The sequence below is a fragment of the Bradysia coprophila genome, unplaced genomic scaffold (genome assembly GCF_014529535.1).
Source record: "Bradysia coprophila strain Holo2 unplaced genomic scaffold, BU_Bcop_v1 contig_151, whole genome shotgun sequence".
NCBI classification, from domain to species: Eukaryota; Metazoa; Arthropoda; class Insecta; order Diptera; family Sciaridae; genus Bradysia; species Bradysia coprophila.
The window spans coordinates 7603964-7748142 of record NW_023503423.1 but is presented as its reverse complement, the minus strand read 5'-3'; the positions used below and the strand labels follow the sequence as shown (position 1 = coordinate 7748142).

General features: G+C 35.2%; 6 protein-coding genes and 3 long non-coding RNA genes across 13 annotated transcripts in view; 5 read left to right on the top strand and 4 right to left on the bottom strand.

Moving 5' to 3' along the window:
- The window catches only part of LOC119074789 (keratin-associated protein 21-1-like), a 65271-nt gene extending 44516 nt beyond the window's left edge, over positions 1-20755 (top strand). For 2 of the 3 annotated variants that reach the window (XM_037181070.1, XM_037181068.1), the window contains one exon: positions 20553-20755. In XM_037181070.1, the coding sequence (XP_037036965.1) occupies positions 20553-20698 (146 nt within the window). In that variant the 3' untranslated portion in view covers positions 20699-20755. Of the gene's footprint in view, positions 1-20288; positions 20403-20467 lie in introns of those variants that run through there. The other variant, XM_037181072.1, reaches the window with a different exon arrangement.
- A 1654-nt stretch (positions 20756-22409) lies between these two features.
- Positions 22410-22814, bottom strand: LOC119074794. The gene is made up of 2 exons (XR_005087252.1): positions 22731-22814; positions 22410-22652 (listed from the first exon to the last, which is right to left on the bottom strand). It is a non-coding gene; the product is annotated as an uncharacterized LOC119074794 (long non-coding RNA).
- A 5990-nt stretch (positions 22815-28804) lies between these two features.
- On the bottom strand, positions 28805-30130 carry LOC119074795. Its single transcript, XR_005087253.1, has 3 exons — positions 29973-30130; positions 29098-29531; positions 28805-29030 (listed from the first exon to the last, which is right to left on the bottom strand). It is a non-coding gene; the product is annotated as an uncharacterized LOC119074795 (long non-coding RNA).
- Positions 30131-33610: 3480 nt separating this feature from the next.
- LOC119074783 lies at positions 33611-102984 on the top strand. 2 transcript variants are annotated; one of them, XM_037181058.1, is made up of 3 exons: positions 33611-36457; positions 90007-90110; positions 99807-102984. In XM_037181058.1, exons 1-3 carry the CDS (start codon positions 35467-35469, stop codon positions 100548-100550), a joined length of 1839 nt encoding a protein of 612 aa, XP_037036953.1. In that variant the 5' UTR covers positions 33611-35466; the 3' UTR covers positions 100551-102984. The 2 variants fall into 2 exon arrangements, with proteins under 2 accessions (XP_037036953.1, XP_037036952.1); XM_037181057.1 differs by having other exon boundaries at positions 99804-102984.
- A 2156-nt stretch (positions 102985-105140) lies between these two features.
- Positions 105141-107439, top strand: LOC119074785 (histone acetyltransferase type B catalytic subunit). 2 transcript variants are annotated; one of them, XM_037181063.1, is made up of 7 exons: positions 105141-105255; positions 105774-105864; positions 105931-106423; positions 106495-106660; positions 106728-106919; positions 106985-107224; positions 107293-107439. In XM_037181063.1, exons 2-7 carry the CDS (start codon positions 105798-105800, stop codon positions 107335-107337), a joined length of 1203 nt encoding a protein of 400 aa, XP_037036958.1. In that variant the 5' UTR covers positions 105141-105255; positions 105774-105797; the 3' UTR covers positions 107338-107439. The 2 variants fall into 2 exon arrangements, with proteins under 2 accessions (XP_037036958.1, XP_037036959.1); XM_037181064.1 differs by having other exon boundaries at positions 105148-105255; positions 105771-105864.
- Positions 107440-108896: 1457 nt separating this feature from the next.
- LOC119074788 (probable serine/threonine-protein kinase yakA) lies at positions 108897-109890 on the bottom strand. Its single transcript, XM_037181067.1, has 2 exons — positions 109729-109890; positions 108897-109651 (listed from the first exon to the last, which is right to left on the bottom strand). Exons 1-2 carry the CDS (start codon positions 109749-109751, stop codon positions 109129-109131), a joined length of 546 nt encoding a protein of 181 aa, XP_037036962.1. The 5' UTR covers positions 109752-109890; the 3' UTR covers positions 108897-109128.
- A 3223-nt stretch (positions 109891-113113) lies between these two features.
- LOC119074781 (RRP12-like protein) lies at positions 113114-118131 on the top strand. Its single transcript, XM_037181055.1, has 12 exons — positions 113114-113368; positions 113437-113671; positions 113728-113854; positions 113921-114103; positions 114158-115235; positions 115298-116147; positions 116203-116362; positions 116448-116720; positions 116786-117051; positions 117120-117280; positions 117347-117878; positions 117967-118131. The coding sequence occupies exons 1-12, from the start codon at positions 113227-113229 to the stop codon at positions 118076-118078; spliced, it is 4119 nt and encodes a 1372-aa protein (XP_037036950.1). The 5' UTR covers positions 113114-113226; the 3' UTR covers positions 118079-118131.
- Positions 118132-122734: 4603 nt separating this feature from the next.
- On the bottom strand, positions 122735-123299 carry LOC119074791. The gene is made up of 2 exons (XM_037181073.1): positions 123056-123299; positions 122735-122981 (listed from the first exon to the last, which is right to left on the bottom strand). Exons 1-2 carry the CDS (start codon positions 123229-123231, stop codon positions 122753-122755), a joined length of 405 nt encoding a protein of 134 aa, XP_037036968.1. The 5' UTR covers positions 123232-123299; the 3' UTR covers positions 122735-122752.
- A 1060-nt stretch (positions 123300-124359) lies between these two features.
- Positions 124360-134335, top strand: LOC119074780. Its single transcript, XR_005087248.1, has 4 exons — positions 124360-124371; positions 130636-130641; positions 131627-131629; positions 134001-134335. It is a non-coding gene; the product is annotated as an uncharacterized LOC119074780 (long non-coding RNA).
- The last annotated feature ends 9844 nt before the right edge of the window (positions 134336-144179 follow it).

Below are 144179 nucleotides of genomic sequence, written 5' to 3'. Positions count from 1 at the left end.
TAGGGAATAAGTCGTAATGAAACTAAGTCAAATCATCACAAAATCCTTCGCTGATAACATTTATGTAAGAATTGGCCCGCGAAGCCTATGTTATGATTTTACTTGAACAAAACATACGCCTCTCTGGAAGACATTGTAAACGTTCTGGTTAAGGTACTGCGAAAATTGTGCAACTTTTTTTTTATTTTCACATTTGGATCAATTTTCATAAATTATTCTGTGGAAAGAAATTTGTATCCAAAACGACGGCCCATTATAGACACTCGGTGGCTACATGCAGATTTGCAACAGATTTGTTGGTGTAGTCTTCGTTCTTCACTCTAACACCAGCTCGAACACCAGCTTTATGTTGCGCAGAGGCATTTCGTTTTTAGATGCGACAATTAAATGAAGCGGAGACGCTTAATTGAGATCGTGCACAAACGACTCCATATATCCACTTGAATCGACAGAACAAATCAAACATTCTTCAGGTCATCTTTAATGATCGCTAAACGTAGGAAATTGCGACTTCCTCTGATCCAATCTGTTCAGTTTTTGATAACCACATACAAAGCTCTCTTTTTGTCACCGTCCGATCGAAGTTTCAAGCAGTCGCAGAGCAGATGAAGCGGTGATACAAAATTTCCTTAGCAAGCTATCTTCTCTCTTCGTAGTTGACGCAGTGAATCTAAATCACAAGCACTTCTTATCTTAGAACACAGCATCTAACTCCGGTCCCAGTAACAACAAATAATATTGTCATTCTTTGGCTGGCACTATGCCGACCAACTTTCATGTAAGACAAAAAAAAACCCAACCCGCTCATCTCTAGTCGACGGAATAATACATTTAACTATCAACAGAGTAAAAACCTGTTTTTCTGGAAAAGTTTCTAGATCCGTAGGCCCATCTTTGAACTTAATCTCGGGAATTCCATTCTTCGTCGATTAAAAAAAATAATAATCAAAATCGGTTTTATTTCCATAAGATCGGGGGAATAAACAGTTTTGAGATATCGTAAACAAAATTAAAATTGACGAATTTGCCGACCACAAAAATATGTCCTCGATTTAAATGCATTTTTTATGCATAGGAAAATAAGACAGGAATATTTTTCTTATAAGAAAGTTGAACTTTGTAGTTGCAATGTCAATAAGATGATTATACGTGGTATTGTTTAGTGAAATTCATTTAGCGCAAAGAAACTGCGAGACAAATATTATGTTCCTGCCTTCTTTTGCTATGCATAAAAAATGCATATACATCGACGACATATTTTTGTGATCGGCAACTTTGTCAATTTCTATCTATTTTTCAATGACAAAATCATTTTTTTTTGCATTTTTGACTTTTTTTAAATGTTAAAATTAAATCTATTTTGAAAGTGTTACACTAAAAGCAAATAAAATGCCGACAATTCATGGATTACTTCGGAGGACAAAACAGTTTTGAGATCTCGACAGATATTTGTCTTACATGAAAGTTGGTCGCATAGTGCCAGCCAAAGAATGACAATATTATTTGTTGTTACTGGGACCGGAGGTAGATGCTGTGTTCTAGATAAGAAGTGCTTGTGATTTAGATTCACTGCGTCAACTACGAAGAGAGAAGATAGCTTGCTAAGGAAATTTGTATCACCGCTTCATCTGCTCTGCGACTGCTTGAAACTTCGATCGGACGGTGACAAAAAGAGAGCTTTGTATGTGGTTATCAAAAACTGAACAGATGGATCAGAGGAAGTCGCAATTTCCTACGTTTAGCGATCATTAAAGATGACCTGAAGAATGTTTGATTTGTTCTGTCGATTCAAGTGGATATATGGAGTCGTTTGTGCACGATCTCAATTAAGCGTCTCCGCTTCATTTAATTGTCGCATCTAAAAACGAAATGCCTCTGCGCAACATAAAGCTGGTGTTCGAGCTGGTGTTAGAGTGAAGAACGAAGACTACACCAACAAATCTGTTGCAAATCTGCATGTAGCCACCGAGTGTCTATAATGGGCCGTCGTTTTGGATACAAATTTCTTTCCACAGAATAATTTATGAAAATTGATCCAAATGTGAAAATAAAAAAAAAGTTGCACAATTTCGCAGTACCTTAACCAGAACGTTTACAATGTCTTCCAGAGAGGCGTATGTTTTGTTCAAGTAAAATCATAACATAGGCTTCGCGGGCCAATTCTTACATAAATGTTATCAGCGAAGGATTTTGTGATGATTTGACTTAGTTTCATTACGACTTATTCCCTAAACTGCATTTTAACTCTCGATTAACGACCGTTTTTGCCTACAGATCCAAAAATTCTGTGAAAGTTACGTTCAAAAATTCACTTTTATGAGATGTACCGATACAACGCACTTCAAGCATGCGTGGTACTCTAAATGGGGTACCGAAACGTGACAGTGTGTCACACAACTGTACAGCACTGTAAAAAACCATTTCATACAAAATATTACTCTATTTGGCAGCTGTCAACTATGATCACTTTTGCTTGAAGTGCGTTGACCTATAGCAAAAATCAACAAACACGACAACTGTCGTCGCTTTGTATGCATAATTTGTGCATAGAAATAAAGACTGACATTAAGACGTTAGACGTAAAATTTGATTTGCTTTTTTCTATAAAATAGTGAGCTGAATGGCGTGTGGTAATTTGGCACACGGTGCAAAATAACGCAATTTTCAACTGCGTAATAGGTGAACTCACACACAGTTTTACTTCACTAAAATTTCGTAAAAGGGATAATAAGCATTAAATTTGCGTGTGCAAGATGGACTGAAGAAAATTGCCTTCAATAGGACAAAACTTAACGATTTCAAGATAAATATGTATGAAGAAATATGCATATAGAAATAAAGTGCTGGTCTATAGCAAATTAGTTGGTGAGAAAATTTTTTAACTTTAGAGATTACCCGGATTAGATGTATACTTTTCTTATTTACTTACACAAGTCTTTTTTTCTATGCATAAATTATGCATACAAAAGTGGTCGTGCTTGTTGATTTGTCATACATTTCTACTTTGTTGATTTCGATGCGAGAGACAATAGTCAAATTTTTTTAATTCCCCAGTGAAATAAAATAAAATACAGTCCACTATTAAAAATTGAATTAAAGAACAAAGGAAGGCCATCTGTAATTTGGCTGCGAATTTAAAAATTTATTAAATATCGATCAATTACACCAAACAATTTAAAATAAAATTACATAAAACTATCGGCTAAACAAAGTTAAAACGCCGACAGTGAAAAGTTCCGGCCAAACAGACAAAAACCGAGAAATTAAAGAAACGGCTACTGAAAAATTAACGGCCACAAATAATTGTAATAAAATCAAATAATCGGCAACAGCATATTAAACGGCCGCACAAGATTAATTTTTTAATAAAATCACATAAAGTGCAACCATCATCAGTAAACGAATTGCGACGAACAAAAGAAAGTCGCCACACATACTATACACAGTACGAGAACAGTCTTTGCCAGCATAACATTTTTCTGTGGATCGACGGTCATTAACGTAAGTTCATCTGGCCAAGGGTTCCCTAATTTGGTGAAGAGGAACAACGAAGTCAGCAACTAATTCAACAATTTTATTAAAATCAACCGTACATTGGAATCTATTAAATTCATAATTAAACGGTCGTAGAGTTGACCTCGTCATCATGAGCAAATTGATCAACGTTCTGTGTTTGAATATCTGGAAATGAATAGAAAATATTAAAATGCAAAGATTATTGGAGATACATGAACAGAATATCAAAGATTTGGAGGAATTCTACGAGGAATTGAAGGTCGATGAAATTACAAAGATACTTCTCGATAGAAAACTCAAGGTCGTCACGACTTTATGGGACAAAATTTACGATGCTAATACAACGATGATGGAGTCAACAGATTTTAGTTTTCAAATCAAACATGAAGAAACTGTATCGAAAAAGTATGACGTAGCTTTCAGTATTTTCGATGCTTCCGTTGTGCTGACATATTCATACTTCGACCTTCTGGAAGCACAAAGTTCCAATCAATCAATTCAAATAAGCGAGGTAGTGAGGGTCATCGAACAACAAAAAGAAAATGTAATGGCACTGTTCTGGCAAACTCGCCAGAATTCAACAAGCAGCAGCATCAATTAGCGAAAGTCTACCGCACCTACAATCGACGAAACCCTTACGTCGTATTTGAATCAATCAACCGTTAGCAGCAAGCAGAATCGAAGATTTTCCATTTAAAGGCGTTGCGTTTAATTCAACGTATTTCAAATTTGGTCCGAACGTGACAATTTTTTTTCGAAATCATAGAATGGGCGTTACCGTTTGGAAATTATTGGAAAATTGTTCAACAAATCCTTGATGAGTTGGTGGCCAATCAAAAGAAATTCGGTTGTAGAGCTGATGAACGTACTTGGGGTCGGGAAGACCAACACCAAATTATTGGATTAAACTCCATCCGGCAACAATAATTATATCGACAACAATAGCTACGTTATAAGGACAATTAGGTCATATCGGATCAACAAAAACCAATAAATACAATCCAGTCAGCCATTCAACAACAAAAAGAAAAACAAACTCACTGACCGTATCATCACAAAAATTCCGGAGCGTTTCATGAAGTCATACAAATTTTCGAGTCACATCCATATCATGGTCATCCGATACAGTTTGATGACCGAATCGTTTGAAACAACCCACGAACATGGTTGTTCCAGTACCCATGTTTGGGGTCGCTATTAGTCCCTAACTTGGCCCACTTGCAAACCTAGGATTAAGTAAAAGGGAAGTTGACAAATGTAGATAAAATATCAACAAACACTTAGCTTTGATCGAGTTTCAGTTAAATTTTTGTGTTGGTTCATCGCTTTAATAAACAACTGAATCATCCAACGTTGCAGTATTGGTGTCGAATTACAGGACTTGGCCGTTGGTTTACTCCACCGAACGCTTCCTTCCTTTATCACCAAACGATTCATCTTAAGCACGTTTCGTTCCCATCAACTAGTGCTCCATTTATGAAATAAATATTCGTCACACACTAGTCAAGCAAAAACCAAACTCATCACTTCAAATGGGTTCTCGCTGAGAATTTCATTTTTCTGGTCGATCTGGTTATGGTTTATCCAACAAGGTCCTTTAAATTTCAATCCGTTTAGGACAAATTTATCGAGCACAATTTTAGTTGAATCAAAGAGAACGCGGCGTCAAAACAAGTGTTTCGAGTGGAAACTGGTCAACGATGTCCTTTGTTATGATTATGAATACGAATGTCAATCACCACCTCACAGCTGATCAATTGGCTTAGTTCAATGACCTGTATGCGATATCAACAGCTGAGCAAACGAAACAATCGTGGGAAACAATTCAATTTTGTATAATATCTTGCTTTTCTTTTCCTCACTGAAGGGTTCAGGCCATTCTCCGGGTCAATAACGTTAATAGCGCCACCGGTTAGGAATTATTATAAGTAAAACTCTTTGTCATCGTATATGCCTACGGGCGATGATATTTGTTAGCAATCATACGGGATTGAATTCCCACAAATAAATAAGTTGGAATCATTTTCAAACAAAATTTCTGAAATAACTATTATATCAACTGGGGAATTTAAAAAGTTACGAATTTCTTCTCAAACAATCTCTGGAAAATTCAGAGATTCTGTACACGGATGAATTCGACTTTTCTCACTGAACTACATTGCTAGTACAGGCAGGTTCCGTTCAACAGAAAATGTTACAGAAAATGTTCCTCGAGAACCTTGTAAGAATTAGCCCCGGCGAAAGCCAATTTCTGTTTTGTCATTTTCCTTTTACAAAACATGAAATACATTATTTGTCTTCGAGCCAACTTAATTCTCCTTATACATAATGGAAAATATAAATCTAACTTCCGTTAGCTCATTCCTACAGCGGACGATTTTTCTACAATTTGACTAAAAAAAAGTTTCATTCTGTTCCCTAAACACAATTTTTGCCCTAAACTGAATGTTAACTCTCGATTTAACGAGCATTTTTGTCTACAAATCCGAAAAGTCTCTGAAATGTACGCATAAAAATTCACCCGCATGCCGCATAGAACAAATCAACAAAGACGACAATAATCGTCGTCGCTTTGCATGCATAATTTGTGCATAGAAAAAAAGACAGGCAATCTTGATATGTGCTGCAAGCAAGTGAGAAAGGTAGACTTTGTGGATCATCCGGGTAATCTCTAAAATTACAATGTTTCGTACTACATAACTACAATTCAATTTTCGAAGGACGCTTTTTTCTGAAAATAGTAAAACTCGCTGAATTTTAACTAAACAATTTTCTCGCAGGGAATGTACCGTCTATAAACAGCCCAGCTCACAAAACCATTTTGGTGTTTATTGTTATGCTACCAACTTTCTTGTAAGACAAATTGCTTGTTCCTGTTATGTCTTATTTTTCTATGCATAAAAAATGCATATGAATCGACGGCATATTTTTGTGATCGGCAACTTTGTGAAATCAAAAAGAAAATGTACGCGTACGAGATAACTTCAGATATAATACCATTTGATTTCGATGGGAGAGACAATAGTCATTTTCTCACCTCCGATGAACCTCCGGATGCCTTGTGAAAAATTATGTGTCGACCTCGGGGAAAAAGTAGGAAATTTCATTTTCTCGGGTGAAAAATTCGCTACGCTCTGGCCACAAAGAAAACACAGTCGAAATGAAATTTCCATTTTTTTTCCTTGGTTAACAAATAACTATTATATCAAATGGGGAATTTTAAATGTTTCCAACTACAAATTCCTTCTCAAAAAAATATAAAAAGGTTTGTGGGCTGTGATGGCTGCCTCCCTCTAGGTATAATTACTCGTAGATAATTCGACTAAAAATAAGTTCCCTAAACAGAATTTTTGCCCTAAAGTGACTCTCGATTTAACGAGCATTTTTGTCTACAAATCCGAAAGTCTCTGAAATGTACGCATAAAAATTCACCCGCATGCCGCATGAAATAAAGAACAAATCAACAAAAACGACAATTGTCGTCGCTTTGCATGCACGATTTGTGCATAGAAAAAAAGACAGGCAATCTTGATATGTGCAAGCAAGTGAGAAAAGTAGACTTTGTGGATCATCCGGGTAATCTCTAAATGTTTTGTAGTACAAAACTGCAATATAATTTTCGATTGACGCTTTTTTCTCAAAATAGTAAAATTTGCTGAATTTTGACTAAACAATTTGGCAGCTGTCGTCGCTTCGCATTAATATTGTGCATAGAAAAATAAGAGAGTCACTTATCTTGGCTTGAGTGCAAGTACACTTGGCTCAAGAAAATAAAATTGTTTACTGAATTTTTGTACATTTCACCCGATCGGAAGTGAGAGTACTGAAGTCTGAACGACGTCGGTCCAGTGGTTTGAGAACTATGAACAAAAAACATGTGGAGCAAAACATATCAATTGTCATTAAAATACTTTGAGTTTTTTCAAACAATGTTCACGGTGCCTTCGAAGCCCAAAAAACCATGAAATAAAGATTGCCCTGCAAGTTTTCAGAGTGCTGAACAAGTTCATCGAGAACCTTGTAAAAATAAGCCTCCGCGGAGACCAATTTCAGTTTAGTCATTTTCCTCTTACATTCGGGCGAACTTAATTTTCCTTATACGTAATGGAAAATATAAAATAAGCTTCCGCGAGCTTATCCCTACAGAAATTATATTGGACGATTTTGCTTTAATTTGACTAAATATTAGTTTCATTCATTCTAAATATTTCTTAAACAGACTTTTTGCCCTAAACTGAATTTTAACTATCGATTAATTAGCATTTTTGCCTGCAAATCTTCGAAAGATTACTTGCATTTAATCTTTCGAAAATAATCTGTCGATGGATTAGATCGAAATCTTCAAAGGGATTTCAATTTTATTATTTTGAAATAAAAAAAATTTTTCCAACATTTATTTGAAATATTGAGTCAGATTTAATTGTTTTATTTATTCTGAAATTGGAAATATTTGTTTAGTTGAATTAAATGTTTTTTTTTTTACTTAATTTGATCAGGATTTGAACTCGTTCACCTCGGTACCTCCGTATCTCCAGTCCTGTACTTTACCACTGAGCTATTGGGTTCGTAATCTTAGCAAGATTTATTTTCGCACCGTTGTTACGGAGATTTTACTCTTTCAAAGATTAAAAAATTAATCTTCTGAACGAAAAATTTGTACCAACTGAGGTAACCATCATAGTAGACGAGTTCAAATCCTAATCGAAGGCAACATTTTTTTTTCATTTTACCAATTATTTAATAAACTATTATCATACTTCATAAATCTGTATGAGCAACGATAAGGAAGTTGAGCCTGGCAAAACTATTGAAAAGTACCATAAGCGTATGGAAAATATTATAATAACGATATTTTTCACCCATATTTAATTGTACCATTGATTAAGAAGTATAACAGACCAGTTTGCATGGAAGAATTATTTACTTTTTCACCGATTTTCTTTACTCGAAAATCAATATCCTTTAAGAAAAGCAAAAAAAAAAAATCTGAAACATTTGGATGCTGTGGTTTTTACTTTTGCATCGCTAACAGATGACTAAAAATTACACATGGCAGTAGCTTCTAATCATAAACTCTAGATACCAGGACAATGAACTTTTAACAAAAACAAAACATTTTCGTGGCAAAATCTTCACTTCTAATTGCTACTATCAATTTTAGACATTTTAAACCGAAACTCAATCTATCGAAAGATTTAATTTTTGTAATCTTTGAAAAAAGATTGAAACGAAATCTTTCGAAATATTTAAAATATTCGTAATCTTTCCGTAGATTAAACATTAAATCCGAATTTTTTCTCTGTGTATTCAATTAATAAAATGATTCAAATAAACAATTGAATTGCTAAAAAGTATTTCACCGAATGTTCCTTTTTAAATGTATTTGCGGTATTCAATTTACTTGTCTTTTTTTATATGCACAAAAAATGCACACAAATCGACGACATGTGTGCTGAAACGAAAGAAATGGTCGTCTATTTGCGCTAAATGAATTTTACTAAACAATTCGACGTTATATCATTTTATTGACATTGAAACTATAAAAAAAATATTTTTCATTTCAATCCAAATTTTAATTGTCTAGAATGCTCACAAAACGATTTTGGTGTTTATAGTTGTGCGACCAACTTTTATGTAACACAAATATTACGTTGTATGTTACTGTCTTCTTTTGCCACGCATAAAAAATGCATAAAATCGACGACAAATTAATTTGTCAACTTTTATTTTGTTTACGAGATCTCAAAAATGTCCCCCGAAGTAATCCATGTAATTCGAAGTAATTCTATTTGCATTCAATGCAACATTTCAAAATGTATCTTATGGTTGTAATTTTAACATTAAAAAAAAACTCGAAAATGTAAAAGGAAAAACTGACAAAGTTGCCGATCACAAAATATGTCGACGATCTATATGCATTTTTTATGCATAGCAAAAGAAGACAAGTACAAACACCGTAAGATTTGTCTTACAGGAAAGTTGGTATGTACAATACACGGAAAATAATTTGTTATCTCGTATCACGATGAGTAAAAGTACCTAGATTGGAAGCTACTATTTTTTATATAGTTTCAATGTCAATAAGATGATAATAACGTCGAATTGTTTAGTAAAATTCATTTAACGCAAATAAATGACAATTTCTTTCGCTTGAGTACACAAATTTGGAAAAAGAATGGGACATTTCTCTTCCATAATGTAAATGTAACACATAAACAATTGATTTTGCTTTGTTTAAATTACATGCACATCACTGATGTTGATTTATTATAAAGATAAACATATTTGTATAAAATGATAAACATTTGGTGTGATAAAAAAGTATTTCACCGAATGTTCGTTTTTAAATGCATTTGCGGCATTCGATATAGTTTCTTTTTTTGCTGGGATTGGGTTTTTGCTACTGGGAGAGAGAACGTACTAAAACGTAAAAAGCTGTCAAAAGATGTGACAGAAGGATTAGCTAAATATACTGAAATCAAACATTTTAGAGAATTACTCACTGTATGATGCTGAGTTGCAGAAATTACATGACTCCTCGTTTGGTCCGTAGGTGAATAGTGTAACGTGATTGGGCCAACATTGATAAATATCCAAATAATACTACCAAAAGGAAATAAATTGATGGAATAGATGGAATAGATCGATATTAAAATGGGTTTGATTTTTTTCAGCGAAAAAAAATGCGTGTTGCATAGTGAGTACCTAAAATTCAGTCGTAAAATGTTTCATGACATACGAGGACATGTGATGAGTCGAACCAAGGCTGTAAACTTTGGGATCTGCGGGACATCCCCAAAGTTTACAGCCTTGAGTCGAACTGTGTGTTGACAAAAGAATAATTATATTGCACATTTCTATAGAAATAACAGATAATTTTTCCTATTTAAAGTTTGAGAAGAATATGGTTGCTGTACAATATTTGCGCACATGCCACGGAAAAAACGAATTTTCAATTTTCTCGAGCTTTTGTTTTCGACAAACTTAAGTATTTACTTATCAAAAACACATTTTAATACGATATTATTCCACGAATATTATGGAAATTTTATCGGCATCCATCACTTCATTATCTTATTTAAATACAAAGAAAGTTATTTTCGATCACATTGCGTTTATCGATTGCGCAAACGTTTTACAGCTTCTTAACATTGAACATTTTAAGCCACACAACTCAAATATTTCGTACGTGGAAATATGTCTTCAGCTTCACACTCGCAATTGATGAGTTAACTCCGTTGACTCATTAGTTATGACGTTCATCGTATGTCATCCATCCATGTCACCTTCAGTAGTGTTTTACATACTTTTTTCGAAGTATTTTCCTAACCGCTAGTTTCACAATTTTTTATTACAATACATCGTCGTTGCAATTTTAGACCTGCACTTTACAGTTTGTTTTATAGGCTTCTATGTATTCACATTTTGAGCTTTTCTAACTAATTCATATTTTGCTAACATTTTTTTTTGAGAAAATTCAGCCAACAATCCAATGCATAAAATATAAAAGAGTCATCGACGACTTTGGAAAATTATCGGAACATCAACATTTTGATTCTACTCTACTCTAGGACTTAGTTTAAGATATTTAAGCACTTACCGAAATCGAAATCAATTTTTCGTCTGGCTTGCAGCACAAACGTACTGGGTTCATTTACATGTGGAGCGATAGTGGGTAAGGCCAGATACAACACCCAATACTCAGTTCCGTGGAACATAGATGATGCAGGGAAGACGGACTCTCCGAACATCTGCTATATTTTTAGTCAAACATCTCGTGGATGTACTCGCACTAGCCAGTGCGTATGCTCTACCTGTAGGTCTTTCCAATGCAACATTACAATAATTTAAAATATTTTTTTTTTGAGCTATTGCCCAAAAACTGTTTTCAGTACCATCTGACATGTCTTTACTTTTGAACGCTTTTCACAACAAAAAAAATCGAAAAAGTGAAGGATATATGTGCTTGCTAGAATTGAAAGACGAATCCAAAGAGCTATCACTCATTAAAATTAGAGACCGCTTGTTCCCAAAGTAAATAAAATCACCGGAAGTTTTGGTTGAAAATACTGAATACATTAGAAAATTACTACTTTATCGATGTGAACTGCAGTAAAATTACCATCGAAGAATTGCCTAAGTTAAAAGTAGACAGCAGGGCTTACGACACACGTCGCGTCACTTTAAGTCCACATTTTAATGACCACGCTGCATAATATTCAGTTTTTCTTCTTTCAAATGATTACATTTTTCTGAAATTGATATAAGCTGTGCTAGGAAAAGTGTAATGTCATAAATTAGGGTTTGAAAAATTGTCCGCTTCGCTTGCAAAAATATCCTCTTACGACAGCCAACGGATTTAGGTGTTAAGGTATTTCATTCAATACAAATTTACAGATTTTCCATTTAAAGGCGTTGCGTTTAATTCAACGTATTTCAAATTTGGTCCGAACGTGACAATTTTTTTTCGAAATCATAGAATGGGCGTTACCGTTTGGAAATTATTGGAAAATTGTTCAACAAATCCTTGATGAGTTGGTGGCCAATCAAAAGAAATTCGGTTGTAGAGCTGATGAACGTACTTGGGGTCGGGAAGACCAACACCAAATTATTGGATTAAACTCCATCCGGCAACAATAATTATATCGACAACAATAGCTACGTTATAAGGACAATTAGGTCATATCGGATCAACAAAAACCAATAAATACAATCCAGTCAGCCATTCAACAACAAAAAGAAAAACAAACTCACTGACCGTATCATCACAAAAATTCCGGAGCGTTTCATGAAGTCATACAAATTTTCGAGTCACATCCATATCATGGTCATCCGATACAGTTTGATGACCGAATCGTTTGAAACAACCCACGAACATGGTTGTTCCAGTACCCATGTTTGGGGTCGCTATTAGTCCCTAACTTGGCCCACTTGCAAACCTAGGATTAAGTAAAAGGGAAGTTGACAAATGTAGATAAAATATCAACAAACACTTAGCTTTGATCGAGTTTCAGTTAAATTTTTGTGTTGGTTCATCGCTTTAATAAACAACTGAATCATCCAACGTTGCAGTATTGGTGTCGAATTACAGGACTTGGCCGTTGGTTTACTCCACCGAACGCTTCCTTCCTTTATCACCAAACGATTCATCTTAAGCACGTTTCGTTCCCATCAACTAGTGCTCCATTTATGAAATAAATATTCGTCACACACTAGTCAAGCAAAAACCAAACTCATCACTTCAAATGGGTTCTCGCTGAGAATTTCATTTTTCTGGTCGATCTGGTTATGGTTTATCCAACAAGGTCCTTTAAATTTCAATCCGTTTAGGACAAATTTATCGAGCACAATTTTAGTTGAATCAAAGAGAACGCGGCGTCAAAACAAGTGTTTCGAGTGGAAACTGGTCAACGATGTCCTTTGTTATGATTATGAATACGAATGTCAATCACCACCTCACAGCTGATCAATTGGCTTAGTTCAATGACCTGTATGCGATATCAACAGCTGAGCAAACGAAACAATCGTGGGAAACAATTCAATTTTGTATAATATCTTGCTTTTCTTTTCCTCACTGAAGGGTTCAGGCCATTCTCCGGGTCAATAACGTTAATAGCGCCACCGGTTAGGAATTATTATAAGTAAAACTCTTTGTCATCGTATATGCCTACGGGCGATGATATTTGTTAGCAATCATACGGGATTGAATTCCCACAAATAAATAAGTTGGAATCATTTTCAAACAAAATTTCTGAAATAACTATTATATCAACTGGGGAATTTAAAAAGTTACGAATTTCTTCTCAAACAATCTCTGGAAAATTCAGAGATTCTGTACACGGATGAATTCGACTTTTCTCACTGAACTACATTGCTAGTACAGGCAGGTTCCGTTCAACAGAAAATGTTACAGAAAATGTTCCTCGAGAACCTTGTAAGAATTAGCCCCGGCGAAAGCCAATTTCTGTTTTGTCATTTTCCTTTTACAAAACATGAAATACATTATTTGTCTTCGAGCCAACTTAATTCTCCTTATACATAATGGAAAATATAAATCTAACTTCCGTTAGCTCATTCCTACAGCGGACGATTTTTCTACAATTTGACTAAAAAAAAGTTTCATTCTGTTCCCTAAACACAATTTTTGCCCTAAACTGAATGTTAACTCTCGATTTAACGAGCATTTTTGTCTACAAATCCGAAAAGTCTCTGAAATGTACGCATAAAAATTCACCCGCATGCCGCATAGAACAAATCAACAAAGACGACAATAATCGTCGTCGCTTTGCATGCATAATTTGTGCATAGAAAAAAAGACAGGCAATCTTGATATGTGCTGCAAGCAAGTGAGAAAGGTAGACTTTGTGGATCATCCGGGTAATCTCTAAAATTACAATGTTTCGTACTACATAACTACAATTCAATTTTCGAAGGACGCTTTTTTCTGAAAATAGTAAAACTCGCTGAATTTTAACTAAACAATTTTCTCGCAGGGAATGTACCGTCTATAAACAGCCCAGCTCACAAAACCATTTTGGTGTTTATTGTTATGCTACCAACTTTCTTGTAAGACAAATTGCTTGTTCCTGTTATGTCTTATTTTTCTATGCATAAAAAATGCATATGAATCGACGGCATATTTTTGTGATCGGCAACTTTGTGAAATCAAAAAGAAAATGTACGCGTACGAGATAACTTCAGATATAATACCATTTGATTTCGATGGGAGAGACAATAGTCATTTTCTCACCTCCGATGAACCTCCGGATGCCTTGTGAAAAATTATGTGTCGACCTCGGGGAAAAAGTAGGAAATTTCATTTTCTCGGGTGAAAAATTCGCTACGCTCTGGCCACAAAGAAAACACAGTCGAAATGAAATTTCCATTTTTTTTCCTTGGTTAACAAATAACTATTATATCAAATGGGGAATTTTAAATGTTTCCAACTACAAATTCCTTCTCAAAAAAATATAAAAAGGTTTGTGGGCTGTGATGGCTGCCTCCCTCTAGGTATAATTACTCGTAGATAATTCGACTAAAAATAAGTTCCCTAAACAGAATTTTTGCCCTAAAGTGACTCTCGATTTAACGAGCATTTTTGTCTACAAATCCGAAAGTCTCTGAAATGTACGCATAAAAATTCACCCGCATGCCGCATGAAATAAAGAACAAATCAACAAAAACGACAATTGTCGTCGCTTTGCATGCACGATTTGTGCATAGAAAAAAAGACAGGCAATCTTGATATGTGCAAGCAAGTGAGAAAAGTAGACTTTGTGGATCATCCGGGTAATCTCTAAATGTTTTGTAGTACAAAACTGCAATATAATTTTCGATTGACGCTTTTTTCTCAAAATAGTAAAATTTGCTGAATTTTGACTAAACAATTTGGCAGCTGTCGTCGCTTCGCATTAATATTGTGCATAGAAAAATAAGAGAGTCACTTATCTTGGCTTGAGTGCAAGTACACTTGGCTCAAGAAAATAAAATTGTTTACTGAATTTTTGTACATTTCACCCGATCGGAAGTGAGAGTACTGAAGTCTGAACGACGTCGGTCCAGTGGTTTGAGAACTATGAACAAAAAACATGTGGAGCAAAACATATCAATTGTCATTAAAATACTTTGAGTTTTTTCAAACAATGTTCACGGTGCCTTCGAAGCCCAAAAAACCATGAAATAAAGATTGCCCTGCAAGTTTTCAGAGTGCTGAACAAGTTCATCGAGAACCTTGTAAAAATAAGCCTCCGCGGAGACCAATTTCAGTTTAGTCATTTTCCTCTTACATTCGGGCGAACTTAATTTTCCTTATACGTAATGGAAAATATAAAATAAGCTTCCGCGAGCTTATCCCTACAGAAATTATATTGGACGATTTTGCTTTAATTTGACTAAATATTAGTTTCATTCATTCTAAATATTTCTTAAACAGACTTTTTGCCCTAAACTGAATTTTAACTATCGATTAATTAGCATTTTTGCCTGCAAATCTTCGAAAGATTACTTGCATTTAATCTTTCGAAAATAATCTGTCGATGGATTAGATCGAAATCTTCAAAGGGATTTCAATTTTATTATTTTGAAATAAAAAAAATTTTTCCAACATTTATTTGAAATATTGAGTCAGATTTAATTGTTTTATTTATTCTGAAATTGGAAATATTTGTTTAGTTGAAATTAAATGTTTTTTTTTTTACTTAATTTGATCAGGATTTGAACTCGTTCACCTCGGTACCTCCGTATCTCCAGTCCTGTACTTTACCACTGAGCTATTGGGTTCGTAATCTTAGCAAGATTTATTTTCGCACCGTTGTTACGGAGATTTTACTCTTTCAAAGATTAAAAAATTAATCTTCTGAACGAAAAATTTGTACCAACTGAGGTAACCATCATAGTAGACGAGTTCAAATCCTAATCGAAGGCAACATTTTTTTTTCATTTTACCAATTATTTAATAAACTATTATCATACTTCATAAATCTGTATGAGCAACGATAAGGAAGTTGAGCCTGGCAAAACTATTGAAAAGTACCATAAGCGTATGGAAAATATTATAATAACGATATTTTTCACCCATATTTAATTGTACCATTGATTAAGAAGTATAACAGACCAGTTTGCATGGAAGAATTATTTACTTTTTCACCGATTTTCTTTACTCGAAAATCAATATCCTTTAAGAAAAGCAAAAAAAAAAAAATCTGAAACATTTGGATGCTGTGGTTTTTACTTTTGCATCGCTAACAGATGACTAAAAATTACACATGGCAGTAGCTTCTAATCATAAACTCTAGATACCAGGACAATGAACTTTTAACAAAAACAAAACATTTTCGTGGCAAAATCTTCACTTCTAATTGCTACTATCAATTTTAGACATTTTAAACCGAAACTCAATCTATCGAAAGATTTAATTTTTGTAATCTTTGAAAAAAGATTGAAACGAAATCTTTCGAAATATTTAAAATATTCGTAATCTTTCCGTAGATTAAACATTAAATCCGAATTTTTTCTCTGTGTATTCAATTAATAAAATGATTCAAATAAACAATTGAATTGCTAAAAAGTATTTCACCGAATGTTCCTTTTTAAATGTATTTGCGGTATTCAATTTACTTGTCTTTTTTTATATGCACAAAAAATGCACACAAATCGACGACATGTGTGCTGAAACGAAAGAAATGGTCGTCTATTTGCGCTAAATGAATTTTACTAAACAATTCGACGTTATATCATTTTATTGACATTGAAACTATAAAAAAAATATTTTTCATTTCAATCCAAATTTTAATTGTCTAGAATGCTCACAAAACGATTTTGGTGTTTATAGTTGTGCGACCAACTTTTATGTAACACAAATATTACGTTGTATGTTACTGTCTTCTTTTGCCACGCATAAAAAATGCATAAAATCGACGACAAATTAATTTGTCAACTTTTATTTTGTTTACGAGATCTCAAAAATGTCCCCCCGAAGTAATCCATGTAATTCGAAGTAATTCTATTTGCATTCAATGCAACATTTCAAAATGTATCTTATGGTTGTAATTTTAACATTAAAAAAAAACTCGAAAATGTAAAAGGAAAAACTGACAAAGTTGCCGATCACAAAATATGTCGACGATCTATATGCATTTTTTATGCATAGCAAAAGAAGACAAGTACAAACACCGTAAGATTTGTCTTACAGGAAAGTTGGTATGTACAATACACGGAAAATAATTTGTTATCTCGTATCACGATGAGTAAAAGTACCTAGATTGGAAGCTACTATTTTTTATATAGTTTCAATGTCAATAAGATGATAATAACGTCGAATTGTTTAGTAAAATTCATTTAACGCAAATAAATGACAATTTCTTTCGCTTGAGTACACAAATTTGGAAAAAGAATGGGACATTTCTCTTCCATAATGTAAATGTAACACATAAACAATTGATTTTGCTTTGTTTAAATTACATGCACATCACTGATGTTGATTTATTATAAAGATAAACATATTTGTATAAAATGATAAACATTTGGTGTGATAAAAAAGTATTTCACCGAATGTTCGTTTTTAAATGCATTTGCGGCATTCGATATAGTTTCTTTTTTTGCTGGGATTGGGTTTTTGCTACTGGGAGAGAGAACGTACTAAAACGTAAAAAGCTGTCAAAAGATGTGACAGAAGGATTAGCTAAATATACTGAAATCAAACATTTTAGAGAATTACTCACTGTATGATGCTGAGTTGCAGAAATTACATGACTCCTCGTTTGGTCCGTAGGTGAATAGTGTAACGTGATTGGGCCAACATTGATAAATATCCAAATAATACTACCAAAAGGAAATAAATTGATGGAATAGATGGAATAGATCGATATTAAAATGGGTTTGATTTTTTTCAGCGAAAAAAAATGCGTGTTGCATAGTGAGTACCTAAAATTCAGTCGTAAAATGTTTCATGACATACGAGGACATGTGATGAGTCGAACCAAGGCTGTAAACTTTGGGATCTGCGGGACATCCCCAAAGTTTACAGCCTTGAGTCGAACTGTGTGTTGACAAAAGAATAATTATATTGCACATTTCTATAGAAATAACAGATAATTTTTCCTATTTAAAGTTTGAGAAGAATATGGTTGCTGTACAATATTTGCGCACATGCCACGGAAAAAACGAATTTTCAATTTTCTCGAGCTTTTGTTTTCGACAAACTTAAGTATTTACTTATCAAAAACACATTTTAATACGATATTATTCCACGAATATTATGGAAATTTTATCGGCATCCATCACTTCATTATCTTATTTAAATACAAAGAAAGTTATTTTCGATCACATTGCGTTTATCGATTGCGCAAACGTTTTACAGCTTCTTAACATTGAACATTTTAAGCCACACAACTCAAATATTTCGTACGTGGAAATATGTCTTCAGCTTCACACTCGCAATTGATGAGTTAACTCCGTTGACTCATTAGTTATGACGTTCATCGTATGTCATCCATCCATGTCACCTTCAGTAGTGTTTTACATACTTTTTTCGAAGTATTTTCCTAACCGCTAGTTTCACAATTTTTTATTACAATACATCGTCGTTGCAATTTTAGACCTGCACTTTACAGTTTGTTTTATAGGCTTCTATGTATTCACATTTTGAGCTTTTCTAACTAATTCATATTTTGCTAACATTTTTTTTTGAGAAAATTCAGCCAACAATCCAATGCATAAAATATAAAAGAGTCATCGACGACTTTGGAAAATTATCGGAACATCAACATTTTGATTCTACTCTACTCTAGGACTTAGTTTAAGATATTTAAGCACTTACCGAAATCGAAATCAATTTTTCGTCTGGCTTGCAGCACAAACGTACTGGGTTCATTTACATGTGGAGCGATAGTGGGTAAGGCCAGATACAACACCCAATACTCAGTTCCGTGGAACATAGATGATGCAGGGAAGACGGACTCTCCGAACATCTGCTATATTTTTAGTCAAACATCTCGTGGATGTACTCGCACTAGCCAGTGCGTATGCTCTACCTGTAGGTCTTTCCAATGCAACATTACAATAATTTAAAATATTTTTTTTTTGAGCTATTGCCCAAAAACTGTTTTCAGTACCATCTGACATGTCTTTACTTTTGAACGCTTTTCACAACAAAAAAAATCGAAAAAGTGAAGGATATATGTGCTTGCTAGAATTGAAAGACGAATCCAAAGAGCTATCACTCATTAAAATTAGAGACCGCTTGTTCCCAAAGTAAATAAAATCACCGGAAGTTTTGGTTGAAAATACTGAATACATTAGAAAATTACTACTTTATCGATGTGAACTGCAGTAAAATTACCATCGAAGAATTGCCTAAGTTAAAAGTAGACAGCAGGGCTTACGACACACGTCGCGTCACTTTAAGTCCACATTTTAATGACCACGCTGCATAATATTCAGTTTTTCTTCTTTCAAATGATTACATTTTTCTGAAATTGATATAAGCTGTGCTAGGAAAAGTGTAATGTCATAAATTAGGGTTTGAAAAATTGTCCGCTTCGCTTGCAAAAATATCCTCTTACGACAGCCAACGGATTTAGGTGTTAAGGTATTTCATTCAATACAAATTTACCGGTTTTTTGCCGGTAATTTTTTTTAAATGGACGGTACTACCGTTTACCGGCTTTTGAAAAGAGTGCCGGTTGGTTACATACTTCGCGTCTCTTCTCCAAAAATGAAAGGGTGTCTCATAAACTACAAAGAAGCGAAGATCATGTTGCATTATTTTGAGAAATACTTCAACATTGGTTACATAAATCATATTTTCCAGCTTACTATCAATGCTTCGGTTTGTGATTGATAATAATAATTAGCGATATGACCTTATAATATCGTTTCTCATAGTTTCTATTACACATTTTCTAAGCGTGTTTTGCTACTATCACTGTGACTCGAAGACTGCCGTAAATACTGTACTTTGGGATTGATCTACGCACTTCAAGTAGAAGTGCTGCCAAATAGAGTAACATTTATATGAAAATTTGCTTCAATTTTTTTACAGTGGTCGATACACTGTTTAGTTTCAGTACTCTATGACTCTATTACCTCTCATGTTTGAAGTGCGTTGGGTCAATCAAAAAAGGCTCAACGTTAGTTGAATCTTATTGATTGCATCAAGAAACAAGTGAAAAAGTACCTAGAAAAAAAACATTTTCACACCCGACAACAACCTGAATCACCAAATTTATTTAAGTTTTCGTTTTGTTTATACAACTGACGCTTTACTGCGCAATAATTTATTTTTCATCAATGGAAATGGTATAAAAGGTAAACCATTTTGTGAAAAAATATCATTCAGCAAAATGAAGTTTATCGTTATTCTAGCTGTGCTCTGCTTTTGCGTACAAGTAAGTCTTTGTTAAGAAATAGCCTCGTTTGTTACGCTTGATTTCATACGCCCTTCATAATTTAGGGAAGCCTACAACAGTGCTTCGGACAAAATTACTGTCAAGGATGGGGTAACATGCAAGGTGGTGGTGGATGTGGTAACATGCAAGGCGGTGGTGGATGTGGCAGCAGTACCAATCCTGAAATTCTAATTACACTTTATAAAATTATGTTTCACCTAACAACTACGACAACTACCACAACAACTACTACAACAACAACTACAACAGCAGCACCAGCAGCCAAGAAAAAATAAAAAAGTTCGGCTTTTGCGAAAATGTTATTTGGTTTATTAAATTTTTTGACAGTAAATTTTCTATACCTAGCTTCTTTACCTCTTTTTACCCTCAAAACTTAACATGAGATCACATTCTTCTGGGAGATATGGGCTCGGGTTCGTCTTAATCAGCTTGGGTTAATCACTTCATATATTTACTACACTACTTGGTGACCTTTATCACCTCAGCAAATTATTTTTACAACACTTTTAGAGTATAACTATTTCGTTCGAGTTTCGCATTGATAGCATGGTTGCGGGATGTCAGTGACCATTAGTGCAGTTGCTAACAGCAAACTCCGCTAACATTACAACACAAAGGCAATTACTGCTCGCTAAAACATTGCCTAATCACGTAAAGCACGCGGATCGATTTTATTTTGACGGGTAGGAATACCGCCCTCACTTTCAGGTTGGGTTATAACCTCTCTAGAAAACAAACTGAAATAAAGTTCAAAATTTATGGTTTTCACAAGGTAAATATATGGGGTAAGGTAAATGCCCTTCAGACATAAAACCCTACTTTCGGGTGAATATAATTTTTACCATGTTGGCCACTAGTTAAATTCACTTTGTTAGGTTGCATCCTTATACTCAACACAAAAAATTGTATGCAAAACACGCAAAACAACACATTTCTACCAACATTAAAACGCCAAACGTCACGCAACCAACATAACAAGTCTTATATTCACCCGAAACTTGGGTTCCGTAAAATTTGTGATCCTCAAAACAAACGAGGCATTTAATTGAAAACGTGTTTTGGTCCTGTTTTTCATGACGAAATTTTCGAAACTGTCAAATGAAGTTAGAACTTTTTCTATTCAAAATCGCGATTGCTGCATCTGTCAATGAAAACTAGGACCAAAACACGTTTTTAATGCCTCGTTTGTTTTGAGCATAAGTAAATCGAAAACACATTTTATTGCGAAATTAATTTAAGAATATTATGCTAATTTGATTGACTCCCATCATATCATTTACTTACTTGTTTGTTTTTATCCGTTTATTTAAATAGCTATACATTAAGTACATCAAAAATTATCTATATATTTCAAAAATGTTAAATCGCTCCATCTTCATGAATTGAACAGAACGAATAAGTGGAAACATTGTCTGCCATTTCGTAATTTTTACCCAGAACTACGATTTTTCATTTCGACTATTTCAAAATGACAGAAGTTTAATTTTAGTATAAAAACTCAAAACGTAAATTTTTCCATTCTACACAAAAGACTTGAGTTATGAAGAAGATGGTGTTATTCGACTGTTGCAACCCCTAGAACCACATTCTTAGATTGACGTTTGTAAAATTACAAATGTAGTCTAAGTAGATACAGAGGAAGATACAAAGGAAAATTGATACGAGGTTGATTGCGTTGCAAAGTCCTTTAACGAGGTACACATTTGGCCGAGTAAATCAATTTCCCATCTTCGACCTATAGATACAATTATTTTACTCAGTTTGGCTCCGTTGAGTGAATGTTTGTGGAACTAGTGGAGGTGAAGCTGGAACGAGTGGAATGACTTTAACATGTGAATATTGTTTTCACCGATTTTTCTTCTTGTCATAGCTGAATATAGCAGGTATTTATTTTTGGGCTGAGCTCAACCAACAGCTCTCAACCTTTTTTCTTGACTCAAAAAATGCAATTAACTATTCAATTGAGATTGAGGTTGAAGACTTTTGTTTCAGTAGGAATTATTTTTAATTCAGATCCAAGATTATTACAGATAATTATTATGCTGCGGGAGGATACCATCCGCCAGGTGCAACTGTTGTCGTCCAATACGGATAAGCTGGTGTTGTCCTAGGTGCAGCTGTTGTCGGTGCCTCTGATGTTACGAAAAACAAAATTTTGTAAAGCTGGAACAATATATCAGCATCGGCACGGGATCCTCCTCCTTGACAGCAATTTTGCTGTAGGCTATCCTATAACAAAACATCAACATTTCATTCCTGCCAGGAATTTCCTGGTAACAATTAAAAAATGTTTAAAGTAGCACTTACATGTACGAAAATAGCAAGTACGACCAATAACGTAGTGTGGAGTTTCATTTTAATTAATGATACTTTTTCGTATCAAAATTTTCCTTTTATACGTTTTTGCACAGCACCTGTAACCAATAATGTAGATGTTTGTTCAAGAACAAACAAACAAAAATTTAATTTAAATTAGACCTACGCTGATGCGTTGTTTTTTATTCAAACACAGGGCGTGAAAAGCAAATAAAAATTGTTATAAATACATTTTCTTAACCAAGAAGATAAATACACGTAGTAGGCGTAGAAAAAAGGTGACTGTTTAAAATTTTACACAATGCTCATGGAGAGTTGAAGATTAACTCTAGGCTAACTCAGCAATACAAAATAGTTATAATAAACGTAGGATCGAAAATGACATAAGCGGAAATGAAAATTGAGAGAAAAGAGTAGGGAAGAATGTTACTCTTTCGGTTCTAAATTTGGTGAGTAAATGTGACTTTTTTGGTACTCTAGGATGAAAAAGTTTTTTCAAACTTTGATAAGCCGCACATGCATGTGACGACGGTGGTTCTCTAGATACGAAGTGCAATGTATCTACATTTGTTGAATTTGTTAAACCAAAAGATGAACCGATCATCATTAACTCTGTTAATTTCGAACGCTAAATGCATTCATCACATCAACAACGAATCCGTGCCATCAGACAGGCGCAAATGTCGAACAAATAGTAAAGGCCAACACACATTAGCATCTAGTGTCATCGGGAATACGATATTTCTATTGTTTAAATCAGTTAAAATCTGTTAAAACCGGTTTTAACAATAGAAATATCATAGTCCCAACTGACACTAGATGCTAGTGTGTGTTGGCCTTAAGACGTTTGACAACTGTTTCGATCTGTCACAAGGGACTCAAAAGTAAAAGGGACTCATAACGTCAAAAGCAAAGCAAAGTTGACGTTTTCGTGTTAGTGGTGTCGGTGTGATTCAATGAATTTCGGACACGGCAGAGTAAAATAAACCAGGCAGTAGCGGTTCATTTTCGAAACGTCAAATAAGGGACCTAATAAACTGTATGAAAATGAACTCAAATGAACACTGACATAAAATGACAAATTTTATTCGTAAAAAATGTAGGGCTACTAGATTACTCAGGTCCCTAGTCAAATCAGCGCAGGCAGTAGCGGTTCATTTTCGAAACGTCAAATAATGGACCTAATAAACTGTGTGAAAATGAACTCAAATGAACACTGACATAAAATGACAAATTTTATTCGCAAAAAATGTAGGGCTACTAGATTACTCAGGTCCCTAGTCAAATCAGCGCTCCTGCCTGGTTAACTTTACTCTGTCGTGATTTCGGTTCATAATTCCTCTAGGTAGAGTCTACCTCTGTGCAAACGACACCTATTTTTTAGTTAACTTATGACTCCATGACTAAATTCTGCCGTAGGTGAATAGGCATGGGCGATAATGAAAATGATTATCGATAATTATCAATTATCGATAATCGATAATTATCGACTTTTTTTATCGAAAATTATCAAAAAAATATCTTCTTCTTCTTCTTTTTCAGCCTGTTTCTATCCACTGCTGGATGTAGGCCTCTCCAACTTCTTTCCATTTCGTACGATCCATTGCCATTTGCTGCCAGTTTGTACCTGCAATATTCTTAATTCCGTTTGTCCATCTCTCTGGTGGTCTACCTATAGCTCGTCTTTTATATGGTCGCCAGTTCATGATCTTTGTGGTCCAACGTTCGTCTGTCCTTCTTGCAATATGTCCCGCCCAGCTCCATTTCAGAGATGCTATTCTTTCCATGACATCAACGACCCTGGTTTGTTGTCGAATCCATTGATTCGTCATTCTGTCTCTGAGTGTTATTCCAAGCATACTCCGTTCCATAAAAAAATATCGATAATAGATAATTATTGATATTTTGATAATTATCAAGATATCGATAATTCGATATATCGATATTTCGGTCCGAAAATCCGATATTTATCGATATATTCATGAATTTTCAGATAAATATCAAAATATCGATATTTTGATAATTATCGATAATTATTAAATTATCGATAACAATATGATTAATCGATTATCGATAATTTCTTTCGATTGATATTATCGATAATTTTGAACGCCTCCCATCCCTATAGGTGAATTCAATAAAATTCATATTTTAAAATCTCTGTCAAAGCGAACAGGAGGTAGGAAATTTCGATCAGTGAACTTATGCAGATCATTATTTTGCATTGGTAAGTTCATTTTACGAGACGAAATTGCATAAAACATTGTAGGCAATACTTTTTCGTTAGTTATCAAACGAGCGAAGTGAGATAAATATTTCTATATTTAAACGAGAACAATTTACGAACTATTAATTATTACTTGCACGTGTACAAGGGATGAAACTCTATAATTTGATCAATCGTTACGAGATCCATTGATGCGACTTGGTGTGATTGTGTGTATCAACTGTAAATGTGACGTCGTCGTCTAACTCAAATACGATGAATCATTTCACCCAGTGCTTATCATTATTTAGCTATTCCCAAAAAGTCATTTAATGGAATGCTAGCCCATTTATTAAATGGAGCACGAACTGTGGTAACAATCCTTTGGTCTTTTTTATAACAGAAACGATGTATAATAACAACAACGACTTACAGTCAAGAAAAATTCCAGCAACTATCAATAACCCACATACAAATTTGTAAAATGAGTTCATATCCCCGATTCATTTTTACTTAATTTGATTTTCGATTTGAGTTCTTATTCGGAACAATTTACAGACCACCGAATTGTAAAAATTTGTTATTAATGATGTTCCCATGAAATTGTGACTCTTCATTTCAATTTCATCAATTTGTCATAATCTTTTTTTTTGGTTTCTTTTATAAAGATTCCAATGTTCCATTTACACGGTTCGTCGTTTGGTAGCTTATTCTCTTTTGACTACTTTTTGTTGTTTGTTTCTAATTTGAAATAGTTTTAGAGGATGCGATATGTAACAAAGATAATCTCCAATACGGTAAGTTTTGGGTTAAGTGATGACTGCACCTTCAACTTCATTTTTTTAAGGGCATTCGACAGTCTTTATTTTCATTGGCGACCTTGACCATACCATAAACCAGTTGTCCTATAATTGGCGAATACTCTTCCCTGTCCATCAAAGTTTAAACGGAAACGAAATTTTTTCAACACCACAGATAATCTCCAACAATTTTATCAATTCAAATGTTCCGTCTTCTGCATTTAAAGTGTTTATTTTCAAACACTTCGAATATTATAAATATTCATCAACTGTTCTACGATGTTTGTTTAGAATGTGTCGTACTATGTCGAGGTACACGAACACGTTGTATATGGGCTTACGTTGAATGAAAAAAAAATCGAAATTATAATAAATCTCTGAAATGATTTCGTAAACATTGTCCTTGTTTTCAATTTGTAATGGATCATTAGAATAGTGACACCCATTTGAAGCTACTCTCTAAATGTTCTTCAATAATATTACGGCTATGCATTTCGGATACATTATTGTATCATATCCCTTCAAGTGTTCATTCATTCATTCATACATTGTGCAACGGATATGAAATAACCGAAAGTGATATGTCTGAACAAATCTTAGGGGTAAAAATATTCAAAATTCAATTATATTCCTTGACAGCCGAACTAATTTACATTTAAAATAAAAGTCTACTCTCCCGTTATGGTACCAACATATATAGGAAAGTAATTACGTCTAAATGATGTGTTAAATCGTGAAAGAAGAAGAAAAAGACGAAAACATTTTCTTAATTTGTTCGAAACAAGAAAGTGTACCGAATTTTAAGTGATTGCACTTATTCATCAATGTCACAATTTTCCTTTCCTCTCTCTTCACACATTCGGTTCATTCTTATTAACCGACAGACAGTAAGGATAAGAAGTCAGAGCTACCACACATATGATACAGTCGATTTTAAATAAAAGTGACGATAATAAAATCAAATTCGGTGTAACACATTACACACAATCTTCTTCCCTTTTATGTTACAGCGACAGTTTATGTTATAAATACAAAATATTTGGACATTTTCTTTTATTTAATGTTTTTAGTTTCGCTTAGTGTTTCTATTCCGGGACTGTGTCACAAGTCACAAGGATAATTTTGTTGATATTTGGTCTACAAAATAAAAATTTCTTTAGACGAAACTAGGTGAAAATTATATTTATATATTTCGAATTAAACGAAGATTTCCTTTCTTTCTCGAATTATTTTAATCGAACCAATGCACTTCAAGCAAATTTGATCAGCTGTCAAATAGAGTTTCTATTTTGTATGAAATGGTTTGTTACAGTGTTTTACAGTACACTGTTATAACGTGGAAATGTTTTCAAGAAAACAAAGAACTTACAGAAGATATTAAAATTATTTCTCCTTCATGTAACACTTTAAACTTACTGCCGAGTTTCAGTATGCTTTGTAGAGTACCACTCTCCCTTGAAATCATGACAGAAAACGAGGCAGGAGCAGAAGACGCAAATACATTCAAACCAAACTATTTTTATTAGGGTGGTGAAAGAATTAAGTAGCCTTTGGAATTTACATGTACATTACAGCGAAGTCAGTCAAAAGGTAGAATAGTGTTTGTATAATACAAAGAAATAAGGTGTGAATTTGACACAGAGATCTAAGAGTTTGTTTGCTAGAGAGAGTATTGTCCAACGAGGTCGAAAAACAACTTTTGGTTTACATGCAAGAGAAGCGCGAAAGCGCGTAATTCAGTATTCCATAAAGGCATCATTGAATTCAACTCATTGCCGAGTGAAGTGAAGAGCAAGAAGAATGGATGAGTTTTTAATATAGTAAATTGAGGAGTTTTTTGAAGGACGTCAACATAAATTTGTGATTTTTAAGGGGAGACGAAAGTTAATTAGAAATTGACTAAGAAGTGTGAATTTTGCTGAAGTCCTTTTTTATCTGTGATTTTATGTGAATTGTATTTATAATAGCAAATTAGGTGAATAAATGACTATCTTATCTTATCTTAGTCAAATCGACTGCTCCTGCCTGGTTTACGTTACTCTGCAGTGTTGAAATCGAATCTAAAAATCAGTTTCTTAACTCTATTTAACGTTAAGAGTGATACCGCGCATTTTTTCCGAGTAGTTCGACATATGCCTGCTCAGCACCCTCTCTTTGGAGACAATTGAAAACTTTTTTCGTAACTGATACCAATTTATGTGCACTGTACCAATTTATTTAGTGCGTGGTACAAATCGTTGGTACTCTCTGCAAAGTAATTGGCACGGTATACCATTTCGCAATGTTGATTCCAAATCAACCTGTCAGTTTAGTTGAAATTTATTTTCAGTGCAGTTTCAGTCACAAAATGTTGTGTCTATCACAAAATAGATGGTCCAGGTTTCTAAGCAATTTTGTTACTTTAAAGACAGGCACTTCTGATTCGGTTATATATGGCATATGGCATTACCGCCCATATATCTACCTTGGTTTTAACACTGTCAAAATACTACCTGCTTCCTTTGTTTGTCGAATCATACACTGTTGACTAATTTCTTATTTTCCATGTAAAAATGCAAACGCTACGTAGCATTTTTATCACCTTAATAAATACAGGAATACAGGTTGCTGCTTGAGATGGTATTGGACTGATAATTGTAACTTTAGTCGTAAGTCCTTGTTTCGATACTTTCCGTTCGGGCAGTCTTTCCACCCGCGCCTAGGACAGTCTATATCTATAATACCACTAGTTTCAACATTATTATTATCACTAGTCAACAGTGTATTAACCAATCTCTTAAAATAGAGGAGAATGCATTGCCACCTTATCCGTAAATTAATGCAACAATACCTCAATACCGAAGTAGTCCAAAGTCCAAAGTAAGGCTGAGAAAAGGATTCCTGGCAACCAGCTATACATCTCAGACGTTAACTTTTTTTTATCAGTGTAACTTGACAGAAACGACTATCCGACACACTACAATTGATCAGTAGATGAAGGAGAGTGTTAAAGCAGATTGACTTATTGGCTCTCTCGAAGGGTTATTGTTCGTTCGTATTTAAAAAGAGAAGATAATTCGCGATCAAAAAATCAGAAATTTTATTCAAGGTTCTGTAAGAATAGGTGATCACACTCACGAAGGCGTCAATGATACCTGTCTAGCAGGATTTAAGAGCCTTCATAAGATTACTTATTTGCCGTTGAATTGGCCGAAATGCTATGTTTTTACATTCCTCAAATTTATCTGCCTGACAGAGGGCAATAGCTTGCAGTGTGACACTATTTTTGTTAATTACATCACTTACCTGAAAATTTAGAGCAACATCACCAATATTTCAAACTATATATTTCATCAACATCCAATGAACTTACTTTTTCTGGAGAAATGTTGGCAAGAGCGCACGTTGATTTTTCAACTAGAGAAGAGAGGTCATCATGGGCGTTTCGTTGACACTCTAATAGTTCTGATATAGCTCGAGTAGCGAATTTAATCAATAGCCTCAATGCAATGCAGACACGTTTATTCGATCGATTGTCATTCCAGCACCTGCATTCGTTTGTTCGGATTGTATGCCAACGTCATCACCGCCTTTTTGGGCATTATCGATAATTTTTTGACTCTCGTTACTAGTACATGAGCCACTGAGTAAAGCCAATTGTTCGTTATATGAATTAACGTTTTCCCGTATTACGTTTGGGTTGTTTTTAGCTTCTTTTTGACATTGAGCAGAAATAAGGTCAAACTCTTGTAGGTCCACAAGGCATTCACCACATGGTTCAGCATCGTCGGCATATATGACTGACATCTAACTCAAACGAAATTTTGACATTAAAAACATTTAATTCAGTAAGTATCTACTAAAATTTATAGGTTTGTTCCAAGTAAATGTACGTGAAAATCACTTGCCAATCGAACACGATTTCACCCACAGAGATCGGTTTTCATATAAATATTGATGAGGCGTTGTCCAATGAAAGTAAATAGATAGGTATGGCCAAACGTTCAAATTTGTTCTAGCCGGAGCACATACGGATTTGCATGGCGCCACCTCAAACGAACTCATTTCTAGTGCAAATTTTCACTAGAAATAAGTTCGTTTGAGGTGGCGTCATGCAAATCCGTATGTGCTCCGACTTGTATGGACTGGCCATACCTACTTATCTACTTTCATTGGCGTTGTCTCTATGGATGACAGTAATTTGACAATTCGTATGGCCTTGGAACAGACCAATACTGTATAACAAACCTGGTGCAGCAAAACGGCGACAACGATCGGAATCATTTTCATTTTTACTTGGAAGTTTAATCGAGTTTACAGAAAAAAAATTCTTGTGTTTAACTAATTTCACATTGGTGAACGAACGATCACTGCCTACGAAGACTAAAAGTACGGCTATATATGGATTTCGATTAATCAATAGCTGAAAATTTCAGCATGGAGTTCATTTGTCGCATGTAAGCTGTTGTTTAGCTGTTTGTAGATCATTTTTTTTTTAAATTATTTTAACACTTGCTTCAATAATTCGAATTTAAATTGACGCCAATCCATACGTTTAAACAATCGATTTAGATTTACTTTGAACAAAAACGAGCTCATTTTTTTGGAGATATTATATTCTACCGATAAATAAATTCACTGCTACCGATAAAATAATAATAAATGACCGATAAACACTTTACCTATCAGAGGCGCCGACTTCTTTTTTCGTATAGTGTTGCCCAAAAAAGTCGCTTTTTTGTATGATCGAAAATTGATGTTTTATTAATTGATGCTTTTATAAAATTTAATTATCGATAAACAGCCGTGTCCTGGGCACTTTTGAACATTGGGCGAAACTTCTTTATAAGAACCATAAGCTTTGTAAAGAATAAAAGATAATTGCGAGCGTAGCGAGCGATTTTTTTCTTAATTGTGCTGCCAGTGTAAATTCGGATGAAGATAAAGTTCGTTTCAATACGGTCCCTCAAAAACTTTGCTAACGCTCTTGTTTCATAAACATTCACACTTGAATACATATACTCACACACACATTCAAATTTGTCATGTAATGACTCACTTACTTTCCTAATGTTGTAACATACTCTTACAAAACTAGAACAGCGATAAAAAGATGTTAGTCGAGTTATCGTGTGGAACCGAAGGATTTCTTTTAAATTATGTAGAATTCCGAGAAAGTAGTGAAGCTAACGTTGGAATTGTTCTTAAAGTGAAATGCCACGCAGCGAGAATTTTTGACTTACATGCTCGTTTTCTTCTACAGTTTAAAACAATTTTGATGTAAAAATGATATTTATTGTGTCGTCGAGTCATAGTGTTGCTCAGCCTCGACTAATTTGGTCATAGTGTTGCCCGAGCCTCGCGGCAAGACCGTAGTCGGCGCCTCTGTTACCTATAAACACGTTGCCGATAAACTCGTTACCGATACAAAATAATAAAGTACCGATAGTGAAACTCCCAAGTGCAGATAAAAATTTTCAAAACCGATAAAAAGTTCTATAAGTTGTTCATTTTATCGATCATTCATTATTTTCTACCTGTAGTTTATTTTTTTCCATCTGTAGTTTACTATACTTTATTGGTAATTTATCAATTTTTTTGTGGCAAAACACCTAGCAGGGTAATAGAGGTTTTTACACGTCAAATAGAGTAGTTTTTTGATACCAATAATACCATTAGCAGCCTTAATGGTAATTTTGCAATGACATTATGAAAAAAAAGGTGTGGAAATATTCGCATACTTCGATTAAACTACTACTCTATTTTTTTTCTATTATCTAGGTGCTTTGTTTGTGGTAATCCTACTTTCGTCGCCAATATTCCACGTACAAAAATCACCACTTTTTGTCAGATAAATATCAAATTTAGACATTCCAATTCAATAGAGATGTTGTGTTTGACTCACCGCGGTCCATTTAGCATATTTAACGCTTAATTTACATTTTCATCAAATTTTGTTGCGAAAACAAATAATATGCTGACAATAAGTCACTAACTCAAAATAGTATATTTCGTACCTAGGACTAAAAGTCTTTTTTTTAGCTTGTAAGAGGTTTCCAGACAGAGTCGAAGGCGAGGTCTGCCATCGAATACGCTAAAAAAGACTTTTAGTCCGTGGTACGAATAATATTTTTAATATAATATAAACTTAAATATGATTCTGACATATTTTGTAAAATAAAAAATATTTCATCCAGCCCTTTCTGATCTTCACGGAAAGTGCCCATAATCCTGGCAGCTTTATTGCGTTGTATTGCCAAACCTATTCGTTGTTTCAGGTACATTTTCGATCTGTTTCCACTAGTTCGTTCCTGGATGGCTTATTTTGTATTAATCAGCCTCCGAAATGATTCCAAATTAATGCTCTATGGAAGAAGTAAATGTTTAAAACTGATTATACCACGAACATCCTGGTAGGATAAACGTGAAAGTTGGTGTAAATATTAACCATGGTCCTTTTGTGATCAGAGAATGGGCATTGGGCATTAAGAAATGCTGATTTCCAGCCTTCGCCAACTTGTTCTTATGAAATTGCAATTGTGGATGTATACGACTGATTTTCACAATATTCTCACAATTTCGTTCATAAAAAGAGTGTAAGTGCTATAAAACAGTCCGTAATATTTGAGATTCATTTTTAGTTATTTATACAACCGAGTGATAAATGCTTTTTTAGGCACACGATGTGTAGATTGTCGCTCTAGGCCGAAGGCCTAGTGTGACAAAACACATCGTGTTCCCAAAAAATCATTTATCATCGAGTCGTATACAACGTTTTTAGGCAATGGAACGTCCTACTTTTCGTCATTTGTTTTGAAATAGTATGATGTGTTACAAGTATTGTAATGTTGATTTTTTCAGCACTAGACCCAAGTTTTCCTTACGAGCGGAGCGAGTAAGGAAAATTGGGTCGTGTGCTGAAAAAATCTCATTACAATACGTGTAACACATCATGCTTTGTGCCAACCGAGAATTGAAATAGACAAACGCACAAAAATTCAGAATTTTCATTGTAAACAATCACTCTTCGAATTTGATCGATCACGTTGCTTTGCATTTTTTTAAAACGAATGCTGTAATAACTCATACGAATTTCATTTCAACACTGGTTTGAGTGTTGTAATAAGCCATGAAAACGGGTGTTGTAATTTTGGACATTTCAATCTAGTTATCGATATTGAAATCCGTCGTATTTCAATTCTCGGTGGCACAAAGATAATTTACAAGCAATGTCCTAAAACATCACCCCAAATTCAATTAACAATTTTCTATATGTACTGGGTCGTTACTCTAAAAAATAGTATATTACTTCCGAGGATCCAAGTTGTGTATTTGATAAGTGGGGTGTTACAGCCAGACCCGATGGAACCTTGTAAGTACAATGCTTTACATGATTAGGCAATGTAAATGAAAATGAAACACGCCGTAACACATAAAATTCATTAAATAATTCAAAATGCCTGTAATAATCAAACTGATTCACATTCGATTAATATTACTTCCTAAATTACCAATTATTTATTATACCTCACAACCCACCAACCGTATAACAGTTGAAATTCTAACATACACGGCTACAATAGCATGGGATGGCACATCAAAAGAAAATTTGATAAAACCATTTAAATGTTTTTTATTCAAATCAATATACAATTCTGCTAAAATACGAACACATGCATGAAAACGAACGAGGAACCAACTAAAAGACAAAACCCATTGCTGCACATGTAATATACATATATAATTCTCAGATGTTTTCATGAAGGTATATTTAAATATATGCGGGAAAAAAACTACACTTTAACTCTTATAACTCCACAACTAATATCACTTTGTGACATACACGATGTCGGCTTTCCGTTCAGAATTCAGTCTGTGCTCAGCTATTGAATGAGATGAAACGGTTTTGTAGAATTTTTTTTTTGAGAATTTTTTTATACTAAGTAAACGAACGCGTTCCTTTTCGACAATTATTATCAAATTTTTTGATTATTAATTTTTTGTGGAAAATTATTCGAAAAACTTTTTTTTTTTGGTTTGTTTGAAAAAGAAATTTTAAATTTTAATTTTAATCAAAGCAATTGTAAATTGGGTCGCGAAAAATTCGTTTTCATCTGAATGCGGAAAATGTTATGTAAAACACTTGTGTTGCGAGAAGGATACTTAACGATCTGATCGGCTTTTCGATTTCTACGGTTCTTCCGTTAATGAGTGTAAGAGAATCGGCTTCACAACCTGCTAGACTGATTGTGATGATAAAATTTATCTGAACACTGATTATATATACAACCGCAAACCGGAACAAAAATCAACAGTAAATCGGCTGAGAATAGCCAGTTCATTATCAAGTGAATTGAAGTGGTAAAAATTTAAACAAATGTTCGATTCATAAATCATACGCATAATAAACGGATTCATTATCCATCCGTTCATCACCCGTTCGAGGGAGAATTGATAAATTGATTATTTGCAAATGTGAAATAATTTGATTAATGAGAATTACGCCGAGAGAAGTGTACTAGGCAAATTGTTACGAATGATTTTTGAGTATGTACCATCTGAAATATCGGTTATGTAAAAATCAAAAAGAATTAAAATAAAAGTGTTGTGTGTGCCATAGTGTTTTGTGCCAATGACCCTTCGGCCGAAAAGTAAAGAGAGATGAATTGTCAATTTATTTTTAAAATTTGATAATTTTCCAAAGCAATCTACAGAGATATAATATTCGCGTGTTGCCATTTATAACAGAAAACAATCGCAACCATTTTCAACTTGTATTTGCTATAAATTAAATCGTGTGACGATTTTGTTATTATAAATTTCTTCTACAAAGTGACAAAAGTTATTTTATCAGCTTTTAGCGAAATTTTGCACATCTTCAAGTGTGTGTGATGACACATATATTTCATTCGAATGCACAACCGTTTATCTTAGCATTTTGTGTGTTAAAAGAATTGTTTTTCTTTTTCGTTTCTGCTTTTTGGTGTGATGTCTTCGTTTGCATCGTCAGAAAGTGAAGTTTGTGTATCACAACAGGTTAATAAGCTTGCGTATATTTTGTAAACAGGCAAATGGATATTGGACAATTATTTCACTTTTAAATAGATACGTGGATACGTGGGTGACATCGTTGATTTAATTATTTTTTTAAAATTCGAACGAATAATGCCTGGTTCGCTATTCCGTTATGTGGTGAATTTGATTAGTGTTTACTGAATTGGGATACCTAGTGAACTCATAATAAAGAAACGTCTGCAAACTGCGGTAAAACGAAAGAAAAATCTGTTTGGACTACGAAACACAAGGCATTGAGAAGCATAAATGAACAAAAATCCTAAAATCTTAAAACAGAACATACTCACAACCAACGGAATAATACACTCTGTCCGCGAATTGACTAAACCATATCAAAAGATTCGTGTGTAGGATATTTGTTGGAAAAATAAATTGGTTTTTCACTCACATTGGTCGAAAGGACTTTGATCATTAAACTGATGAGTGAACAGTGAACAGTGAAAATAATTATTTTTCTTAAATTAAACACCAAAACTCCTCACGTCACTTTCATGTGTAAAGTCTCAGTGAACAACCCATGTGCGTGTTACTTAACCCACTGTAGACATGTGAATAAACGTTTAACCAAATCATGTAAAAAAATGTTCGTGAAATTATCTCACATTTTCGGATTCCATAAATGTACGTTTTAATGGTTACGTAAAGTGATATCGACGCATTGGCGTTAATGCCGAGCAGCCAATTCCAGTGGAGGGCCCTGGTTTTGCTGGGTGCCCTCCTATTGGTCGTATCACTATGGCCACTGACATGTGCGGCATTGCCTATTGATTTAATGACATACCAATCGAATTTGTGGAATAGCAGTGAAATAGGTTTAGCCAATCAACGACCGCCATACTCGAGTGCAATGTCTGATTATGGTAGCAGTGAAACGGACAAATACTCATCACAAGTCCATGATGACATAATAAATGTGCCAATGACAGACACTGTTTTCTTACGGCGCAAACGGAAGAGAGCGAATCCCAGCAATCGGTCGACCTCATACACAATCAGAAATTACTTTAACGCAGCGCGACCGAGAACGATAATTCAGAGAAAGGAATTATCGTCGTCAACGCCACAGACATTACAATTAAATGATTTATATTTAGCCGGCACACCATCATCACTATCAATAACTACATACGAGCCGGTCGTTGGATTAAGAAAATTGTCGTCGAACAATTCACTACAAATGAGATTATCACAAGCGACGATACAAAATGAAATAATTGCATCGGTTTCAGTAACCACACAACCAACCACAAGTATTAAATTGAATCAAAATCAAAAAGACGATGATGTACAATTGAAATTGAATCGAAATAATGGTGCGAATATCGTCGCACCGACCATGTTCCTTAATCAAACAATTTCGCCCACATTGCAAACAGTATTCTCATACAGTCCGTCAGGAAGTAAGCGACTGCAAATGACATCGACAGAAAGTATTTTCTCACGAACGGAACGAAGTATTCCGGTCCAAGCGCGAGCACAGGGAAAAAAATCGACAACCGGACGACGAGACTCAAATTTGGATCGAAATGAACGATCAACGAATTTTTCGCATATCGCTGGAACGTCGCGAAAAATTCAATTGCTTATTAAAAATCGACTGTTGCAATTGCTGCCCGATGGCACCGTTAATGGTACGCAGGATGATGGAAGCGATTATAGTGAGTAATCAATTCTTTTTTATTATTTTTTATAAAATTATGATTCTTGCTGGTTTCACTTTATCACTTCATTTGTCCTACAAGTGTTTGAATTTTCTTCATACATTTAGCATTCACTTGGATGTGTGAAGTGTTCACGTAACTGTTAATATTCGCTCCGCCCTACTTTGTTGCATTACAGAAGAAAAAATCGTATTCAAATTTCCGTATAAAGATTAATTTCCTCGCACCTTAACGACGAAATATGAAAGTACAAACCACATAAATTATCACGAAAAAAATTGTCATAAATTAAAAGCGCTTATTAAAAGTGTACGTTGTAACTACATGAAACACGACAACATGTACCCATTTCCATATTCATATGGAATAAAGGGCCAGCTACCAGCTACTCAATTTTTTATTAAAAACAGGAGAGGCACCAAAGATACTATGTGAAAGGAAAGACGATGTTTTTACGTTGAAACCATATATTTGAATGAAAGTAAAGCAGAATGAACACCGTATTTATACGTTTTTACACAAAATCAAAGCCTATCCGATTTGAATCAATTGAAAGGACTGCTTGGCTCACCACAGCTACTTCTCCTCCAAAAAAGAAATTTACTTGCTGTCACTGAGGTTGAGTAAATTGTCCTCCATTTCCATTGTTAATTGATCAGGAGCCATGGCAGAGATTGGTGCAACTGACTGGTGGCTCTGTTGCTTGCGGGTGTGACCGCCCCGGATTGTTGACCAAGTTTGCAATGGATGGAACTGCTTGTTGAGTCACTGGTATTTGTGACCGTCCATTATTAGCGACTGGAACAGTTACTGGTGGCTTCTGCGGGAATTGACTATTTGCAGCAATTCTCGGCTGTCCATCAGAACTCATTTTCATGCAATTGATTGATCCCTTATCTATTATGTGAAATGTTGGTACCTCCGAGGGGTACACACTGAGAGGACTCTTCAATTGAGTCCAATTAATCTCAAACGATTTAGTCCATTTGAATAGTTTAAAGCAGTAACGGGACATGTCACACATTAGCGAATTATAAGAAAAATGAAATTTCATTAATTTAACTCCGATTCGAAAACGCTTACGACGTTTTTTTGTTTAAATTAAGAAACTTCTATTACCATTGAAACGAAGATCTATCAAAATTCATTTTTTCTTATAATTCGCCAATGTGTGACATGTCCCGTTGCTGCATTGAATTATTCATTTATTCTAAGAAGTGCGGCATCGCTCGAGTATCTTGAGATCCAGATACAGGCGAGCATTAATTCCCAATACTTTCTAACTTGAAGCTTCTTTGCGAGGAGACATTAGGAAGGCTTGGCGAGATTGGTACTCTTCTCAGTGGTGTGTCACTGCCAGGACTCTTAGTTGCTTTGCCTCACTCGCCAGCTTTAGCTCTCGGTTGGTTCATGGTCTAAAAGTTTACTCACTGATGTGGCTGGGTCCTATTTTGCTTCTATATGAGTAAAATGATCCGGACTATTCATAGAGCTTAGGCTTTCGGGCTATAGAGTAGACAAGGTCGACGGATGGATTGGTGGTGTTATGCCGCTGAAAGATGCTAGTTTTTCCCGGCTTTTATTTTGATTCCTCGCAAAGACAACGTACACTTGATCAGGGTACATCTTCTCTGAATTTATATTCAAGGAATGTATTCCATGTTGTGCAAAACTTATTGCAAAGGGACGATATGGTCGCCGTGTCGGGTCGTTGTGCTATTCAGTGGTGTGCCATCGTGGAAACGCTGTCATTTCGCTTTTTGCACCGAAGGTCCTCGTCTCAAAGGTGGCTCGTCCGTCAGTCTAATTTGGAAGTAAGGGCTTTTGGGCTAAATAGTGGTAAAGTTTGGCGGTTGACCTTTTGGTGGCGCGCTGCTGAGTGACGCTTCTGCCTGGCTCGGCTTTCATATTGGCCCACTGCAGAGAAAGCTTACGTTCGAACGGGCTGGTCTTATAAAATATAAGACTGGACCAGGTCAATATCGAGCGGAATGTAAATCACAGGCTTTATCAATCCCAATGACAAGGACTGTGATTCGGGCGACAATGTTGCCTTACTCGCTGTCATTAGTAGCTAAGGGGGAGACACAGCTGTCATCCCAGTGGCTTTCTAGAATTTACAGTCTAATGAAACGAGGTTGACGCCAGTCACTCTTTGCTTTCTGCCCTAAGGATTAGCTATCATTTTGGTACCTAATCATAGGGATCAGTTTGCTCGCCTGGAGGGATTCGTGTAGAGCGTAAGGCAATAGGTTGAGAAGGAGATGAGGTCCTGAAAAGGGCTTCAAGATTTTCATGATGACAGGGTAGCACAAAGGATCCCATGATCTGTGTGCATTGATCAGAAATGATCACCCTAACTGATTAAATCTAAACTTGAAGCTAGGATGCGTACTTTACAGGTAGAAACGGAAATTCAGAGGTATCTTCGGGTCAAAGATCTGATCATTAAAATGTAGAAATAGAATGACCACATCTAATTACGATAGATGTTTACTCGACACTAGCCTGCTGCTCTGAAAAGTCTATATGTCAGTAGCAGCAGTTTTTTGACACCAGGAGGCCTTATATGCTTGTACCAAGGATTCCAAAGCAATATTAACTGTGAAATTTCTGTCGAATTTCAAACATAGTGACATAACCTCAAAGTTTGGGTTTACAGTTATTACGAAGGCGACCTTGTGTCAAATTACCTGGTATATGATCTAATGTGCCCCTGTAATCAAATTGGCAAAGTCAAATTTTTGACACTGGATTTTATAAATCGATAAAAACCCGTTAAAATGCCGTGTTGCGAAAATACGTAACGACAACAGTTCGTTACCTCTCAAAGTCTACCACTCTGCAGCGAACGATTTCCAGCCATTTATTTTAAAGCCACTAAGATTTAGAACCACGTGCTCATAAAACAAAAAATTTCTTTTTATCAATTTTGTACCTCATGCCCTAAAATTTATTAAAGCAAACACTCGTCTGTTTACAGAATATTTATGTCTGTTTGATGGAAGCAAACATTTGAGATGAAGTTTTTTTTTCTCCTCTAAACAAACAAGTTTTCAGTTTATGATATATATTCATAAAATAATCAGTTGGAAGTCGTTCGCAATTAAGTTTTAGCTTACAGATATGAAGTTTTGTTCGAATAAATCGGATTTTATTTTCATAATTTCGAATGAAACGGGTGGAATCGATTGCATCGAGTTCATTTGCTTCGATAAAAATTTAATCATCCGAAGAAAGTTGCAATTAAAGACTAAACTGAATCAAAATTCCAGTTCTCAAAGTTTACGATCCAAAATACTGCGATAATTTCCACATCAGCTGTGAACAGTAATAAAAAATATCGGCGATAATTTGACCTAGACCTTTATATGACATAATTTTCGTAGACGAATAATATCGCAAGTCGTTTACGTTTACATAAAAAATCGGGTCTCATTGACCCTACATGTACTTAGTGGTGGTAATTTGATAAAAGAGTGTAAGTCTTTCGTCACATTCACAGTTATCTGAATTTTATTATGGTGGAGTTACAGTAAAAGGGACTCGAGGTCGAGGAGCTAAGTATCTTTTAGTTCAACTTAGAGTTGTGTTGGAATTTCATACAAGCTGAAAAATTAGGGACAATCAGTGGCGAATTTAGACGAACTTTATAGTTCGTCTAAGGTGGCGGATGGTGCAAGAGGATTGTTTTACCATTCCATCGCGCAGTAGCGACCAAAACTCTTTCTTTGCGTTTTTCTTTTGAGAGAAAAAATTCGATGAAACTCAAACGAATTTAGAGAATCATGTCACAACGTCTGTAGAATCATCATGTGAAACTACATTCAAGCAAAGTTAGTGGAATTTTCGGAATTCTTCGAACAAATTTTTGGTAGCTGTTAAACCCAAGAATCAACCTAGAAACAAGCCAGGGCAGAGGCGCCGACTTTCGTTTGAGTTGTTGGGTGCTCAAACCTTTGACTCAGATCATAGTTTTAGTTTTACTGAAATTGATTAGTCTAGACCCCAAGTTGTTAAACACAAGAGTTTTTATTTCATCATTATGAAATCAAAGATACAAAATTATCGTTTCGGGCAACTTTTGAAATTGGAGAAAGTCGTAAAATCTATCATATTCCTGGAAACCTTTCATAGGCGTATAATATTTAAACTAAATACGTCCTCAATTTTTGCTTCATCGGTTGAGCGATCTTGAAATAATTCTAACGTCTTCAGACAACATATTCAGGAAAGTCTATAACTTTCGAAACGGTTCTCTGCGTAACATACTTTGCAAGACAAGATCTACTCTATTGCCTTCAAATAACACCAACTTCAAACGAATTTACGAAAAAAAAACTAAAGCTATGAGCCCATTGTAAAAAATTGTATTTAATTTTTATTTTTCTAACTTTTTTTAACTGAGTCACTATGGGTTGATAAATAATGACGTCCACTTCCTCTGACGGCACTCCTTATCAAAACTTAAGTGAACACTTACTACGCGAGCAGAGCGAGCGAAAAATTTTGAGATTTGAAGCCTTGCCGAGATGAAAATTTCTACGCATTCCCAATATTTGCGCAGTCCAATAAAATTTGGTTTTTTGGTTTGTTTTTTTCGTGTGAAAATAGTATATTACTGTCTCGCTGGGACATTTGAGGTGTGTGTGAAGTTTGTATTTAGAGCCGAATGCGATGAATTCATCCCACACGTCGAAACAAAAAACTTCGCTGCAAGACAGTGCGGTATTTTGTTGTCTTCCTTCCATTTTTACAAGGTAATGAGTCGTTTTCTGGTCACAAGACAACGAAACAATTTGTTGCATCGAACAACGATTTCGCCGATTAAAAAAACATAATCCAAAAAAAGTTAATATCGATAAGCTAAGACCGAATAGAATGATTTTTGACTCGTAGAACGTAACTCCAATCAAAGCAATTAGTTATCTGTTCGTAAATCTCAACAAAAAATAAATTGGAAATTAGAAAACTGACAAAGAGCACAATCGGCTCAATCTGACAAAACAGATAGCACTAATTGCGTGGATAGTATGGAAACATTTGATAGTGAAATTATTAATTATTTGAGCTGCAAAAGATTTGAATCGAAAATAAGTATAGCCTTCCCTTGTCGGGTGCTTCGCACCCAACAGATTCGTTTGTCGGGTGCTCGCGCACCCATTGCCACCTAGAAGTCGGCGCCCCTGAGCCAGGGACTATTTTCAAGAATTAAAATTCTCGAATTTTATTCGAAATAATTGGAAATTAATTTCAAGAATTTTCGAGAATTTTTAATCCCTAAAAATAGGCCCTGGCCTTAATGACTAGTCTTTTGAGCTAAATAACTACATCTGATTTTAACCGAGATCACCATCAACATAACAATTAACACGGTGGACACGCACTATTAACATAAAATGAAAATAAAACTAAAATTTCTGCTGCTGAAAAAAGCACCCAGTCAAAAAACGTTTAATTGAATAATTAAATTGAGATTTATCACGCAAACAAATTACCACAAATTATCTGAGTAGTTAAAAACTTTACATTTTAATTTTCACATAATTTGTTCGTATCAGACACGAGACTCTGGTGTGTCTAAAATCGTTTGGTTTAATTTTATCACCAAATTAAATTCACATCATTTGTCTTCAGCATAATTATACCACACTGTCGTCAATAAAAACTAATGGCAACCAATTATAATCTCGACACTATATAATGTGTGTATACAATTCGCTATTATATATGTTCAACACACAAAATTGTCACAATTCCCATAGCCGAAAGTTGACAATAACGACCAAACGTGTGTAGCTAATTCATGCTTTATTAGCATTAAACGAGGTACTACAACATCCAATACAATAATTTATAAAAGCTCCAATGTTCACCACATCGAATAAACATAATGGGAAAATTAGGCAAAATTCAAATGTAATTCGATAAAATATAAATTGGTTTCAAGAAAAATAAAGCTGTACCCGAGACTCTATAATGTATTCTACGACTTCATCGATTGTGATGCGATGGTTAAACATCATATATTTTACGGAGAATAATCATTGAAAACTTTTTTTTTAATAAATTAAAAAGAAGAAAATCAAGTTTACATATTAAAACATCCAGTGTTTAGTCTGGTGCAGTGATTCATTTCGGTCATTCGGTAACACATGCATTGCAGATTTTATTGCAGACTGTTGATTGGCATCGGATCGATAAAATTGCAATTGACTTGTCTGTCTCCAAAGATTTAATAGTAAATTTCAGCCTCGCTTAGAACTTATTTTACCACCGAAGCCGAAGGAAAGGGCTGCTCATGTCAATGAAGTAATGTCTCATTTTCACTCCCGATAGTGAATGAAGTTTTTTCATGTGTGCGGGGTTAATCACCAACATCATTTTCACCACTCAAAAGACCATGACAAAATGGGGTTTTGTTGACGCCTTGGGCGACGATAGTTCGGGGACAAAATGTCTATTTTCTCGCCTCTTGTTTTGACATGGGATAAAATAGAAATTTTCTCACCCGAACTGTCATTTTTATTTTGAAAAATTGTGTATCAAATTGATGTTTTATGTGAAGATAAACGGTTAATCACACCATGCACACGTAAAGGCTTTATTTATTGTTTGTTTGATTGAAAAGCTTGCAATAAGTGACTAACGTATCCATGAGTCAAGGAATCGGTGCATGCGAATTATTTACATTCCCAAAGAAATCTAGCTGGACTATGGAATCGTTATGATTGGTTTGTCAAGTTTTCGTGTCTAGCAAAAGACGGCGGTTATTATTTAAATTAATCTAGCCTAAATTCTGAACAGAAATGTCTCTTAATTGCAGATACGAAACTCATCGTCTTATCATTTTATTATCATGCACAAGAGAGTGAGTTTGTTAACCTGAATAACAATTCAAAAAATTTAGAAAATAGCTTGATGCCAACATGATTCTGTTTACTTTGTAGCGTCTAAAAAATAAATTGGTAGTACGAAGACATGCACACCACCCAGTCAGTTTTTGTTTAACAAATTTTTTGTATTTTAATTGACGTGACGATAATTTTTGATAAGACAGAACTCAAGACATTTAAGCGATTTGTTCAACATTTGCTTTATCGCAAACACTTTTACGCTTTTTAACGACTGACGTTTTTTAAATCTTTACTTTGCGTCTTAATCAACTTTTTAATCATCTCGGACCGATATGAGCCATGCAATTTGTACAAACGAGTTGCAAAATGTTAAAGAAACTTTGTGCATAAGTCTACATGATAGTCAGTGCCGGTAATTGTTTTCGGATTATTTCCTTTCATTAATTTTTTTTCAGAATAATACGCAAATTCTTGGCGAGACCTTTGACTTTAAAACCATTTTTCGTTAAACTTAAGATGCGTAACGAAGGACGGTATGTGAAATGAGAAGGTGTTTGACCTCTTTCATAAATATTTTTTCTCTGTTTTAGCGCAAACATTTTTTTTTGAGTCGTTCTGCAACAATTACGTCTTAAAAGATATTTTGGCGCCGTTACACCGAAGAGATGTTCATAATTATCATCTTTTCACAGATTAAATCTTATCGTCCGCTCTCAGATGTTTCTGTTGTTTGTAAATTGTTTCTTTACGTTCTTCGTTTCAACGTTTGACAATTAGGAATGTGACAGGAATGAATCGGTTGGGATATTAAGTTGTAAAGATCTTTTAACATTTACTGCACGTGTTGGAAGCATCAGAATCAGAAAATAAAAGTTTGTCGCCTTAGTTTGATAAGCAAACGAGCCATCAGAACAGTCGGAGCGTTTGCTGCGACTGAGCCCCGTACAAACCCGTATATCTATTGCGTACGTGACCCTAGTGCGTCTGTCACCCTACTTTGACCGTAAGCCTATGCGCCGGTTAAAGTAGTTAAAGTAAAATTATTATGTAATGTGTACATCTTAGAAATTGCGCATAGCGCAATTACGAAGCCCCGTACGACGTTCCTTTCAAATAAAACAAAAATTTCAAATAGCCCAAAAATTTTAATTTATTGAGTATAAATACACATAGGGCCTAGTATCGGCCTCAGTCCGAGGATCCAAATTTTTTTTTTTTCAACTACATCCTATTCGGCCTTTGATTACCTTCCAAATGAAACAAAAATTACGAAAAACGGATGAAATTTACTTGAGTTATATGTAAAATACACATAGGGCCCTAGTAGCGGCCTTAGTCCGAGGACCCAAATTTAATTTTTTTTCGACAACATTCTATTCGGCCTTTGATTACCTTCCAAATGACACAAAAATTACGAAAAACGAATGAAATTTACTCGAGTTCAATGTAAAATACACATAGGGCCCTAGTAGTGGCCTTAGTCCAAGGACCCAAATTTAATTTTTTTCAACAACTTTCTATTCGGCGTTCGATTACCTTCCAAATGAAACAAAAATTACGAAAAACGGATTAAATTTACTTGAGTTCTATGTAAAATACACATAGGGCCCTAGTAGCTTTTCACTTCTAAGACCCTAACTCACGGTCCACTCATCCGATTTTAAAAAACTTTTTTTTCCTGGATTGGTATTGACAATACCTATCATTTGCCGTGTCATTGACATTTCCATCGTTACCTTAAATCACTTAGGTGGCCCTAACTCACGAAGGGCCGACCCGAATATGCCCATCTTCGAACTTAGCCTCACTATTTTGACTATCTTTCAGGGATTTTTTTTTTTTTGAAATCGGATTTGATTTACTCAAGATATCGACGTGACAGACAGACGGACAGACGGACAAAACGGCCCAAATTTTTATTGTGGATTCGTCATCTATGAACAAAGGCAAACACTTTGCCCTTACCGTCTGCTTCGAATTCTATCAATTACACACGGCATCGTAATCCTATAAGCCCCTTCGTACTTCGTACGGGGCTAAAAAAGAAGGAAGGGTGTATGATTCTGAAGGTAAATTCAGAAAATTTTGCATTCAGTTAGAATCTAAGCTTTTATGCAAATTTTATGCAAGCCTATGTCGCCACGAGAGGCATAGAAAGGATGCGTTGCTACGTCCGTCCTAAGGAGCAAATTCTAATGTATGAAAAGAAGAGGTTAAGTGAATAGATCACTCTATACTGAAAAGTTACCAGCAACTGTAGCTATTTGATTTGACTTCCGGTAAAATGCGAATCTGATAAATTTGTTAAATTGAACCACATTCTCACTTTGCTGCATAAAACCAGCTGTGTGGTGATATGAAAAGTTTACTTTCATTTTTGTTAATGATTCGCTAAAAATGCACACGCAAAAAAGTATGACAGTAACTTCTTAGAGGTTGGTCATCACTTTGCAACTGTCGCCATGGCTTTGTTTTTGTCTACCAGATCAAACAGTGGCAGAAATCATTCGCTAGTGATTCATTGGCCTTTACTTTTTTTGTCTAGACGGTTTACTTTTGTAACATACACAAATCACCGCCACCTTTTTCAGATATTTCCTGACCTTCTCCACTATTGCCATTTTTTATGGAGAGGTTTCGTTTCTTCGCTAATTTTATAGCGACGTTTACCTCACGAAATTTAAACCAATTTTATGTGGAGAGTCAGCCCCCTTCCTTTGACTGGTCGGGACTTATAAATGATTTGTTAGCTATTTATTTATGTCTTCATTTTCACAATTACTCGTTTCGATTGGTAGCCCTATCAGACATAATTTATAGAACAGAATGATAAATACGACTACGTAAATATTTTCGGAAAGAATTTGCGTAGTCATATAATTTTTTGCAGATACCAGATAATAAAACGCACAGATCAAGAAACGAGGACAAATCAACCGCACGCTTAGATAAAAAAAATAATTATTACTTTCGAATACCCATGATGTTAAACAAAATATTTGTTTAACAATAAATCACCGGCAACCAAACATTATCTCCTTATATAACCACATAAAGTTGGGAAAAAAAAATCATTTTTACATTCGTAATAAATTAAAAAAACGAAAATATTTTTTCTTTATATTCGATTCGAAGATATTAAAATACGGTTTCTTGTTATTAATGAAATCAATACGGAATCGATATTTATTGCTTTCGTGATAGTCGACCAATTGTCCACTAGCTTTTAATTGGAATAAAACCATTTTTTTTTCTTTCGGTTTTCAAAAACTTTTATCTACACAAATGAATTTTCTAACAAGACAATATCGTCAAATAAGGATATGTGGCTGTAGGTGTTTCTATCGAACAACGCTTGTGATCATGATATCTCTTGTATATGGAATAAAACACTCCTTCAGGACGTGGGCTGTACGTATTCTGAGTCTAAGATCTAAGACAGTACTTACTACTCATTTTTTGCATAGAAAAACAAACAATCTCTCTATCACTTATCGATCATAACCTGAAAGAGCGGCCGTTTTCATTAAGTCCACAAATCTGAAAAATTCTCATCGGAATTTGATAAATTTTCAAAGGCACCATCGAGAAAAACTCGCATACATTAAGTTGTACCAAATTTTATAACCTTTTAGGGAAGTAATAGATAAGGGCTGTAAGTATAAAAAGTTGAGAAGTGAAGTCTACGTGTGAATTTTGAAGTCCGACGCGAAGCTGAGGTCAAGAATTACTCAAAAACGTAGCTTTTCATTTTATTCCTAGTCATATGTACGACAAATACAACCTAAAACCTATATAACAGCCTGTAACCAAGGCGAACATAGAAAACTGGAATTTTGTTTCATTGCTAATTTTCAAGATCAATTTTCTATTTCTATTTCTATCTTTATACCAGATTCTTCGAGTAGAGTGAGTTTAGTGTCATATTTTGCGACGTCCATTTATCATCTCATCACACATGCATGCTTTGCATCTTTTGTTGTAACGAGGGCCGATAGGGTTTTCATTTTTCAGTTGCTTCCAGTGGCGTTAAATGCACCATTGGAATTTCACCGACGTTCCAAATTTTTCTGATCTTAAATCCAATGATGCCATGGTAGGCTATGTCCCAAAATTGCTGTCGTAGAAATTTTTGTTTTTTCTCTTGAAACTTTTGGAGGTCCTCTTTCCACCTATGAACTTTGATCTTTAAATGGTGGGCTTAAGAAAAAATACGTCCAAATTCTTCAGAAGAATTTCTCGTGCGAAACTTTACACGAACTACAAAACAAGATACACTTTAACTATCCAAGGGCTGTAATAATATATTTACGAAAATCCATAACCACAGAGAAAAATGTCGGATTAAATGTTTAATCTACAGAAAGATTACGAATATTTTAAATATTTTGAAAGATTTCGTTTCAATCTTTTTTCAAAGATTACAAAAATTAAATCTTTCGATAGATTGCGTTTCGGGTTAAAATGGCTAAAATTGATAGTAGCAATAATATTTTCCATACGCTTATGATACTTTTCAATAGTTTTGCCAGGCTCAACTTCCTTATCGTTGCTCATACAGATTTATGATTAATTAAATAATTGGCAAAATGAAAAAAAAATGTTGCCTTCGATTAGGATTTGAACTCGTTTTCTATGATGGTTACCTCAGTTGGTACAAAGGTTTCGTTCAGAAGATTATTTTTTAATCTTTGAAAGAGTAAAATCTCCGCAACAACGGTTCGAAAATAATCTTGCTAAGATTAAGAACCCAATAGCTCAGTGGTAAAGTACAGGACTGGAGATACGGAGATACCGAGGTGAACGAGTTCAAATCCTGATCATAGTAAGTAAAAAAAAACATTTAATTTCAATTAAACAAATAAAATTTCCAATTTCAGAATAAATAAAACAAATAAGTCTGACTCCAATATTCAAATAAATTTTGGAAAAAAAAATTTTATTTCAAAATAAACGAGCCATCAGAACAGTCGGAGCGTTTGCTGCGACTGAGCCCCGTACAAACCCGTATATCTATTGCGTACGTGACCCTAGTGCGTCTGTCACCCTACTTTGACCGTAAGCCTATGCGCCGGTTAAAGTAGTTAAAGTAAAATTATTATGTAATGTGTACATCTTAGAAATTGCGCATAGCGCAATTACGAAGCCCCGTACGACGTTCCTTTCAAATAAAACAAAACTTTCAAATAGCCCTAAAATTTTAATTTATTGAGTATAAATACACATAGGCCTAGTGTAAAACATGGTTTCGAACCTCCTATGGACAAAGATGCACAACCAGATCAAGACCAAATAGTAGCTGAAGTCACTGCGGAAGAAACAAGCAAATCGATTTATTCATTTCGAAATGGGTCTGCAGGTGGTATAGACAGCCTACGTCCTCAACACCTGAAAGACCTTCTATCAATCAGCATCGGATCAACCGAAGATAATGTGCTAACATCTTTAACGAACTTGAATAATTTGATGTTGGCAGGAAAAGTCAATGTAAATTTCTTGCCAGTTATTTATGGTGCTTCCTTAATAGCATTATCAAAGAAAGACGGTGGCATTCGTCCAATCGCAATCGGATGTACATATCGGCGTCTCGTTTCAAAATTGGCCTGTAGGGACATCGCAGATGATTTGTCTAGCATTTTACGACCGAAGCAGATAGGGTTTTCAGTCAAAGGTGGTTGTGAAGCTGCTGTACACGCAACAAGAATTTTTGTGGAATGTAATGATGGAGCTGAATTGATTATTAAAATCGATGTCAGAAATGCGTTCAACAGTGTACTGCGGAAGGTGATGTTGCAAAAAGTGAAAGAAAAGTTTCCAAGAATATATCCATACGTGTACCAATGTTATGCAAATCACTCGAATTTATTTTTTGGAGATTGGAAAATAGATTCTGCAACCGGCTGTCAACAGGGTGACCCTTTGGGTCCTCCACTTTTTTGTCTGGTAATTAACGAATGCATCCAAGAACTGGTATCTGAACTGAACGTGTGGTATTTGGATGATGGCACTTTGGGCGGTCGTGGAGAAAACGTAATCGAAGATTTAACACGCATCAAACATAAATTTAGTCTTCTAGGACTTGAGTTAAATTCTTCAAAATGTGAAATCTACTTCCTACCAAACCTATCAGAACAAAGAAAAACTGAAATTTCATCTCAAGTTAACAGTATACTACCTGGCGTAAAGATACTATCAGACAACAAACTGACATTGCTTGGAGCACCACTGACCGCTAATGCTGTTCAACCGGTTATCGAGAAAAAAATGAAGATGTTTTCAAGCTTCATCGAAAGATTGAATGTTTTAGAGCCTCACGTTGCGCTTTTTCTTTTGCAACACTGTCTGTGGATACCGAAATTCACTTACCTGCTTCGATGTTGTGATTTGTTCAAATTTACACATTACTTGAAGATTATGGACAATGAGCTTAAAAAATCACTGGAAGAAATTTTGAACATCGAGTTAAGTGGAAACAGTATTTTGCAATGTTTTCTGCCAATCAAATATGGAGGGCTCGGCATTCGATTGTTATCAGACATAGCGTTACCAGCATTCATTTCATCATTCAATAGCTCATCTGGTTTGATTAACGAAATACTTCCTGAATCGATTATAATCAATTACAACGATTTCGATTGCGCATTGAATCTTTGGAAATCTTTACATCCAATCGCCGATGTCCCAGTAAACGGAAATTTACAAGAGTTATGGGATCTGCCTTTCATCCATGAGACTGTTGAATCGGTTTCAAATACTGACTCTAAGACAAGAGCGAGAATTCTAGCAATAACACAAAAGGAATCAGGTGGTTGGTTACAAGCGCTTCCATCGCCACATTTGGGTACATTATTGGATTTGGACTCATTGAGAATTATTGCCGGTATTCGACTTGGAGCACACATATGCCAACCGTACACTTGTATATGTGGATACCCTGTGGATTCATTTGGCACACATGGGTTGTCTTGCATCAAAAAGAAGGGAACGTTTTTCCGACACATTCTCTTAAACGATCTAATTTTGAAGGCCTTGGTAACAGCATGTTTTCCTTCAATTTTGGAGCCGCCAGGTCTGATCCGTAAAGACAATAAACGACCGGATGGAATGACAATCACGCCCTGGATGAATGGAAAGAGTTTGGTATGGGATGCGACCTGTGTCGACACGATTGCTCACAGTTATATAGATATGTCATCGAAAAATGCTGGTGCAGCAGCTAACTTTGCTTGTTCAAAGAAGGAACATTTATATGAGGAAATAATGAAGAATTACCATTTTTTACCATTTGCTGTAGAAACTTTCGGCACTTTTAGTGAACCAGCGAAATCATTTGTTAACAAATTAGGCCCAATTCTAAATTCTAAATCAGGCAGCGTTCACGCAAAATCTTTTTTTATTCAAAAGATAAGTCTGGCGATTCAACGCGGAAACGTCGCAGCAATTACAGGAACGATTCCTCAAAATTCCAAAATCAATGAAATTTTTTATTTAAACGGCTAAAATATAAACTTCTCATGATCACCGATTGTAAAAATCTATAATTGTAAATAAACGCATTTAAAAATTCGGCCTTTGATTACCTTCCAAATGACACAAAAATTACGAAAAACGAATGAAATTTACTCGAGTTCTATGTAAAATACACATAGGACCCTAGTAGTGGCCTTAGTCCAAGGACCCAAATTTAATTTTTTTTCAACAACTTTCTATTCGGCGTTCGATTACCTTCCAAATGACACAAAAATTACGAAAAACGAATGAAATTTACTCGAGTTGTATGTAAAATACACATAGGGCCCTAGTAGCGGCCTTAGTCCGAGGACCCAAATTTAATTTTTTTTCAACAACATTCTATTCGGCCTTTGATTACCTTCCAAATGAAACAAAAATTACGAAAAACGGATGAAATTTGCTCGAGTTATATGTAAAATACACATAGGGCCCTAGTAGCGGCCTTAGTCCATGGACCCAAATTTAATTTTTTTTCAACAACATTCTATTCGGTGTTCGATTATCTTTCAAATGAAACAAAAATTACGAAAAACGAATGAAATTTACTCGAGTTCTATGTAAAATACACATAGGGCCCTAGTAGCTTTTCACTTCTAAGGCCCTAACTCACGGTCCACTCACCCGATTTAAAAAAACTTTTTTTTCCTGGATTGGTATTGACAATACCTATCATTTGCCGTGTCATTTACATCGTTTATTTTGCCATAAATATCACCAAAAGACCTTAAATCACTTAGGTGGCCCGACTCGAATATGCCCATCTTCGAACTTAGCCTCACTATTTTGACTATCTTCCAGGGAAAAAAAAAAATTTTGAAATCGGATTTGATTTACTCAAGATATCGACGTGACGGACAGACGGACAGACGGACAGACGGCCCAAATTTTTATTGCGGATTCGTCATCTATGAACATAGGCAAACACTTTGCCCTTACCGTCTGCTTCGAATTCCATCAATTACACACGGCATCGTAATCCTATAAGCCCCTTCGTACTTCGTACGGGGCTAAAAAAAATGAAATCTCTTGGAAGATTTCGATCTAATCCATCGACAGATTATTTTCGAAAGATTAAATGCAAGTAATCTTTGGAAAAATTAGATTTCAATCCAAAAATAAATTTGGTCCTATATGTAATCCGAAAAAGATTTAAATCTAATCCAGGATTTTTGTCTGGTGCACCAAGATGAACTATAGGAGATGTATAAAATAAAAAGTCACCAGCCGTCGCCCTTCATAAATTTCTGCCATAGAGAGTTACAATTTGAATAAATCGAATGTGATTACCCTCGATGTATATTTTCAATTAAGACATTGGATTGTAAATTCGACAAGTAATTCATGATGATGTTAAATGCAAGCATGTTAGTCTCGACCTCGACGCATCTAAGATGTCATCACTATTTTATAATACTGAATAAGTGGGAATTACAGGAATATAAATGAACCAATTTGACATCGTTAATAAATCCCAAAAAAAACTATTTTTTATTCAGCATCGTCGATATGCGACGCATATATAAGTCGATATTATTAACATGTTTTCCCTGATGAAGCAATAAATTCGTCCTCGTTAACAAACTTTTGCCATGCGGTTCATATACATCGTTTTCATACCATTTACATCGTAATAAAGTTATGTACCACAAAATGTAAAAATGTAATTCATAAAGGAGTTATCCACTTCAATGCAATTTTAGTCATAATAACTTGGTGTTGACACGGAATTTCTTGTTTTTATTTTAACTCTTAACAACAATAAGTGTCAGGATTGTTCACACCATGCATGCTGCATTAAGAAGGAAAAAAAAACTCTTACATTTTTCTTAAAACAAAAAAAAAGAAAGAGAGAATCGTGTACCTCGGGATATGGACCGTCTACGCACCGTGTATGCATACCCATTCTCTGCAAGCAACGAAAACCTACACATGCGAATATTTTTATTTCTTTTTTCCTTTATAACATGTTTGTTATATTATGCGATTGAGATGCTAGGGTAATGCAATTTTCTACATCATAGAGCATTGCTATTGCGCCAGACGTTTTTCATTTTAAATAAAATCACGCCGAATAGAAGTTCTCGAATTTCGTATTTTTAACGATCGATCGTTCACAATTCTTTCATTGTGATGGGAGGTTTTTTTTTATATTCTTAAATTCTCTATGTGCAACTAATGAGCTGGTTCGAATATATTGTATTATATGCATAATAATTGCGTGAGATTAGACATCTCGATTGAACGAAAGAAATGTCCGTTCGTTTTCTCGAAAAGTGGAATATTTTTTTGAAATAAAAATCTTCGAATAATAACGAAGGATAAATGTTTTATTGGAAGCTTATTGCCGAGGTCGATTCTTATGATCACTTGTACTGATTAATATCTCACACAGTGATTTATACCAATTGTTTAAATGGCTCAATACATCTCTAGTTTTGTGTTCTTCCCTCGACTTAAGCCTCGGCTTTAAACGTTTGATGAATTTCTGCTGGAATTGTACGCTGAATGCTATGGAAAGTGAATAATGGGAAAATGAAGGTGTGTGAACCGGATAATATTATGTTGATTAAATCTCAACTTTGATATGTTGCGAAACCCTTTAATGTTGACAAAGGGTTTTGTTCGGTCATTGAAACATTCTGCAATGCAGAATATGCGTGCAAGATAGAATAGGATAAGTCATTGGGCCTGTTGTGCATGCCAACGATCCTTACTCGAGGGTACTTTTGTTCAAATTCTTTAGCATTTTGAATGAATACTAAAGACAGAGATGTAGTTTAAACGGTAAGCTCCGATGGACTTCATCCGGGCTTTCTTAAACGCCGGCCAGTAGCACACAAAGTGCTCAACTATTTTAACATCTCCGCATTTTTCGCAACTACGGATCATGTAAAATTCCCCATAGTTAACAGTTTCGCTTATTAAACGCACAGTGTCCTCTGAGGATATCGCTCAATAATTTTGCGCTTACATAGAGACCGAATATATCTGGCCATGAATTGAGCAGATTTTATTTTTATTTTTTATTCACTGGTACACTGGTTCTAGGTCACGAAGAGAAGTACTAGTAGCTGATCTAGCTAATCTACCCTCTGGTTTACTGGGATTACGGAGTGACCAGGGACTCGACAAAGAGTGACTTAAGTTGGCACAGTGCATAAATATAGAAAATATTTCCTTACCAGAAGAAATGCCGATGAAGTATGCAATTACGTAAATTTCTATTTGATCTAACCTCACACCTTAGAGTCTCAATTTCATTAAAAAGACACTGAAATATCTTCAATGCAATCGTTTCTTTCGCATCAAATATTTGAATAAAACGAGAAAAAAGTGACGGATTATTTTACTGCTCATTATAACATGTAAACAAAGTGTTTAACCGTAGAACTTTACACGTAATAGATAACATGAACACCTCATTAAACCGCATGGTGTTAAATCAACATTATTGTGATGATAATGTTGTCATTGTAGACATTATATATTTTATGTCTATCGGTCTGGGTATAAAAACAAAATTCGAATGCACAAAATAGTTTAATGTGTTTGCACAAATGTAGATCAATTGCGGTTCGGTTTAATGCGTATTTTAATACATTCGATTGAAACAAAGCACCGAGAAGAAAATTATTACAATTGGGTTGGGTATTCAACACCAGGGCCTATTTCCAGGAATTTTATTCTTAAAAGTTTCTTGAAATTCTTAAATTACTCAATTTACAATTTAAAGAATTTTAAGAAATTCTTTTAAGAATTTTTATGCAATTTTTAAGAATTAAATTACTGGAAATAGTCCCTATCAACACTCTAATCTTCTTTTTTTCGAATAAAATTGTTATCCTAAACAACCCCCATCGAAAGTCTCAAATTTTCAACTTGAGATTTGCTTATAAAAATGTCTTTCTGTAACGAAGTGACTATTTGCACCCGGGTGCAAATAGTCATATAAAAACTATTTGCACCCGGGTGCAAATAGTCATATAAACGCTATTTGCACCCGGGTGCAAATAGTCATATAAACACTATTTGCACCCGGGTGCAAATAGTCATATAAACACTATTTGCACCCAACTCCAACGTAAATCACGCTTTTGTTATGGAAAAATAAAGAAAAAAGTTACCGTTTTACTAGTAGCGAACATACTCTGTTGGACTTTAGCAATTAGATTCTTCCTTTTACGAATCGGAACGAAAATAGTCTGATGGACTTTAGCAATTAGATTCTTCCTTTTACGAATGAGTTCGACCATACTCTGTTGGACTTTAGCATTTAGATTTTTCATTTTACGAATGGGAACGAAAATACTCTATTGGCCTTTAGCAATAAGATTTTTCCTTTTACGTGTGAGTTCGAACATACTGTGATGGACTTTAGAAATTAGATTATTTCTTTTAGAAAAGGGTCCGAACATACTGTGATGGACTTTAGCAATTAGATTCATCCTTTTACGAATGAGTTCGAACAAACTGCGATAGACTTCAGCAATTAGATTTTTCCCTTTACGAATGGGACCGAACATGCTGTGGTGGACTTTAGCAATTAGATTTTTCCCTTTACGAATGGGACCGAACATGCTGTGGTGGACTTTAGCAATTAGATTAATCCTTTTACGAATAGGAACGAAAATACTCTGTTGGACTTTAACAATTAGATTTTTCCTTTACCGAATTAGTCCGAACATACTGTGATGGACTTTAGCAATTAGATTCATCCTTTTACTAATAGGAACGAAAATACTCTGTTGGACTTTAGCAATAAAAATTTTTCCTGTTACGAATGCGTCCGAACATACTGATCACAGCTCAGATATTGAGTTTGAACCTTATCCAAAAGTTATCTACTTCAAAAACAAAGTTCTGTCCTTCTACAGATTATCGTATCAGTATGAACAAAACCATCGACAGTGCTGTGAATTTTCTAGTTTATCTACACAAATCTGAACGGAATTCAGGTAATGTGCTGTACTTGCATCGATTGGTTCCATTTGTTATGTCAAATCTTGCAGAATCTAAATTTTTTTGTGTTCTTTTCCACACTGAAATTCTTTCTTTTTGTATTTTTGATAAATCAAAATTCAATTTTCATTCACTAAGTACTTCCTTTGTTACTTTTTAAAAACTTTAGCGCACTCGCAACTTAAACGGCAGCTTTTTCTAATAGTTTCCACAAAAAAAAAACTAATTTCCTTGGATTTTGATATAGTTGGGTGCAAATAGTGTTTATATGACTATTTGCACCAGGGTGCAAATAGTCTTTATATTTCTATTTGCACCCGGGTGCAAATAGCATCTACCTTTCTGTAAAGCATTTGACAGAGGATTTGTTTGCCTAAGATTACAATCTTGATCGAAATAATACAGTGTGTTGAATACCCTTTTGCCTCTCATGCATTTCAAAAATAGTTACGTGGAAACTGAAAAATATTTGGGGGTTTTTGGGACTATTTTCATAGCATGGTCATATAACGTAGACAAAAAACTAGAGAGAAAAATGAAGATTTGCGCTGTAGAGTGGACTTCGATGAAACTTCTATAAGCTAGAACTGTGGGTCAACACTTTTTTTTAACAAATTTCAAAGGTTTTTTATTGTTTTGTTTGTTATTAAAGTACTAGATTAGATGCTTCTTTCTTTTAGGCCAGTACAGTTTAAACTGATCTCATCATAAGAATACAATTTTGGTGGGTTTCGGTTGTTTTTTTCGAAATATTTTCCCCTTCGGGTCGGGCTGTAACACCCCACTTATCAAATACACAACTTGGAACCTCGGAAGTAATATACTATTATTATTTCAAAGATTCATCTATTAATATGGGAATTACAATTGACACTTCATTTATGAAAAAGAAAAAATGAAATCAGCAGACCAAGCCGTTTTTTAATAATCATATCACTTCATCGATTAATATAGTTCTTACGAAAGATAAACATAGCTTCAAAGGTAAACTAAATTTGATTTAATAACTCAAGAAAATCAACAGTTCCGGATCCACACAGTTGAACCAATACAACATCACATAATTCATGATTTTATTTATTCAACCAATCATCACTGTGATGTGATCAAATAGTGAACTGATGAAGATTTGGAACAACATCTACCAGTAATGTGACTATAAATATTTGATCGAAGCAAAAATGTGAGTCTTTTATACATTTTGTAGGCACAAAATTTATCCACTTCAATGAAATCAAGATTCCATTTGAATTAGAATCGAATAATTCATTTTTTTAAATCAAAAGAATTTCGATATCACAACGAAAACATCATTGACCATTCACCACAGAGAATGGATGGAAGGAAATTCCTATTAATTACCTCTAAGCGAGCTGTAGAAAATACTGAAATTTATCGATAGAGTCAAACGTTCTGTGTGATATACAAGAGATGCTAAATACTTGATCTTAGCTTGAATCCACCAATGGCGAATGATATTCTGTAAAAATGATAAACTTCAAAGAGACGTCATATTGTTAAGTTTTTATTTACGCACCCAGTCGATTTCATTAAATAAACTCTTATGCGCCATCCACGTTGTTAATGGTTTTATATTTTAAAAGATCATTTTAATGCTGTCTCGAATGATTGGTTTGCGTTTGCTGCTGATACTTTTATTGCCGCGAGTTTACATTATTTTTGTGATTATAACATTTCTGTGACTGGATTTAATTTATGAATAGAAGTTCAATAAAATATTGAATGGAAAAATGAATATGCCTTGTTCGCACATCACAGTTTGAAGTAGCAGCGAAGACGATAAAAAAAAATTGTGAGAAAGATTTAAAGTTTGCTTCGGGTGGAATTGGATATAATATAATGACAGGGAAGTCGTTAGTTATATCGACTTGAAATTAAAGAACAAAAACCACATGAATGTTGAAGGTAGCTGAAATGTTTAGATATGGGGAAGAATAAGACTTGTGGTACGTTTAGTGAGCACCTTGTAATTGTGTATTTCGTTGGATGCTGCGTAAGTAATTCTTTACGTAAGGTAACAATATTGTGGTAATACCAACCTCACAAATTTGTTTTTCGAGCAGCAGCTTTCGTGAACTGTCTTTTCGAGGGCCTAGTATAGATCCTTTTCAAGTGCTTAAAAAATGTCATTCGTGTTAAGAAATGTCATCCACGTCAAAAAAATCTCATAAAAAATTAATGAATGAATGAATGAACGAAACTAAAGTGAGGTTATGTTCATCTAGAATATGGTCAATTAAGGATTTTATTCACTGAAATTTCCCGAAATTTACCAAAAAATAATAATTTACCGAGTGGTGCTCTTGGACTAATCAGTGACGCTTTTAGGTTCTGGGCGCCATCGGGCAATTGGAAAAATAGGCGTCAATTTAGTAAAGCTAATTTTTTTTTGAAGGACCTCGGTCGCTTTTTTATCTGCTCCACTTCGGGCGCCACGGGCATTTGCCCATTTGGCTCATATGGAAAAAGCGGCACTGGGACTAATTGAAACTAAGTGGAAACTAAAGAGTTTTATTTCTTGAAACTACTGAAATATTCCGAAATTTACTGAAAATCGCCGAAATTTACCAAAATTTACCAAGAAGTTTTTTTCGGTAAATTTTGGTAAATTGTGCGGTGCCGCATTTCTTGGACTTCGGTAAATTTCGGCAATTTTGAGTAATTTCATTAAATGAAATTCTAAAGTCCTTGATTTACTAAAACTAAAAAAAAACGTTTATGGAAGAGGAGATCTTAATCGCGAAAGCGCTGATTTTGGCTTAAGAAATTTTGTGAAAATTTTGAGGAAAATGAACCGAACGATTCGATGAACTCGAGATTAAGCACCCATATGACCACAGTACGTGCAACTGTTGTCACTAAAAATATCTAGTTATATTTGGATGTGAAACAATGCAAAGTTTATCAAAAGCTCACACTTATCGCAAAATAAGTTTAAGATACGCGAAACAAAACACCTGTAACCTGATATGATAGGCAAACAAACGGTACACTGGATGAAATACGGCGTGTCGTAAGAAGAACAGCTGATTTGTTGTTATCTACATACGACTTGACCAAAGTCCCTTCAAATAGTTGACCGTTAATTTCTCCGTGTAATCAAATCATGAACATTTCATCGGTTCTTTTATAAATGTTGGTTTTGTCGTCGTAGAGACGCTGAATAAAATCAAAAATTTGGAATTATGTTCACCAGAATAGAGTCTATAGAATTCGACATTTTAAACGAAGATAGGAAATGATATAGAGTTCCATTTCTGATATAGCTATAAATTTGGTTTGATATCGAATTTACCATTATTATTATTGCTTTTTAAAATCGATTATACATACATTTCGGGTATTGTATGTGTACCGCCAAAAAAAACTGTATTTATTAGTGCGCCTTTCTTATTATCATAATACGAGAGGAATTTATGCACATAAATTAGCATTAAATATCATCCGTTGATTTGGTTAAATATTTATTTGTAAATTTTATCATTTCAACTTTAATGATGAAGTTAACAGAATAAACACACATTTAACCGAAACCATATTCTCACACATGTTCACGCAGTTCTCTGTCCTCTCTCCTAGCTTATAGTTCATTTCTTTAACTATTTTTTTCCCCGTTTCGTGTATCATTATAGATGTCAATGGGAATACCATTTTATTCATTTTGATATGAGCTCTCGCATTTGTCTAAATTTAAAATGATATAAATTTATTGCACACTGAAACAGAACTAACCATTCATGAAACTAAACGGATCATTCACACACAATTATGGCTTTAGCTATAAGTCACACAACATCTCGTATTGTATACCTAGAGTAGATACATTTTAAGTGTAACCATGCCAGATGTAGAGGCATGTTCAATATTATATTTTTGTTGTTTTTTTAAACAGGCCACGCATGTATAATCTATTTTTCAATAAAAGAAAGTTAAATCGTTAGGAGCGATGATTGAGATCACAAATTCATTTCTTGGATAACACAATTATATACTGACTCGATTAACTCAATAAACTTCGATAAAATCTAATGGTATACGACCCGAAACGCGTTATTCATGGTGTCGAAGATTTTTCGAGAATATTAAGAAAATGTCCCGCCTTTACAACTTTTGTGGCGAACTAAATTACCGGAAATGATATTGCTTCAGATGATCTTTTGAAGTCGAAGCTATTCACACGGTGATCTTTAAGCAGGAGAAAGTTTTTTTTTGAAAAGATACCCAGAAATTGAGCATTGCTTGAAGTAGAGAGACACTAGAAGTCATAGAAAAACCACATCGCGGTATCTGAGCTGATCCTTCCCCATACAATTTTTTTTCCATTTTTGGTTTTTTCCATACAAAACTTAAGACAAAAATTAAAAAGAATATAGGGTATTGGTGAAGGATCAGCTATGATGCAACGACATGAGTTTGAGAGGTCCTGTAGGGTTCATCTGCACCCAGAAGTGCTAATTTTTTTAAGTACCCTTTCAAAACGATTTCTTTTTAACTTGAAGGATACCGTGACCAACGATGTGTTGTATGCATTTTGAAACTAATAATCTAGTACTACTGTTGTAAAGGTTTGCCGATTCTTAATTGTTAATGCTACTGACGTGGGAATTACTACCAGGATTGTTCACCAATAAAAATCTTCTTCTCTGGTCTTCTAAATGTTTTCAGGTTCTGACAGACCATATGGGCTATTCGGGCAAATCCCGATACACCCTTGACCCCTCTTCCGAGTAGAATCTGCAACCTATACTAAATTTATGCGCTTTTTTGACAGCTAGAATAGCCTGACAAGACAGATCGTATTTTTATGGTTAGGAGACAGAAATTAATGAAAAATAATCCATCCTACGCTATCGTGATCTACTAGGGACATCAGCAAAATTTAGACATGAATTTGCTTTAGCTGTTGTTCAGCTGGTCCACTCATACAAACAAAGCTGCTTATACGGTTTTACCACTACCACGATCGTGTAACTATTAAACTCGTAGAAACAATTAGACGTCACCTGTACAGGTATCTTTCAGAACACTATAACCAGCCTGCTTCCCAATTACGTTCGATAAAAATTAATCAAATTTTTAAGTCCTACTCGATTGGGTTTACACATGAATAATTCTATCTTGACACGCATTAAAATGTCACGTGTGTTTATATGTAGTGATTTACACGGGTAATTTAAGCCATTAACGCGATGTTATTTTGCTACCGGATAAATGACCATCATTTAATGACGGTTGAACTTTAAAAGGGGTAATTTGTTCAGTGTGAATCGATTCAACACTATTGTATGTTTCGTCTATATTTCATCATTATGTGGCCGACCAAAAGACCTGATCAGTCGAAACAAAAAACTTTTTAACTTCCATGGAAATGTCGGTCTTTAAACATTCAAATTCTTAGCATCTTCACACTTGTAATAATGGAAAAGGCATAACGCGTGAAACGTTTTTTCATCATAAGTTTGCACCGGAGATGTTAAACGAATTTTTCGTGATGTCCATCCTTTTCAACGATAATAGAGAGGAATGGTATACAAGAAGCGACAAGAAATTAATTTGATACGATGGTCGGTCGCTGCATGTGTCTGTACGTAAATTTATACAAACGAGAAACGTGTAAGCAATTTTTTATAGTCTTGCGAATTTATGTGGTGTTCAGCACGCACTATTCAAAATTGGATTGAAGGTTTCTGCACTTTTGTTCTTTTTGTCGATTTGTTATCTGTACCATATAGGGTGTATGGGAATTGAGGTTTTTTTTTCTTCAAATTAACGAGCCTTGGTATCAGCTTATGCAATATGTTAAATATCGTCGGCCTAAATAGTTTAAACTGGAAAATGTGGAACTCGCAGTTTTTGTTGATTTTTTTGTTAAAATTGCTAATTACATTCAACATTTCCGTCACTTCATTCATCATGAGAATTTTCCATTATATCCGGAATGTGATGGGGAAATGTTTTTTTGTCGGTTACGTCATTATGATCACATTTCGAATAGAGAGACTAACATTTTTTAATTAGCATTAAGTAGTTAAATTACGGACGAATAATGCTGCTCTTTGTTGAAAAATGTTTATGCTGTAAATATCAGAAGAAAAAGCGAAATTTTATAGCTGACGTGACTAGAAGCTGCTAATTTTTCGACGAGTAATTAAGAAACACCTCTTTGTATGGCGGCGTTATAACGCACTTTCTGATTATTATCATTGTCATATTTGTTTGTTTGTAAGACCTCCTTATGACAGTACCTTATTTACCAGTTAAATTACATTGTTGCAACACGACCCAGTGTTCCATTGAATTATATTTTTGTCTTTTTTTACATTTTTTATCGAAGACGTTTCACCTTTATTTTATGCGCCCATAATGCTTGTCTCATGGAACTAAACCTAATTAGAAAATGAATACACGAGCGTGTTTATAATATAACCATGAGACTCGCCATCACTCTTCTCTAGATGGTCATATCGTTCAAATCTCGATTTTTTAAAGAGAATTTTTTTTCACACACAAACCACAAATTGACTTCAGCACGCCTAAGAAAATGCCAAAAATTCAATTTCCAACTTTCCAAACGAACAAAAAGCTCTCAAAACAATAAACAACCTTCACCAAATCAATTCGATATGCACATCATAGTTCGTGAATTCCTAATTTCATTAAATATATTAAACTGCATATCGCAACGCCTATTATAAGCACGCATATAAGCATGGCAAATTGCATTTTATGTGATAACCGATGCTTCATATCAATTTATATTATGAGCGCACAGTCCATCCTCGTTGATTACAAATATGTATATTGTATAGAGTTGCAGCGGCGGTATTACTCACTGCATTCTCATCCCATACAGGTGTAAGTGAACATACTGAAACATATGTTCTTTATGAATATTAATGATGACTTGAATCTCGTGCAATTCGTTGTTGTTATATATTTCATAAAGGTTTTGTGTGTGGTGCACACGTAGTCAAGCTCGTACAACTAAAAATAAACTTAACGATTTTGTAGAAGGATGATGGGAAATTAGATGAAAGGTCAGAAAATGATCGGTGATTTGGCGATTGCGAGAAAATCTAATTTTTTTCCATTTGTGACTGATGACTTCTCTGTAACTATTTTCGTCTCTTCTCAAAATATTTCATTTTAAACACTCTCTTCATAGACCATTGGCACTATTGATGGTAGCGTCTGAACAAGATTTTAAAATATTATTTTTACCAATACCAGTCTAAGTACTCCAAGTAAATATTTACCAGTTAAGAGCGCTCACCCCTCGGTAATTTTCTAGCCTACATTTGTGCGCAAAAATATTGGTTTTTTGATGATTTCTCTGAACCAAAATCTTTTTTTGAAAAAGTAAAACCATTAAAGCATGCAAAAATGTGGTACTTTTAAGGGAAAAATTGGTTTGTGGTAACCCATTTTGAGAAACCTTTGCAAAACACATAAATTTACACATTTGCAAAGGTTTCTCAAAGTGGAATAAGTTATCGTTCACAAACCAATTTTTCTCTTAAAAGTAACACATTTTTGCATGCTTTAATGGTTTTACTTTTTCAAAAAAAGATTTTGGTTCAGAGAAATCATCAAAAAACGAATATTTTTGCGCACAAATGTAGGCTAGAAAATTGCCAAGGGGTGTGCGCTCTTAAACGACCCAATCATCCAAATGAACTCAAATAATAAATTTAGATAGACAAACTCTAAAACCGTTACACCGTTACAATCTGTTACTTCTTTCGTTAAGTATTAATCTATTACTTCAATAATTTGAACATAAATTTTGCCATGGAGAAAGTATTTCCATAGCTCACCGCTTATTTTAATTGTCAACAGGACGTCGCCGTCACATACCATCTGAATGATCCCTAGCCTTTTTATAAATGAAGTAGTATAGTTATGAAGTAGTTGACATACAAATAGCATGAAAACTGTGCGTAACGGCCCTGCTGAATTCACTATTTTACATCACCCTGTGAGTAGAATCTCCAAGAGATATTATTAGTCATCGGTCATCGTTTAACATGTTTAATTCGTTCTGCATGCATAATTGCATAATCTGTGCATAATTTCTTGCTCTTGAACGTATAGGTAACAATGTCGGTTCTAAAAACTCGTAATACATGTGATAGAATACCTAACGAAGAGAATTTCTATTTAATATAAAATTGAAAGATTGAATTTGCGTGGGCAAATTTATAATTTACGTACACCATTCGTTTATGTATGGGCATTTCTCCTAAATCAGTAATCATTCAAAATTGATATTATATTTTGAATGGTCGTGGTGTGGTGGTATTCGTAAAATACGCAAATATTTGAACAGATTTCAAAAATGATTGGACCTGATCCGAAAACAAGTTTCAAAATTAGTTTATGAATAAAATATTTTCGCAATGCAAAAATCATCGGCGTCGACACAACGTCATCGGAGTCGGACGGTAATGAAGAAATTATTTTTTTTTTCGTAAATAAAATTCATGAAAAAAGTGACCGTAAATTTGCAACAAAATTATCTATGCAAAATCAATGTTGGCGGCACGTATTTAATTCGTTTTAAACGTTTGCTTCTAGCTCTCAGACTCCGATTAAACGATATAATTTGTTTGATAAATATTTTGTTTTTGTTTTTGATGCAGACAACTGCTCATGACTAAAATGATCGATATATAATGACTTGCAGTTTTTTCTGCTTCTACAGTGCATAATGATTGTAACAACGTGCATTCAGAACAGAGCGTGTATGAACGAGCTAGAAGGACAACGGGGCTGAGAAATAAAACCATAAAAAATGCATAATAAAAGTAAACAGAATTATCTTAAACAGTGTGGTACACCTCCATAATATTACGACCACAAATTTTTTTTAAATTATAATTACATGGGTTCGATGGTTCGGTTCTGCAAACAACATCTATTTTACATAATTTATAATTATTGACTGCTTTGTCGGTCTGATTAAAGACCAATTATATGTAGAATGATTTTCATATTGCTCTTAGAAATTGTTGCGTTGCATTGACGGTAAGCTAATGCGTTTACCACCATGCATTGTGAATGAAGAATTTCTTATAAAATGTTACAATGTAAGAAGGGAAGAAGATGCGATGACCTGATAATTAGCCATTCATGTCGCATTGTCTTTCATATATTTAGTGTTTTGGAGACGACAAATTTTTTACATAGACTGATACGAAATCTTTTACTTCTTTTGTTAACACATAATCGGGTAAATAAGACTACGAAAATCAGAGCTCATCGTTTAATTATATCGTCGTTGTCGATAACAGATGACATAGCCCCGTTCTGACGTCGTAGCAAGTTATGATGTTTTCTTTAATTCACGCCGTAAGCATGTTTCAAAATGGGTACAAATTCAAAATGTAACGGAAGCGTCAATTAGAACAAAAGTGCATATAGGACATTATTTATTTATTTATTTATTTCTTGGTTTTAAAGTCTACTTAAGTTAGCCGACTCAACTCATCTCAATATACAATCATTCCTCTAATTAATTCAACCATTTCATTACAAACAATATTCAGCTCAATTCAAAGCATTTAAAATACATAAATCACATTCAGCTTCTAAGCTTCGTCAATAATCACTCTATCTCAAGACAACAACTTTAAGTATTCACTGGTCAATATCAATCAATTAATTCAATTCAATTCAAAGGTCGTCTCTTTCTACTCAATAATATCACAGTACTGTATTCTCAGTCAATCTCTTTCACCGATCACAGTCTTAAGTCACAATTTCGTTTCAAACTTCAATCAAGTCACCGAATACCTCATCCGGTAGCTTCATGATTTCGCATTTGAAGCTGTTGAACGGTAATGTTGGATCTACGATGGTCACAGCACGATTGAAGGCCCGGCAAGCATTGTTAAATGGCGAATTCGTTCCGTATTCATTCCTCGAATATTTCATTCTTATAAATTCCGGGTTTCTTAACGCTCGTTCTCCTGTATTCAGGTTCAATTGGCTTCTCAAGTACGGTGAGTCGATGCGTCCCGAAATAAGCTGGTGCATCCATAGTACCGCCGAATTAACTCTACGTCGATTTAGTGATGCCATTCCTAATTCGTTGCAACGTTCTCGATATGGTGCAAGCACATAGTCATTCTCTCGTCTGTTGATATTGTCTTTGTGTAGAAATATGACGGCTTGCTTCTGAGTGCTCTCTATTTGTTTCTTGTGTGTCGATGCATAAGGCGACCAAATAACGTTTGCATATTCCAAGTGTGATCTGACCAACGATCCGTATAACAGTTTAGCGTTGTCCAAATTCAGTGCTTTATAGCATTCTCGCTTGATAAATCCTAGGTTATTGTTCGCCTTTTTCTTCACCAATTCTCTGTGTAATGTAAAGCTCATCTTCGGATCCATTGTAACGCCTAGGTCCGATATCTGATCGACTCTCTGTATCGTTGTCCCTTTTATGTTGTAGTTCGCCATAATTGGATTTCTCTTGTGGGAAAATGTCATTACTTTACATTTCTGAGTGTTTAATTCCAGGCCATTTTCGTCACTCCATTGTACGAATTTATCGATCTCTTCTTGCAAAATTATTGTATCTCCTTCCACTTTGACAATCATCGATCTCTTTTTGTCATCCGCAAAGTTAAATGATCTAGTCGCTTCTTCAGTATCATCAGAGTCATTAAAAAACGTGAGGAAGAGTATTGGTCCCAAAATTGTTCCTTGTCCAATCGCAGAGTGTGCCTCAAATTCTTCCGATACTTCGGTTCCGATTCTCACTCGAAGTTTTCTCCCTGAAGAGTATGAATTGAACCACCGAAGGGTTCGGTTACCTATTCGAAAATTCGCCAGTTTCCGGATTGCTAACGGTTGATTCACTGTATCAAACGCTTTCGACACATCTGAGTAAAATGAGTCAACCTGGGCTCCAATTTCGAACGCTGAATGCACAAAGTGTGAGTATTCCATCAAGTTAGTTTCAACTGACCTGTTATTCAAAAATCCATGCGCTTTCTTCGAGATTTGTGGGCAGATGACTAGTCTCATTTGGTCGTAAACTACTCGTTCGAACACTTTTGCTATGTTTGGCATCACTGCTGCTCCCCTATAGTTCTTGATGTCTGTCTTTTTTCCATTCTTGTAAATCGCTGTTATTTGGCTTAGCTTTAGTTTGTCTGGATAAACTCCATCCACTAATGACTTTTCGAAAATGACGCTGAGTGGAGCGGCTAGTTCTGTGGCACATTCTCGAAGGACGATCGGTGGTATTAAGTCAGGTCCTTGTCCTTTTGATAAATCCATTGTAAGCAACGCCTTTTCCACGATTTCTTGAGTTATGTGAATATCAAGGAATCCGTCATCGTTTCTTTGGTTGATAAAATCGACGAGTTCTGGGTCTGCTGGCCTTTCAACGAACACTGATGCAAAGAACTCTGCAAACCATTTAGCCTTTTCTTGATCCGTTGTAGCTGTGTTGTCATCATACGTCATTTTGCCAGGTAGTGAATTAGACTTCCTTTTACCATTGATAAATTTCCAGAATTTACCTGGATTCTTTTTTGCGTTTGAAGCAAGGTTTTTGACAAATAAGTTGTATTCCTCTAACTTTGTTTTCTCGAACTCTTCTGAGGCTCTATCAAATGCAGTGGAGCTTGCATTTACGTCTAACTTTCTTGCTGCACATAGTTTCCCATATTGTCGATTAGTAACATTTTTGAGGTTGCACAGTTTCTTGTTGAACCAAGTTGGATTATTTGAAGGTTTTATAGTTGCTTTTGGAACAAACAATTCGAAAGCGTTGTATACCACATCATAAAATTCGTCCAGCATTACGTTCACATAAGAACCTTGACAATCGAAATTTTTGAAGTAATCTTTCATTGCCGAGTAGTCCGCCTTCCGAAAGCTGTACGCCGAGAACTGGTTATTACTCGTTGGAAATACGTTCGGGTCACATTCAACGAGTAGTGACATTGGATTGTGTGCTTTGTCACTAGCTTCTATTGGGATTAATAACATGCTCGCTTTCTCCACATACGTCAGTTCCGGGACATTGGTGTAAAATAGGTCTAGAACGTTTCCCGAAACATTTTGTACAGCATTCATTTGACTTAGTCCGATTTGCGTCATTGAGTCCGTTACATGTCTGGCTATCGTTGCTTCCACACTTTCTGAATCACCTATTATCGGGACATAATCACCACTTTCCTCACTTTCTATCCATTTAACCCTCGGCAAGTTGAAGTCTCCTAATATCGTGAGACTATCCTCCGGTTGAACGTCTAATTTTCCTATTGCCTGTATGTGCGCCGAGTACGTATCATAATCGGCTGTAGGCTGAATGTATAGACAATACATGTAATGCCATCCTTTTCTTTGCTGAATCCTAACACAAACTGCTTCCAATTTTGTCATTTCCGGTATTGTGTGTCCTTCACAATATATTTCTTTTCTGACGGCTATGAGAACCCCTCCTCCTCGATTTGCTTCCACTTCCGATTCTTCTCGATCTTTTCGAAGAACGTCATAAAAGTTGCTTATAAATTCGTTGTTCATAAGCGGAACATTCACAAATTACGCCCAATTCTAGGAGGTGCACAAATCGGGTCAGAAGCATTCAGAAGATGAATAAAAAACTGATCAGAATACAGTTAAACCCAACCAAATATTTCAGCTGGTCCACTCAAACAACAGCCTTACACGTGTTAAAACGAGTTAAACCCCCACAAAATGTATGAAATGACAACAAATCTACGAGTCTAATCTAGTCTTCTTTTCGAGTCATTTGTTTTGAAATGTTTTCGTACATACCAATCTTGCTTAACCTGAGACGAAAATCTCAGGGGCGCAAATTGCAAGAACCGAATTTCCGTACACAGAAAAACAAAACAAGACTCCTTTTCACATTTATTGAACTTCAAGAAACATCCTTTGGAACGACAAACAGAGCTATAGCTCTTCCCACGAAAAGTAGCATAAAAGAAAAAAAAAGAAAAGCTGTTTAGACCTCGAGAACTAGCGGCGGTCACAGGTCAGAGTGGACTCACCATTTTCAGTTGCTTCCGTTAGCCTCTTACACAAGACAGCAGCAAGACTTTCCATAAACAATTGTAGGATAGTTTGCATTGAGACATTGCCATCTGCTGATGGAAAAAGAATTGAGCCTGAGCTCCAAAAGCAAAAGTAGCGTGTAGTAGCAAAACCGTATAAACACTTATAAGACAGTGAGACAGCTCACGTAAATTGCGTCACAAATTTGGTTTGGAAACACTCGGCAATGGGATCTTCATTTTTACAAACGTCTCTTTTACGTACTAGTGCATAAATATAAATACATAAAGATCCATTTTTCGCACTGCTGCGCAATAGATTTGATATTGCCGATACGAGCCGAAGGCCCAAAACCTCCATTTACTAACGTGTTAGCAACAAGATTTTATGTAAGGTAACTGATTGAAAGTTGACCTAATTTGACAAATCTCAACTTTGAACTTGAATTTCTCAGCGATTTTGGAGCTATGTAACATGGAACCACTTTTATTTTAAAGATTTATCTTTTGTTTACTTAATTAATATAAATTTTATTAATTATTGCCGATTTCGTCTGACAAAGTTAATGAATTAATAAAAATGCAGAGTTGACCTATATGAATCGTGAGTGGTCCTATTTCACATTTAAACACATTGAATCGTGAGTTGTCCTATCTATACAAAAGTCATAGGACATATCACGATTTATTGAATGTTGAGTTGACCGATAATTTTTTCTCCATACAAATTTACACGGACAACTTAAGATCTTTTTTCCACTAGGTCAACTTTCAATCAGTTACCTTACAGCAGTGGGATCCTCATTTTTTACAGACGTCAATTTACGCACTAGTGCGAAAATATATATATGAAAATCCACTTACGCACTACTTTGATAGCACTGCTGTACATAAATGACATTTTGTTATTTGCTTTGCTGTTTGTAAAAATGTATTTTATTTAAAAGTTTTGGTCTTCTTGATCGTTCTCGATCGTAAAATTTTCTAAAGAAAAAAATTTTGCAACATGAATGTGATAATTTAGTTAATATCGTGCTCTCATCAATAAATCTACCTGACCCATCAACGTTTAACCTAAACGAAAATGTCGCCACAATTTAAAACGTCTCAAATTACACAGACATTATTTCATAATAACCGTCGTCGTCATAAAGTTCGCCTGATGGAAACCGTTGTAAATCAAATGAAGATTTTCTGTTTATTCTTTTTCTGTTTAAAATTTACTCATTTCCATCAATTATACATCATGAATTATACAACATGTAATGTTATATGCCTTAATGATATGGGCTGTTTATTTTTGACGCGCGTAGAAAATTTTTGAAATATTTTCACATCGACGTTATTCGTGCATCATGGTGTAAAACGAACGCATATGTTTACACAAAAATATGCCATCTGTGGATTTGTAATGTTTTTTCTTTTTTTTAAATTTCAATGAATTGTTAGAGGTTAAGATCTAGATGAAGATTTACGATTTCGACTAATTATACAATAATTTGTCACATTGATAGTGTTATGTGTCAAGTGTAATTAGAATAACTTGGGTATGACGACTTCTTTGTGTGAAGCGTATGTTTTTCTTGAAAAGTTTTTTTTTGTCCAATTTGTGCGAGTTATTGTTTTTATACAAGAAATTCGTTTTAGTCTCGATGATTCATCTGCAATAGATCATGTCCTAATTAACTTGCACAAGTGGCGCTATCCTGAAAGCATAGTTAAATACGGACTAACATATATGAGCTGTTCACAAATGACGTCACGTCCTAAGGAGTAAGGGCAACAAAACGTGACGGCTCTAGCCTATTTGACCTTCTTAAGTGACGAGCAGTTGGTGTCGAATTTTCCGCTCCATAACGTGACGGGTCCCTAACTAAGGACACAATATACTCGCTACTGTCGGCTGCACTTTAATAAATGTATGCACATTCGTGCTTAAAGAACTATTTTGGTTGACCCAATTTTAAATCTCACCTCCACATTCTGTGTCTTGTGATAAGTTAAATAACAGCGTCCAAGGAGAAGCACATTCTCTAGCGATCATTTTGATGATACCAATTTTTTTTTAAATCAATTAAATGGGTTTTTACAAAACGAGGCACGATATCATGAAAAAAATTATAGTTTTCGTGTGAGACTTGTCGATCCGAGGCGAAGATGAGGTCGATAAACACCGGAAAAAAAGACTTTTCACTTTTATTCGGAGTTATGTAATGTAATGCGTCGGAAAACGTGTTTGAAACATGAAATACTTTCGACGCATTTTGTATGTTCAAATGTTTCTCCCTCAACTTTTGAAAATATTTCCTAGAATTCAACAATTCTTAATTTTTTCGTGGGTTTACTATGAATGATCTAGCTTAATTTGAACGGATCTTACTTCAACAGAATTGTTTCTGAAAATGTGCTTGAACAATTGATACCGAAATTACGAAAAAAAATCAATAAGATGAAATTCGTATGTGCATGTACGTGCTACGGGTTATTTTGCACATATTTTTACCTTTATTATAACGTATCCAACACATCTTATTTTTCGTTTCACCAAAAGAATGCTCCCGGCCCTGAACGAATAAGAATATATTTTTAAAAAAATGTAAACTTAATAACTGCCCTCACCTTGTTTAACTAAATGAAAAATTACTCTTGAGATGAACGACCAATCAGAAGAAACTAAACATAATTGTGTTGTTTATATGGATTAAACGATATGTGATGCGAAAAGAGGTGAGATTTGAAATGATAAAGCGGTAGCCCCCTAAAATATTTATAATCGCCGATTAAAGGTTAAGATTTATTGGTTTCGATCTGGACGCGATATATCTTTGAAGACAATGAATCGAAACGAAAAGATAAATTTATCGAGAATTGAGATGTTTTATGCATTTTAAAATCTTAATAAAAAAAGGATTTTTATCGGAAGAGAGGAGGTGTGATAAATATATATTGTTGTTGTGATTTTTATCCTTTTTTTTAGTTGGAAAAGTTGTTTCGTCGTTCAAACTGTGGCGCGATATTATGTTAAATGGTGTGTGTGCTGTGAAATCGAAAACAAAAGTATTTTTTGTACCTGCTGAGACATTTAACGTATAATTAAATCGATGAAATATTATTATCTTTTAGGAATATTCGATTGTGTTACATCGGAAATTATCATCGATTTTATATGAGTAAACAACACAACTAAATTTGTTTGTTTTTTGTTTTTGGGGAACCTACTTCGCAAATTAATTTGTTTTGCTTTAATTAATGCGGTTCATAGGTATTTATATCGAATGTTCATAAATTTTAAGTCTTAAGGTTAAGCGCTGAAATGCATTGGAATGTTTCCTCTGGCATTTAAAAAGATTTAAAAAAAAATCGTATTTCTACTCATCAACCCTTTGAAGTAAGTCTTACACTATTGTAGATTATTTTTTACTAGTAAAGTACCGCCACTTCTTTCTAGAAAAAAAAACCTCACGCGTCAAGCAACATTTCAAGCGTTCTTCCTAACCTTCAGTAGTCGGTATACTAAATATGAAGTGACTGGCACTTTTAGTTTTAGTTTAGTCTGACAATAGAAACTTTATATAGTTTCAAAGAAAAAAAACGTCGCCAAACTATTCGAAACGAAGTTAAACTAACAAAATTTCATTTTTCCTATAATTCGCTCATTTGACACATGCGTCATCTTTTTTAGGTTTCTCATCGATTTTGACTCTAAATTATTAATGAACATTATTAGTTTTTACGTAGGGCATTCGGTGTGTTTCTAATATTGTGAGAAGCGCAAAACAAAAGTAGTGTAGTCGAGGTGATAGACGATGTAAATATGTAATCAACACTGATAACTAACTGATTTATTTTGGTATACAAGTGGACAGTCGTCACAATAGCACATTAGCTAAGTATAATTTACGAGAGGTCCCTTTATCAATTCATAGATTGACAAATAATACTGTTTTAGAAACTGATAGCCATCTGCTATCGACAGATATGACAGAAATAAATTATATAAATCATCTGTTAGTGTTATCTTATATGGAACAGCAACATTTTAAACTAATGAAGTAAGAGATTTACAATGATAATGCTATGGCTGATGCTTTTCTGCCACTCTTTTGATCTGAGAGTTAGTCATTAAACGAAAAAGAATTAAAATTCTTCGGATATTGAATGGCATCATTGCGGTTAGGCGGTAACACAGAAGACTGTTTGAAGATTGCTGCTACATCATGTACAATGTCATAAGTACAGCACACGACCAGTTTTGAGTAAGAAAAGTTGAAATCCTATCAGTGGAATTAATTTTTTTTTGTTACCGAAAATCAAACTGTATTTGAACTGTCGCGACTCAGTTTATAATTATTGCATTTTGGCTTTTTCTACATTAAATAACCAAATTCTTAAATCATTACTTTGTACACTTAACCCGAAATGTTAACGCTCACCGCAACATAAAAAACGACTTTTCCAACCCAACAAACTCCGAGGAATGTTTGTAAGAAAAACATCTGCGATTCATATGTTTCCAGTGTTCGATATGAACCTGATGGTGTGTCATGCCATCCCAAAGAAACGTATTTATACACTCAGTTTTCGCATTTTAATTACCTCATCAATAATAAATCCCTCTCCAACAATACGAGTAACACAATTTTTATCGAATCGATTTTCAATCGTAAAAAAACAACGAATTTCTTACAATAAATTCCGATATTTATTTCATAAATCATACGCATAATTGGTGCATTGGCCCGATAAATCTAGATGTTTATTAAGATAATTATAATTCTTTTTTTTTCATTCGTTCATTCTCCTCCTATCTCGTGGTAAATATGAAAAACCACCGCAGTGTGTTCACATAATCACAATATTATTCGGTTTATACTCAAAATACTCATAAAAAATTGTTATATATTGGACCGGATTTTTAATCAATGACAATTGAGTTGTTAATTGGAGAAAAATTTTTATTTTTAGTGTATACGTGCGATGCATTTTGATATAACCGAATCATAATACAGTGCATATGATGGGCGCTTTGGGAATATATAGTTATATATTCGGTATGTTTTCACACAATTTTTTTTTGTCTTCTTTCGTTTGTCGATTTTTAAAACGTGTAAAATTTCTACATGTCCATCTGAAATGCCGCAATGCATTCACTGAACATGCGTTTCGATATACAATTGTTAACCGAGAGTGAGTGTGTAATCAGAGATTTTCCGTTCAGATTTGTGTCTGTCGTTCTTGTCAATTTATTTATTTATTTCATTTTATAGCTGATGCACATTGCACACACACAGCAAATGAAATGTGATTGTTTTTCGGTTTATTTTTCTTTTCTTTTATTGTGACAACCAATGGTGAACCATGTGCGTTTTAATCCCACGCAAAATTATAATTTTAAAACGAATGTGAAATAAAAAGAAGTAATTTTTACAGTCGGAATTAGACAAATTAACGAGACATGATTAAGGTATAATCTTTTGAATGTGTAACAACATACCGTACATAACGTACGTCTTCACATATAAAACGAAGCACAGAGAATCGCGTGAAGAATGTTGGCTTCGAAATTACTGGCATCTACGACAAAGGTAATGAAATTATGTAAAATTTGAAATGTGTTATAGAGGAATAGACAATTTTCTATTTGAATATGTCGTCACTGTTGGTAGAATAATTATTAAAAATTTTAATTTTCCCTTTAAAAACATTGAGGGGTAATTACACTGGCGGAAAAGTGAATGCCGACATGTCTTCAATTTGTAATTGTTCTCACATCTAACAAGTGAAAATCTATATTTTCCGAAAAGGCAGTAAATGAAATCTAGATTTTCATTTGTTAAGCAATGAGTTCATAGGACTTAGTGACATATTTTTGGCCAAGATATTCTTGAAATTAAATCGATTTTTTACCATGAAGCCGTGATGGCTCATTTTGTTTGCAATGTTGATCAGATTATGTTGTAGTAACAATCACAAATCACAACAAGTCTCAAATCAGGAAACATTGGTCATTTCAAACCCCTTAAAAGAGTGGTTCATCTCGTAAATAATGCTCGACATGCCCATAGCCTGAAATATGTCATAATACATATGTCTATGATACATCTGTGAAATGTATTTTGACAAAGTAAGCTTCAAAACTTCAGATCACACCAGTCCCGTTGGCGGAGATACGTCCTCTACGAAGAAGGTTATTCTTTTTCGCATGTGCATCTATGACGAATTATAAACGAAATGAAATAGCATTTTTCAGTTAGGGGTTGTATTCTAATTGTGGTAGTGATAAGTCGCATCATCACTTGGCTAAGTGTATAGGAAAATGTAACCGACTGGTTTGGTCAGCTGAATAAAGCTTCAGCACCAAAATGACTGAGCATAACTATGATTTGAAAAAAGCCTAAGAATTTTCCTACGTCATTAAAGTGTCGGAGTCATCAGCCAAGAAAATCCGGTAACATTATCAATTCATTTCTCCACTCAGAAAAATCATATCAATCTTGATTATCGTACCAATGAATTTGATTGTTGCGAACCGAAGCAACCAAAACAGCCCGCTGAGCTAGCGCAAATATCAATGTTATCGATTAAATTTTCCGCTTAAAATCAATTGGCATTTGTTACAGTTCAATAGCAATCAAAAATCCATATTCCAATCACACGCATTCGTTATTAATTTATGAAAAAAAACAAACAAACTAATTTTATGTTTAACCAACATGTGTATTGCTGATGAGTGTGTAAATAAGTTATGTATAAGCAATAAGTTGAACTTTATAAATAGGCCGTTCGATTTTTTTTCTTCTCCTCTTATACACTTCGAGCCAATTGTATCATTTTCGCGAAATGTACTACGTGAGAGAAGCAACGTGCACATATTAATAGCTCTGTTACTAAGTACGTTACTCTGCACAAATCATTTAAATAATTTTGAATGGATGTTTACTTGGTGTCTTGTGCGTGAGGCAGAGACTGATAAAAGTTTATCAGCTGATTGATAACGGTTCTAACGAATCTATTAGAAATTTGAAATTGTTTTCCAATTTTTAATTACATTACGTCACGAGGGGTGTACCGCTGAAGTGATTTACTGTGCATTTCGTTTTGTAACTTGTCACCGGGTTTTTTTCGATTTCATTTGAAATATTACACCTGTAACCGTCCTGATGTTAAACCATTTGAGGTATAACAAGCTCAAAAATATCGTATTTCTCTAACTCTACTTCAGTAAATCTTTATATCAACTGTGTACTTTTCATTAGTCGATGTTTAATTGCCGCTTCATTGCCATACGCGTCTCGACTATCTCCAATAATCCGTTTGTTAACCACTCCTTGCACTAACCTTATTAAGCAAAGCAAATACAAATATTTATAGGCAAACATATACAATAAAGCAAACTATCAAAATCAAACAAAATCTATTTCTTCTTCGCTTTTTTTCCACTCATAAAATTCAAACGAAACAAATTGAATTCCAAGTGGCATGTTAAGTAGTTCTTACACTCTAGATAATCACTTGAAAATTCACAAAAGTCTTGTTTACATTTAACACCCTTTTTATTTACAATTTTTTTACTTCTCTTCTCTGCTTTATTCATACAGTCAAATGCTTGATACGAAAAAAAAAACTGAATTGAAATAGATCCCATTTTCAATTATAAATGTGAATGAATGGAATATTACACTCGTCTCTACGTATGCATCACACAGATGATACGTGGCCAACGTGAGTTGACTTAGGCCGGCTTTCATTTGCGCACAGACATGTTGAAATTTGTAATCATAATAAACTTATGAAGTACTTAATCCGATTATAGAACACCATTATTTTAGGATTCTATATTTAGATGCAAGAGAGTTTTTGAAGTATATTTTCTGAATGGAAAGTGTAGTTAGTTCTATAATGACTTTGTGTTATCAATGTTTCTATTGTTGAAGAAAATACTACACGGAAATAGTGAAAAAATAGTTATTTACGTATGGGGGCCATTCACAAAGTACGTACGATTTTGAGGGGAGTGAGGAGGGTTTTAGACAATAATTTTCCATACAATTTCGCGAGAAAAGACATTTTCTTCAATTTTCCAATACTCTCCCACATTTTCCTTAATTTACTGATTTTGGAAATTTCAGGAAAAATTATGAAATTTCAGGATAAATTAGGAAATTTCAGGAAAAATTTGGAAATTTCAGGAAAAATTAGGAAATTTCAGGAAAAATTTGGAAATTTCAGGAAAAATTGGAAAAGCGAAGGATATGCTAAAATTTAGGAAAATATGGCAAAATATTTAATCACGAAAAGTCACAGGAGGATATTCAGGTGATTAATTGATATCTCGCCTAAATGTAGGCTAGATAAATGCTTAAATATTGAGTTACATCATACAGAGTAAATAAAATGGCGAGGAGTTAATGGCTTTTTCGATACTGCTAAATGATTGACCTAGTTGTTTGCCCCTCTTGCGTACTTTGAAAACAATTGATAACGCTGAAAGTCACGTTTTTAGATTTGACACGCAAAAACTTTACTTCAGTTTTAGACTTATCTTATTTTTATTATATTCAAAAATGTCTTTCAAAATTGCATCAGAAAGTAGATTTGCTTTCGTCACAATTTTATTAATGAAACTAATCTGCATGAGGTGTTACAATCGCAACGGTGTGATCACAACAAATTCATTTTCATTTTCAGAACTGTTATTTTACGCTATCTCTCGTAAACTTTGGGTTTACACTTTGTATCACCACTTGATTTTCTACACACTAGACTAGTACGTCAGTCAGTTGGTCAGTAATTTAGACTTATTAGATTACACAATCTTAATTGCGTGACTGTGATTCATAAATTTTTTTATCTTCAATTCATGCACGTAGAGCATTGCCCCTAATCTAACAGATACGAAATCCGTATTGCATATTAGTGGCATTAACATTTATTGAAGATTTCTGAGACAGACCATATCCGGTTCCAGGTATATAGAGGAATTTCGCATGGCATATTAGTCGTGATAATAATTTATTTATTAATTTCTGAAACAGTGATTCTGTGACTGGGTCGATAAAACGCCACCAAATGCGTTAAAATGATAGTGATCGATATTATTTACTGCCTTAACATTCCTGAATTATATGCAGAGCTATTTCGCAAATCAAATATAATCTCGACCCATTAATGCTGGCAAAAATTCAAATAATTTTAATTGGAAATTTATTTGTTTTCCGTTTATCCGTGCTGTCATAATATACAAACATTTAATTGTTGGACATATATCGCGTCAATAATTAATATTTTAATGGATCTGGGTATTAAGTCAAGAAAAAAAAATTTTTTTTGCCAACACATCATCTGATTTAGATTTGATACTCTTAGCCGAAAATGTTTTTGGTTCCCCATTGAGGTGCAAGAAATCGATTTTTTTTTTCTTCATCCATACGAATTAGCATTCATGCTGAGATTGTAGTGACACTTTCAGACAGTTGAAGTATCTAAAAAAAGACCTATACTCAAAAGTGCAACGATTTGATGTCTGTTGTTGCGAAAAAAAAACTTTTTTCAGCAGAAACTAGATTCTTATCTTTCAAATTAGCAAAGATTTTATGTTAATGAATTCAGGGGGTTACAGGTGGTCCTTTACCTAATCATTGACGTGTCCACCGTGTTCTTTTTCACATTAAATGTTTCAATCCACAGAGAACATTGTTATCTTTTCAGACTTTAAATATCACAAAAGTGAACAAGCAATTTAATTAAAAGTTTGGTGCATGTGGCAACCATGTTCGGCCCACGCACGAAACTTTCCGAACTTTTAGTTAACTAATGAAAATTTTAAAACATCTTTCGGGTTGCATTACGTCAGAAGTATACTGTAAAGAAGCAGAGCCGCATCTTCATAGAGAACAATTGAAGCATGGTCCAGGGCGTGTAGTTAAGAAAATGGGGCGCTAGAGAGTTGAAATGTTTCAGTGCGATGAATGGAGTTGGTTTTATTTCCATCTTATTTTATCATTCAGGATGGTCCAAAGAATTTTTTATTTTTTTTTTGAAAGAAAAACTTTATTTTTTCAAATATGGTTGTTTCGTGCGTCAAGAGTGACTTTTGGTGTAGCAGAGTGAGGTTACATCTCTGAATGATTTCTCTGACATGTGTGCGATGTAACCATTACTATTGACTGGAGATGCTACCTGAATAATGTGGCTTTGAAACGGCACTAGCATGTTGGAGTTCGAGGTCTCCATTCGGCCATTGTAAGTCAGTCAGTTTTCCCGACCATAACTTTTTGACAAAAAATACTTTACTTGCGGATTAATCTGGTTAAGTAATCTCATACAGAATCTAGGGTATGTGAAGTTATTGAAATCGTTTGCAAAAATACTCGGCTGATACTCCAAACAACAAAAATGTTGAAAATTCCCTATTTTTTTAAGATTTTATATAACAGTCGGACTTCTCCAAGCGATTCTTTTGGCTGACACTTAAGCACCATGGTTACATTTTTTCTATCTGTCGGTTGTCGCCCACTTGTCCTCATTTTTTCATTATTAAAACGAGAGTAGAACTTTGCTAAATTCCTACTCACTAATGTCTTCCACTTGGTATTTTAGAATGCAAACGATATTTATATGCTTGGTTCTTCTACATTTTTGCGGTTAACTTTTACAGATAAAAATGTGTCACATCAGCCACACAATGATTAATCACAAATGTGGTATTATAGCAATGGAATGGCATATTCGTTGAACATGCGAAACACGTTGCATTGAAAGAACATGATAAAAGAGTGTCAAAAGTGTATGTTGTGCGATGTGCATATGGACAAGTGTTAAGTCGCTCTCACACATCACTTTTAAAGTATGTGATTGTGTCGTGTTTTCGATCTTTTAAGTTGTTCTGATATTTCTTAATTGATTTCGCTTTAATGTGTCACTTTGAAATGCAAAATATCCTGCGACTTTAAGTGGTTGTAATGTGAATGAATTTTGTTTTTTGCAATAATTTGATGTACGAAAAAAATCACAAAAAAATATCTGAAAAGAAGCAGTAATGACACAGGTCTCAGGCCCCTGTCGAAACTTTCAAAACACCTGATGTCAGCACTTGAGCTGCACTGTAGAGGGCGTCGCTTTTCTATGAAATAAGTATGAACAAAGATCACGAGTTTTCATGTCTTTCATTTTTCTTTGACCTATCGTGGTCTTTGCTAAATGGTGTTTCCAGCTCTGCCGTAATTTGCATAACGGACTAAGTGAAAATTTAAACAAAAGTATTCTTTTGTTTTAAATTTTCAGTAAGTCCCTTATGCAAATTACGGCAGAGCTTGCAACTTAAGTGCCAATAGTTAGAGTTTACCTCTTCAGCTGTAGCACGAAGTAAAATTATCGTCCAAAACAGACACGTAAATAACTATTGATCATCATGCCGCTTGAGGATAAATTCATTTTTGTCCAAAAAGATCACGACAATGTAATCATTGTTGAATTATCGTTTTATTCATTAGAAATTTGTTTGTTAGTTTTCAAATTAATGAGATCAGCCAAAAATCTATTAATTAAATTTGCATCTGAATCGATGTCCAGCCGCACCAGCAAAACCATAATGTCTGTGTGAGGTCGACGCAGAGATAAGATTTTGCTTATTTGGAGTCAGTGGAACGTTTGCGCAATCTACTTGTTGGAATTGAATCTGCATGAAAAGTAACAAAATGCTGACTTCGAGTCTTTTGTCTTTTACAAATAAACACGCGCTCTATATTAGCCACAACATCGTCGGATCTTACTTCAGTTCAGTTTCGATCCTTCTGTTCGAATCACCAATTGTTCATACCGAGAAAAAAAAAATCCCAAATTTTGTGTGGCCAAGACCATGAATAATCAGCAGAATCAGCGCCACAACCTACCCGATGCGAACAACAACTACAGCGTCTACGATCGCCAGAAGTGGGACGAAGATCGTAGAGAACTGATTGCCGAACGAAATGCAATCGAAGAAAAATATAAGAAACGTTGGGAGGAGGACAAAAAAGCCGTCGAACAGAGAAAAGACGATCAGAGAAAAAACGATCAGAAAAAGTGATGAAACTTGGTGACAGCTGGCAGTGGTTTCGATCCAATGAAAGGGAAGTGATGAGGGAAACGTATCTGTTAGTTGAGTTAAACAGCTGAATAAAGTTTATCGATCGAAAATACTTGCACAGAGTTTTAAATGACAAATTCTCCTTTCTCAATAATTTCCCGATATAAAATTGGCAGTTTAAACACCAAAGCGTAAAACTCACCCAACAGACTGAAATTTAACGCGCTTAAATTACATAACTCAACAACACAACAATATAGTAGCCTGAATCAATATTTTAATCTCGAAACAAAAAAAAATAGAACTTATAAAGTCTGTTATTACGACGAAATAAGAGATGACGTATGGGGTATGGCTAGTGTTCTCTCATATGGCAAATTGTATGTACTACAACGAACAGGAACTAAAGTTTATTCGATAAATCAAACCTGTGAATGAGTTGTAGGATACAGAAGAAATGGATCATTTTCGCAGCCGGAAAATTGTTATGTAATAGTCAACTTTCGCAAAGGGCAGACAGTAAAATAAATTACGTGATCGCAACTTGGTCTATTTTCGGCCTGCAAATTCTCAAAGTAAGCTCCATGTTTCTATCAACCTTCACACTTGGAAAATTAAGAAGTTCCAAACAATGACATAATCTACTACTCCGTACAAGTATTTCGAATAACAAAGTTAAAACACGGCACGACAACGTCACCAAGACAAGAAATTGTTACTGTTTTACATAAAAATTATTAAAATTGAATTTTCTTATTCGTATCGATTGGCGGCTTATCGAAACGGCGACGTGTAACTAACACATTATCCGATACACCTGTGTATCTATCATCAATTGATATTTTGAATTTTGTCGAAAGCAAACAATTGTTTCATTTTTAAAGTTTGTTTCTTCTGTTCAAATGATCGACCACCCAACTGATCTATATATTAATACTAACCACTCACTTTAACTATGTCGTTTTATTGTAGAGGTTTGTCTGTTTAGTACATATCCATTTCGAGAAATAAGTTTTTGTTTTTTTTGTCATTCACCTTTGATCTTTCATTACGCAGTTAATTATGCGTTCCAAACGCAAAAAAACGACGTATTCGACTACAGAAAGCTGTCGAGAAATTGAATTGTTGGAATAGTTCCATTACGTAAATGTTTGCGCTAATATAAGCAAACGTATGTAACACAACATAAAGCATGTCCAATTGAATTAGCATAGAGCATTCATTAATTAAAATAACTGATGAAGAGAATTTATAGTCATTTTTATTGCACTTTTTCTGCTGGTCGTGTTTTCTTGTACTTCACCAAAGGTATACAATGAAGCGTTTGAAACGTATATATACCATTGATACTTTGGTGGGTTAATTAAGTTGTTTTCGGAGTGTATTATTCAGCTCGTCATGATCATGAATTCTTTTCAGACGATTCAAAATTGTGCGCTTGTTTGTTTTCAATTATAATAAAGATTTACTTTCTCAATGAAACCTCGTTTGCCATGCAGACTTCTATATTTACATTGTTGTTAGGCAAGGAAATCCAAAATTAAATAACCAACGACGCGACATGCTAATCAATTGTGTCCCTTCAATAAAATCAAAGAAGTCTGATCTAACTTGAGAAAGCCCCAGCAGTTACAAATTTTCATACAAAAATTCAAAAAGCCACAGCACTGCAGTTCCTAGCATGAGCATTGAATTTACAAGTCTCAAATTTGGAGGCTTTAGTGATATGGATCGTTTGTACTGTATGTTTTAACTCATACAACGAAAACAAGTCATCTATCTTTACAAAAGAAACGCAGTGCCTACTGTAATTTCAGCAGCCTCCTAATCTTTCTATCTTCATATTTGACCGTATTTGTGGTGTATGCTCATCACTTTGCTAGATCCCTCTCCTCCCTCTCGTGCAAACACGTCATTTATGAACGAGCACATAATAGAGTTTCAAATATGTATTATCGTTACGAAGGAAAATCGGTGTGCCGCTGAAAATGCGTAATTCTTATAATAACCAACTACGAAAACAGCATTATCGCCTTATGCAAATATCTTTAATAAAACCAAATAAATGATCGAAATCTTCCCAGTAGAATTATATTCTCAGTTATGCCATAGGCATGCCGAAATCACGGTCAGTCAACCGCATGTGCATACTATACCATATTATGTAGATATAACGATCAGATTATTATCAAAGCCACAAATATTTTGCATGCAATAAATTCAATTTTCGTTTACAAATAATTTTTTTTTGTTTATTTAGTTTTTGGCGTTCAAATAAAACGGTGAAAAAAATATAATATTGTTAAACACCGTGTGTGTTACAGCTTAAGTATAGAGAGGTGTTCAGACGAACAGCTTATTAATAGTAATTGTAAAGTGAATAACAGCTATATGCACGAATTGCAATAGCTCTTAACAACACACTTACGTAAAACAACGAAAGACGAGATTATGCACATTAAATCACATATGGAGGGCTTTTGTTTAAATCACTGTGTATACGGTGAACAGATACAAAAAATCGTATGCTGAAATTGAATGATGAGTATGGCATGAAGTGAGTGGCTACAGAAAATTGTTTTACATTATATGTATTTTAGTAAGGCATACCTGCACATATCATTTCGAACACGTAAAAGAGCCGATAACATTTTTTTCTCCGCTGCATATGTGCGTAAATTCATGTAATTATGGTTTTCGCACATTTTCACATTGTAATTTTCCTTATAGTCTGTCTGATCATGTCACTCATAAAATTCTGTTGATACTATGATGGGCGAAAACCTGATGAATATTTGTTTTTTACTGACAATCTTTCCTTTTCCAGACAGGTAGCGACAGTTGGAGTGAAAGTTGACCTTTCACACACGGCTATTCCTCAGTTATCGATAACGAAGACAAAAATAATTACAAGCTCTGGCTACTATGGTCCTATATATAGTGAAATACATGTTTAAAAAAATGAAGTACTAGATTTGCAATCACTTTAAAAATACTTTGATCGATGGAAGTAATAGACCTGATAATAATACTGGTGTGACGCTTGCCGTCTGAAACAAGTTAAATTTTCAAAAGTAATTTCATTTGATTCGAAGGTTGGTGCATTTTCACAGACATAAAGGGTGCAAACTCAACTTATAAAAATGACTTTCAAACCCGCTGTTATAGATAACGATTTCAGCAATCAACAAGAAGCTCTGACTAATGATGCAGTCATGTAATAGCAAAAACATGCTGAAAACAAATGAAGTAATAGATTAGAAATCAATCTCTTTAATCAAATGAAGTAATAGATTTGATACTAAAACTTCTGATGTGAATGCAGTCTATGAAACGTTAATGCTTTCAGTTTTCTTAGATCACACGAATGCTACATACCTCACTGTGACATTGCTTTTCAAATATTCTTTTGGATTCGACTAAATTCTGTTTTACCATTGAGCCGAATAAAATTCCATTGCCATTTTATTGGTGTAGTATACGTGTCGTACGTATTCATTAACAGAATGGACAAAGCAAGAATTGGTGCTTTTTCCGTTACGAAATTTATTCATCGAATACTTGTTCTCGTAGTTAAAATACCTCGGGGTGCGAAAAAAAATAAACTTTTGATTTTTATTATTCAAATTATGAGCAGAGGCTGTCGCAATGGGAAGTGTTATTTACATGAATTTATTAAACACAAAAACAAATCCGAGACATTCTTTCTGAATCCTTGATTAAGTCATTGAAATGTATAACCGAAATAATCATTTATATATTATTCACGCCCCTGGCACGTGTTTGTTTTACGGTTTGCTTGGAAACATGTTCTGGCGATTTTGCCAGTGATACAAATTACATAACTATGCAAATTATACGCAATCGTCTGTTTCTATCTAGTTCAATTTGATTTAATTGGATCCAAACCAATCATTTGCCGGAGACCGTCATGTTTGTCCTTTAAAGTGTAGAGATTAGATCGACAATTTGTCTTTAATTGAGTGGCAATGTTTTGGAATTTCCTAATTGCTTCAACCGCCTGGAATTTTTTTTGTTTTTAAGTTGAGCAAGACGTCCTATTTTTGTGGTCATCTTCTAGCAATATTTAAGAGGAATGCCATTTCTGAAGCTTTATTCCCTTGACTGTTAAGAAAATACGTCTTCCGTTAATTATGTTCACTATGAATCACATGATGAATGGCACGATAACTTGAGTAATTCTGAACAGATTTTCAATCGACGAGGATTAAAATTCATGAGGTAAAGTTCGTAGATGGGTGATATCGACTTAATGATCTGGAAGTAATTCCCAAAAGTTTCTTTTCTAGTTTTTTGATAGCACGATACCCTCCAGTTCTAGAAGTTTTGGGTTTAATCGACGAGGAATAACATTTTTGGGGTCACGTTCGTAGCTGGACAATATTAAACTGACGATATCGGAGTTATTTCTAAAAGAATTTCTGCCTATTTTCTATATGGGACGATAACAGGAGTAGTGCTGAAACTTTTTTTTCCTACATTGAAGAATCAAGTTAATGAGGTGTGGTTTACGGATGAACAAAATCGATCCAATGTTCCAGTAGTTTATTCCCGAAAGAGTTTTTCCCTGAATATTTGATGACCCGATTTCTGAACCGATTTTCAAAAACTTTGTTCCAATCGACCTGCAACAGACATTCTGATTCCAAACTTTACTCATAGACTCATACATCTACGCCCCAACTCTTGGGTCATCAGTGATGACTCATCCCTGATAATTAATTAGTAGGCACAATTCATACATCTGTGTTACATCTTAGTTTATGGACTGTAGTGCCCATAAATTCATTTTGCGTGCGTAAATATTCATTAGATGAAAGTGTAAAATTGCTGCAGTACATAAAATCTTGTCGCTAACTCGTGCCTAAACTGGAATTTTGCGCACACGATGTGTTGTCAACCTCGGCTTCGCCTCAGGTCTCAGGTTGACAACGGTCACATCTATTGCGCAAAATTTCCATTTAGGCACTTGTTAACAAAATAGCTATTAAAATGCCAAATATTTTTGGATGTTTGAACACTTCCTCAGTTGTTATCTCCTAGCCTTTGCCTTCGACTTTATTGTTTCTTTTTCAGTCTTTTTTAACTCGTTGCAGCGCGTTTGGGCTTATGCATTATCTGGTTTTAATTGAGAGACTGAAGTCTTGAAATTACTATGAAAGAATGTTTCAAGGTCCTCTGATAATTTTATTAGTCAAGTGACCTGACCCACCCATAAGATGGGACCTAGTTGCATGATTAAGCCTACAAACTTTGTAAAAACGGAATATTTTGTCCACATATTTAACGAAAAGAAATGTGAAAGGAAAATCTTTCCCTTTAAGGCGACAATAAATTTAAATTTTTGTATCCGACAATCATAATAAATTTAAAGTGTAGCTATCAATAACACAAACACACAATAGCTCTGCATACAGTAAACAAAAAAAAACTAACCCTCGTAACCTTTGAGTATAATATTGAGAAAGTCGTTAATCCCATGGGTATAATAGACCATAAAATTGCGTTTAGAATTACAGCTTCCATCATCACCCTTTTTTTCTCTCTCCATAATATTCATATTATGAATCTATATCCACTTAACAGCACACAGCAAAAGATTTTGAAATAAAGTTATTAAGTGTGTATAACTGAATTGTGGGGAAATAAATATGTTCCGAGTGCATACTTACTTTAATAAAAAAAAGTACACAAATAATTATTGTGCAATGAATATTTGTCATGTGGTTATGATGGTTATGACAATGTACATGAAATTTTCAACATCATGCAACGGAAGATGCAAAATGCCATTCCACGTATAAATTTCAAAATACAAGCAAAAGAAAAAGGGATACGCGTTTCGTGTTGTACACTTTTCATTTATGATTGGAGGATTGTTGGAATGGAATGAAGAAGAAAAAAATTGAAATAATTTCAAATCAATTGCTATAAATCAACGATTTTCATTTAATTTGTGCAAATATGTCATAGACATACCTACATGAGGAAAATTTTTTATAAATATTACAAAGACTTCGACATTCTATGGAATGATTTAAATTGTAATTTTTGTATAATACGGTTGTGTCGAGGACTATCACGACCACTAACATTTGGTTTTTAGGTCTTTTTTCTTGTTGTTAACAACTGTTAAAAAATAAATTTACATGAAGTCTTCAACCGTAATTACAGCTACCGACTACCTAAAGAAATAAAAGAAGATCTAGTCATGTAAGGGTTCGTACAATAATGACGTCCACTTAATGCGTACGACGAAATGAACCATATAACGTATGTAGGCATAGGTAATATGTGGACACTAGGAAAGGGATTTATATCTGTGGAAGTTGAGCTGTCGACAAGCGACAACAAAAAATAAACGATGAACCCAGTTCAGACATTCTTATATAGCACAATGTAATACGGTTAAACTAATGAAGTAAAAGATTTTGTGAGAACTGTACATGATACTCGAGAGGTGACATGGTGCTAATGCTAATTCCAAAAATTACATGGCCATGTTTAAAAATGACAGCGTCACCACGCCATACCTCGAGTGCAACTATATGGATTTGTGGGTCATGTGGAGAGAAATGATAAGCGTGGCCCCTCACTGCTGGTATACAACACGCCTGACTGTTTTTTTCATAGAACGGTTGAACAGTCAAACTTTTTTACATTTGTATGTAAAATTTTGACAGTTCAGTTTAATAACGATATATCTAGTTTTCTTTAACGACATTTATAGCTTGACTATATAATTGACGTTGTGGTCGCATCGTCTTCAAATTTTTCAGAAAAATCCGTCAGGCGTGTTCTATCCCAGTCGTGAGGCGCCATGCTTATCATTTCTGTGGTCATGTGAGAACTGCTTGACGTGAAAAATGTGTTATATGAGAGAATTGTGACAGTTGGGATCAAAAGTCGGTCTATTCCATCTGTCAAATTGACGTTTTAAACGTCAAACCAAAATTTTTAGCCAAATAATTACAAATTCGTTTATTTTTCTGTAAGTCTCTTCCACTGACAAAATTCAGGAAAATTAAACGACTTCTTACCTATTTGGCAGAAAAATTTTGGATTGACGTTTAAAACGTCACTTTGACAGATGTAATAGACCGACTTGTGATCCCACTTGTCACTTTTGTGTCACGTGAGAACTGAATGTTACGATATAACTGTGCGTCGCGTAAAACTCAACGCAAAGCTACAAACATAAGCCATTTTGCATATTTCAAAAGACCACCTATCATTGATCAAAATCGCAATCTCTATATCTTTATAAGCGTCGTAAAACGCTGCAAGATTTCGCAACTTCATCAATTGGAATTCGTCAGTCTGCCGTGTATTACATCTCGAAGAAATTTAAACAAAAAAAAGAGGAAGATCGACTGGCACAACAAAACAAATTTTCGAAATAGAATTCATGTTTTAATTCGAATGCAATTCTATTTTTAAAATTAGACAAAAAAAAGCACTCACATATCCGCACCGGCCAAGAAAAAAATAGCCATTGTCGCATTATTATGTCACTGTGACTAATTCATCAAATGATTGATTGAATTCAATTGAAACTCTTCTGTTTTGGTTTGAGTTCGTTCACATTCAAATTGAAGAAAATTATTTTTAAAATCTCATTTCGAATTGAATTTTAATTAGTTTTCATATGAATTAGCCATTCAATCATACATATAAGAATTTAGTGTCTGTCTTTCTATTTTTTTTTAAATAAATTTAATTGGAACCTAGTTTGCATATTTTGATCTGTCGATTTTGGAATTCTTGAACACAATTACACAGAACCTATCTTCGGTTCGATAACTCCGAAGATTTAAGAGCAAATCATTTTCTCAGACATAAATATTCTACCGACCAATTATCTTAGAGCCAATTAATAGCAAACGTATTTTCTACACTATCATTATCTGTGATAATTAATAAAGATGCTGGATGATAAAATGTATAACGAAAATTTCTAGCCTCTCGTCTCTCTGCTCTCTATAAATAAATGATATGGATGCCGGTACGAGTTCAAAAATATGATGTAAAATTCTATTTTTACATTTTAATTGTTTTCCTTGAGTCGTCGAGCTGAAGACATAATAAACGCATTATCCTTTTACACATTTTACCTTCACTTTTTTTTACCTTTCACACCTGCCATTATCAACTATTGGACAAGCCAATGTTACATATCGAAAGTGTAATGTCTTCGTTCAAAGATAAGAAAATATATTTATGATCGAACATGTTGTATGCATGCATAGTTGAACTCGTTTCATTGGGAACACGCCTATGGGATAAAATGGACATGGAACACATTTCAAGTCCGCATATTCTATTTCGACCAATTGATTGGATGTATATAAAGCCAGTCACACACAACAATGTATGGCGGTTTTATTAAAATTCAATTTCATTCACAAAATTGTTTCTGAATCAAGAGTGGTAGGACCACACCGTTGTTGGATGTCCTTAACATTGAATTTAATCGATCGAAATCGGCAACAACAACAACTCACTGGGATGGGATTTAAAGCGAAAAAAAAACTCTTTTCTTTCTACCTTTTTCGTATGACAAAATATTTTACAATTTCACCTGCACAGCGGTGTATAAGAAATGCAATTTACAACATTAAAGGCAGAGATCAAATGAAAAATGCATTAGTCGGAAGGTATTGTGAAGTACGAATGTGTGTTAAATTAACGAAAAGGTTAAGGTGGTTGAAGGTGAGTGGGAGGAAAGCCAACGTTAGAGAATGTTCAATAATGAAACTGGAATTGTGTTAACCCCAGAACTGATATAATATATTACTTATTCGGAGAGTGAACTACAGAGTTATGTTCGAGAGAAGTGGCATGATAATGCTGATGCTAAGCACATTCAAAAATTACATGAACCGAGACATGTTAAAAAATGACAGCGCCACCATGTCATCTCTTGAGTGTAACTCTATGGAGTGAACAACAATTTGAAGAACTTGTAAATATTGTAATTCAATAAACCGATGTCCTTAATGCCCCGGACTATATTGCCAAAAAAAGTACCTTCAACGATTCGTTATTGAAAGTGAATCTCTTTCGTTTCAGCAATTCTTCAGCGAGCTACCGTTGACGTTGGTAAAATTCGCATACAGGGAGTTGCAACATGTTTATTCTTATGCATGGACGCTTGTGGAAACGTCTATGGAACGGTATGTATAATTTTCGATTTTTGGATCACTAAAAATACAAACTGGTTGAAAAGAAGACCGTTGACGTGTATAGTCTGTGAGTCATATGTCGGGATTTAATTAATGAAATAGGACTAGCGGAAATTTCATACCATTATCACTGAGATTGAGTTGCCCTGGCTAGAATATCTGATCGAAAAAAGAAATATTTACAATCCCTGAGGTAGACAAACAACTCAAGATTCAAAGGTTTTCTTTCAGAAAATAAATTTTAAAGAGAAGGTGTTGACACACGGCATTTTTGGTCGCTCATTAGGCCACGGATTGAAACATTATGCCACACCGGATGTGGAAAACATAACCTTAGCCACATCTATTTTTGATCGCTAGGAGATCAATGGGCCTGCCTTTGTTAAGGGAGAGTTTTGGACTCCAAAATTAAATTCACAGAACAGAATGTTTTTCGTGTCCGTATTCAAACCGTGGCGTGGTACTGAATAGACTCAAAATATAGTTGGGCTCTGGTCAACTGCAAGAAGTCATGGGACATTTCTAATATCATCCTTTCTTCTGATAATAGTCCCATGACTAACGAAACTACTTGCAGGAACGGACATAGTAAATCCAGCATTTTATCGATCTTGCAATCGTATATCACTTATTGTTTAAAGGGCAGACATATGCATTGGTAAAGCCTTCGAACAATATTCTAAATTCGTTTTTTTAATCATAATCTGATATTCTAACGCTGCCAACCGAAAGCATTTTTGTAAAGCACGTATCGATAAATTAAATATCAATTTTTAAAATAAATATTTTATTAATAAACGACCAGCTACAACCAATATTGTATCCGAAAGAATGGCGTTTAAGATGGGAATAAAAGATATAGCGCCGCCTCTTACACACAGCTCAAATAACAAATAATGAATCCGTTATTATTTATCACCACAACGTGTGCATCGGATGGTTTAATGGGTTGTTTGTGGTTTAGAAATTATGAACGCGTTGAGCAAAGATTTTTTTCGTCTTTTAAATATTCTTTCGAGAAACAGAATATAAAAAAAAGAAGAATTATTTCAGGAAAGATCCTTTCGTTCAATAGACTTTATTGGTTGAGTCTGTGGATAACAATTCACAGAGTCCACAAATAAAATCTTAATAAGCGATAAAACAACAAAAAAACGAGAAATTAATAAATTGAAAAGGGGGAAAAATTTAGAATTTATTATAAAATAATTTCTTTGATATTCTCGAGAATAACTACTGCGGCGAATATAATTTAATAGTGAGCCGCTGGTCTATATCATTATTGGGACATGCGTTACATGTATAAATGTCGTTTTCATGTTATTTAAAAAAATGTTTCTCTATAAACAGAACAGCTATAAACAAGACATTTGAGTCATACTTACAGAGTATAAGTTAACGATTACACCTGAAAATGTTTATTGCACAAATTGTTTGCTAGAAATGGAAATGAAAACCTACATGAAAATCGTAAGCTACATCTTGATGGCGATTTTAATTGTTTTATACCGAACGTGTTACGTTGGCTGGCATTTCTGTACTACTGTACTTATCACTGGAATTATTTATTCGTTTACTCAATTGTTAATGTATTCCATCTAAGCATTCATAATAGTAGAATTGCCTATACCAATTTGTTACCAGTACCAATGTTTCGGGGCATGAAACTTATTCACTCGAATGAAGCATCAACTCTTCTGTGGTGGAAGCACTCAAGCATTTGTTCTGCGAGTTTTTTTTTTGACGCCTAGAAGGGCCCGAACAAGGGCACACATTCTGGTCAAAGTGAAGGTATTGGTCCCAAATGACGAATGTAAGTGAAAAATAAAATTTTGTTCAAAGTCCTATGGTGCCATACCAGACAAGTTGAAAATTGACAGTTTTTTCACCAAAAATTTAATTTTTACTTGCACAGGAGCTGCATTTTCCAAAATCTGTTTTTCTCAAAAACTTTGTACAATTTTTCAAAAAAACGGATTTCTTAAAGAGTTTCTTAAAGATAGTCCCTAACAGAAATGTATATGAGCTTTTGGTCTAAAAAAAAGTGTGCCCCAAACATTTTTTGCCATACATGCGGAGTGAAGGGAAATTTTTATTTATTTTTCAATATCAGCTAGGTCAGCTTGATCCATCAATAGTGATGTAGGGTATGTATTACAATGGCACACGAAAATTACCGATTTCGTAGATAGCAAGATTTCAAATGTATTTTTTCGAGTCTGATCTGATCACCTCTATTCACTCCCTATTCCTTTACAGTATTTTGAAGTACTAAAGGTGAACAACAATAGAAAATCTTCCGAAAATAATAAATCCAAACATTTGTCACCATAAAACATTGAATCAGCCCCGATCGGAAGAAGCCAAACCCAACGCTAAATTCTTTATACCTGGAGTTCTCGTACCATTTACATCTCAAATAAAATCTAATTTAATTTATATTGTTATATACCTGTCCAGGTTACATGAGCAGCATACGCAATAACTTCCCTTATGGCATTTTATAAATAATTACATTACAACCGTGTATGCTTCTGGTAGGTATAGGTAAAATGCGAAAAAAAGAGACCATCACCATCATAAATTAGTTTTACGACACTGACTTTTATTCACTTTTAAATTGACTGGAAGATTTATGGTAAATGGGACGACAATTATAGGGTTAAAGATTGAATAAATATATTTTATACTCACACTCTCTTTCTCACATATCGAACTTTTTACGTATAAAATGAGTTTTACAGTATGTTTGAACTCTTGATCTTGCAATATAAATCAATTTAACTACATGGAACGTGCATATAATATCCCTTAAAAAATGTGATATTTGCCTCTTAGTTGGAATTGATAACATAAAGCATAGTGGCATGTTACAGTGGGTCTGACATGGTTTTAAAGTTAGCAGAGAGGCTGATGTTAAAACAAAAGTACTTCTCCAAAAAAGCATACTTTCGCTGTTCGCACACCTTTCCTCTTGTAATACAGCAAGAGTAAGCCTTTTTCAAACTACTATTCTTATATCAGCGACTACGATGAGCTCTACCAAGTTTTGTTTTATAAAGTAGTATCAATGTTAAAACTAATGAAGTAATAGATTTCGCATGAAACAACAAAATATTGTGTTTTTGACGTTCAGCACAACAATCCGTACTGCTATCTAGGTACTTGACTCTATGCGAAACCGCCTCACTAATCGTATGGACCAGGTTTTATACCGAACAAGAATGAAATCTGATCCCTCAACGATCTTTAATGAACACAAGACCCTTCATAATTGTAACTAATTTTCTTCATGTGAAAACCAAACATACATGTCGTTGATTCAGACACTGAATTCTTTGCAAAAAAATGTGTTCAGCTATACAACGATCGTAGAAGAACTGATTCAATTAAAAAAAAATCAATGAATTTTACTCACCTTTTAGATGTGTATATCTGTCTAACCAACGATGATGGATTGGCTGAATTTTTAAATAGTTTTGCATTCCACACAACAGCTTTTCATGATCAAAAAAGTATAAATTTCAAAGTTAATCTTTTTGGACATAATCGAATAACAGTTGCGACCTTTTATTGTGTTAATTTGATGAGGCATTCCAGGTATGTGGTGAGGTATTCCTTTTAGTTTTTATTTCGGAGAGGAGACTCTATGCAGACACTTAAAAATAACGTTTGAAGGAAGGCGTTAGTTGTCGTTGATTGTTAAATTTAAAGATAAAAATGAAATGTAAATTACGAACCTATGAGGCACATATATGCAATTGAGTTTAACGGATTTAACGTAAATTTAAATGGAATCACTACGAGCACAATGATCGCTCTTTAACTCCATCACATCCCTCACTGTATTCGCTTCAAGACAAAGTTAGATAAATGAACTTTCATTTTTCTTATAATTCGTTGATTGGACAAACATTTGCGGTCAAGTTCAAGGTATTATTACCATTTAATGGTAAAAACGTGAAGCTGACTACTAAAAGCTATAAAGTCAAGTCACAACACTTATCTTTTAAAGTGCCATTTTGCTAATTGTCTTCAATAATTCAGATCTAATGTCTAAAATTTTCAGCAGCTCATAAAGATGTTAACCTTCTTCGACCCGAAAAGAAATTTGATGATACACACATCACAATCCATTACGTAAATTATAAACCTCATGCATGCTCCGATTTCAGATTAAATTTATTCGGAATACGAAATTTTTATTGAGGACACATGAGTACGATAAAAAAATAAATAAAGAAACCGTGTGGATGGAATCGATATCACATCATTTGCTTCGATCGATAGAAAGAAAAATGCAAATCAAACTCAAATTGATCAATCAAATTTTGACAATAAAATTGCAATTACTTTATTAAAATGTCTTATTAAATATAGATTACTGTTTGTTTATGGTGGCAACAGGGGCCAATTGAAGTCAATCTTTTTTAATTTTTTGTTAACTAATCAGTGAAAGAGTTTAACATCATTATCAATTGGCATTGTCAATATATTGATCGAAAAGATTTTTTTTTTATGAATTAATTGGAATAATTGGAAATTATTTTTGTTCAATGAACTCAATTTACTGGCCGAAATTTGGATAACACTTTTCGAAGAAAAAATGATCGAATTTCGATTGGCAACAATTGAGTTACAAACAATTTTTTTTTTATTTTTTATCGATGGAGAACCTAATTATAAGACACTTTGTCTCGTATCATATGCCAAAAAAAGTTAAAACTTTTTTTATAAATCATTTTGAAAGTCACTGAAAACACGAAAATTCGAATCGAAATACAAAAATTTTTGATGGCATACTGTATTTCTATTCGAATTTTCGTGTTTTTAGTGACTTTCAAAATGATTTATAAAAAAAGTTTTAACTTTTTTTGGCATATGATACGAGACAAAGTGTCTTATAATTAGGTTCTCCATCGATAAAAAAAAAAAAAATTGTTTGTAACTCAATACTGTTCTTGTACATACATTACTTATTATTCGAATTCTAAGGAATTTATGAATTTTTAGGAATTTTAAGAAATCTGCAGAATTTGCAGAAATCTAAATTTGTGAAAATTTGTCACCACTTTTGTAAGTAAGTCTTTTCGACAACATCAAAAAACCTTATGGAAGCTAAAAAATTCTAGAGAAATCAGTCTGAAACCTAAAATCTAGAAACAAATCTTGGAACACCTCACTTATATCGAAAATAACCCAAATCCATTGAAAGATCAGGTGGAAGTTAGGTAGGGCCAGAGAAATAATCTGTCATCCCAAATTTAGGAACCAACCTTGGAACACCTCACTCATGTCGATTATAACCCAATTCTCACTCATGTCGAATATAACTCAAATCCATCAAAAAATCCGATGGAAGTTAGGAGGTGACAGAGGAATCATCTGTCATCCCAAAATTTAGGAACCGACCTTGGAACACCTCATTCATGTCGAAAATAACCCAAATCCATCGAAAAATTCGATGGAAGTTTGGAAGTGCCACAGGAAATCATCTGTCATCCTAAAATTTGGGAATCGACCTGGTGGAAGTTAATATTTAATAATCCACACAATTTCCAACAAGAGACACATCCAAAAACAAGACAACCTTTCACCACATTACCATCCATATCATGCACCAAAATATACAAAACACACACACATACAAATTGGCTTTTTTATGGCATTTGTATGGAGATTTTGGAGAGCTCTAGCTCCCAAGATATGGATTTTTTCCAACTTTTGAAAATTCTATTCTTATTTTTGGGCCATTATTAGAACTAAGTAACTAGCTAACGTAGGCAATTTGCATTATCTGAAAATTCGAGATTTTGCTTATTTTCATACAAACATCAATATTTCGAAGTTCAATATCTCGGCCAATTTTGAAGCTGCAGTAACGTGTGATAGCTCGTTGAACTAGTATGGATTCATAGATTCCAGATATCCTAGGGGTCGTTGGAGTTAAGGGGGAGAAGTCAAAAAGTTCCTGTAAATGTGCTCCGCCGTCCACAACAAAAAATTTAAAACATTTTTGGTAGTGGACTTGCGTCATGCCCGCTTACTAACTGTAGTACTCTAAATGTAAGAATTCTAAAGAACTGTAAGAATTCTTAATAATTTTTGGAAGTATAAGGAATTGTAACAAATCTAATGAATTTTAAGAATTGGAAGACTTCTTAGGAATTCCAAGAATTCTTAGAAATCTAGAAATTTTAAGAATTCTTTAGGAACTTTAAGAATGTTTATACATTTTTAAGTGGTTACAAAAATTCCGAATAATAAACCATGTCTATCGAAATGCGATTAAAAGAATTTCAATTTTAAGAAATTGAATTCCGAATAATAAGCCCTGATGATAATATCTTGATCCTGTGCCCTGTGAGGATACTATTCAATTACATTATACATGTAATCCTCATTTTCTATTCATTGAATAGTATTCAATGTTCAATATCTCCAATTCCTTAACTTTCGTTAAATACAAAAGGGCACACAACGAAACAACCGTCATGTCATATACCTTACTAGTATAATTTCTTCATCTCAACAAATCTATCACCAATCATTTTACCGCCACACTAGAAACAAATAATTTTTTTTCTTCATTTCTTTTTCTCTAACGATAAGGATCTCGGTGGTACAACAGCTCTTTCACCTTTTAACTGACTAACAAACATATTTGTTACAAATTTTCGACGGAAAACAAAAACAGGTCAAATATCTCACCTGTGTGTATAAAACCATCGATTGAATGTGTATCTATATCTATCGACAAAATATTCCCTCGTTCAATCAATGACATCTTCGAAATTCTTGGAAGAGACAAAATAAGATAGACTGGAGTGTGTGTATGTATATAAATGCTGCACTGCTGCATGCCATGTAAGTTTTAAACAATCGTATAGTGGAAAAAGAAACATCGATGGATAATAATGTTTTACATTCAAATGATATGGGAAAAAATCCATTGTCGGTCGTTTACGAAGCGCCACAATAAGTCAAAGGGTTGTCGAATTAGAAGGTTAACAATTTAGAGGAAAAATAATGGTCTGCCTTTCCGTGGCTTAATAGATATTTGTACATCATGCGTAATGTGAAAATCTCATCAATCTCACATCTTATACTTCTTAGCATCCTACAGAAAAATTTGAATGGGTTGGGTGGTCAACATTCCTTTTCAATAGTTTTCTGCAATTTTTGCTAATACAGAATCATTGTGGTATCTCAAAGAAATATTGTTCAGCGCTTGGCTTACTTGGAATATTATCACGATATAGTAGTAACGTACTGATAAAGGTTAAGGTGCTAGTGATTGAAATAATTATTTGTTTACCAAGAGAACACAGTTAAAAATTTTATTACCCTAGAAAATGAAATTTCTTACTTTTTTCCCAATTTAAGGGAACATTTGTCACAGGAAAGACTCTTAAAGTTTCAGTGGAGATGAGAAATAGTTATTTATGCAACAAGTTGCGAAATTGTATTGTTTTTGTCACCAGACTAATATATCTCAATATAGTCGAATGGTTAGAGCGGTTAGAGGTATTGCTTGATAAACATTGAGTTTTGGTGTCAGGGGTTGACTCAATGTATTGGAAAATTGCGGATGGGGACAAATAAGTTTAAAAAATTCGGTCGTCCTCCACCTATGATATATCATTGCACAGAGAAACAGAAACATTACAGGGAAGCAACCTCGACACATACCTGAATTCTGTCCGATCTCTTTCTGTAGTGTTCAGTTACGTTTTAAAGATCTAATAATATTGATCGGGTCCACCAAAATATGCTATAGCATGAGATCAATCAGATCTTACTTAAATATTTGTTTCAACCTATGCGTCACTAATTTAGGCAAATTATTGGAACAATGACGCTGACGACGTGGTCGTAATTTTATCGATACACGAGTGCCACAAATTTATGAGTTGAACATTTTTGATAAATTATTCATCAATTGGAAATTAAATTGACATAAAATAAAAATCCAAACTATAAAAATCGCTTTCATGGCATGCGATCATTATCGCCTATTTCTGTTTTATTACGAAACTTGTACGTTTTTAAAATTCTTTGATCACAAGAGAAGGTGCAACACATAGAATATTATCACATCGAAGCAGAAGAAGATTAATGAAACACGAAGAAAGTTTCTAATCGAGAAATGGAATATAGAGAACAACCAACAATACTACTAAAATAATAATTAAATGAAGAACACTTTCAGTTTATAGAATTTGTTCTTTAGCGCTTTCAGATAGAAATGTATGTACAACTGATAGTTGATTTTATGGTCAGTTCGATGTGGGTGACCCGATTTCGAGGCAGAAAAGCCTAGACAAAATCGTTTAACCAACAAATAAAATTGTAATAAAATTGGAAGTTACTTCAGTCTTTATCTCATTAGAAGGTCGTAAAAATTCGTTTTTTTTAAACTTCTATAAAATGCTTGCCGTACGTATACACAGCATGAGTGATAGTAGAAAATTGTAATTTTTATTGGATTTCGAAAGTAAAATTTTGTTTTATAAGTCACTTTACGATCTTTTCGTCATTTTGTTGAACTGTTGCCAAAGCGCTCCCAATCATTTAATTCTAAAATTCAAGAGCAACCAAATCAAACCCGACCGATGTGGAGGCAACAAATGATATTAAATTTTTCACATGGGCCGTGTGATTTACCTTATTTTCTCCCCTCAATACACCATAGACCATGAGAGAATAATTGTGTTTTGTTAACGATTCGTTCATTTGTTGAATGACATTTCAAGTGCCGCACTGTTTCTTCCGTGGATGGGGAGAAAATAGAACTTTTCCCACTTTATTTGTCACGCTTCAAAAATGGTGTGGTAAATTGTTGTTATTTGTGTCGTGGAGGAAGATGGTAAATGACACCTCGCACATATTAAAAAATGATGTGATCATCTTTGGATGAAATAGGAAATTCCAACTCTAGCGAAACATCGCTCTACAGTGGATAAAACTGCGGATTTTCGCAAAAAGCAAACGTGAAAAATGTTGTGTTTACCTTATAGAAATGGTAGAAATAGGAAATTCCCGAGGGGTAAATCACTTCCTCATATAATCCTTGTCATAAAATCAGTGATTTACCCCTCGGAAATTCCACCTTGAGCGAATTGCGATCCTCACTTAGCTCTGGCCGCAAATTTTCGTCCTTGGTGAAATTTCCTGTTTTCTTTCCTTGGTTAACAAATAACTATTTTCTCTGCCCTTCCCGCATCACACCATCTGACTCTTGGCTTATTATTATCAGCTTATTTTAGGGGAATTAAATTCCCAAAAATTCACTGGTTCTTTCGTATCGTTACATCCTTTGTTTTATGGCCATCTTAGACTAAAAATCTAGTTCTTTTTTATGACTTTGAGCTAAATCGATTACGTTTGGATGGTAAATCTTGTACTTCAATTTTTTTTAACATGCATTTTACTATATAAAAGACAATATTACCAAGAACTTGTCATTATTTTTGTCATCGTTATCGATAACAGATGAATAGGCGTATGTGACAGGTTAAGATTTAAACAGTTTAATGTTGCTTTTCTTGGGTTGGAGTTGACAGCCGACAATATTTTAATGCATTACCATGCATCTCCATGTCTCATTCAAAATTCATCCAAAATCGAATTAATTCAATCACCGAATGTTAATAAAAAACTTACAACAGTCTTCTGTTACAGAAGGAGTTCACAGACGATTGTGTCTTCAACGAATTGATGCTCGAGAACTACAACATATACGCTTCAACATATCATTCGAATTCGCAGAAAACATTTTATTTGGCTCTGAACAAACTCGGACAAATAAGGAAAACTCATCTGCCAGCTAACAAAGAGCTGGGAAAATTAGCCACTTACGCGAAATCATTTACATTTACCGTACCCGACAAACGTACCGAAGATTTGATAACGAGGCTGTTCGGTGCCAATCACGTCAAACATGGTTTGAAGCAACTTTGTGATTCGGGAAAGTCATTAGTAGAATTAGTATCCAAAAAGATGAAACATCGACCGAAGTGCGGTGGCAAAAAGGGGAAGGGGAAGCTACCGCATGGTGTAGTAGAGAAACAGCCGAAAGCAAATGATGCGACCAAGTGTACCGAAGAAAGCTGCCAGCGCAAAAAGAAAAATCATTCGAAGGCATCAACCGACCAATCGACAACCAAAACGAAAAAGAACCGAAAAAATCCGAATGGAAAGCGAATGGGTGCCAAGAATAAGACCAAGTCAATTAAGAATTACCATCAACCAGCCATATCGTCACAACGGACAACGACATTTCGACCATACCAAGCAACAACTGTTAATGATGATTATAGCGTTTCTGCATCAACTGAACAAAATGATGATGATGATGTAGATGAAACGACGCTGCAATCGGTCGGTACAACGATGGACGATGGTGATGAGGATCCCGATGTCAATTAAGAGTGAAATGTTTGATAGTGGTTAAAGCAGTGAAAGATTTTGTGGATGTATTTCGTTCGCACTGTTGTCCAATGTGAAATATTATGTCGAGTAGTTGTTTATAAGCTAAGTTTTCAAGTAATTAACTCAATGCAGTTGGAGGTCTTTCGCAGTTTTCAACGAAAAATTGCAACAATTTTAGAGCAACAACCTCGACAAGAAATTCCAATGAAATTTTTGCCTCTTCTCTTTGTATTTCGTAGAAGCATTGAATTGGCTCAATGACTTCTTATAATGTGAATTTTATCCAGAAATTAATAGTCGCGTGGCTAGTGACCACCACATGTAGATGACAAAATGAACAAGAAAGCAATTTCACTCCTATATGGGGACCTTAGCCTAGAGTGGTTCGGATATTTTACATTGTGAAAATGCCGAAAGGCACTAAATACAACAACAAAAAAACAGTGCGACAAAATCATGTGTCGCTCAATCCCAATTTACTTACTAGAATTTTAAGATGAAACATCTCAGGTTTATTTTCGGTAAATATTTTTAGAATATTTTACATTGTGCCGTTGATGAGAAGGAGGTGTCAAAACACACTCTTTCTTTTTGCCATTTTTAATTTACTCAAATTGTGAATACAAACACGAGATGCTTAACGCAGAATTTATTTTAATTCTCGTAAAAAAAAGATTATTGTCATTAACCTTAACTTATATTTTACGTAATCAACAGTGCTCTATACCTTTACAGTAGTGGCATGTATCGCTTTTTGGCAGTGGCGACAATAAATAGTTGGTTAATACGTAAACATTTTTGTCGCCTTGCGGATATGCGAAATTTATCGATTCAGGAAAAAAAAACAGATTCGGTCACATGATTCTGGGAATACGTCGACCGGTGAAGACCGTGGTAAAGAATCGCTTGATCCGAAAGTTCAGGTCAGATAATTTTATTAAACAAACTGACCTCTTACCTGAATCTAATTTATCCAAGTTTCAGGCTTACCTGAAACTATCATACAATCTTTCACGTAAACCTGACTTTAAACACCTGCTCTGGAGCGGTATTTTGGTCTGAGTTTCCTATATTCTATACTCTTCTCTTTTTCTATTCTATCGTCGGTTCGCTATTTCAAGCAAGATGTTGTTGCAATAACCCAGTGATGGTATAATGTGAACAGATGATGTCAGGAACAGTGATTAGTATTTCAATCGGCCCTGTTTTTATCGGCTACGCGATAAGAGTTTGCAAAAAGGATACGAAGATGAAGCGAACGATTGTCCAAACTTATATCGCGTAGCAAGTATTGACCGATTGAAATACTAATTACATTTCTGGAGTCCTAAGATCGTACACTCACATAATGTTTGACTAAAATCCGTCGATAATTTAATTATTTTTCTGTTGACATTATACCGACAAGGGGTTATTGCAACAAAATCTTGCTTGATATAGCGAATCGACGGTAAAATGCAAAAAGAGAAGAGGTAAGAATATAGAAAACTGATGCCGTTGTACCACTCCTGTTCTGAGCTATAGTATTGTCGATGTTTGATCCCACAATATTTCTTCACTCCAGCGTATCCGCATTATCCATACAATCGGAATTACAATTTGGTTAGGCTCTTAAAATAATTCTTATTCTTATCATTGCCACTCCATTCTTTTTCATATGCAAACGACACTAGAAACTATTTCTAATTTTTCATAGATTTTACTCATAAATGTGAAGTAAGCTTTACTCCCTGACGGCTTAACTTTACCTCAAGTTTTTTTTTGGGAAAATATCTTACTCGGCTTCGCCTCGGAGCGTTAAACTTTACACAGAAAAGGAACACTTTCCATAATTTCTCCCATTGTAAGTAATGTAACAAAATCAAATCAAAATGTAACAAGTTTGTGATTCTGTTTTTTAGTCACGTATACCATATTTTAAGTGCTCTAGAGATCAGTCAGTCTCATTGAAAAACAAAGTCTCTCGATTATGCGATTGACCATGGTGCATAGATGACGTGGTTTTCCAATGAGATTATCCCCCTTTTATGCATGGCTCCGTATAAGTAAGCTCCGAACAGGTGACGTTTCCTGAATCTGAAAAGTTTTACTGACCTGAATTTGACCTGAGATGAGAAAATCCTGATCTGACGTGGGTTAAAAAGTAGGTCTCCTAACGTCAAATTAAGTTTTTCTTTTTCAGGTCAGACCAGATTTTACTTGAGTTAAGGTCAGGTCAGGTCTGGTAGTTTTATTTCAGGTTGGTAGGCCTGACCTATTTCGAGCTATCTCAGAATAAAGTCAAACTTGTTAAATTTTAATTGAAGGCTGAAGTCTAGATTAATTGACAAAATACTGGAAAAAAAACCGAACAACCTTATTCATCCGACCGTTTATCTTTGAATGAAAAACAATTAATCGAACTGAACCATCCAACATGACAATTTCAATTGTATAAATGTGAAAATTTTGTCTGCAAAAAATCAGAATAAATAATGGAAAATTGAATGTAATTTTAGTGTACATAAATTTTGAATTAGATTTTATGATCCTTTTAGGAGATTTACTCAGTCATTGAATAGAATTTCGGACATATTTTTTAGAATAACAAATTACGAAAGAAAATAATGATTTCTTACGTAAAATTACAATTTTATACCAATAAATATGAATATATTCACATTAAACAATTATATATTAAAATATGTAATAAAAGCGATCAGTGTTGAAATTATATAAATATTATACAAAACCACAAAATAGAACACATTAATACTATGAAAGACTGAATAGAGTTTATTTAAATAAAAAAAACGTAAAAAGAGAGAAAAAATAAACAAATGAAAATATTGTGTAAAAAAATCAAATAAAAGTAACTGAAAAATTAAAAAAAAAATAATTAAACAAACGAATAATAGTTTTTAAGAATCAAATAAATAATTTTATGAAAATTCAAAATTGTCAATTTATTCATCCCTTTTTCATGACCTCCGAAAACCATGTTATACGAAAGTGTGAGGGTAAGCTACTAAAGCAGCCGTACCAATGTGTACGCAATAGATTGTGGATTTGAGCATTATTTCACAGGACTATCAATGATTCACGCTGCCGGCAAGTCGGTCACTTCTGTCATTTCACCGAACAATATTTTCATGAATAATGTGATCGAAGATTTAATTTCTTAACAAATAATTTTGTTTCTTAATTTCGTAATTCACGCCGTAAGTGTGCCTAAAATTAGGATTTTAGTGAACCATTTGATGAAAAAGTGAACCGAAATAGTTATTTATGACACCGAGTGCAAAGTATTTTATTAGGCTCTAGATGTGTAATTTAGACACAAGGCCGAAGAAACAACCAGAGTTCGTTTACTCTCCCCTGACCCAATGACCCATAGTGTTTCAACACGACATAGTAAAGTGAACCAGGCAGGAGCAGACGACGAAAATACATTTAAAGGAGTGACCTAAATCCCTTTTGTAATGTAATGAAGGGAGGATAAAATAAAAGAATATTTCGAAAATCCGAAAACAATCCCCATTTGGTAGATCGCTCGTGAGTATCAATCGGAAGATAATTCCAATGGCTTCCAAACGAGCTCCACCTTGCTATGCTTCGGCTCCCCTATGGCCATTCAAAGTCAGTGACATAGCTTCCTAAAATTATGCTTTAAGTCCAGTTGCAGTGGCGAATGTAGTCATTCATAAGCTTCTAAAAATACCTGTCTAACAATCCTAATTATCACTATTATATCATCGAAGGTCTGCATCAGGAGTGTCATATATTTATGTATATTAGGCCAAAAATTTAATGTTTGCAGATTATGAAATGGTTATAAAAACGACTACGAATGGGACTGGGACACTTGAAGTATTAAAATAAGAAAAAGAAGCGTTCCTATGACATTAGGCCATCGTCACCATTATCCTCTGAGCTGGTGACTGGTGGTATGGTAAACTTTTAAGTAGAGAGCAAATTACCATTTTCAATGGAAGGGTCAAACATTGGAAACTCATAAAGAACTCTCACAAAACAAATTCAGTTGGAACACGTACTCAGAAGAACACTCGGAAACTTAAGCGAAGCTTATTCATCTGGATTGTTCAAAAATGTGGATCAAAAGCTCGTTTTCTCGCATTTAGCATTCAATCGCTTCAAAAATCTCAAAGAAAACTTACTTGGTGTCTCTGCGTCGCAAAATTCAAGCATTCAAGTTTCACTCGTTCACCCATTCGTTCATCCAAATTACGACCAGTCGCCTTGGCAATGTGATTATTGTCAGAATATAGCGAGTGTTAATGAACACTACGATGCACTTTAACGAGGTAAACAGTTTTCCCATTGGAAAGAATTAAATTTTAAAACAATTTTGGATTGTTGTGGTACTTTTCCTTTATGAATGTTATCAGTCGTTTCATTTAAAAAGCACAAAATGCGACTGTATATCGACGCAAAAAATATTAATTCAAAACTTCGCGCTATTCGTGAACGTACTTACGACAATTCTACGACGTAAAATTCGTTAGTATGCGTGTCTTGTGTGATCGTATGGCTCGAATGTCAGTTAAAAACCGTGCAGGTCAAATCGAAAAAATAAGAAGAACAAAATTGTATTTTCGATCTCTCCATGTTTTCATATATTTTCTGCTTTGGATCCAAACGTTTTTACAATTTTGTGTGGAATTGATTCTGCGATTATCAACCTGACAAGTGGATATTTGTGGTAGGACATTGTGCTATTCGCTTGTTGTCAGGGATTACGAATATAACTTCCAGACATGTTCCTTTACGCCGACTTCGGCTCAGGTTATGTTGGGAGACGGGAACAGAAATTGCGCCAAATTTCTGTTTATTTATTTGAAGACTTGAAACGTTGATCAACATTTTAAAATAATTGCATTAGACATGAATGGTTCGGACACTATGCGAATATTTCAATGAGTTGTCAGTGATTCATTGAAAATTTATTGCGGACTCGATAGATCCTTGGGAACGATTTTGTTAACGGTCAAACCCCCTAGGGACAATGTCAACCAACTGAAAAATGTAGAATTGTTACGCGGTCTCACTAACTGACTAACTTCTCGCTGCTGCTTCCACTATTTCTGCTACAGAATGGACTAGTTTCAGTAATTGGTTCGACAATCGATTGAAAATTATCCAATTAAATGTCTCCACCGGTTGATTAGTCCCGCTACCACATCAGCAATTAATTTTCCTTTTTTTATGGATTTATAGAAGGTTTGTCTACTGACGGTATCGGAAATGGCACAACTCAACCAGCTCTACGATTATGTTGCAAATGCTCTGGAAGTGGTGGAAATGAAACTGAGTAAGTGTTAGTCGCATATCTCGCCTCACCATCGCTAAAGTTCGATCTTATTTCGAAATTCTGCAGTTCGTGACCGTAACGACATTGAAGACGATTCCATTAATTTTTCACCCGAATTCGCCCATCAAGTCTTCGGTGAAAATGAGAGCATTTTCGGGTACAGAGATCTGAAAGTGAGACTCTACTACACTGCTGGCGCATTGAATATGTACCTGGGCTGCAAATACAGCAGCCGTGTTGACGAACGTGACGGTTTGAAAGCGGACGATGTAACCAGCAAAATTTCTCAATTGCTGACGAGCGGTTGTTATTTCACCTCCATCGACGAGTTCTGTTCGAAACTGGGCAAGGACGAATCGTTTGTTCCTTTCGGTGAAATGGTCGATGCTCTAACTGTAACTGAGGGCGGAAAGGAAAGACACTTTGAGTTTTACTCTTGTGATGCCAATACGCCGGGTTTCGTTGCGTTTCACACTCGGATGCAGACTTTTGTTATGTGGTTCGTGGATGCAGCGTCGTACATTGACTTGGATGACCCGCAATGGATGTTTTATGTTTGGTGAGTTGACGAATTGGTCGTTGGTCCAACGAATCGATTTTTTAGAATTTTTTTTTCGATTTTCTTGGCAGCTACGAGAAGTACACCAACAGCGAAGGCAAAACTTTGTATGCCACAGTCGGTTACACGACAATTTACGTATATTACGCTTATCCGGAACACATACGACCCAGAATCAGTCAGATGTTGGTGTTGCCGCCATTTCAGAAATTGGGAATCGGTTCGAAATTTATCCAAGTAAGTTCCAACTGGCTGAATGGACAACCGAATCGTAAAAATTATTTCCCTTGTTCCCCCGTCACAGGTTATCTACAATCGATTCAAATTTGATGACAAGGTCATTGACATCACCGTTGAGGACCCGTCCGATGAATTCCGACGCATTCGTAATGTGATCGATGTCAGAAACTGCCAAGAATTGGCCAGTTTCTCTCCGGATAAAATCAAAAACGGATTCACCAGTGAGATGGTCAAAGAGGCCACTAAAAGCTTTAAAGTAACAACCGAATGACTACTTGCTGTCGCCTGGGTTGACTAATTTGATTTCTTTTCCAATCCCAGATAAATCCCAGGCAGTGCCGCATTATTTATGAAATTCTGCGACTGCGTTGCACCAATGTGAATGATGAGAAGGAGTACAAAGCTTATCGATTGGAGGTGAAGAAGCGATTGAACGTAAACCATCACAAGCAAGTGAACGATTTTCAGAAACTGGAGAAAGCTGGACAAGATATCAGCATCCTTTCGGCCGGCATCCCAACACCGGAAGAACGAATCGAACAATTGAAGCTGGAATATAAGGTGGGATAGTTGACCGAAATTGATGCGTTTTCGATCGGATGTAATGTTTTGTGTCTGTGTCATTTCAGGAACTCGAAGAAGAATACCAACGCATCATCGACAAAATTAATTGACTTTCTGGGATCGTGACGTCGTTTTCAGTGTTAAACTTTAATCTCTTCACGTGAACTGTAGTCGTACTCATTCGTTGGTCAGCATTAAACTTGTTTTTATAAGAAAAATGTGCTTGTGTGCCAGTAACTCTATCCAGATCGATCCACGGAGAGAGAGACATAAGAATTTGACTTCCGAATAACACCCGAAGTATCCAGAATAGTTGGAAGGACAGCCAGTGTCAGAGAATAACGGTTGCTGGGTCTTGACCTTTTACACAATAACCAATAACGACAGTCCGGTGGAGAGGTTGTATTCAGATCATCGGCAATGCCAAAGTGCAACTAACGAAACTTTAAGAATTTGAATTCTCGATAGTAGGATGTGCTAGCTGGTAAATTCAGCTGCAGCAAAGCAATGTTAAGACCCAAATTTAACGGGTCGTGAAGAAGGTTGTGACAATTCGTTATTCAATTTACAATCGTAAGAACTAGTATTCAATTGCACCGACCTCAGGTTCAACTTGAAATACCTAGAGGTGAGTATTCAAAGAAGTTAAAGAAATTTTTCGTTAGATTGTTGAGAAACGATTCATTGTGATGTACGCACGATTCGAAAATTTCCTCCTTTATGTCTCTTAAGCATGTACAGTGAACATCAGTCAAATTTAAACATGAACTTTATTCAGCTGTTTTGCATCTGACCCACTCATACAAACAAAACTGCTCACACATCCGTAATAAGGACTCATTATACGGTTTTGTCACTCACGCGCGTGTGTGCAACTTTTTCACCGTTATGTCCTAGCACTTTTGTGATAGTGCGCAATAAACAAATTTATGTCTAAATTTCAGTGACGTTCCCTGTAATTGTGTATGCTGAAGGTAATGAAGTAAAATCGATAGGCAACAATTTTAACTTTCTATGTGTGCACGGATGATGGTATAGTCCGTTTTGGATAGGTCTCGGTGCCCTGAGTACGAACCACACATCCGTTGGTCACAATGGCGTCTGTGATTCCGATTCGAACCTCACAACGTACATGTCAATTTTCGGCCTACACATTTTTAACATCGATTTTTAATCGTGAAGTCATGATGGAACATTTTGTGCGGTTCACAGTTAAAAATCGATTTTAAGAATGTGTAGACCAAAAGCTGACTTTTAAGTGACAAGGTTCAAACAGTATTTGGGACAGGACAGTTGTTGGTGCAGCAGATATCTTCGGTGTGCTGAGTTCAACCACTCCATACGTCCTCACTACCTATCATTGCTACAATGTCAAAGAAAGTCAAAAATTAGTCTACCTTCGATGTGGTACCAACGATAGGTAGTGGAGACCTATGAAGTGGTTATTTGAACTCAGGACACCGCAGATTTCTTCTGCACTAAAAACTATCCTGTTCACATTACTTTTTTTGGAAGCGGAGCTATGGAACCACAGACACCAATAGGACCAACGGCTGCATAAAGCGCGTGAATATATTCTGATGAAGTTAGTGATAGTTAAAAGTCACATAGGCATGTAGGACATCACTTCGTAGTGAACTGTACAAGTTTAAACAAATGAAAATCGAAATTAAATTGCTTGAAATAAATTTTATTCAATCCACCTTGTGAAAAGCCACAAAATGGTTTTGTTTCAATAATTTTTTTTTCGGTTTTTTTTAAAGTAATTTTGTATCCATCAATGACAAAGAATTTTGGTTTTCTCAATCTCACACACGCTTAACACAATAAATTTTTAGATTGGCTGTTCTTCTTTTTTGTTCACTTTTGTTGACTCTCTACCACACAAGAATCATCTGGAATCATTGATGTCGTCGTAACCGCTCCAGATACAGATCGTACAGCAATTTGTTTTTGGTGTAATAGAAGGGATTTTGCTCTTGACTCAGCTCCGGCTCGTACGGATCATAGCTTGCCATATGATTTTCATTTGAACTGACATTTGTACACGAACTTCCGTTACTGCTGCTAGCATTATTACATTCACTCAAATACTGACGATACTGTCTTTCCTGCTCATCGATCGGATGGGACAAATTGGAAAAATCACTAAATTGATTCGATTCACCGCTTGGCATTTGACCAAACGATCCGAATTGATTTTGAAACTGTAACGATTGGTGCTGCTGGAGCGATTGATGATGATGTTGTTGTTGCTGCTGTTGCTGCTGCTGCTGCTGCTGATGATGATGATTAACATTCATATTGTAATCAGCAATATCATTTTCGCTCTGCATTGGCGACGATGACTGATTTATGTGAAGATTTGTTATTCTCTTCGACAATGGCATGAAGTCGCTTCCATCTTCTTCCCTCGATCGTTTCCTGGAAATTGTTTTGTTAAATTTTTTTATGAAACTGATTTAGAGCACTGAAATCGCTAAATATTGGCAAACACAAACCTGCTGTCAGTTATGGCAGTCATTATTTAGCAGCTTTTGGTAAGCCTTCTTAATCAGTTTTTTATTATTAAAAATTACTATTAGAATAACTTGAAATGACAAAGAACATGAACACTGAACAACAATAATTCCAGCTGTCTAATGACACTGACAATGACATTTGTAAGAGAGAGTGTGTTCATCTTTTGATTTGCCGTAGTTTACTGGGGATGGGTGGCATGAATTAGTTATTTGTGTATCTGTTTTGGACGATTGTTTTTAGGCAATTTCGCTTGTTGTAGTCCGAACGAAGTGAGGGCTACATGCGAACGTGCCTAAAATCAATCGTCCAAAACAGATACTCAAAAAATTTTTCATGTAAGGGGTCGAAAACCCGAGAAAAATCTCGAAACTCCCTCATTTTCGGCCCCGACACATGAAAAATGGTTTTTCATGATTGATTTTAGGCACGTTCGAATGTAGCCCTCACTTCGTTCGGACTACAACAAGCGAAATTGCCTAAAAACAATCGTTCAAAACAGATACACAAATAACTATTTTATGCCAAATACTGCGAAAGTTTGTATTTTTGGTCCTCAAATGGTGACCGAAAGTAAAAAAATTCAGGCCTTGGGCCGAAAGTAAATGTCACTGTCATCATTTTACTTTCGCCCCGTGGGCTTGCGTATTTGCGGGCCGAAAGTAAATGTCACTGTCATCATTTTACTTTAGGTCCTCATATGTCTCGAAAACACATGTTCACTTGATTGAAAGTACGCATTGAGTGTAGTGTTGTGTTGACGATAGCCAAATGTTTTGTGAGCAAGTGAATGTATGTTTACAGTAATTTCATTTGTTAAATTGTTTTTATTTTTATATAAAAATATTTTCGCTATCTCACAACAGATGGCCCGACTTTCTATTCCATTTTTTGCTTTCAACGAAGGGATGAGATGGCGTTTGTATCGAACTTTCGTGCCACCTCCTCACTATATTTACCTTGGTTTCTTCCAAGTCAAGGTTCTGAAAGAACAGGTTATAAAACACTTAGGCGGATGACACCAACTTTGTCAAACGAACTCATTACAAATTGTGTTAAAATTCAACTTGAACAAAATAATTTAAATTTATTTTTCATGTGTCGGGGCCGAAAATGAGGGAGTTTCGAGATTTTTCTCGGGTTTTCGACCCCTTACATGAAAAATTTTTTGAGTATCTGTTTTGGACGATTGATTTTAGGCACTTTCGCATGTAGCCCTCACTTCGTTCGGGCCACAACTCGCGAAATTGCCTAAAAACAATCGTCCAAAACAGATACACAAATAACTATTATTTTTGTTAAGTTGAGTCTTATAAATTTTCATAAACATAGACGGCGCCACAGAGAAATATCGGTCAGAGGTGTCTTAACTTGTTCTTTCTGTTTCAAGTAACGGTTAAGCCTAACAAACAAACTAACCGAATACGAACCGATGTCATCCAAAGAACCATACAGTTTGTTCATTTCATTTTTACACAGTTTCTAAAGATTGTCGATATGTCAGAGTTTTTAATGTACCCAGTCAATTAAGTTCTTCCCAAAATGCGCAATATTTGAATTCTCGATAGAAATTTTAAATTTTGCGCCAAAAATTCATAATTTGGGAAGAACTTAATTGACTGGGTACATTTAAAACTCTGACATATCTAAAACTGTGTAAAATGACATGAACAAACTGTAACCACAACTTATTTTTCTTTGTTATTTTGACGATTGCATTGTTAATTATGTTGAAGTTATATCTCTATGGTTTGACATTTCATTTCACCTTGGAAGAAAAACCTATAGTGGTTATAATTTACCAAGGCTGTAAACTTTGGGGAGGTCACGCAGACCGCCATTTTATTAGATACGCGGGAACACACCACGTCTGATGATTTTACATACAAAAAAAATTCGCCACATCATCACGGCGATGACAATCATCACAGTAGGTGAATTTTTGTAGGAAATCCGCCATGTTATCATCAAGTGTGGTGTGTCATCCGCGTACCTGTATCTGCGTGACCTCCCCAAAGTTTACAGCCTTGACAATTTACCAGTGTTTGTCAAGGCTGTAAACTTTGGGGAGGTCGAATGTCAAACTTTGTATGGACCTCTCATGAGAGGTGAGTTTGTTTATATGAAATCGCTATGTCCTCCGGTTTGTATGAACAGACCATACCTGGTTTATACTTTCATTGCGCAAGAACACACCACAATACAAACAAATTCACCAAAATTGAATTTGTATGGCGTGGTGAATTTTTTGTATGAATCTGCATGACTTAAAAGTTTACAACCTTGGTGTTTTTATAGTTTAGTCAGTTTAGTTTATATATGTGTTTGTGACACATTACGAAGTCGGTGGCATCATGAAATATCCACTGAACGTTTTAATTTCGGTGCCTCCGTCATCGTCGGTTGTCTTAACCATCTTAACCTGTTCGTTTAGAAAATAAGATAAAAATTACAACACTCTCGGGGTTTATTAATTGGGTTCATTTGGGTCACTACACCCGAAAAATTTGTCATTGCTTCATTAAGTTATAAGGCTTACGACAGGTCAGGTCAGGTTGACCTGATAAGAAAATTGACTTAGACATGACCTGACCTGATTTTTCAGGTCATGATCTGATAAAACCTGACACTACCTGATGACCTGAAATTGAATTTCGGAAAAAAATTAAACTACTTTGAATAAAGGTGTACAACATTTTTTCGCATATAATATGACTTTTCAAGAGCCCAGTAATGAATATTTCACACAATCTGTAATGAGGATGTTTAACAAAACATGTCTAAATTGTCAAGATTTGGGTTTCACCGCTTTCGTGATCAACTCAGAACTGTCTTAGTAATGAAAGTAAACTCTATAGGTATGGTCTAAGGTCAAAATTCGTATGGAGCAGAGAAAATTGCGATTTTATATAAACAAACTCACCTTTCAATGAAAATCTGTGGCAATCTGTAATGAGTGTGTTCAACAAAGTGGGTCTAAATTGTAAAAATCTGTGTGACTTCATGTTCAACTCAGAAGTGTTTTAACCTGTACTTTCAGAACCTTGATCATCACAAGTGGTGAATTTTTTGTATGAAAATCCAAGGCTGTATACTTTGGGGAGGTCACGCAGATCGCCATTTTATTAGATACGCGAGAACACACCTTTTCCATACAAACAAATTCACCAAAATTGAATTTGTATGGCGTGGTGAATTTTTTGTATGAAACATGGTGTGTAACACGCGTATCTGCATCTGCGTGACCTCCCCAAAGTATACAGCCTTGTGAAAATCGACATTTTACTTTGCTCGAATGCGCGCGCTTTTTTTTGTTCAAAATTAAAGTGAACAGACTTGACAATGTCAAATGTCATCTGGCATTTGTTTTTGTCAGCACCTTCAGCACGTGTGCGTGCAACGATATTGACTGACAGTTGTCTAACCAAAAAAAAATTTGATTTTCATCAATCCTCGTAGATTTGTTGTTAAGAACGAAAATGGGAAAATTCCGATCAAAATTGAAGCGACACAGTAAAGGCAAACTGTGGGGACACGGCCAATCAGCCACTTCAAATCCGGAGAAAAGGAAACATCGAAACAAAGCGCAGTCTCGATTTTTTCAATCGAATTTGAGTCTGGGTAAAAACATACCACAAAAAATTCGTCTTTCGAGTTGATATCGATCGAGACTTTTTCCTTCATTCCAGCACCGAGTACTGAAAACAAAACCGGATCGTTGACTCTCGATGCTGTACACAAACACGATGCTCGTCTCTCCTATGCGGTTGGCAATGAAGAACCGACCGTCAATGATATAGCCAGCAGTCTGAAATCGTTCAAATTTGATGGTGAGGATGAGGGAATGACCGAGTTGGGTACGTTCAAAACGTACAAGACATTCGCGTCGAATTACAGTGCCTGCACGAATATGACTTTTAGCAAGTGAGTGAACTGATTCAACTGATAATTCGATCTTGTGCTAACGACAATTTTTTAAGACTTCTAGTCGGCTTCCGGTCGGATTCATCTCAACACAAAGAGATGTTGGCTATACTAGCTGCGCTAACTGAAGTAATAAAAGAACGTGGAGGTGGTCAGACCTCCACCGAGTATTTTCTCGCATTGGTAATGTCGTATGGATGTTCGGATCGCACGAGCACAATGTTATAATTATGATCGATCACATTACAGATGGAGACGCTAGACGCTGCCAAGGAAGATAACGAATTAATCGCTTCAGTGTCACTTCTTGCCATGGGAATCAAAACTGTTCCGGAAGCAGTGTTACGGCGGAAATTCGGAGACACAGCCAGCCTTCTGATGGATTTGATGAAACGTTTTGCGGACACCGACAACCAGAACGTTTTAAGAAGCGTAAGCTTTGCTTGGCATACCTCGCGTGCCCGGATGTAATTTTTCTTTTCGTAGATAATCAGCTGTATGGCAGCGATACTACGGGCTCAAGAATATTCCCTGTGGACATTATCGTCGACGTTGGAGTATTTCGATGCCATCATGGCATTTGTGGTGCACCCGAAACCTAAAATACGAAAATCGGCTCAACATGCCATCGCTTCGATCATTCATGGCAGTAGTTTCATGCAGTCAACATTGCCCACAGATGACGATGAGGACGTCGAGGACGTACCGAAAAAATTCACCTTCCACCCTGCTAGCAATCGCATTGCTACCTTCTCCATACAACAGTTCAAACCAGAAAACGTTGTGAATGGACAAACGATCGTTCTGCACACGTTGGGATTGCTCCGCGAAACATTGAGTGGCTTCAAAGTGGATGACATAAAATTGGTCTGCGAAAATTTACTGTCAATCATGACGGCCACGAATGTCCTGATTCGAACCAACTGCATGCAAACGCTGTACGCCTTATTCAAATCGTCGTCCAAGAATCTGTCGGCCAATCTTATCGGTAAATTGATAACGGTCCTGTACGAATACCGACCGGATCGCTTAGATCCGCGTCAAATCTTAGCCTGGTTAACCGTTGTGAAAGAGGCCCATGTGTGCTTGTCATCACATGATGTGCCCATGTGTGTCAACGCGTTGCCCAAATTGATGGACATTTGTGCAACCGATTTGTGGATGAACGCTCGAAACGAAATCGTGACGGGCACTTCGAACGCCATCAAGGAATTGTTTATGGAATGCATCAAGCCGGCTTGTTTCACCCAGCAACTGGCCGAATCGAATCGTATTCCGATCACGAAATGCATCCAATCAGTTACGAAAGCGCTGAGTGCTCCATTCGGGCACGTTGCAACTCAAGTCGTGCAAACGTTTGCTATTGTCTTCGAATCGGTTGGAAAGTTTTTTGCCAACGAACTGATTGAACCGTTAACGGTAATTGGTGGTCGGTATGACGCTGACAGTGCGTTCCGACTTCACATCGAGCATGCGATACTGTCGGCCATTCCTACAATGGGTCCGGAAAATGTTTTACGAGCGATTCCCTTGGTCAATTCGGACGACGGTGAAGTGCTGTTGGGTGAGTCCTTTACGTTACAATTCGCTCTCCAGTTTGGCTTATTGATCTTTCCACTCCATTAGATCGATCCTGGCTATTACCTTTGCTGCGTGAAGGTATCACGGAGTCGACGTTCGAGTTCTTCGATTCGCACATCCTCAAGTGGGCAGCAAAATGCAATCAGAACTGGAAGAAATACCAAACGACCGAAGAAAAGCGACTGGCTCATGTCAACGAACTGTTGTGCAGTCAACTGTGGGGCCTGTTTCCGGGCTTCTGCCGTAAGCCACTCGACATGTACAATTTTAAATTGGTTGCACGGAATTTGGGAAATGTGTTGAACAGCAGTGTCAATTTGAGAGCACCAATTCTCGACGGTTTGAAGGAACTGATGACCAATGTGGATGATGACGGAAAGACGGTGTTGGGAAGATTTGCTAAGAACTTTCTGCCCATTTTGTTCAACATTTATTCGACCAAACCGAATGGGACGTATGAGAGTGACCTGCGAACGAAGACCATGGAAGTGATTGAGGAATATTTGAAGATCACACCGCACGATAAATTGGCAGAGTTATACGAAGTGGCTAAAGCTACGCACAAATCGCATGAAGCTGGCTCGTTCGCTTCCGAGGCAATATTTGATATCGTTGAGAAACTGGCGGTTTATCAGTCGTCCGATCAACTCAAAGAATTGTTCGACGATTTCATTTCGGTGGTGCTGAAACGGAAAACGAAAAAGTCAACGGTCGCCAAATCGTTGGAGAAATTGAAGAAGCAACAGCGCAAAGCCTATCAATTGATGTTGAACATTTTAACAACGACCACAGAAGGGGCCACAGATTTCGTCGAGGCCAACATTGATCAAATTAAGGAATTGGTTCTGCAGTCATTGAAAACTACTTGCAACACAACACAAGCTGCCCGATTAAAGTAAGTTTTTCCGGAGTAAAACAAAGGAAAAAACTAAAATTGTCCGACGTTTCAGTTGCATCAAGTTCCTAATAGACAAACAGGAGAATGTTTCATCGGATGAAGATCTCATTGTGAAGACAATACCTGAAGTCATTGTAGCATACAACCATGGATCGAGCAAAAAGGATAACACGGCGCTGAATCTGATCATTCGTATTGGTGAAATTTATCAGGTATGACACGACACCCCATGATACAACATGGCACTGAGGGTCAGTGTATCATGCTTCCGAAATTCTAAACATTTTCCCCTTCCAGAATGACGACAAACTGAACGATTTCATCGACGTTGTTTGCGCAGGATTTGGTGGAGACAGTGTTCTCATCAGTAACACAATTCTTACACTCAAAGCAATCGTTGCACATTTCACCGGCAGCCTGACCGTCAGCACACTGCAATTCCTCCTGGACCAAATTCTAGCCTTTTTAGTCGGAAAGAATCGCAGCGAAGTCGAATCGGCTGTGGTGTTTTTGATCACATTCATGAAGGTGTTACCATCACCGTTGGTCGCCAATCATTTGACGTCGATTGTGAGTTTAATTTTTCATATGAAAATGCGAAAGTCAATTTGTACGATCTCTACCCTTGCTCACAGGTCAAGTCACTGTCGTCAATGGTACCGGATACGAAACGGTACTGTCGCGTTCACATCGGATACATTTTGAAGAAATTATGCAAGAAATTCACTCCCGAAGAGATTGTTAAACTTGTCCCGGGCAACGATGAGGTGACACACAAGAAATTGAAGAACATCAGGAAATTGATGAGTCGACAGAAGCGACAGAAAGTGGCGAACGATGACAAGAATGATAGTAGCGATGAGGACGATGTGATAAGTAGTCTGGAGAAGAAGAGCCAAACGTAAGTTTCTATTCCACACCGATGGTCCATGGAAGGGAAACGTAACCATCCAACGTTTATGTTTCCAGCATGCAGGATATTTTAGCTGATTCCGATTCCGACTTTGATGACGATATGGAAGGTGAGAAGGAGCCGGTGAAGAAATCGAAACAAAGAGAAACCTACATTCAAGAAGATCCTGACAGCATAGTCGATTTGGCGGACATCAATTCAATTGGAAAGATCACTTGTAAGTTAAGATGCGCCTCGCTTTCACGACAAACATAAATTCCAACATTTTGCGTTCATTCCACAGCAACAAAACCATCACCGGTCACAACCACAGAATCCAACGAAACCGACAAGAAAAAGAAAGAGAAGGACATCAATCGCGGCTTCAAAACGGCTGTCGATGGTCGGCTCATCATCGCCGCACCGGCACGAGGAGCACAAATGTCCGACTCGGATGATGACGGCGAAGGAGACGCGTCCAAGCAAAATGCATCGAATAAACGTTCGCTGGAAAGTGATAGCAGTGACGATGAAGATAATCGTGAAGCGATGCCTTCGCGCAAACGTAAAGCTAGTGATTTGAGAAGTGTTGCGTCGAGTGCGGCTAGCAGTCGATACGTTACCGGCGGAAAGGGTATTCACAGATCAATGGGAACGGCATCGGTTAAATCTGGTGCGACAGGAATGTCTCGAATGTCAATGGCAACCACAAAATCAGCGAGTACCGTTTATGGTGGTGAATTTAAGGCGAAGAAAGCGAAAGGTGATATGAAGAAGAAGGGAAAAATGGATCCGTATGCTTACATTCCGTTGACAAGGAATGTGCTAAACAAGCGGTAAGTCATCGAAGGTCTTTGTAACCGCTCTTCAGCTCTTCATTCTGTTGCATTCATGTTATAACTGACAACATCATTTACCTTACAGAAAACGGGCCAAGAGTTCTGGACAATTCAAGGGTATTGTTGCCGGTGCAAGGAAGGGTGCTGCAGCTGGTTCAAAGAATCGAATTCAAAAAGCTTATAAAAAACAAAAATAATTTCATGTTACAATCATCAATGGATTTATTAAAGGCGTTTTATTGCAATTAAACTCCGTCTGTCTTTACATGTTCCGTGGCGTAATTCTGCAAAATACATTGGACGTAACTGAACTGAAATGAATTTCTTTAACTGTAACTGTGTTCATGAGTTGCATCAGCTGTTTTTCCAGATGGGTCCACTGATACAATTACACCGCTGATACGGGTTTTCACAGTCATACACTAGTAGTCATACTGGCTACGGAAAGTCCCATCCAGAGTCGTAAAAACACCTCTTTTCTTCAACCTCCTCATATTATTTTGTTGTCTTGTGGCCAGAAAATGCGTCTCCCTCATACCGTATTGAGGGATTCTTTTGAAAAACAGAATCTTGAAATCGGACGCATTTTCCATTGGACTTTTTTATATCTGATGTGTTTTGCAAAAACCAATTTCTTTTGCATTTAAAAAATGTCTTTTAAACATGGTTATTGCATAACTCCATCGATATGTGTCTAGATTGGTATTGGTCCCTAGAACCTAAAACCACTTTCAAAAAAATTCTTCGAAGCTTGTGTGGCTGGTGGGAGGTGATCGAAAACTGAAAACTTGGACTTTTCTTACAGAAATTTTTCCAGGTAGACGAGCCGTACAGGGTAATTGCATGTACTTTCGGGGCAAATAGGGTCTTATTGGGCTTAAGATTCATCCACACTGAGATATGTACAGTTGAAGTTTTCAACCGAAAAAAAAAAATGAAAACTCACACTTTTCATACAGAAATTTCTCGAGGTACACGAAACGTACATTGTCGTGTGGGTTGTCATATGAAAGGTAATTGCATGTACTTTCAGAAGTAGAGCTTACGGAAGTTTGGTAGCATCTCCGATGCAATATAAGCACTTAAATATTTCAACTTTACATAATTCATCGTAGATGCTACCTTTTCGTTACATGTAGTAAAAAGACACATACTATGATCGCGTGTGCCAGATTACCCGATGCCTGTTTTTCAAAAGAATCCCTCTGTCTTGCCGGGAATTTTTTTGTTGTAGCGTATTGGATGCATTCCTCGTCTTCGGCTCGAAAAACATCCTTCCCACACGCCTCAACAAAAATGTCCCAGCAGGACAGTAATTTACTATTTCCGGTTCTGAGCCCGCATTGAAAATCCTTCAGAAAAACGGCACAGGGTTTTAGGTGGACTAGAGGGTCTTAAAGGTCTGATAATCGGTCTGAGAATCAATTCAAAAAGCTATTCAGAAAATTTCATTTGAGTTAGTCTTTTGCCCAGCAACTGACTTCAGTAACCGCTCCGAATGTATATGTATAGCCAATATTGCGTATTAGATAACACCACCCATGGAATAAGTATGTTTTCCAGGTAAAATAAAATTTTGTACCTTCGGAATATTGAATGAGAATTCGGTGACACACAGACCACCAGCTGTTAGAAAATGCGAAGTGATTAAGGAGCCGTTCTAACTATTTCTTCACGCTAAAATCACAATTTTTCAAGCCCTGTCTCCTATTCTTTCTAGAAATTTTCAATATTTCAAAAAGATGTAATCGCACTTCACCGTTTTGGGTCTTTGGTCCTCATAACTTGTAACTTGGAATTTTAAAATTGTATTATAGCTGCAAACTGCAAGACCTAACGGTGACAATGTTTTTCAAATCGCATTACCATAAATTAAAATTATTCTATTTCATGTCTGAACATTCATCGTTCGCAATAAAGCGACAGGATTGAAAACGAACAAAATCTATAGCGGACAACGACACTTTGTATCAAAATTTGATCAGGCGATCATAACAAATTTATCATTTCATGTCATACATTGTCTGCATACGAATGATGCAAGCATGCTGGGAGAAAGTGGATATTTGTCGACTACAATAAATTATACGTCAGTCGCAGCCCGTTTTTTGTGAGAATAAAAGTGAAGAGAGGCTTATTGGTACATACACTGTCTGTTGTATTTTTATGTACTCCTGGTAGTCGACACCGTTTCGATATTATCTGTAACAACTATTCGGAATAAAAATTAGTTCTGGAGCGGTGTGTCATCAAAAAACTCAACGTAGTAAAAAAGGCCGAATGATTTGTGACTGATCGCATGACGAACGCCTGACTAAACAATAAATTTGTTCTACAGGACCGAATCTAGAGTTAAGTATACTTAATACTTAATGACAACAAAAATAGTTCCATTGGCCCTTGCCATAGCACTGTCAAGCAGTGCTATGCCCTTGCTTAACCTGAGAATATTTTTAAACAATTCGCCTGAGTATTTCAAATTTAGACTCAGAAAAATATTGTTTTCTAAAAATGGGGCTAAAACCCGATGTGTTTGTGGTGTGGCATGTTCTACAGCAAACAGCGAATAGTTTTTTTTACAGATATGCATCAGTTAAAACGTCAACGTTTCATAATTTGACATAGAATATTGAAGAGTGGTCTCCCATAGTAGTTCAGGAATTCCTATTCCTGTTGCAAACGCAAGCATCGTTTCAAATTGTAATGAACAACGATCCAAATCGTCAACAGGTTGAGGCTCCAAAGACATTCGACGACGCAGTACAAAGTCTACTGCACATACTTGGCGACATCGAATTTCAATTGGGAGTTGCTAACATCCAATCCGAACGCTATGACCTGGCTGTGTCCCATTTTAAATTGGCTACCAGCCATTCGCATTCATCAGCTGCCTACAATCTGGGCGTTTGCTATGAAGAGCTACAAGAAATTGAAACAATTTGACTACGTCGGAGAACTTCTATTCTTCTATTCTAAAAAACGAAAGACTAATCAGCCCTCGATTCTGCTGGTCTACTCTTTCTAATGATACCAAACATACGTGGGTAATGGTTTGTGGAAAGTATTTTTGTCTACCTAGGTGAAATAATAGCAGCGAAAAAATGCGATTATTTCGCCGTCGGTAGATAAAATAGCGTATTCACCTCTGTCCAAATGTTTATTTAGACACTTGGGGTTATACCATTCTCCTTCGGCTCATGCAATAACTCCCCAAATGTCTAAATAAACATGTGGACAGAGGAAAAAAAATGCAAAGAAAATTATTCCGACAGTCTCTAACCTATGAGGGCCATGATAATACCAATCGAAAATAGTAAATCACTTTTCAAGTTTAGCTCTGGAACTAGCTATATAATTTTTGCATTGGTTACGAAGAGTCGTAGTGTTGCAAGTAAAAACAGCTCCAAAGCTTAATATGAAAGATAATTCACAGCAAGCTTTTCTTTCCTGCACGAATATTCTTCTATTTTTCAAACTTTTAGAAGAGTCTATTCATAGCATCTACAATGTTATGGTCTATTTTGAACCTGTAACCGATACACTTTTTCGTTTCGAAATTTGTCGCATCAAACTTTTTACTTAACACAAATTTTCATCACAACAAAAAGCTTTTCGAAATTCCAAACAAAGTTACACCGTACACATTCTCTTCTTGTAGGCAACCAGTTAAATGAAAAAGTTTTTCATTGTACCAAATACAAACAAAAAGAACACCAAAAAAAAAATCTCCACATTTCCCGTAGGAATCAAAATCGTTTACATATTCTCATAAATACCAAACTGTTGCTTCTGCAACAGACTGACTGTATATGACCACTCTTTTTCTACCCGAAATGCTAAAACGAGATAGAACTCGAAACGTTGGGGCAAAGTGAAAATGGGGAAATTGTGTGACAGTGACAACACTAACGGTTTGAATGAACACGGTGGAAAAACATTTTCGTTTATTCATAATTCCCGCATGAAATTGCGAGTCTGAATTCTGAGTAGTCCATAATTCAATGTACACAATGTTCGCATAATAACGTAAATGATTTTTAATGAAGCCATCGCATCCATTGCATTCACAAGCACTAAAGGTGATTCGTTCCATTAACTGTGAGCAGGGATAAATTGTATGGCAACGTGACTTTACAAAAAGTAAAAATCAGACACGTAAATAGAGGAAGCAGTTTCAGAACTAGGACTTGTTGCACTGTTGTTTTCATGTTTGCTGTGTGGCTGTCAATTGAGTTAGTCATTTTATTAAGAAAATAAGACGGAAATCAACGGTATTCGATATATAAAAAGATGCATTCGTCGAAGTGAAATAAAATTTGTTTAAGATTAAATTCTAATTCATGCAAAATGCAAACGTTACGTTGCATTTTTACCACCTTAATAAATGTAGTTAGGTTGCAAGAGAGGGTATTGGAGTCTGGCATATGACGTAAGATATAAATCAACTGTTGCAAACTGTGCTGACGTTCTACGGTATTTTTAGAAGTGTGTGCCGATATCATCCGAAAAATATTTATCGGCGGCAGACTAAATTAAAAAAATGACCCAGTGATCTCCTCAGAGGTATTTGAAATTTTGAATTTTTATGTTTCATCATCATACCAGCATTCAAACGAGTACAATAAGACATAGGTACAAGGCTGCGTTCTGGTGGCTCCAGGACTCTCTGGCTACATACTTGTAACTTTCTTACATTTCCACCATTTCCACTTAAAATTGAATATTTAAAAGAGAGTATTGTGGATGCGTCCACTTTAACGGACTTTAATCTCTCACCTCTCTCACGGACTAACTTCGCATTTATCACAAAACAGTTCGATTTTGAACTTTTAACGATTGTTTTTGATTTCAATAACTTCGGCCAATCATTGCTAAACATAAACTCGTCTAAATTGCTGATTCGGACCGCCATGCTTGGGATAGGCGATCATTTCACCAGTCGACTTTCCAAAAAGTCTTTCCTTTTTCGCTACGTCCATCACTTTACCGGTGTGACTTCTAATCGTATTGTCGCTGTCGAAAATCCACTTTTGATTCAATCCTCCATGTGGATGATACATGATAACACGGTTGTCCTTCGGATTTATATCTAAGACAAGCCTAAGCTTACCAAATATTAACTTTTTACATTCTGTTCAGAGTGTCCAGTAATTTGTATTATGTTCTTTACTCACCCATTCATTTTACTATGGATCATTTGAGTTGCCGGGTCGTATCTGAATAATTGATTGTCTCCACCATGGCACGGATATGTTATCACCTCTCCGTCACCATTGTGCTTTATGTCCAGAACCAAACCAGTGGATATGTTCTGTATGTAGAACCAAATTTGTTTCGGATAGTAACTCATTCTAGTAAAAAGTGCCTCTGTTTTCTTAATGGCGTTTGACTGACTGGAACTGAACTGAATACGAACAAAATGTTTACACCTAGTTCATGATTTCATCGTTGCTATTGTAGATAAGGATTTACAGAAGATAAGTGTCAGTTAATTAGAAATCATACCGCGCAAATCAGAACCAAAAAAATTTATCATCAATTTTACTGAAAACAGGTTGATGTCACAAAAGATAACGGACAAAGCTAGTCGAATTTAGCTGACGTTTTTTGAACTGACCGACTAGAAAACGTTGTGAAGTGGCTATTTGCCCCCAAGTGCAAATAATCTCTTTAATCACTATTTCGATTATATCTGTATGGATATAATAGGGGTTATGGTTCGTAAAGTTAGTAGTTTATGAAATCGCCATACTCACGAACTTTACGAGCCATAATGGTTTACCCCTAATAATTGTCTCTGATATACTAACCGGGGATGTAAATAGACCATTTGCAGTTTTGCAACAATTAGACTTTTCGGTATGCAAATTTGCCTAAAATTTAGGTGTTACCTCAGAGGTGAGTTGATTTTTGTGTCCTACAAACCAGGGTCTATTTTTGTAAAATATATTTGTTAAGAAAATTTGGCACACTTTAAAAAAATAAAAATTAATTGGCCCTGCCCACAGCACTGCTCCTAATACAATCACTGAATGGGTTGTGATTTTCGTCATTTTAAGAAGAAGAAGAATGACGTTTCAGGTATATGACGCTCAGTAAATACACAATTTATGTTTCAGGCATGTAGTATACATTGAATTAATTGGCTTATTGAGTTTATATCTCAATTTCAATAGATCATTGAAGTAATCAACAAGAAAATGTTGACATTGGCGCTGGCGATCAGTTTCGACGGTCAAACAATGAACTTTCATCACAACCCATTGACAGGTGTCAAATTTGCAAGCTTTGGTGGTAACATTGTCTATATTGTATGTTTTAACTCATCCAATGAAAACAAGTCATATATTTTTACAAAAGAAACGCAGTGCCTACAGCATCCGAATATTTTCTACGTTACTGATCTTAACAATTAGATGTTTCATCAAGGCATTTTGACTTCCACAAACTGGCTTTAGAATTAGTTAGGTGGTTTGTGAAAGACAAGTTGGTAACAATTGGTAGGTTTATGTACAAGGTGATTTTTCCTCCTAAAACTATGATTGCCCGGGGAAAATAACATGGAAAGCTCTATATCTATTAACAAAAGTATGTATGGATGGAGGCTCTATCAGAGCATACAGATCGGTAATTAGACTCGCACGATACGAAGTAAATCGTGAGAGTCTTTATGTTTTGCCCACCATCGTGTAAGTAAGTGAAATAATCGAAAACGGCCTATATCGTAGTGGGCAATTATTATCAGTATGATATTATAAGACGATTGAGCCATGTCCGTCCGTCCGTCCGTCCGTCCGTCCGTCTGTCCGTCCGTCCGTCCGTCCGTCCGTCCGACCGTCCGTCCGTCCGTCCGTCCGTCCGTCCGTCCGTCCGTCCGTTCGTCTGTCTGTCCGTGTGTCGTAACTTTAGAAAAATATGAAAGGACGGTTGAAGCGACACGCTCAAACTATCCAAACTTTTGATACCGATCTTTTTGACTCTGCCCATCTACAATTATCACTTGAGTCTGGTATATTGATGAAGGGTGAGCCTTTTCGATCAGACCTCAAAAATTTATAGGTCACAGCGTCTCGCGCAACGACACACATCACTCCATTAAGATTTTTAGTCCCAATCGAATTCACTCTGCCCAACTACCATTCTCACGTATGTCTGATATGTGATAGAGGGTGAGCCTTTTCGATGAGAACTCAAATATTAGTATCTGAAAGTGGCCAGCAGTATGCTTCAACGAAGATGTTCACCAGACGAGGGCTGCGTAAATTGCTGTAAATTTCTGTAATAAATTCAATTACGCAATGTGTGGAAATATTGCGAAATCATGCGAAATATTGCGAAATTGGTGTGATAGTTAACTTTCAATAGTTGACCATGAAATGTCGAACAATCTAGTAGCTAGCGGATCATACATTTTAATCAGTCAATTCATGACGCTCGTCCAGTTAACATCTCCGCTAAAACATTCTCCCTCAAATTGATAGTCAACTATCAATAGTTGATAGTTGAGAGAGAATGTTTTAACGGTGATGTTAACTAGACAAGAGTCACGACTTGACTGATTAAAATGTGTGATCCGCTCGTCCAGTTAACATCTCCACTAAAACATTCTCCCTCAACTATTGATAGTCAACTATCAATAGTTGATAGTTGAGAGAGAATGTTTTAGCGGAGATGTTAACTAGACGAGCGTCACGACTTGACTGATTAAAATGTATGATCCGCTAACCCTACATTGTTCGACATTTGACAGTTGACTATTATGTGATTTCACAATTTTACCATAAATTTCGTAATTGAATTTATGTAATAAGGACTACTGCGATTGTGGCAATTGTAATAGCAATTACACTCAACTAAGAAATGAGTGGAAATATTGCGAAAAATGTAGTTTAGAAACGTGCGAGTCTATTGCTAACGCGCCTGCCGCGTAAATCTCCTCTTGTTTTAAATCATTTTCTCCACCAATGATGACTCAATTTCAATTATATCTTTTTTCATCCGTCTCAACTCATTGACCAAATTTATATCTGAGGGATCATCAAATCGGAAAAATTTACCCCTTTCTTCTGAATTTGCTTTTAAGAATACACACAAAGTTCACACAAATTAATTTAATTCCATCAGCATTATAACCAAACCACCAACAATATACCTACGATTGACTTGCGTATAAATTTCAGGAATTCAAGGATTTTTCGATACCCAAACTCAAGCCTTATCGATCGATGTAATTAACACTTCGAAAAGTTTCAACTTAAAAATTATATTCGAAAAAGGGAATCGGATCATTTTATTATTCACATCGTTCTGCCGCATTTGTCACGTATATATTCTCATATTGATACACCGAATTTTCGGCAGCGTCTTTACGTTGTATAATAAAATGTCACGTACAATGTGAATTATTTATTATTTTGCTTAGACACTGATGAACGCGCAAAAAATAATTCAGAATTCTCTGCTGTAAATCTGATTTCGAGAGAGAAATAGAAAAAAAGGAAAATCACAAATCTACAACTGGAGACTTCTAAGCAAAGGTATAACTGTAAAACAGTTGGAGATTCAAAGTATAGCACGAGATATGTAATTAGATGTAGAATGTAAACATTTGTCTTTATTACGATATCAACACTGAACTAGTTTCACACCTCCAATCCATTTGGCCGCAAATATCGTAAAAGTTTTTCATAAGGAATAAAAAGTTGAAAAGTTTTTGTGTAAATTTGGTTGATAATTTGGTGGACAATAAAGACACGAAAACGAGACGGGTTTCGACGCATGTAGCATGTAAGAGTCCATTTGCTCCATATGTCTTTTTTTGTAGCGTATGAGTGGTTTCCAGACAGAGCCGAAGGCGAGTTATGGAATCGAATACGCTAAAAAAAAGTGCGACGAATTCGGGCAGAAAATGCGTCATTACAGTCTAACTCAAAACCGGTTTTTCGCATTTTCTGGTCACAAGACAACAAAGTACAAAGTCGAAATACACCCACCAAACAACTCTCAACGAAAAATGTCCCATCAGGACAGTAATGTACTATTGCAATCACTTCAAAAGGCTGCGCTATGGAGTGTACATTTTACATGTAAAATCATCAGAATTGGTGTGTTCCTGCATATCTAATGGTGATCAGCATGACCTCCCAAAAGTTTACAACCTTGTAACTAATGTGTTCTCACAGCAGAATTAATGTTGATGTAAATGAAGCACAAGATTTTGTTAAACTATTTTAATAAAACTTGGATCATAATAAGTAACACATTTGATGTACTGCTGTTACACTCTAAAATTTGAAAAAAATTGCGCTATCAAAGCACCTTTCATTCGTTTTAATGTAAAACTAACTTATAAGTTATTAGAGACCGTGGTATTTTTTTACGCTAAATGCCACACACTAACGCTAACGCTAAATCCGTACGGTAATGGCAAATGCCGACGATAACGGCAACATTAATGAGTTAGTTGACGCCATGTTGCTTTTAAATTTAACATCTGTGAAGCCAGCAATATCAGGCACTTTTTCATCTCTGAATATATCAGCAATCGCTGTTTGAAATTTAAAAATTAATTCATTGCCATAATTCTAAGGTCCATTAATTTGAGATTCGCCATTTATTTGCAAGAAATTTACAAAAATTAAAAATTTAATTATGAAATATGGATACGTGGTCCATGGTCAAAATCTGACGTTGTCTATTATAATGGTCTGTTGCGAGTTCGCTTTGCTTCCATCGTTCCATATCATTTTACGTTATTTCACACCGAATATCAATGCTGGTTTCCGTACGCGCAAATATATGCTAACGTTGATATGTGGAATAAAGTGGCCTGAATGCGCTGGAACAAAGCTAACTGAATTCGTACTACAATGATGGATCGTACATCATAAATGTACGATTGGTAAATTGTGGCCCTTGGCATTGGTTTACTCTTTTCCAGCAACGAGACAAATTGCAATTTTCTTGAAAATAGGAAAAATTGCTTATAAATTGGAATTTAAAAGCTAACTAAAAAAAATTACTTCATGAACACAGTAGTTACTACTCCTACTACTTTCAGATAAAGGGATTCTTTTATTGTAATGTATCAAAAATCAGCTTTTATAAACATGATAATCACAAATTGTTTATGCTCCACCTTAAGTAGACATGCACGTATTCATTCATGTGTTTTTATACCAGTTCAGTAAAAGGAAACCAGTGAAACAAGTTGAAATCGTTTTCTATATGTCACCCGCAGTATTGAAATGTTCGTAGAAAACCATATTTCTTGCGTACAAACCTTTCGCACCCTTCCGGTTCATTGATTCTGATTTGTAAAAGGAAGTGGTTCGGATTGACACGATTTTTCTTTAGGAGTAGAGAGAAAATTAGGATCTATTCTATAACAAACGATATGCTTGGAATTCGTAAAATTCGTATTTCCATTATGTAGAAACAGTTCATTTCATGCATAGCTGGATGTTGTTCAGCTTTAACAATTTCTTGAATCTAAGCAAATCTTTATTTTGGATCTCCATATTCGAGGATAGAACCGGGGAAAGAATCTTACTACAGTTTTGATACAAATACTAAAATTAGTTATTTCAGACTAAATTTGATGTTAAAATGCACGGTGTGGCGCTACCATTTTATTTAGGAGATATGAAGACACCAAAATGGAATTTGTATGGAGTGGTAAATTCTGAGATCGACAGTTCCAAATTATACAAAACAACTGTTGTACAAAAGTTTTCATTATACTATTAGACGATAGGTGGCTCCTTAGTATCTAGTATGCTTTCTTAAGGCTTGATTTCCACTTACTAAAAAAGTATTCCGTGTGAGTAATTTTTGTTGAGTGGAAACCATGTTTAAGATTATTATGGTGTAGTGCGTTGGTTGAATGTAAAGTCTTTTACTTCACAAGCTTTGACAGAGCTTTCGCCGAGACTCTTGCCATAGCATTGCTTCATGATATCATTTTCAAGGGGTAAATAAAAAATTTGGTACACCCTTAGTTTTTGCACATATTGAGCTAGATAAAAAGGCATAGCCAATGTTCTTTGCTTATTTTCATTCCTCCTGTCGTTGACAGATTAAATGGCCATCTGCAAAACGCTAACTTCAAATGCAGTAACTGGACTGAGAACATTATGAATAATTTCAATAAAACTTCTTCTAAAAATTCTTTGACGACAAGTTTTTTTGGAAAATGTTTAATACAGAAATTTTCAATTTTTACATATCAACAAATATTCACTCGTTGAAACCTTGTCGAATGTGTTTTAAGGTAACTGATAGTTAGTTCGACAAAGATAAAATCATTTCATGCGCGACAATATATTACAAATCTGAAGAAATCTTTGTTTCTTGAGTTGATTTAAGAATTCAGATCAGAAATAATTTTTAGCTGTATATTGATTAGAAAACGGAAGCTGTTAAAAGCTGACTCACCCAAAATAATTAAAATCATTTTGTTTTTGCCTTTTCCACTTACCTCCCATATATTTTGAAATTTGCTTAAAATTGGGTCCCACCACATATCTTACATGACAAATCATACATCCTTTGAAGGGGAGGTGGAGTGTTTGGTATCATTTGAAAGCTTAGGGTCTCAGATAAGCGTTTTAAGTTATCTGGTGCTGTTTGAGGCGTTTATGAAATTTGTAGGGTCTGTCAAAGTTCTCTGAACGAGGAAAATTGTCAGATTTTAACAGATTTCGACTACTTAACCTTTTTTTCAAAAATCGAAAAACTGGTTTGATTTTGTTTTTAGATCAAGCCTAGAATTCCCAGTACTAGTCTCATTAAATTAACGGAAAAAAAATCGATGAAAACCGAAACTCTGTTGCGAAATATCCAAAAGCTTTTTCATCGTTAAAAGTTCGGATGCTGAACGTGTAACGATAATAGCGAAGAAAAAAAAACTTTTTTGAACCAATTTTAAAAATTACTTAACTTTCACCTCAGTTTTAAAATATCATTTTTAAGAAAATTCGGAAAAACTGCAGGAAAAACGGAAAATTTTGGGATTTTTTTTGCACAAAAAAAAACTTTGAACCTTTAGCTTTCGTTTGAGCCCAACATCACCTGTGTAGCTTCGATAGCCGCTACACAGAAATTCATCAAAGTGTCCTCTGCATCTAAAACTTCAACCGGATGTAGATGGCGCTAGAGGTCACTTTTTCAAAGTCTCCTAATCATTCTCCAAATCTCCAAATGAATATTTATCAATGGTGAAAAATTCACGCTATTATACCAAAATGCACCAAAAAATGTATTTTGTTCAGCTAGTGAGCCCTGATATTTTGGACTTTTCAAAACGAAAGAAAGCGACGAAAACATCAAGAATAAAGGTATCAGTACACATTCCTGGACTCTTGAAAAGTCATATTATATGCGAAAATATGTAAAACAACTTGATTCAAAGTTTTCATCCGAAATTCAATTGCAGGTCATCGGGTCGCACCAGGTCATATCAGGTAATGACCTGAAAAATCGGTCAGGTCAGGTCAAAGCCAATTTCCTTATCACGTCAACCTGACCTAACCTGTCGTAAGCCTTTTGCACTCGTGTTGTCAACAACACAGATTCGAATTTGTACGCCACCAACGATTCGAACGTGAGAATGAATCGAAACGACCGAAAGTCCACTTTACGTCCAAGGAAAAGACAGAGTGACAGCCGGAAGCCGTTGTGTTAGTAAAAGAAGAAGAAGAAGAGAAAGAAAAAACGATTGCATCAAAGTGAAAATAGTTTGTTGTAGTCTTAGATCGAAGTGATCGAAATTAACGTAAATTAAGTAAAGTTTAAGTATCTTGAATATCAGAGGCGGTGACCTATTGGAGAAACTTTAAATTTCAAATTGTGAGTTCGGTTGTAGCCTTGAGTGTTAGAACGATTTCAAAAATCACATTTTCGTTTATTAGATTCTAATTTGGGGAATGTTCCGCTGAACTGAGACCATCGAGGGCAAAGATAGGCAAAAAATGTGTTAAGGTAATTGGACTTCGGTCTGCATTGGGCGAACTGAGCTTATTTGTGGTTTTCTTTAGTCTCAGTTTAGGTTATGTTCACAAGGTCACAAGCCGCTCTGTTTAACGCGATAATTGTTTGCGCAGTAGATACACCAAAGTAAGGATTCATTTGTACGGTAGTTACTAGATAAAGTCTAATTTGAATTGAATTGTAACCCGTAGGAATTTGAAGCTGTGGTGAAGAGAATAAACAATTTATTGAATCGGAAAGTTGTCGACTTTCATTGCTGCTGTTCAGATCAAAATGTACTGGGCAAGTGGTTGCAGAAGCAACACGTGTTTTGTGTAATATACACGAGTGTATAACGGTGGCAATATTCCCCGGTATCATAATGTACTATTATTGTATTGGCGGAAACGACCAATTTATCGACATAATAATGTATGCTAATGAACTCTAGGTAAATAAAAATGACGTCACGCATATCGCACACTATATCGCAGAATAATGCTCAGTATATAATAGTAGTACTACGAAAAACAATTTTTAATGTCGATAATATTCACCTTCACCGCAACGCAATAAATGTTTGTCTCGTTTTCCCTTAAAGATAATCGACTATTTTAGTCTTCTAAGAATTGTTGATATACATCGGACATTGTTCAATCAAAAAGGCGTGAGCAAAGAACACGTATTACCCTTTGAGAGGCAACATAACCACATTCTCTTCATTATTCTTAAGAATGATTAAAACAAACATTCCCATGTACCACATACACGTGAAGTCAGTTATTTTAATGTCAAAAAGGACAAAAATTCGCTGACCTTTATCCGAAAAATGTTAGTTGATTCGTGTTTTAGACTCTGTAAAGGCTTGTGGTTTTTTAAACCGTTTTTTAAACCGTTTTTTAATTGAAATTTAGAGAAATCATCTTTTCGCTTTTCACAGCTGGGATGCTGGGACAAAAGTTCATTTACCCAAAAAGCTGACCGATAGCAATCACTCAATTCATGCAACCGTAAATTACATTTTCCTAATGAAATATTCGTCTGTGTCGTAGTCGTAGCATTCGTTACAGTGTGTCTAGTCTACGGGAGACTGAATAAGTTCAAAGTAAATACACAGCAAGCAGTTCAGTGACACAAAACCGTGTGTATGAACGAACTAATTTTATTTATGTTTGGGCAAACTGTTGATATCTAATCCTTTTCCATCATAACATCATTTCTGTAGCCTATGCAAACAATCAACTAGTTGTTCAAAACAAAATGAAATCCTTTAACATGGCTTATGTGTATAGCGTGTATAATGTTAATGTAACATAGTCTCTATATGGGTCTACTATTAGCTTCAAAATAGCATTCCATGCTCAACACTGTGAACTTTTCCGGACCTGTTTGCATGTGCTCCGTTTTTTTTTGTGTGTGTATGGATCTCCATGGGGGAGATTACTGTGTAGGATGGAGCATGATACGTGCATTGAAATTGAAAACAGTAACTTTATTCCGCTTTGGCATATAGTTTGGACTTGTTGGACCTACCCAAATGGATTTTAAAACATGTTGGGGGATGGCCGATAAATACTGAATTGAAGAACTATCTCCGTAACATAAATTATTGAACAGTTGGGATAATGAATTGTAGTTCAGTTTGACGGATTTTCGTAGCAAATTATTGAGGAGCATGATAATCGCCTGTTGCTGATTGCTACAGTAGCACGAAAAATGTGTGACGAACCGAGATCCAAACAAGAGATAATTTCTCATGAAAATTCAATTCCTCCCCATCGTTCGGTACGTTGATAAATGTTTTTCTACTTCTTTAAATAAACAAAGTTAAAAATAATAAAATGCGACATCCGCATTCACAATATCCGGCACACAGACCTGCTATACACTTGCTGTTACCTTTCCACCTCACATTTTTTTTTTGTATTATATTTTCAACGAACTTCCCCATACTTTTGATTCAAGGACTAAATTTCCTGAAATTTAGTTGTTAAAGTTCGTCAAAATACTTCACCTACGCATGTGTTCTCTCATGTGTGTGACGTGTTGTTTTTATTATTCTTCAAGAATACTTTGTGCAAATGTGGTACGCAAGGTGGTGACTATTTGAATTTTATTGAATCAACATCTAGAGGCAACGGATTTTTCTTTTTACTTCGTTTGTTTTTGTTATTTTATCAAAGTCAATAATGCGAACATGTAGTAATCTCCTGTTCATAAGCCATGGAAAAGCTTTCCATTCATCCCAAATACGTTTGATTAGATATCTAATAATGGGATCAAATGCATCAGACGAGACATTGTGCAAATATCAATATATTAACGGGTTGGTAGAAAACCGATGAGCGGCCGTTCATAAATTACATATCGCAAGAGGGGAGTGAATCTAATCTAAGGCTAGCCTTCAATATTTTTTACAATTTTGAGTGACAGAGGGGATGGGTTTCAAAAATGGAACTTTTTAGCGTTATGTAGTTTATGAACGGTCCCTGAAGGAATTTATTTTCATTGAACAAACTGGGTATATGTGAGAAACATGAAATTGACGAAACGTAGGGACAGCTAATGGAAATGATTCGATATTGTAGCAATAAATTCAATTTATTCATTTGTTTATCGATTGATAAGCCGATGTTGTTGATTCATTACAGCTTTCATATTATACCAAACGTATAGAATATCAGTAAAATGCTTTCAATAAAGGCTAATTCCTCCGAACCGACCCAAGGGACAGCTTCGAACAGCTCCGTTGTTGTACGTATCGAAAGAATATGTGTGAATAATGACTGAAAGTGTTTCTTCTGAATGGTGACTTGCCGATCGTTTGAGTTTAAATAAAACTGCTGTCTGCCTTATAAAGCTGCCAATTACGGGTGGGATGAAAGAATCGTAAGACTTATTTTGGTCTAAACATTCTGCAAATCGACTTTTCATCGCGAAGACACGACTGCACTTATTTCGGTTCATTGAAATAAACCCTCGTGTTATATACAAAATCTTTTTGTCGTTACCAACAACAAATGACTAGTAGTTTTTTAAAGCATTAGTCGTCAATGCCTTTGAATATAAAAAGAAGCTAAATAATAGTTATTTCCATCATAAGGAGAGAAACCACGAAATTACAGTATACGTGTGAATTCGTATGCCGAGAGCTTAGACGAATTATATATAGACTGGAAACTACGAACAAAATTACGTAAAAATTGTGTCACCGACATGAAAAACGAAATATTTGATAGTGTGAGAATTGGTGGGCAAAATTGGTAACCAAATTGACGCGAAAGTTTCGAAATTTTTTGCTACACAAATCTTTTGAATTAAAAAAATAATAAAATATTGGAACGATTACCTTGGGGATGAGGTTGGAACCTTTCAGAGATGGAAGTGTACTCTAAGAAGAGTGATTTATTTCATAAGATTAAAATATTTGCAAAAAGTTTCCGTGAAAAATATTTTCGAATTAGCACAATTTTGACACAATTCATTAAAAACACTTGAAAGTTGAGAAGTTTTTTCTTCTCCTAATATAAGCCACACTCGAAAAAATTCGTCTACACATTATTTTCACTGTAAATTAAAGATAAATTGTCCCGAATATTAAATAAAAACAAAAATTTACATTCGTGATACTGGATTTTCAAAATACTAAACTGACAACTACCAAAAATGTCATCGCCCACATGTGTTGGTGTAAAATTCTACGTAAAATCGTACGAAATATTCATCTTATACAAACTGATGTTGGGGACATAATTTACCATACGAAATACCACTCTAGTATGATTACTCTAGGGCCGAGAGAATTATTTTGCATACGATTTTCGACTTCGTCTCGACGAAACATACATACGTATGCAAAAATAATTCTCGTGGGATACGAATTCACACACATACTGTGATTGAGTGTGTTCTCTCCATATGATGAACACAATTTTATACGCTTGATGATACGAGAAACAGAAAAAACAAAAAGAGCAAAAGAAATGAAGAGAGTTAGCTCCGCCTTCGTATACATCAATTCAAAGCAGGTCGCATGCGAGTAAAACATCATCTATATCCCTAGACCTGTTTACAAGGTCTGCTCAGAGAGAACTAAAAAACTATGGTTTCCAATAACTTTTGGCGCGTGATTTCGTCTGTTTTCGTATCACGAAGCGTGTAAAAACATTTGTTGTATTGCCACGATTTCTTTGAGTAGCAATACACCCCCGGTGCCCAAACATCAGAATCTTTTACAATCGAAAAACAAGGATTTATCGTCCTTTAAAAATACGATGCTGTAACCATTCCATGAATGGGTATTGAGAACATTTGTGACCGATTTAATAAGCTGGTTTAGAACTTATAAAAAGAATTTCAAGAATCTAAATCGGATGACTGAGACGTTCATATTATGTGTAACAAAAAAGGAATTGATTTTTATTCGATGTGTATTCGTTAGTGTATGTAACTTGCAGATGCTCCTGGGAATTCAACACTCCAGATAGCGAGAAGAAAAAAACGACCCGGATAGAATACATACATATATGTATCTCCCATGGTATTATTTATTCAGTGTTCTTTATGTCGACGTTTAGGTATTTTATTTTTATTTTTAGGTTCTCATGATGTTATATTATATGAATATAACACAGTTTGAATACGCCATTTGTATACAAAATAGAGAGTACATAAAAATGAACCATTTTATTTTATGTTATTGAAAATGGCAAAATTGACACATTGATAATAGCATTGAGTGTCCTGTCAATGAATATGGGATTTGCGTTTTTTTCTTCTTCTTTTGTTGTCTCGTGTGGCTGTTATGAATTTTTTTTGATGTAAGGTGATTGAACAATTTTGTAAAGAATTTAATCTGAGAAATGTTCAGGCAAGCCAGGGCCGTGGCTAGAGAATTGAAATTTGACGAAACATCGTTATCAATGCAAAATTGATAGGCTGTACTAATAAAGTACTTTTCACTCGATGAGCTATCTGCGACGAGTCAAATCGTAAAAAAATCTACTACTTCCAGAATTTACAACGAAATTCTACTGAACTGTTTGTTACCAATTATTTTTCCAAGAAATACTAATCTGACGATTGTAAAATGGTTCACCATCTTTGCTTTGCCGGTATATATGAATTGCAGAGAAATAAAATTTAAAAACGTTCTTTCGGTCACACATCGTCCTTTTTCACATATGGTGACAAATCGGTTGTCCTTGCAATCAAAATACTATTTACTACAATAACAAACGGTATGTGCCGACAGCATTGTTCTAAACTAACCATTTATCACTTTTTACCATAATACTTTTTGTTGCTTCTCTAACAATACTTACCACACGCCAAGAAAAAAGAATTTAATTTCCAATTCAGTTACAACGGATGAGCGTGTCAAAACACAATTTCGAATTCATTGTCTATTATCATTGAACACCAGCTATGTGAGTCATTGTGTATCCTATACCAAAGACTAGTAAAAAGTGTTTTCTTTAAGCAGACAAACTAAAGGTATAATATAATGTGGTTAAGTTGTTTGATTATATCGATTTTCCCGTCAAAAGGTGGGTATATCTGGAAAAACGTAGACAATACAATTCAACTGGGAATTTCGGATCCATTCTGAAGAATATTAAAAGAGTTGCAAAAACTCTTTTTAAATTGTAAATTATCTTTCGCTTATCACAACATAAGAATCATTCATCAATTTCTCATAAAATTGTTTTGTTTAAATTGTTCTCATTTTTGAATATTTTATTAGACAAATTTTAACATTTGAGGGTTGTTAATGACTATGTGCAGAGCTCCCGTTTTCCTACTGCTAATGTCCTTTTACAGTCTGTTAGGGTGATATTAGACCAAGGCGATACTGTTTTTTTTGTGCCTTAGAGCTCCAGAAAGCTACCCTAAAAGGTGGAAAATAGCATATTGTGAACCGTGTTGCAGAAATGCTATTGTTTAGCTCGCTTCGCTCGTTTGGAAAATGTAAGACTTTAAGACGAAAATCAACTTTGCAACACCGTATACTTGTTTTTATGCAATTCAGTGATGATATTTGTAACTTACGTCTGTATGAAATGTCGTATGAATATATGTATCGCACTAGTGAAATAAAGGATTTGCAACGTCACACGACTATTATCTTCGGTATTTATTCGATTTTCTTCATTGCATAATTGTTATTTATGTAACCAGAATTCAGGGACTATTTTTGAGAAATTTTTGAGAAAATTTAGAGAATTTAGAAAAATTTTAAGAAATTTTGAGAAATTTGAGAAATTTTTGAGAATTTTGAGAAATTTGAGAAATTTGAGAATTTTGAGAAATTTGAGAATTTTTTGAGAAATTTGAGAATTTTAAGAATTTTTTGAGGATTCGATTTCTCAAAATAGTCCCTGCCAGAATCGTATGGAGACATATTATCGCACTAGATGTCAGATTGCCAAGCAAGACATCGCAAATAACTATTATGTAACTCAGCATCACAATGTGCAAAATCCGCGCACTTTAGATGCAAGCAGCTTCAATAAACGAACGCCGAAATAATAAAAATCAAAATTAAGACTCAACCAACTCAAATGTTATTCTACCTCTACGTTTATAAATTAGGAAGGGAAAGAAGAAAAGTAGTCTATTGGCATTGCTAGAGTTCATTTGCAGGTTTGGCGTAGGGTATACATAAGCTTCAACTGTACAAAATATAAATTGGACTTTCATACTGATAACTCGGCCACAAAAATCGTTTCCATTTATACCAATGACTGGAAACAATAATATTTTGATTTTCCCATTTAAATTCAATTTGATCACAATTTGTGTTTAGTATGTCGAAACATAACGCTGAAATTTGCTGCTATTCACAAAATTATAACTCGACGCGACAGTGTTATATTACACGAAACGTATCTTTGGTACACATTGTACAGAATACACAACAAATTTCGTACATTTACGATTGGATTACCTAGTGCAATTGGTAAAGAGCATTATATTTCGCATTTTATACACAGTTAGAAATTTATAGAGCTAAAATGTAAGGTACGCTAAGGGGGTTTAATGGAAACCGCTTTAGAAACTCGAATCTCTTAGTTATTTACATGACAGTAAAAAGTTTTTTTTTTCACTCGTAACATCGTCTAATAATATAATTCCAGCTGTAACTGGATTAAAAACGGAATAACGTTGCATCACGCGGTTCCGGATTTAATTTTCGTCTGGTGCGTAAACAAATTCAACGTAAACGTTACTGTGGATTTACATAGCAACGTAAAAGTGACAGATGCAAAAATTTTCTCATACGGCAACTCGAAATTTCATTCATAATTTTAATTTTATGAATGAAATTTCGGGTTGCAGTATTTAAAAAACATTGCATCTGTCACTTTTACGTTGCTATGTAAATCCACGGTTACCCTGGATTTACATAGCAATGTAAAAGTGACAGATGCAAAAATTTTCAAATACGGCAACCCGAAATTTCATTCATTATTTTCATTTTGTGAATGAAATTTCGGGTTGCCGTATTTGAAAATTTTTGCATCTGTCACTTTTACATTGCTATGTAAATCCAGGGTAACCGTGGATTTACATAGCAACGTAAAAGTGACAGATGCAATGTTTTTTAAATACTGCAACCCGAAATTTCATTCATAAAATTAAAATTATGAATGAAATTTCGAGTTGCCGTATGAGAAAATTTTTGCATCTGTCACTTTTACGTTGCTATGTAAATCCACAGTTAGTCATTTCTAATATTCATCTATGTAAACAAGCTTCAAGTCTTTTTAAATGAAATTTCGGTTAAATATTGAGAAAACGTCAGTGTTTATATGATTCCCGCCCTCACGTACCCACTATTTAGACGTTGGTCGAAATATGGGTATTATTGTCCTCACTTTTGATGGTATTTAGAGTTACCCTGATATTTACCTTCATTTTAACGTTATTATTATACATTAGTTCGTGCCGTCATTCATTCTTATTTCCCAATATTCTTTCGCTCGGGGATTTCAATTAAATACCAAATAAAATTCTGTAAACTAGCGGTGAAGGAAAGTGAAATGCAACATATTCTTTGATTTGGGAGTTGTTGTGGTGGACTTTTTCGGGTGACATTTGGGGTGTCGTCTTTTCTGTTTTTCTCATTTTACTTTTAACGCTATATAACGCTCTACACTTTCTGTCACTCCTTTTGAACCATTAATAAAAATCCTGCTCCGACCAAATTTCGAACCTCCAACACAAAAACCTATAGAGCAACACCTCTAACCATTAGGCTATTGAGAGATATCATCGCAGTGAACCAAGTTTTGAAGCGTACATAAAAGGAATCTACCTGGTCGTTCATACAGTTCGTACATTCCTTAAAGGTGGAGTTATGTTTTGCATTTCAAAAGTTCACTTTTCACAACTGGTTGCAGAAAAAAATGCATGTAACACGCTGAGAAATTGGGTGTTTTTGTCACACGATGTGGTTATCAAATTTGCTTATACAACCCCATTTCTCAGCTTGCTGCATACGTTACTATTCTTTCAAAAGGTGAACTCAACGTTTTTTATATGTGCAAGGTGTGACACGTGGGGGAATGCTGGGAAATTGCAAATTTTTGATTTTTAGAAATTTATTTGGAGGTATTCCTTGACTCCCTCAGCACTTTCCGGTGTGCCTAAAGTTGAGAAGGTGACAGATCAGCGTACAAAATTTCTATTTCTAGTTTGAAACTAATGAACAATTTCTCTTCAGACAATAATTATTCATTCAGAGACTGAACTCATAGGCACGGCACCCGATTTCCCATAGGTTAATTCGCCACTGTTTTCATGACCTTTTGAGTGCAGAAAATACATATGAAAAAAAAAATCGTTCTTGAACAAATGAGAATCTAGATTTTTATTTTCTGCTTTTTTGGTATTTACTCAAAATTGTTGGATTTCACTTTTACACGAGTGTATCTTCTTTAATCCCATAGCGATTTAGTTCTAAGCCCGAAACTCTGTGTGTACATATTGTATTCGGTATTATACAAATATAATTGATGTATGTTCAGTAAACCTAATGATCCAATCAAACTGGTGTACCGCTATAAGCTAATGTATTTATCATGCATCGACGCATCTCAATTGATTTTGTGAAAACAATATTGCTCTGATTACATCATATCCAATGGATATTTATTCATATTATAATACAGTATAGTTTGGTCAGGTGCTTGGAATTGTTTAGTAATTCCATGTAATACCTCTGGTATTGACTCTAAATTATTATCATTTCCACATACACAAAGGTACGAAAGACATTATTAGTTGCCATAATACTGTTCTAACAGCTTTAGGTGTTATTGTAAGTTCTTACTATGCCTGTTTCTTGTCAGTTTGCCTTTTGTTTAACCCTGTGTTGTGCATCACAAAAAAAACCTTTTCCCTTTACCCTGGATCCAGGAAAAAGTTGACTTTACATCATACCCATGGATCTACCCATAAAAAATATTTCTAACTCGTTGTTTTTGTATGTACCCCAATAACATTTATCTGGCATTCATATCGGTCCATCGACATTCACTTTCGTTTTCGTTTCATTTCACATTTCATCTCGATTGAAATCTAAAATTTGAATATTTTGTATAAATAAATTTCCCTTTGCTCGACACATTAATGAAGATTTTCCAAAGTTTCTATTTCATCGTAACTCGCAGATTGTTTAACATCCGGGGAAAAATATTTTCTTTTGATAATAACTAAAATAAAGTTCTTTTTATTGAGGGTGGATCTTTAGTTTAATCGATAAGAGCTTTTTTACTCAACGGATCAAAAAAACGCCTTGGGTGCTTCTGTGAAATTAACGTTGCTTCTCCGAATTTGTGGATTTAAGAAGCTTTCATTTTAAAGCTGGAATTAACTTGTAGCTATTAGTCTAATGTATGCTAATATGAGATTTACTTTACTTTTACAGTTTTGCATCATAAAATGTTGCAGTATTACAACCATTACAACCATAACAATAAGCCATCACTAATCCTTGAGTTGCTATTATGATTTTTAAGTAGTAATCTTTCCAGTTAAATCTGTGAATTCTCACAAATCTTTTACAATTAGTGTAAGGTTCGATTTATGGTCACCCAGTTCATGCAACATTTTTCAAACATTTCCATGCTTGGATCACACAAAATTCCACAACAAATTACCGCAAACCTCTTAATTGCCCCGATTTATACCGAAATGCATAAATTAGTTTGCCATTTTTTCTTGGGCTTTCTTTTGACGCTATTAACCGTATTTATACCGACCCAGCGAAATTCCATTAAACGGGAAATTTTTATGCTGAAGTGAAAACACTTACTGCCTACTTTCCCAACACAAAACAAATGCGGCTTTTGTGTATACGAGACAATAAAATTAATGCACGCGGTGTTTAGTAAAGCGATTTTAATTGATGGTAATAAAGATCGGGAAGGGAAAACGAGAAAAAAAAAAGCTGTGGTTTAATGCTTGGTTTATGTGGGCACGAACCGGAATGTTGTATTGTTCATTCAAAGAGTGACTACAAAAAATGCCTGATTTTTTCCCATTTTAGCGCCCTCTAAATTGTCGTTAAATTTAATGTTAAATGCAAGTACATGGTGCGGTAGGTATTCAAATAAGTTTTTGGACTGATCCTCCCCTTAGTTATCGAGATCTGGACCTTCCAGAAGAAGTTAGGGAATGGTATTTCAGATGAAACCTGGGAGTAGTATAATATTGATAATGAAAGCGTTTTCATAAAGAATTATAGCACAGAACATTGTTATTATTATTTTTGAGGCTTGGCAAACGATACTATTATATGATGATGGGAATACTAGCTCATCATCCTTAGGATCCACCGACTAGATCCTAGAATTTTACTCATATTTTATGCTGCCACATATTTTTTAGGCAAAATATGAGGCACAAAAGGTTGATTCTCAGGAACGGATTAATTGTTTTCATTTTCTGGACAAAACAGGAGAAATAAAATATCGTAGACCTGAAGATCCACTTGTTGAAGTCGAGAATTACCCCTTGAGGTGGTTTTTTGTGTTCAGTGACACAACGACAACGTGACTACGGAAAAGTTTGTTTGAGTTTTTATTTCGATTACTTTTACTAAACGGTAGGTAATAGACCTTCACCTCACTATCCATTTCTTTAATTCGACTATTGAAAGCTTAACCCACAATAGTTGGAACAGGATTGATAAGAAAGATTTCAGATCGATACGTGAAGATGTTTGAATTTTGACAAAGATTTTATATCTGCTTGGCCGGATTATTTCAGGTTGATCCAGTCAACGATTTCCAAGTTTACAATCATTTCAGGTCAGGTTAAAAATAATTGAAGAATTGATTTCTTATAGTTCCTAGTAATTAGTTTGTAGAAAAAACTCAAAAATAATCAAATACCTATAGAAACTCGAAATTCTTTTTTCATACCTAGGATCACTGTCGGATATGAAAAATATTATTTGTACCACGGACTAATAGTATTTTTCGTTACTCGTGATGAAAAGTCGAATTTTTCAGGACTAGTCGACTTGTCCAACGAGGAAAAATTCCACTATTCATCACGAGTTACGAACTACGTTTTTTGTGCCGTAATGATCATAATGAGACGGAACACACAAACAATAATAAAAAATCACTCTACAACAATTTCACTTTTACTAGGCCGAAAAAATATATATGAAATTCCATTGTTGGCTCTGTTTACCGGCCGACGAAGTAACTTTTAAGGACGCACGTGTGTCGCTGTATAAGCAATACTTTGGTCGAACTTTTCGATCGCAGGTGCAGTGACAAAAAATGTCGAATTATTATCGTAAGGCACAAAAAAGCCTTTTTTAGCGTATTCGATTGCAGAAACCTCTCACACGCTAAAAAAGATTTTTAGTCCTAGGTACGTAATATACTATTGTACTATTTTTTCGGCCGCAATCGAATGTGCCAAGTAAAAGTGAAATTGTTGTAGTGATTTATTTGTTATTGTTTGTGTGTTCCGTCTGATTATAAACCTCACGGCACAAAAACATAGTTTGAAACTTGTGAATCACAAGTTGTGATAAAAGTGGAATTTTTCATCACTCGTAACGAAAAAAACTATTTAGTTTTGTTTACCGACTATACTCTCATGCTAAGAAATAAAAATATCTTAAAACAGTCGCTGTTGTCAGTGTTACTGGATAGTCTCAAGCGCATACTGTTATTCTAGATTATTTATTAAATGGTACATGCAACACCAGATCTAGGAGGCACCTGTTACAACGAAATGAGTGAAGCAGATTTAATTTTTTTTTATAAAAAAGGTTGCGTTGTTTGCATATAAGACTATAGGCAATATTATTTTGGTTGCCAAAACAACTCGGAATTTCCTATTAACAAAGTATAAGTTTTTTGTTCTACTCAGCGAGCTCTAACATCTAGATGACTATACTCTCACACCGCATAAGAAAAAATACCTCAGAACATTCTACGCAGTCGGTATATAGATTGCTACATTTTGTTGTTCTAGATTATTAAATGGTGCCGGAAACATCAGATCTAGGAGTTAAATATTAGAGCAAAACGGTTGGCCGTACCTATGTATAATGTTATTGAAGCGAACACGTGTTCGTCTATTATTATTCATTTCTTTTATTTCAATATAATGCGTTCAACGAATGAACACATTACATCAAAGTTGCCTTTGCATTTCATTTTCAAGTTTTTGCAGCAAATTGATCAAAGTCGCCTCTGCATTTCATTTTCAAGTTTTTGTAGCGAATTGATCAAAGTCGCCTTTGCATTTTTATTTGATATAGGGAAACAAACACATTGTCATATACATACACTCTTTTTCTCATAATCGATTGAACTCTTGTTGGAGCAAGTCAATTTTTATTTTCTAAATTCGAGTAAATTCATTGTTTAATGCCGACAATTTGTTTAGGCTGTGCAGACCAAAAGCGGTCGAAAGACTGCAAGTTCTATGTGGCAAATTCTTTGCCATTGGTGGCTGTTAATAACCTGCGTCAAAAATTCAATGCAAAGAAGCGTAAATTGGAAGAAATTACCGAAATTCCACAGGCTAGCAAGCTGTGTAAGTCATGTTACGACATTTCGCGAAGAAGCTCTGTGGTTACGGTTGATTTGAATGAACCCGATCTAACGTTCTTCAGAAAAGGGTTACATAGCCACAGTCGTTGTACGTTTGCATGCAAGATTTTAGGAAACCTTCTGTCGGTTCCCAAGACAACTCGTAATTTCCTACTCACGAACTATAAGTTTTTAGTTCTTCCTACGTCCCAGATGTGCTCTGAACATATCGGTTCTGAGGACTACTGGCCGCTCGTCA

Bases quoted from the DNA above. Each gene is read 5' to 3' on its own strand.
- LOC119074791 (XM_037181073.1), bottom strand. From the start codon at position 123,231: ATGAGTTACTATCCGAAACAAATTTGGTTCTACATACAGAACATATCC. The intron at 122,982-123,055 runs GTGAGTAAAGAA...TGGTAAGCTTAG, and splicing joins ATCCATAGTAAAATGAATGG to GCTTGTCTTAGATATAAATC.
- LOC119074785 (XM_037181063.1), top strand. From the start codon at position 105,798: ATGGCACAACTCAACCAGCTCTACGATTATGTTGCAAATGCTCTGGAA. The intron at 106,424-106,494 runs GTGAGTTGACGA...TTTTCTTGGCAG, and splicing joins CAATGGATGTTTTATGTTTG to CTACGAGAAGTACACCAACA. The intron at 106,920-106,984 runs GTAACAACCGAA...TTCCAATCCCAG, and splicing joins AGGCCACTAAAAGCTTTAAA to ATAAATCCCAGGCAGTGCCG.
- LOC119074781 (XM_037181055.1), top strand. From the start codon at position 113,227: ATGGGAAAATTCCGATCAAAATTGAAGCGACACAGTAAAGGCAAACTG. The intron at 113,369-113,436 runs GTAAAAACATAC...CCTTCATTCCAG, and splicing joins TCAATCGAATTTGAGTCTGG to CACCGAGTACTGAAAACAAA. The intron at 115,236-115,297 runs GTGAGTCCTTTA...CCACTCCATTAG, and splicing joins CGACGGTGAAGTGCTGTTGG to ATCGATCCTGGCTATTACCT.
- LOC119074783 (XM_037181057.1), top strand. From the start codon at position 35,467: ATGCCGAGCAGCCAATTCCAGTGGAGGGCCCTGGTTTTGCTGGGTGCC. The intron at 36,458-90,006 runs GTGAGTAATCAA...CTTTCGTTTCAG, and splicing joins GGATGATGGAAGCGATTATA to CAATTCTTCAGCGAGCTACC. The intron at 90,111-99,803 runs GTATGTATAATT...CTTCTGTTACAG, and splicing joins GTGGAAACGTCTATGGAACG to AAGGAGTTCACAGACGATTG.
- LOC119074788 (XM_037181067.1), bottom strand. From the start codon at position 109,751: ATGACTGCCATAACTGACAGCAG. The intron at 109,652-109,728 runs GTTTGTGTTTGC...AACAATTTCCAG, and splicing joins ACTGCCATAACTGACAGCAG to GAAACGATCGAGGGAAGAAG.